The sequence below is a fragment of the Nuphar pumila genome, chromosome 12 (assembly GCF_984573655.1).
Source record: "Nuphar pumila chromosome 12, dmNupPumi1.hap1.1, whole genome shotgun sequence".
Taxonomy (NCBI): Eukaryota; Viridiplantae; Streptophyta; class Magnoliopsida; order Nymphaeales; family Nymphaeaceae; genus Nuphar; species Nuphar pumila.
The window spans coordinates 74811637-74955815 of record NC_143260.1 but is presented as its reverse complement, the minus strand read 5'-3'; the positions used below and the strand labels follow the sequence as shown (position 1 = coordinate 74955815).

Genomic DNA, 144179 nt, shown 5'->3' with positions numbered 1-144179 from the left:
CCCTTTGCCATCGTCTGCTGTCGCTGGAGCACCCTTTGTTGTGGTCATCGTCTATTATCGTCGGAGCACCCTTTGTCGTCGTCTGTTCGTGAGAAATAGTTGAACTACCAGAAAAATCAACATTTTGTCTATTGTTCATCATGATACCAGGGTGCAAGCATCGAACTGAGTAGACAGAGAATAACGATTTATAGCAGAGATAATGGTGACAATGTCAAACTGAGTAGAGTAGCGATTCATAATAGAAATCCGATAAGAAAGTAACGATTTACAATAGAAATCAATTCAGATAGTAGCAATTTACAATAGAAATCAGATAAGAGAGTAGCGATTTACAATAGAAATTAATTCAGAGCATAGCGATTTATAATAGAAATCAGATAAGAGAGTAGCGATTTACAGTAAAAATCAGATAAGAGAGTAGCAATTTAAAATGGAAATCAAATCAAAGAGTAGCGATTTACAGTAAAAATCAGATAAGAGAGTAACGATTTATAGTAGAAATCAAATCAGATAGTAGCGATTTACAATAAAAATCAAATCAGAGAGTAGCAATTTATAGTAGAAATCAGATCAAAGAGTAACGATTTACAGTAGAAATCAAATCAAAGAGTAACGATTTACACTACAAATTAGATTTTTACTGTAAATCGCTACTCTCTTATCTGATTTCTATTATAAATTGCTACTCTCTGATTTGATTTCTATTATAAATCGCTACTCTCTTATCTGATTTATATTGTAAATCGTTACTCTCTGATTTGATTTCCACTGTAAATCGCTACTCTCTTATCTGATTTCTAATGTAAATCGTTACTCTCTTATTTAATTTCTACTATAAATTGCTACTCTTTTATCTGATTTTTACTGTAAATCGCTACTTTCTGATCTGATTTCTACTATAAATCGTTACTCTCTTAACTAATTTCTATTGTAAATCGTTACTCTCTGATCTGATTTCTATTGTAAATCGATACTCTCTGATTTGATTTATACTATAAATCGCTACTCTCTGATTTGATTTCTACTGTAAATTGCTCTTTTTAATAGAGAGAGAATAAAAAAAACTACGGTTGTTTAGAGAGAAAATTTTTTGCGCTTTTCAACAGTTACAAGAGAAAAAGAAAAGAAAGAATTTATACAAGGCAAGGGCAACAACCCTAAACCTAAACAAGTTGGGTCTAATCCATAAGAAATTGAGTCTCAAACATAAGCCCAACAAAATTTTGTTCTGGTGGGCGCTACCCCCCAGAGACCCCCCGCCAGGGGCGGCCCCCCGCCCGCTGACCGCGCAGCGGGACCCGCGTCGGGGGAACCCCCGGACCCCCCTTTCTATAAGAGAAAAAACTATGAATCAGGATCCACAACTCATCAGGCAGGAACAAGAAGGCGGCCATGTGTTGTAACACAAGCTAAAAACAAAGGCGAAACATGCAAATCTATTTACGGGGAGTGGGAAGACATTTTCATCCAATGCATATCTATCTTACGGGAGGACATTTTCGTCAAAAGCATATTTACCTTTTTTATATGTTATTTTATTATAAAGTCATTGTGGGCAACATTGACATATGAATTATTGTGGGTCCCAAGATATTCCTTCGTACACACAGGAACACTCGAATTTGTGTTTCGGGGAGAATACACACCACCCTCTCCCCATCCTCCCTAACCAAGAGACCTACCATTAAGCCAAAACATGTCTTTTGATTATTATTACAGAAAAAATTCTATAAATACTAAAAATTCTTAGTGAAAAAAGGCACAATTCGAACCCAAAACGTTCTTAATAAAGACTAACGCCCTATCCATTACAGTAACAATCATGTTCTAATTTTTTTTGCAAAGTTATTATATATATGGGGTTTGCAATGAACCAAACCTTATCGGGCTTGATAAGTCATTCAAGCTCGGCTCGATAGCTCGTCTGAGCTTCATACATTAGTTCAAGCTCCGCTCATTTACGAAGTGGATGAGCCTGAGCTGAGCTTTAATCGAGTCAAGCCCGAGACAACTCGGTTCGGTGTGCATCCCTAGCCATTGCCAACCCTCTGTTTGGTACAAACACGTGGTACAATAATTGAGTTGTGGTAGTCGTACCATGGATGACCAGCACTGTGATACGAAACCACGTGCATGCCTAGCCTATCTCCATTTGGGCACTATTTATCAGATGTGAACCAATCCTCATTTCGTTAGCTGCGAACACCCTTGATTTTTTTTTAGAGACATATTTTTTTAGAGGAAAATCCCTCCAGGTATTTTGGAGATTTTTTATTTCTTTTGTATTGACATGGATTAAGAGGTAGAAAATACTACTCTAACTCACGTAGTTATACGGTTCTAATGTATACTTAAATAGCATAGAAACTTGTTCGCGTGATATATTTTGTGAAATGCATGTTTATACAAAATACATATAGTTTTTGTGTATGTATGTAGATTTCATGAGTCACATGTTCAAGTTTTAAGTAAAACTTGGTTATTTAAAAGTTTTATAATTGAAATATGTATGATTTTAGGTATGCATGTGGATTTCATGACTCACATATTCAAGTTTTATATAAGTTTAATTGTTTAAATGTTATATAATTGAGATACATGTGATTTTTACGTATGCATGAGGATTTCATGACTCACATGCTTAAGTTTTTACATAAGCATGTTTGATAACATGCTCTATGATGTGAATATATATGATTTTTACGTATTCATGATGTTATATGACTCGTACGCTTGAGTTTTAAGTAAACATGTTTGATAACATGCTTTATGATGCGAATACATACGGTTTTTATGTGTGTATAATGTTATATGACTCGCATACTTAAGTTTTACGTAAACATGTTTGATAACATGTTCTATAATGCAAATATGTATAGTTTTTATGTGTTCATGATGTGATATGACTTACATGCTTAAGTTTTATGTAAATATATTTGATAGCATGCTCTATGATGTGAATACGTATGGTTTTACATATGCATGATGTTATATGACTCACATGCTTAAGTTTTACGTAAATATATTTGATAATATGCTCTATGAAGTGAATATGTATGGTTTTTATACATGCATGATGTTATATGACTCTCTTGCTTAAGTTTTATGTAAACATGTTTGGTAACATGCTCTATGATGTGAATACAAAGGGTTTTTATGTATGCATGATGTTATATAACTCCTATGCTTAAGTTTTATGTAAATATGTTTGATAACATGCTATATGATGTGAATACGTATGGTTTTTACATATGCATGATGTTATATGACTTACATGCTTAAGTTTTACGTAAACATGTTTGATAACATGCTCTATGATGTGAATACGCAAGTTTTTTTACTTATTTATAAGGATCTCATGACTCATATGCTTAAGTTTTACATAAACATGTTTTATTATGTGAATACATATGCATGAAGATTCATGACTCGCATGCTTCAGTTTTACGAAGCCTAATCGTTTAAATGTTGTATAATATCCTTATGTATGACTACAAGCATGAATTTACGAATTTATGCACTTTCATGGTTTATGATTTTGAATACGCATGCTTCTTAAGTATTTTAGGTATACATGAAGTAGTATGACTTATAAGTGAGGCGTGTGGAACATGATGTTACATGTTATCATGCTCATGCATGTTATGAAATGAGAAATCATGCTATGGTAATCTTTATGCATCGTGTCATGTTATACGAATATGTTCAGATTCAATGAAAGCATGATGTTGACATGATATTTCATAAGATTATGCAATGTAATTTTGTATGCTTGCACTTGATTGCTTATAGTGGAGCATATGAATTGATAAAGATCAATTATGTGTCTTAATGAATTATTTACATAAGTAGCATGTGACATTGATGTTTATATTGTAAGAAATGTATGCTTGCTTACTCTTGATGAATTGGAGGTCTATGACCACTTGCAGAGTGTGACAATGTACTATATTATAAAAATCACATACACAATATAATTTTTGGTAATCGCCTTCACAGGAAAGATGTTCTTTTGGTATAAAGACACCAGAGCATTAGTGAATGTGTTATATTAACGAAATGAGGACTTACCTTAAAGGGTGAAAGATGTCTAATATAATGCATATGCATTATGTGATCTTACCCTGGATGGGTGGATGCATGGCATGGAAAAAATATTAAACACTTTAATAAAGATGACCCAACAACCCATTTTTGAATTTTATTCTTACCGTAGAGAGGTGTTAAGTGGTACAAACTTTGATAGATACTGTTATTAATAAATATGTTTCTCAAGTGAGAATGACTCGTTGTCCCCAGTCATTAGAGTTAGGAGTTAGGAGACAAGGCTACCAATTATTATCCTAGATGGTAGGACCTACACACTTTTGTAGTAAATTATTGATACATCCTTGGTTATTTCTGTTTTTTAAGATTTTTTCTCAGTTTGTGCATAATCTCCTTTGGAGTCATTTCAGTTAGTCATGTAAGGTATTAAAATATCATAGAATAATAAACCCTCATATGGTATCAGTCTAACTCGATCTAGTCACCCTATGTGTACCCACAAAATGGTAAATATTGAAACGAAGACCTCTTGTTTACACAATAAAAAATATGTTTTGATAATACAAACATTTAGATTTGATTACTTGCATTATTTAATTAATGGCAATTACATTAGCATATCTCTAAAAAATCATGTGTTATCATGATTTATGTCGGTAAGTATGCTTGTGTATGTTCTTCTTGTGTATGTTCTTAATTTTCCTAATGCAATGATTATATAGTTAAATGTCTGAATGCATGTTCAGTAGCATGAATGAGTGTTAATTGATAAAATGCATGCTATGTGATGTTATTATAGACCGGATGAAGTTTGACCTCTTATAACAATTTTAGGTGATGATTAGCTACAATTTTGATGGGGGGATGAGTTGGCAAATTTACTATCCTTATTTTGTGTCATGATTTTGGTTGCTGAAACTTATTAATTTTACACATACTTATGACTTATATAAGGGTGTTTTAAAATCCTTTTTTAATATTCTTCATAATATTTTCTTTCTGTGAATGGTTTGTAGTTATAAATACTAAATTAGCTATTCTAATAAATTGGGACCCAAGTCCAAATCAGGGTTGGGCTCAATCCATGGATGTGTTTGGGAACTCTCTTGTAACCCGTTCAAGATTGTCTAACCCAAATCCAAAAGAAAGATTTTTGCTACCTATTACTCGTGTTTCAAAAAAAAATGGTCTTGAATTTTTGAGTTATAAAATTATTTAAGTAAATGGGTTGGAAATTTTATGGCATTACATAATGATCCAATAGTGGCGCCACATTAAAGCTAGGGTGGGGATGTGCCCACCCTCACCCAAAACTCCCCAAATAGTGGGGTTCAAGATATGGACCTAATGAAAGTTGCATCAATGTGATACTGCCCGTCCTGTCGTATCAAACTGTGGGTGACATTAGCAATGTCGAACGCAGCTAAAAGGCAACACATGTCCTGACTGGCCCCACTAAAAAAGGTGAATTAATGAAGCTTAACCTTGCACCCCCTTATTGTCCCTTTTTTCACCTCTCTCCAACTTGCAGTTATATATATATATAACTGCAAAAGAAAAGGGAGAAACACTGGGTGACATTACTCTCTCTCTCTCTGCCCAGCGTCAGGGTTGGTGGGAACATATGTTGTTATACAAAAACAAAGTGGAGTTTTTGTTTTGACAGGCATATAAATAGAGTGGTGTTACAAAACTTATCTCATTATGTCCATATGCACCCACTAATGGTGGCCATCTTTCTATTCCAAGCACACACACACAGCAACGTCAAGAAGGAAAAAAGGAAAAACACTGGGTCACGTTGGGTTTTGAGAGAGAGATGGGTACTGAGAGAGAAACATCACCCAATGTTTTCTCTTGTTTTCTCCTCCCAACTTCAAGTTATATATATATATATATATATATATATATATATATATATATATATATATATATATATATATATATATATATGTATATATATATATGTGAAAAAAGGGAGATGGGAGGGGAAACAAGGGGGCAGGGTTAACTTCCGTTAACTCACATTTTTTGGTGTAGCCTAGCAAGGATGCGTGGTGCATTCTGGCTGTATTTGACATTACTAATGTCACCTACCGTTTGATATGATCCACCCCCTAAACTTTTATGTGCGCCCCGCCCTCCTGAACCCCTCTCTCCCAACCCAAAAATCTCTCCAATAAAGGGGTTTATGCCAACCCTAAGTTTAGACTCATGGCTCTGGCCTTGGATACGACCCACTTGCAACCATATCTAGATCTAGATCCATGTAACAAATATCAATGGTATAATTATCACGATATTTTTAGAAGTGGATAAGTGCCCCAAATATGATATTTCAAAAACATCACTTATTTTGAAATTATTATGCTTGTCACATTATTAATGCAACAAACACACTTTTTTATGTAACACAATTTTCATAGTATTCATATGTATTTTTATGCATGTTAATACTTTCTACAAAAAATTCATGAAAAACCATAACCATATTTTTCAATATCATGTGATTTTTTCTTACCGGAATTTTCCCTATAATCAGATTTGTGACATTTATTGCACCAGAAAGGATGGCAACAACTCTTGGGTCAAGCTGGCAAATGATCTCGCCCAGATATGAACCAAGTTGGTCCAGGGGTGGATATGGGTTCAAAACCCAAAATGTAAACCCATTTAGGTTTTAAATATGGTTCAGGTTTACATAGTTCTTGACTAAAGCCAACCAAATTGTTTTGACTTTTTTCCTTAAGGGCGCGTTTGTTCGAAGCTGTATAGAAACTCTATTTTACCCTGTGTATCCCGTTTCAGATACATACATGCTTAGGGATGAGTTTTATATGCATTTAAAATGAGTTTTTTGGTTTTTTTGAAATTGGTATTTGTATGAAACTAGTTTCAAAAGATACTGATACTAATTTCAAAAAAAGCCAAAAAATATATTTTTAAATGCATATAAAACTCATCCCTAAGCATATATGAAACTAGTACCAAACTTGGTTTCATTTATGGTAGTGGCATTGTATCTCTCTTAAATAAGGTAAAACATGTGATAATAGGACCTCTACAGCCTCTCCTAGACTGTTCTTTTATATGTAATTCTATCTTACTTCCATTAAAATCATCAACAAGTTTCTATCACTTCCATTCACGTTGTCATGGAAGGTTATTTGGTTTTCTTCATTTTAAACCTGATTTTTTTACTTTTTATATTAATCACATGGCTGCGATTTTGAGAAAACATGCAAGATATCATGCTCATAGTTGCATATATCTTTTATAAATTCTTGCAAAGAGGTAGCCTTTAAATCATGGACCATATTAGTTATTTTGATTTGTATAGTTGGTACTTTTGCTTCTGTTAGCATTTATTTTGTCTCAACATATATTGTCATTATTCTTAGAAGGTAAATGATGAGATCTGATTTTCAGATATTTATACCAATTTCATTAGAAATTTGTACTGTCGTCCAGGTGCCAAAGCCTTTTATCAATGTCATTAAAACTCATACCCAAATTTTTAGAGACAACGTACCTAAAACTTTTGAGGGTCTTGCGTACTTATACCCGTATCTCCTACCTATCTTTGGCAACTATGTGTTTAATAGCACTGAGAAGAAATTGGCAAAAATAGTCTACTGAGCAAAATTTGGGCCCCCAGGGTTCTGACTAATTTTTTTTTATTTTTTTGGGAAAATTTTGTCCCTGTAAATGCAAAACACTGCAAACTTATTTTAGGCTCAGTTGTAAGCGGTAGTTGGGAGTCCATTTTAGGGGGCAAAGGAGATGATAGTGGCGTTAGGAGGGGAGATGGTGTTATAAATGGCTAATTTCAACATCCTGATAAGGATGTTGTAGCGAAATCAGATGATTTCATCACCCCTGTCATTGCGGCTCCCAACAATGGCACCCAACTGGAGCCTTATGGTAGTTTGGAAGAGAAAGATGTAGGAGAAGTGATGCAAAATGGAAAATCCGTACGGATTTTCCGACCCTTCTAAACGAGAGAGACTTTCGCTGAAAGAGTTTTTCTAAAAAGCACTCTTTTTGATAGGAAACATTCTTTCATGGGGGGGGGGGAGGAATGTTTCCTACCAAGAGAATTTATTTTTACACTCCCCACCACCCATCTCACCATCATCCATCTGATTTTGTTTTTTTAATGAGATGAATATTTAATTATGTATTTTTGTGTTTTTATTTTTAATCAACATTAAACATGATTCCACATGCTTGATTTTAGTTTGAAACTTAGAATTTTAGGGATTTGTTTTTTTAATTAGCATATATATGAATGATGTTTGTTAGAACATAGGATATAGGTTATTTATTTATTTATTAAATAACATAAATATTTACTTAGGTTTTAGTATTTTTTGTACTTTTTTCTAATTAGCATTTAGGTGTAAGAATTAAGGTTTTTATTTGGTATTTTTCAAAATGACATGAATGTTTTATGCTTTAGAATAGTTATTTGATTTTTTTGGAATAATTACTAGTAATTATTTTTCCTTTTCATTGTACATTTGTGCCCACCCTAGTTCAGGTTCCTGGCTTCGCCACTGCCTCTTGTGTCTACAGGGCTGGACAATGGGCCAGGCCAGGTTGAGCTTGAGCCTAGACTTAGAAAGAAAGCCCAAACCGAATTGGGGTTAAACATAACCTGATAAAATCTCAGGCCGGGTTGGACCAGCCCGTGGGCTTCACACACACACACATATATATAAATATATGGAAGACAGAACGGTTGACAGCCTTATATGGAAGACAGAACGGTTAAGTGGTGAATAAAAATGTCATAAAAGTATACACCCACATAGAGGTAAGGATAATTATTTGTAATGATTGGTGGTACCCTCTACTCTTTTGTGTATAAGGCTCACTTTTTTAAAGGCTTTCATTACTAAATAACGATAAAGCTCTACAAAAGTGTATGGTAAGAGACTAGTGATAACAAATGCTGGCAAATAAAAAGCTTGGTAACCAGCTAAACTAACTGGAACACAATATTCTTAAAGTAATTAAATAAATATTTTATATGGTTTAACCTTGCTTTCGGTTCATCTTCTTATAATTTGATGGTTTTAATGCTTTTAGTGTTCTTTTTTTTCTTTAAGCAAGCTGGGGTTAAGCAGACCCCTACCAATTATACAACTATACCATTGGGTTTTGAACCTGCAATGTCTCAACACAAGGTGACGTGCACTAGTTGCTTCTACCAGACAAGCGGAGTCCCCATTGGTATAACTTTTTTTTCGAGGACCATTATGGTTTGGAAGTCATGTTCCATGTCCAGATCGGTGCCATGTTGACTGTGACCCTGTTTTGATGGCCATGGTGTAAAAACTCCACAAGTGCTCCTCCCATGGCCATTATGGGTAGTGTCTCATTCACTTCGATTTCGATGCTGCAGCAAGGGATGCACACCTTAAGTATCAAACTCGATCGTGACATCTTTATACTTGAATTTCATAAGCAGACCCATATATCCAGGTGTACGGAGCTATGTTTAAGATTTTTTTTTTATGACAAACCCTCACCGAGAATCGGATCACTTAATGGCCCTGCCTCCCTGCGAGATAAAACTCTGGGTTGTGGACACAACCACCCAGCCTTACATGCCCTAACCGTGTTAAAGCAACGGCAGCCCCCACGTGCCAAAATGTTAAGTTTATGATCTTTGATTCAATAATAAACTCAAACGGAATTGCATGCTCATTTTTCTTGTGTTTCTGCAAAAGGCTCAAATTTTTTGCTGCACACAAACATACCCTAAACGTAGCACTGATAATGGAATAGTTGCTTTTTGAATTGGAATAATTAAACAAGTATAGAAGTGGATGAGTTAGATTCCAAATCCATAATGTTTAGTAGTAGACTTTAAACAACAAACCCCCAAGTTTAATAACAATAAAGCAATGGCCCAAGGAATCATGCTAAAAGCACCATCCTTTTCTCACCTTATTCTCTTTGAATTTTCAAAGATATCGTTGAAAGTGACTATATATGCTCCAGTGGTACAACTTACCCTAAAAGTATTTCCACCTAGAGGAAGGGTTGTTATTCCCGTTATATGATCTTCAAGTAAATGTAATAAATACCTGAGCAAGAGAGTGCCAAACTTCTTTGGAGAAAAGTGTCATCAATATGAGATCGCCAGGTCCTGGTCTTGAATTGGGAATGCTAGGCAGCTAGGGAAGGCCTTTTGAGTCCTTTTTTTCTTTTCTTTTCTTTTTTTCTTGTGCACATGTGTACGATACTGTTTATTCAAACCTACAAAATTTGTAGTTAATCGATTCATTTGCCAAAAATATAGATCCTAAAATGAGAATTCACTCTGAACAAAAACGAATTTCAGTGGTTTGTAAAGATGCACTGTTAGGTGCTCAGTTTTTTCCGACTGCGACTGAACCTAAGCATGTACTCGAGAGATAGTTGTCCATACACTGATAAGCACAATTTAGGTGCCTTTCCTATCACACTTTTTGTTTGTGAACCTGCGCTACACCTCCCTTACAGCTACTCAATATACCAGTAACAGATCTTTTCTAGGCCTTCTATTGGTTGACATGAATGAAGTTAGCCTCAATTCTAGTTGCGATGACACAGGTTGATTGTGGCATGCACGTGCATTGGCTGGTGTGTATACATGCATGTGTGTTAATATATAATATCCAATTATCAAAGAGTCAGAATTGCGCGAAAAATGTTGGTATTTTCTTTGCTTCAGACCATCATGATAGGAAACATGCATAAGGCTTAACCATGTGATCATTTTCATATGGTTTCATTTTTTCGATAACTGTTGAGCATCACCTAAAAATGGATTACCAAAAAACAAATGTGAAGATATTTAGGGTGCAATTGGAGTGGGAAGCATCTCATTTCTTGAATTCTAATTTTGTTAATGAGCTGAAGAAATATCTACAATCAGTTTTCCCTTAAAATATGCAGGAAAATTGCATTTTCAAAAGGAATGTCTAGATGGTAGCAAGGCAAAAAAAGGTAAGATGTGCATGGATATCTAAGCGAATCAGGTTATATGTCCCCCCCCCCCGAACACGCAGGTGTGTGTTCTCGGGTTTGAATGAGCGCCATGTATGTAAGCACGTGGGGCTCGTTTCCCCGTGTGTGTCTGCATCACTTAGCATCGAAATCCGATGCATTTGCAAAGACTAAAGTGTCATTTCCCATCATTAGTGCCATGAAATGATGTTTCGAGTAATGTACCAAAATCTCCTCCAGCCAGAAAATGGAGGATAACCTTTTGTTTTTGCCCTAAGCAACACTTCTGCTTGAAGTCTCAACCTCGAAATATGTCACCCTCTCCATTCTGGATCACCCTTACACCTCCGGAGGAGCACCTTTTGCCGTCGTATGTTGTCGGAGCACCTTTTACCGTCGTCTGCTGTCGGACCACCCTTTGTCATGCAGCTGAGGATCTATCAAATATTAAATCAACAAGAGCATATTCAAAAGTATACTCTGCAGCTGGTAGCGCCATGTTCTTCTGCAGAAGTTATGACAACTCTGTATCAGGGGTCAGATCCCACATATCCTTTGCAAGCAAATGAGCTCATTCGTAATGGCAACTCACTGCACCATTCAAATCGATACAGTTTCTCAGATATTTGTTATGTTCAATATTGTTTCAATTGGTGGTTGTACATACTCATTGAAGAGAAATAATTGAAGATCTTTACAAAGAATGGGTTGACCCTGCCAAAGGAAAGGTGATTCAGTTATTTGTAATGATCTTCGAGTTATTATTTACCATGCCAATAAAAGTAACGATTTATAGTATTAGCATGTTTTGACGCGATTCATACGACAAATATCATAATAATTGATGATGATGCATGAAATGCACATCATGTTAACAAGTTTTTCATGCATTTTGTAACGAGTTTAAGGTTTTAAACCCATGTTTAGATGCATTTTGATAGTAAGGGGTTATGGTTCGAATTTCAGAGAAATCGGGGTTAAAATGAGTGAGTTATGGCAATTTCAGTGTTTGGGCATGAATTTTGAGGTGGATCAGATCCATATGTGACCCAATTAGGCTGTTTGGACCTTGGATCAACCTTTAGAAAACCCAAAATCCAACCCACACGCCTATCCATATCCATTTCAAAAAGTTTGCAGAAAACCCCCCAGAAAGAGGCGCATAGAAAATTATTTTTTTATAACAGTGTTTTTGAAAACTATCAAAAGTATAAATAAAATATTCCAGCAAACCCTAGGCGTCTTTGGCTTGGATTTGACGCCCCCTACAGTGCCTCTAGCTCCAGCATCATCTTCCTCTTCCATTTCATCTCGTTTTGGCCATTGAAGACCGGTTTATGCTTGGAAATCAAGCATCTTTCGATCTCCCTTGTTATTTCTTTACATTTTTTCCTATTTCTTGCTGCGTTTTTCACCATTTTTCTGTGTTTTTGCAGGTGTAGCAGAGGTGGAGACTACTAACCTTGATCCGTAGTGCGAAACACACATCAAGGTGATCCGGCCCTACCTCCATCCAGTTTTCTGAGCCCTCCGATCTCGAATCGGCGCACATTCCATCCTCGATAGATCTCCAACGTGTTGCAGCTGCAAAAGTGCTGTTCTTGGTGAAGTTCCATCATCCTCGAACCGTTCGGGACGTCAAGGCCAAGCCACTGTTCGCTCTTCTTCTTCCCCACGATCGTCGGATCACCCGAGAGCTAGGTCTTCTTCTCCCTTCTCTTCTAGCTAAAACCGAATTGTGTGTGTTGATTTTCTTTTCTTATTTTCTGTGTGTTTCTTATTTTTCGTTTTGTTTCAATCTTAGAATAGATCCCGTGCACAGACCAGCATGTTAGATTAGGTTTATTTTATTGCTTGATTCGGTTGAATCTTGATTTTTAATATTTTTCACCCAAATCGTGAAAATCGGCTAGATCCTCATCTAGCCGATTCTTCAAATCTGTCTAGCGTGTTTTACTGTATTATTTTTACAGAGAAAAGCATTTTAAAAAGTTTTATTTTATGGTAGTACAGTCGTGGGTTGTGATTGTGGGTTAATTTAATTCAAAAGAAAAAAAGAGAAAATCGGCTAGACTAGTTCTAGCCGATCTTTGGGGTTGAATAGATTTAGTTGCTGCAAAGTTCTTTTCTGTGATTATCTTGATAAAATTTGATTTGCAGTAGCTATTCCAGTGTTATTGATGCTTGTTTTAGGCGAGATTTGATGCTAAGATTGTAGTGTGTTGTGTTTTTACAAAAATCGTTGAATGAGATTTCATATGCATGAAGTGTGTGTAGATTTCAATTTTCGGTTGTGTGACTGCATGTTATTGCTTTCATAGCTTTATAAATGTTGCATTGATCAATTTTAATATGTTAGGATTGTTCTACATAGGATCTTAATCGTTTGATGTTTTGAGTGTTTTATGTTTCTATTGAAAAATAAAAAAATCGAGTTTCTTTTCTTTGTGCGTTTTTGATTGATGTGTTCAGCCGGCTGTAGGTTTGTTATTTAGTTTAGTTTAGTTTTTATTGTCTTAGTATAAGTGTTGATGCAAGCTCAAGTTAAATTTTCATCGTGCAATAGAGTTAGTGATTAGTTTCAAATCTTAGTTTATGTGTGTATTTAGGTGGCTGCTTATTGTTCATGTAATTCCCAGCATCATAGTTATATAATGTGTTTTTTTTAGTGTAATTAGATGCATTAGTGTCTTGTGCATGTTAGATGTGTCATAAGCATAATTTCCTTTGATTAGTTTTGTTATTTTATTTTAATTAAGTGAAAATTTCTAGTGTTATTCAGGTCTTCTTCTTCCCCAAGGAGGGGCGGCAGCCATTAGAGTTCCATTCGAGCTCTAGGCTATTTTTGGTATATCTTAGAAATTAGGTAAGGTCATTAAGGTGTCTACATTCAATGAATTAGGTTTAATGCCTTAGACATTTTTATGAGCCATTTAAGTAAGTTTTGGAATTAGGTGTAGCATTTAATTCTAGGAAATCGTGTTTCTATTTGAGTCTTTTCATTCCCTAGGTAAGTTTTAAATGCCTTAGCCTAGAAAGTAGCTCAATTAGGGTTGACGATTTTTGAGAAGGAAGGCAATTAAGGTAATTGAATTTGAAAACGTTTTGGAAATAGTGGATTCTTCAAAAATCGTGTAGAGCATTTAAAGAAGAATTAAATTTTGATTGAAAAGGAGTTACTTAGCTTTGGAAAGTGCTTTTGCAATTCAATTAAATTTCCAAATTTGGTGTCCACGATTTCAAGAAAGAAATCAATGCAATTTAAGTCTATCTTGGAAAGCCAAAATCGTGGAGTTCTCTAGGTTGGAAGTTTTCCTTTTCTAAAGTGGATTTTAAAGATATTTAAGGATTGTAACTCCCTATTTAATTGGACGATTTTTGATAATCCAACTATTCCAGAATTTGATAATTGTCATTTATTACCTTCTTTTTCCAACCTTCTATATTAAATTCGTTTACACTACAAGAAAATTGTTAATTAGCGACGAAAATTAGCGACGGAAAAAATTCGTCGCTAATTAGCGACAGATTAGCTAGAGATAGAATCTGTCGCTAATTTGCGACGGATTAGCGAGGAAACAAATTCTATCGCTAATCTGTCGCTACTTAGCGACGGATTAGCGACTAAATTGTTTGTCGCTACTTTTTATTACAAGAACACCATTTTAACGATGGATTTAGAGAGGGAACTCTGTCGTCGCTAATCTGTCGCTAATTAGCGACGGCGTAGCGACAGAATATATTCCGTCGCATTTTTTGTATTTTGGTATTTTGATTTAGCGATGGCTTAGCGACGGAAACATTCCGTCGCTAAGCCATCGCTAAATGTCGCGTAAATCCCTAATCCCATCCCTCTTTCTCTTTTTCCTGTTTCGCTGTATTGCTCCCGCCCGCCGCCCTCTCCCTCCCGCCGCCCGTCGGCTCTCGCCACCGTCCGGCCGCCGCCGCCTCGCCGACGATCCTCGCTGCCGACCTCCCTGCTTGGCTAGCGGCTGCGCTAAGGACCCCGAGCACCGGCGACCCGCCGCCGACCTCTTCCTCCTCCCTGCTGTTCCTCCCTGTGGCTGCTGCCGGGAGGTGTTGTCTCCCCTTCGTCGGCGACTCGCAACTGGCGTCCTCAGCCGCCGACGACCGACGATCCTCCCTGCAACCACCTCTTCGCCTCCGCTCTGAGTTCCGGTGACCTAGTGGCCCCCGAGCTTCGCTCCAGGTCTCCCCCTCTCTGCTGTCGGGGCTTTCCCATGTTTTTTTATCTAGATTGCTCAGATCTCGTGGTTTCGGCTTAGATTTCAGGCTTTTTGTGGAAGATTTGGTGGAATCTGCGTTTAGTGCTCGGATTTATGCTTGTTGTAGATCGTTATCGTGTATAATTCGGCGATGCGTGTTCAGGACTCTGTTTTCGTTTTCACTTGTCCATGAGATTTGTGTTTCGAGCTCAGATTCCTGATTTTTCTCGCTCATTGTTGTGTATAATTCTACGATTCGTGCTCTAGGCGCTCTTTTGTTAGCGCTTTACCGATGATCGTTTTTTGCGTACGATTTCGGGACTGATTTGATTTTCAAATTTGGATTTTGTTCTCTTTTGTATCTTATTCATCTATAGAATACTCTGGATCAATGTTTTCCCATTTTATTTTCCTTCATTTTTTTGTTGAAATTTAACATCAAAAGCGTCATTCGTTAGTATTGAAATTCACGTAGATGGTTGAAAATGTGTTTTTTTTTTCTGTTGCCCATTGTCTTTTTATTCAAAAGTTTTTTTTTTCAATACTTAAAATTTAACATCTTTTGGTCGTATCTTCTTCTTATTATTTATTAATGAGGACGTTGTGGCATAGTAATTGCTTAATCTGATCCCATGGTAGCCATTGTAAAGAGTCAGCGGGTTTCTGAATTCTAACACAGTTCATGCTTTACTTAATTTCAATCGATAATCTTAGTTAGCTTGGAAAAGTTGTACATTAGATTTGCAGTGAGCTTTTAAATTGCGTCTTTGTTGTTCAAAACATTTTGTCTTGACAGGTGCGATCCATTGAACATAGACACAAATTTCCCTTTGGTTTTGAAATTGTGAGGTTTTTTCGCTTGATCTAGCAGAATGCTCTTAGAGTAATTTGTCCTTGAATTATGTTACTTCCCATATCAGACTCCTTGACTCATCCGGAGTCACAAAAGTTGACAAGATTTTGCACATATAATTTGACTAACTCCTAGCGTTTGTTGAGCTTCTCTCACCTTGTATTTGGCCTCTTTCTTCAATAAATGGAGTATCTAGTATGCCAAGCAACTTGATGATCCATTGTGTTTCTTAGAGGCCTGCTCTTTAGTTTATGCTGGAAGTGTAAATTGTATCACACTTCAGCACATTGTCCAGATGAGGAGAAACCGATGTGTAACAAACAAGCAGTTGCATTTAGGAACATGAAGGTTCACCTGGGCTCACCGAGCTCTATTGGTTTTCTCTTTCGCTAATTGGTGTTCTTCTTTTTTGATGTAAGGAAGTCTTTTTTTTTCTTCTATTACAAAAAAATCAACTCCACAGATTGGGCATATATTTAAAGTGCTTTCTGTTCAGCTACAACGGCCCAGTTGGTTTTTAACTTCTATTTATGGGAAAAAAGAATGTAAGTTATATAACTGCTTAAATGACTAATTCCATTGATCTCTTCATTTGCATTAAGTCCTGTTGCCTGCAAAATTATGTTACATGAAGAACCACACTGTAGTTATGAAGAACCACACTGCTAAAATATAATAGACTATTTGAAACATTAGCATCTTCTAGTTAGATTTGGCTTAACATATATACTATTTTTCTTTTCTCTTCTTTCAATTAGTTAGAGTTGTTTTAATTTGTTTTAATTTTTTTAGTTAGTGTTTCATCTTGTTTCATGATTAGTTAGTTTGTTACTTAATTTGTTTTGTTTTTGTGCAGATTTTTCAACGGAACCAACTCGTGCTCGGCCACCTGTGGTAAGTAAATGACAAAAATAATGCAAATCGGGTAAATACCCATAGTGAGTAAGTGATGCAAACGTATCACATGTTATTTAATTTATTGAATGCAGCACTTTATTGTTCACACACTCACTTAGTTGTTGATATCTAGGACTGCTTTGTTGGAGTTCGGAGATCATGCTGAGCATGATTTTAATGTAGAAATATGGAAGTGTTCTTATTTTTGGAGTACGGAGTCCATGCTAAGCATGGTAGTAGTTAGTGAGATATTGAAGTGTGTTTGCTGCAGGTACATGTTTGCCATTTATTTGATATGAATGATTATGATGTATTGCAATGTTTGATGTAATTGTATCCATGCTTGCATGTGGTTACTTTCAATTTGATTTTGACTTCCATGTGAAATTTTATAATAAAAGCATGCTTCAAATGATTGTATTGTGTCATTAATAGTTTGCACATGAAAATATTAAGTTATCAATGCATGCATCAAAATTCTTGTTATTGTTTGACATAGTATATTGCATGATAAATTTGATATTTTCTTCATCGTAGCATTCTGATTGTTTTTTTCTTAATTCGTTAGGATACTATTCGTAACATCATACGACAGAATGACTGCAAACCGTGAATGGATGTACCGTAGGATAGTGGACAATGAGTTATCACATGAATATATGGATGGTGTCGATAGTTTTATTGAATTTGCAACAGCGAGTGTCAGTACGGTAGATCCCACAGGTCGGATTAGGTGTCCCTGCAAGATTTGTAAGAATAATCGATTTGTAGAACCTCATGGCGTTAGACATCACCTATACAGGAAGGGTTTTGTGAGTGATTATCAGAACTGGACGTTTCATGGAGAAGAATTTAGAAACGATTTTGATGCATGGGTGAATGTGGTGCACGATAATCCATATACGAATTTGATATTTGATGTTGCAGGAACAGAACTGGGTTCTGCTATGAGTTCTAGTGATGTAAGAACTGCCGTAGATGAAGAATCACCAAACGATGCAGCTAGTAGATTTTATGATTTACTTAAAGATGCTGATGAGCCACTTTGGGACGGTTGTGAGAGTCACACTATCTTGTCTGCAGTTCTTCAACTAATGAATTTGAAGTCCGAGTATAATTTGAGTCAATCATGTTTTGACCGTTTGTGCATGATTGTGAAGAGTATGTTGCCTAAAGATGAGAAATTGCCACAAAATTTCTATCGTGCGAAAGTTATGGTCAACGCTCTAGGTATGGGTTACAAGAAGATTGATGCTTGTCCAAATCACTGCATGTTGTATTTCAAGGAGCAGGAAAACGACATATCATGCCCGTCATGTGGGCATCCTCGGTTCAAGCCAAAGACAAGAGGCAATGGTAGCACGAGATCAAAGGAAGTTTCATACAAGTCGCTCTGCTACTTTCCTATCACTCCTAGATTGCAGCGATTGTATATGTCTTCAAAGACAGCTAAACACATGAGATGGCATGCAAATAAAGTTCGACACGATGAAAACAAGATCACACATCCTGTTGACGTTGAAGCTTGGAAGCACTTTGATCGTACTCATCAGAACTTCGCAATGGAAGTGCGAAATGTTAGACTCGGTCTATGTACAGATGGATTTAATCCATTTGGGGGTAGATCAACTCCATACTCATGCTGGCCAGTATTTGTAACTCCATACAACCTTCCACCAAGCTTGTGTATGAAACGTCCAAATCTTTTCTTGTCTCTGTTGATCCCTGGTCCGACCTCACCTGGCCAAAATCTTGATGTATATCTAAGGCCATTGATTGATGAATTAAAAGTACTGTGGGATGACGGTGTTACCACGTATGATGCCCACAAAAAACAAAATTTCAACATGAAGGCCGCTGTTCTATGGACAATCAATGACTTCCCTGCATATGGCATGTTATCTGGTTGGAGCACACATGGGAGGTTGGCTTGTCCGTACTGCATGGAGGATTCCAAAGCTTTTAGATTGAGGCATGGAAGGAAGCCTTGCTGGTTTGATTGCCATCGTCGATTTCTACCCAGCGATCATCCGTTCTGACGTCAAAAGAATGCATTTACAGCAGGCACAACTGAAACGGAAGGTCCATCCTCAAGATTGTCTGGCATAGAGATTTTAAGAAGATTGTGATACTTTCCAGATGTATTAACAGATGCCCGCAGTCCTACACCCTTCCGTGGATTTGGGAAGGAACACAATTGGACGAAAAAATCTATTTTTTGGGAACTACCGTATTGGCCGACCCTATTGATACGACATAATTTGGATGTGATGCATGTAGAGAAAAATGTGTTTGATAATGTGTTCAATACAGTAATGAATATTAAAGGAAAAACGAAGGATAATCCGAAGGCCCGTATGGATTTAAAATTAATATGTAAAAGACCAGAATTGGAACTCAAAGAGTATAATGGCAAAGTACTGAAACCAAAGGCGAAGTACGTGCTCGGACCTGATCAAATAAAACATGTATGTCAATGGTTGAGACAACTGAGATTTCCAGATGGATATGTCTCTAACATTGCTCGGGCTGTGAAGATTGACGATGGACAATTATATGGGTTGAAGAGCCATGATTGTCATATCTTTATGCAACGATTGATACTCCTAGCATTCCATGATATGTTAGACAAACCTATATGGGGGGTATTGTCTGAGTTGAGCGGATTTTTCAGAACATTGTGCGCATCGGAGGTCATTGTATCAGATGTAAAGAATCTCGAGGACTCTGTCATCACCACTGTTTGTCTGTTAGAAAAGATATTTCCGCCAGCATTTTTCGATGTTATGGAACATTTGATCATACATCTGCCATATGAACTAAGGGTTGGTGGCCCTGTGCAATATCGATGGATGTACCCATTTGAAAGGTATATGTTTTTTTATATTTGTCTCTTTAATGACAGATATTTAAAATTTGAAATGTATATTCTTGTCAGATGCATGTTCGACCTAAAAAAAAAGGTTCGTAATAAAGCAAGAGTAGAAGGCTCTATTTGTGAGACATACACTTTAGAAGAGATTTCAAATTTCTCATCTATGTACTTCGAACCTCATATTCCAACACGTTACACATGCCCGCCCCATAACGATGATGGAGAACAAGTAACTATAGCTGACAAGCTGTCGACATTTCAACCACTTGGGCATGCATTTGGTAGTTGCCGATCAAGGCTATTGACAGATCGAGAGCAAGATGCAGCACACATCTATATTCTTTTTAATTGCTCAGCTATCGACCCATACATCGAGTAAGTATATGTATATGCAACTCAATTATAAATCCTTTTATGTTCTATATGTGGATACATGACTCGGTAATATAAGTATTTGTGGTTTGCAGACGATTTGATCTGGAGTTGCGAAACGAAGTTTCACATCTCACTGATGCAGAAGTACAAAAAGAACGTGAAACTAAGTTTGTGGAGTGGTTGAAACAGTTGGTAAAGAAGCTAACATAAATTTTGTACTTATAAACAACACTAAGTTACTTAATTGATCGTGATCACAATCATTGTTTATGTTTGTGCGTAGGTTCGCAATGGTGATGTTAAAGATCAAGGAATATGTGATTTAGAAAATGGTCTGACCAAAGTTGTGCAATGCTACAACGGGTATATCGTAAATGGTTATCAATTCCATACAAAAGACTACGGTATAAACAAATCAACGATAAATAGTGGCGTGTATGTCAAGGGTAGCAGCTACGGTGAAAATGAACATGATTACTACAGTGTTATAGAGGAAATAATGGAGTTGACTTACTTAGGCATGAATAACAGGGTTACGGTATTCAAGTGTCATTGGTTTGATCCAACTGCAACAAGACTCGACAAAGCTTCAGGCATTGTGGAGGTGAATCATAAATCCAGGTTTGGAACATATGAACCATTCATATTAGCCTCGCAAGCTCAACAAGTTTATTATACTTCATATCCGAGTATAAAAAAGTCAGATAGAAATGAATGGTGGGCAGTTTGCAAGGTGAAATCCAAACTATACCCCGAGTATGATCAGTTACAGGAAGATGAGTTAGCTGAAGACAGTGATTACTATCAATCAGATGATGTCTGTGACTTCGCTTATGGTCACGATGTTGCGCATGATATGCATGTCATATCTCCATTGGCTGATGAAACATTCATAGAGGAATGTGATCCAAATGATGTACCAAGTGGATGGGCAAACAATGAAGAAGAAGAAGAAGAAGAAGAAGAAGAAGAAGAAGAAGAAGAAGAAGAAGAAGAAGAAGAAGAAGAAGAAAGTCAAACTAGTGACGAGGAAGAATTCTCAAGCTAGTGAGCAAAATCTTATACTACAAACCTCTATTTAAATGCATTGTAATACTTGATGTGAGTTGTATTGCAATACTTGGTGTGAATGATTAAAAATTTTATTTGAATGTATTGTAATACTTGATACGAATGATTCGAATTAGTGCAATACTTGATGTCAATGATTTGAATTATTTGAATGCATTGCAATGCTTGATGTGAATGACTTGAATGCATTGTAATACTTGATGTGAATTATTTGAATGTATTGTATGACATATGTTATTTGTTAGAATATGGTTCGTGGAGGTTATAGTGGTCGCTCATCCAGTAGTAGCCAGGCTCAACCTTCATCTTCACGGGCTCCTGTGATAGGTATATCATATAACTAATTAGATGCTTGATTAGTTCAAATACACATTCTGAGAATTTCTAATGTATTTTTTTACAGATGATGTTGCGCCTGTACACGACCCACCTACACCAGTTGATCGCACAAGTCAACAGCCAACACAGGAAACATGGTCTTCTCAGGCTGGCACAAGAAGACTCATTCGAATAGTGTATATCGATAATCGACCGTAAGTATTTTGTTTTCAATTATTGCATATCTTTTAAATATTTTATATTGATATTTACTGTGTAACAATTCATGTGCAACACGAGGTTTGAGCCACAAGAAATAGTACGGGAGATTAGGAATTCACTTCTTCAACATCTACCAGGACCAGTTGCTCAATGGAAAGAGTACCCAAAGGAGGTGCTAGACAGATTGTGGTGCTCATTCATGGTATACAGTTGTTCCTCATAGTTAATGTGTTTCATATTTAATTTATTTAAGCAATGTCTACTAACTTTCTGAAAATATTTGTAGGCTTCGAATCGCTTTGTAACTACGGTGGAAGAAAATGATGCAAGGAAGGTGTGGCAGAAGGTGGCTGCCAATCGATTTGCAGACATGCTGCACACTATGAAGACTGCAGCAAAAAAAGCATCTGGCGTAGTAGATGATCCATTACTGTGGAAGGGCCATGGTCCTATTACTATCAGGAGAGATTACTGAGATGAAATGTGCGATAAGTGGGCGGGAGATGCATTTAAAAATCGCTCTGCGAAGGCTTCACAAAATCGATCGAAGATGCCCGAAGCCCATCTACACACAGATGGATCTAAGACATTTGGGAGCCACCTAAAGAAAATGGTAACTCATCAATATATAATATTAATTTTATAAGTATTGTTGCAAACTTGTGTACTAAATCTTTTGTCATTTAACTTCGCAGGAAGCAGAAAAAGGAGGCAGTGTACCATATAAGGATGTGTTTGTAGAAACACATAAACGGAAGACCACGGGAGTCTTCGTATCAGAGAAGGCGAGAACGACAACAGTATGTATTAATTCTATTAATAATCATTGCAATATATATGCAAGTTATCATAATGTTATCATTAATTATTAATGAATACTTTAAACATTATTTTGTAGGAGGCATATGAGCAACAGATGGTAGTGCGATATGGCGAAGACGCTACTCAGCATCCATCATTTGATCCTACAGCATGGGTGACTGCAGCAGGTGAACCCAAAAAAGGTTGCATGTTCGGGTTTGGGAGTAATATGAACACTTCACCAGTTATTGGTTCTTCCAGTTACGGCTCACCGACTTCTTGCGCCGACATAAGCTCCAAGCAGCCGACTATTCTTTTCGGTGATGATGTACGCGAGATCATTAATGAATCACTGAATAACTACTTCCAATACACCGTCGCCCCCTTTCTCCGAAATGAGATCAAGGCCGCTGTTCAGGATAGGGGATCTTCGATTCCAGGTCCCTCTCAGGTATAATCACATATATAGTTTTTGACTGTCTTAAAGCACATCTGAGCATGGTAGAATCACATATAGAGTTTTTCTAGATGCCTTAGAACACATATGAACATGCTATAATCACATATTCAATTTTTTTACTGCCTTAGCACACATATGAGCATGATAGAATCACATATAAAGTTGCTTTGCCTGCCTTAGAGCACATATGAGCATGCTATATTCACATATTCAATTTTTTTACTGCCTTAGCACACATACGAGCATGATCGAATCACATATATAGTTTTTGCCTGCCTTAAAGCACATCTGAGCATGGTAGAATCACATATAGAGTTTTTTTATATGCCTTAGAACACATATAAACATGCTATAATCACATATTCAATTTTTTGACTGCCTTAGCACACATATGAGCATGATAGAATCACATATATATATATTTAACTTTTTGTCTGCCTTAGAGCACATATGAGCATGATAGAATCACATATAAAGTTTTTTTGACTGCATTAGAACACATATGAGCATGCTATAATCACATATTCAGTTTTTTGACTGCCTAAGAACACATATGAGTATATTATAATCACATATTCTATTTTTTGACTGCCTTAGCACACATATGAGCATGCTATAATAACATATAGAGTTTTTTAACTGCCTTAGAACACATATGAACATGTTATATATCATTTATGATAGAATCACATATAAAATTTTTGGCTTTGCCTGCCTTAGAGCACATATGAGCATGCTATATTCACATATTCAATTTTTTTACTGCCTTAGCACACATACGAGCATGATCGAATCACATATATAGTTTTTTGCCTGCCTTATAGCACATCTGAGCATGGTAGAATCACATATAGAGTTTTTTTAGATGCCTTAGAACACATATGAACATGCTATAATCACATATTCAATTTTTTGACTGCCTTAGCACACATATGAGCATGATAGAATCACATATAGAGTTTTTTTATTGCCTTAGATCACACATGAGCACATGATAGAATCACATATAGTGTGTAATTTATTTCATTATATTTTGTTTATCAATACTGATTGTTCTTTTCTTGTGTAGGCTGCTAGCGATAATCAGGATAGTGGAGCTGAAGGGACAGATAAAGACAATGAACAAGAAGACGCACAAAATCTTGGCGATGATTAGAGGACTGTGTTGAAGAAGTTCTATTTTTTTTATTTTTCCTAAATGTAATTGTTGAATTGTAAATAATTAAACTTCTTAATTTTAAGGTGGAATGATTAATTATTGTAGATACTTGTTATATGAATTTTTTTGTGTGGTTTGTTTTTTATTTACAGGAAATATAAATTGTACAGGAAATAGAAATTGTACAGGAAATATAAATTTTTAAATAATTTTTTTTTTGATTTTTTTTCGTGTTTGCGACGGATGATTCCATCGCTATACATATTAATCTAGCGACGGAATTAAATCCGTCGCCAAGCCGTGGTCGCCGTTTAGTACCGGCGGATTGGCGACAGAATATAGCGCTCGTTATTCCATCGCAATTAGCGACGGACCTGACGACAGAATAATTCCGTCGCCAGTTAGCATCGAAATATTCACGACGTAAGCATATTGTCGCCTCGTTGTCGCTAATCCGTCGCTAACCATGTTAGCGACGGAATGTGGTCGTCGCTAATCTACTGCTTTGTTGTAGTGTTAGATGTGAATTAATTCCAGAATTAGATATGTCTTAAATAGGGTTCAACCTAGTCAATTTAGTTGACCTAATTAGTTGAGTCAAACCTAACATAACCTAGTCAAAACCAAACCTAGTTGAGTCAACCAAACCTAGTTAGCTAAGTCAAACCTAGTCCGAGTCACAACCTAGTCTAAGTCAAGTCCTAGATCAAACCTAACCCAACCTTAAGTCAATCGAGTCTACCTCTCCTAACCTAACCTAGTCAATCTAATTGACTTAGTAGAGGAGTCATGTACCTAACCCAAACCAACCCTAGCTAAGCCAAGACCGAGTCTACCTAAGTCAACTGAGCCTAGCTGAGTCAACCCTAGTCGACCCTAGTCTTATTGTTAATCTGCACCTTTTTGTTCTTTAGTGGCCTCATTCCCTTTAGATTTAATTCATATTGCCTTTAGAATAACTAGTGTAGTTACTTACTTAATCGTTTTAGTTAAAGTTTATCATTGTTAGTTTAACGTGTGATTGTTAATTTTTTTATATAGTATTAATTTAGATAGTTCTGTTGCATTTAGTTTATATTTAGTGCATTACTTAGTCATATAGTTAAATGCATGTTTTAGTACCTTAGTTATATTTGCATTATTAGCTCATTTAGTTTATAGTCATAAAATGCATATCATATTTCATTTAGATTGCATTTAGCTTCATCGTAGTTAATATCAGCATATCATCTGTCTATTAGGGTCATTTAAATCTGCATTACATTTAGATTACATTCATAGTGTTTAAAATAGATTCATAGAGTGAATAGTGTATTGAAAGAAAAACCTGATTTTTGCCCCATCGCATTGTCGTAATTTCATGTGCAAAAATTCCAAGTTTTTAAAAAATTCTTTTTCTATTCACTTTATCAACGTGTTAGCTAACTGCAGACCAAATTTCAGCTCGATCCGAGTTAGTTTGGTCTGATTTTTAAGCTTTTTGTGAAAACCGCTTTTTCTGGTTTTTAAATTTCGGGACTTTCGATATCCTGATTTTTCCCAGTTTTGAAACGCTTATATCTGGAGTTCCAGATATCATTTTTTTATTCTATAAAAACTGTCAGATTATTTAATCTGTCAGTTACTGAACAGAACAAATTTCAGGAAAATCGGACCTTGTTTGCTCTGTTAAGCAGTGGTTTTCCGACAACCTGTCAGAACTCTATTTTACACTAGTTAGGGGCATATTTGTAATTTCTTTAGTTTCAGCATTCTAGGACTGTTTTCAGTATTTTCTGCATCTTAGGAGCAACATCTGCATCATACAACATTGTTAGACTTAGTTTAGTTAATTTTAGGATTAGTTTAATAGTTTATTTAATTATTTTCTGATAATTAAATTTAGTTTTATTAATTTCTTAAAAATTAGACTTAGTTTCCTTTATAGTTTTCATTCTTAGAATAAAATACTAACTTTGCATTTTCCTTTGTTTTTAGGTTGAAAAGGCATATTCGTTTTTCCAGGGTTCATTGTCCAAGTGTGAAGATTGTCTAATCGGCGAAAGGACCAAAATACCCTTGGTGTGCAACAGAAGATTAGATTGCTTTTTCAATCTTTTTAGTGATTAATTGTATTTTAATTAGCTGTGTAATTGTAGATTGACATTTATAATTACTAAATTAAATTTTGAGAAATATTTTGAGTAATTCCTGTTCCCTGAGGATTCGACCCGTACTTACCACTTTGTGGAAAGTCGGTTTTTATACTTTTTGGTTGACGATTTTCCAAAGTTTTATTGAAAATCATTGTTTTAAAAATATCATTTCAAAAGAGCAACCAATTGACACTAGCAAACACATAATATCTATTTATAATGATTCATACTTCAAATAATGTGCAACAACTTCAATCGAAATCGCTAACTGGGCAATGATTTGAATACACTCATCGATGTACATATCACATAATATAATACAAATCGATAAGACAATTCAGCATAATCACTTATTTATATTACAAATCGATACGATAAATGTAAGTACTGTTATGCCTCACAAACCCTAGACAACAGCAATCGTGGTAACTTCATAAATCATAAATACAAATCGCGAAGCCTGATCCATCAGATATTGAATGACACATATTTTGGTAACAAATCCAAATCAACACGATTTATGATTTATATGTTTAAAGCAGTAACGATTTATACATTTAACGCAATAGCAATTTATGATATATAAAGTTACCAAGATTTGTACTCAAGTTTGCTAAATCGTACAATGAGGTTTACTGTTGAAGCCCAAACGTTACAACAATATGTACTTATGAAGTGTGCGATTTATACATCGATTTATACATTTAAATTAGAAATGATTTATACGTTTGATGCAATAGCCATTTATAATTGTTGATGATAGTGATTCACGTGACAACTATTTAATTACAGGTACGATGCTTTAAAGTGATTTTCATAGAAATCGCTAAAGGAGCAATTATTTGAACATGCAAATAGCCACCTCATGTCCCTACAATTGTTATTCCTCACGCACAGGTTTCAATTACATACTACAAATGTCTAACCACAAACCATAAACCATAAACCATAAACCATAAACCATAAACCATAAACCATAAACCATAAACCATAAACCATAAACCATAAACCATAAACCATAAACCATAAACCATAAACCATAAACCATAAACCATAAACCATAAACCCTAAATCATAAACCCTAAACCCTAAATATCTTACTAAACCCTAACGACAAACATTAAACCCTTAATATATTACTAAACCCTAAACCCTAACCCTAAACCCTAACCCTAAACCCTAAACACTAACCCTAAACCATAACCCCTAAACCTGAAACCCTGAACCCTAAACCCTAAACCCTTTTCCCGAAACCCTAAACCCTTTACCCTAAACCCTAATCATAAACCCTAAACCCTAAACATTAAATCATAAACCCTAAACCATAAACCCGGACCCTAAACCATAACCCCTAAACCATAAACCCTAACCCTAAAGCCTAAATATCTTACTACACCCCAACGGCAAACACTAAACCCTTAATATATTACTAAACCCTACGCCTTAAACCCTAAACCCTAACCCTAAACCATAAACACTAACCCTAAATACTAACCCCTAAACCCTAAATCATAAACCCTAAACCGCAAACCTTAAATCATAAACCCTAAACCCTAAACCATAACCCCTAACCCCTAAACCCTGACCCTAAACCATAACCTCTAAACCCTAAACCCTAAACCCTAAACCCTAAACACTAACCCTAAACCATAACCCCTAAACCTGAAACCCTGAACCCTAAACCCTAAACCCTAAACCCTTTTCCCAAAACCCTAAATCATAAACCCTAACCCTAAACCATAACCCCTAAACCCTGACCCTAAACCCTAAACCCTAAACCCTAAACCTCTAAACCTCTAAACCCTAAACCCTAAACCTAAACCTAAACCCTAAACCCTTAATATCTTACTAAACTCTAACGCTAAACCCTAAACCCTTAATAAATTATTAAACCCTAAACCCTTAATAAATTACTAAACCCTTAACCTTAAACCCTAAAACCTAGACCATAACTCCGAACCCCGAAACCCTAAACCCTAAACATCGTGTTGATTTGTTCTTTAGTAAGTCTAAACATTGTGTCGATTTGTTTAAAGCTATTTCTTTTCCACCTTTTATGAATCAGTCATTAGGTAAATCGTGATACGACATATCATTCACGTAGAAAACACTCATAAAAGCAAATCGTGATAGGATATCGTTCACATAGACAAAGCTGGTAAACAAAAATCACTATAGGACAAATCGTTAACGATTTAGGTCTGTTGCTGTACACAACTTGATAGAACACTTTTTCTATAAAATAGTGATAACGATTTGCAACTTTAACTTAATGTTTGTTGCTGTACAAACCGTGATAGAACACTTCTTCTATATAACAATGATCGCGATTCACAACTTTTTAATAGTTATCAAGTTGTAAATCAATTTGTACTTTACTAAGTCTAAACGTTGTATCAATTTGTGTACACGTGTGTAAAACCCTATTCTATGTAAAACCCTAATATAGATTTGTGTAAAACCCTATTCTATGTAAAACCCTACCCGACCCATTGTCCATATCTAAAACCCTAATCTATTTAACCTCTCTTCCTCTTTTCTGCGGCAGCGCAACTTCTTCTTCTTTTTTTTGCTCCTCCGCCTTCTTCTTCTTCTTCTTCTTCTCCCTTGTATTTTTCTTTCTTCTTTGTTCTTCTGTGTTCCTTCTACCTGTGCTTGATAGATGGGTTTTAATGCTGATAACGTAGTTGTTTCACACCGTGAGGAAAGAACTGTATAATCTTTGATGATGAGTATGGTTGTTATCTTCTGTGTATATATCGATATATTCATAACACATACAACTATGGCGTATTTGCCGTGAAGTATATTGAAGCTTACGCAGAATATAACAACCATAATCATCTTCAATCGTTGCCGCCATACCGGAGCAAGCACAAATATTCTGCATGATAGACAAGGGGTGATGTTGATGTTCATCTATTTGATCTATTCCTACTGTCGGACCCTCCATTGTTCGCAAACCATAATTCGTAGTAGGAAAAATATCTGCCTACCTTTGATATACTTCATGACAAATATGCACACAGTATTGGTTCCTTCTAGCGGTGAGTGCCTGGGCATTGGTTTGTGAAGCATATTCTTAAGAGTGCGCTCATTTGCTGCTGCAAAGCGATTCTATGTGCCAATCGCATATATATCTCTCTAGAGCTCTTGCTAGCTGAAATATAAACTCTGTGCCAGGAGTGATAACATTGGAGGATCTCTGAAAATAAAAAATGTGCAACACTCTAAAAGCAAAGAATGTTCAGCTGAGGATATTTGCATGAGAAGCAAAGAATGTGCAACACTCATATATTTTATAAATGAATGTGGTTGTAATGTATTGTTGAAGTTCACTCGATTTATAGTTTATTATGCCTAAACATCGTGTCGATTTGTTTATTGTATTTTCCTTTCCGCCTTTTATGAATCAGTCATTGTATAAATCGCGGTAGGACATGTTCACTTATACAAAGCTCATAAAATTAATTCGCGAAAGGACAATCAGTATCAAGCAAATCGCTTAGACAAAGCTCGTAAAGGCAAATCGCAATAGGATATTCAATGTATAAATCACAATAGATAAAGCATAATATATTAATCATCGATACAACAATTTAGCATAATATCGATTTCTATCATGATTCTGTATATCGATTTAAGATATTGTTTTGATTATTAATATCGATTTAAGATATTATTTTGATTCTAAATATCGATTTTTAAGATATCAATACGAATTTTCAAATCGATTTATGATATTGTTCTGAATCTTAATATTGATTTCTATGTTGATTCTTAATAAGGATTTAAGATATTGTTTCATTCTTAATATCGATTTAAGATACTGTTTTGATTATAAATATCGATTGTTAAGATATCAATAGGAATTTTCATATCAATTAAGATGTTTTGATTCCTAATATCGATTTAAGATATTGTTCTGATTCTAAATATCGATTTTAAAGATATCAACACGAATTTTCAAATCGATTTAAGATATTGTTCTGAATCTTAATATCGATTTCTATGCTGATTCTTAATATCAATTTAAGATATTGTTTTGATTCCTAATATCGTTTTAAGACATTATTTTGATTCTAAATATTGATTTTTAATATATCAATAGGAATTTTCATATCGATTTAAGATGTTGTTTTGATTCTTAATATCGATTTAAGATATTGACTTGATTCTAAATATCGATTTCTATCTTGATTCTGTATATCGATTTATAAGCTATCAACAGTAATTTCCATATCGATTTGTATGGTATTTGATCATCCGATTGCGTTATACTATGACAATATTTTCACAATAAAGGCAAATCTTTATGACCGACAATGACGTCATTTTAAAATATTTTGTTATAAGACATGAACCGCCAAAAACATGAACTGACAAAGAATCTTTGGCGGGTCCCATAAGCATTAAACTCCTTGACTATAAAAGGAGTTCTTCGCAATATTTCCCCCTAAATGTTCCACAAAAATTCTAACGCTTTATCTTCTTTCGTCGGAGCACCCTTTGTCGTCTTGGTAATTTTTTGTGTTGTGCAGGTTTCCAATGGCTTACATTCCTAAGAGAAGAAACACTTCGTCATTAGCGGGGAAAACTCTTGACGTAATCATCCAAGAGTATGCTTTGTATGAGCAAGTAGAAGCGTACTACAAAATAATGAAGATTGAGAATGATAAAGAAAGGGAGCAATTGCTGGTAAAGTATAGATCAGAGCCTAATCCATCAGATATTGAAGATGATAATCCAACGATGAAAAAGAAGAAGGATGACAAAGACAAGCAAAATGAAAGAAAGGAGGAGGATAATGAAAAAAAACAAAGGAAACAAAGACAAAGAAAGGAGGAGGTGGAGGATAGGGGAAAGCAAAGGAATAATAAGGAGAAGAAGGAAGAGAAGCGAAGGCAAAATGAGGAGGAGGAGGAAGAGAAGCAAAGGCAAAAGGAGGAGGAGGAGAGGAAAAAGCAAAGGAAGAATAAGGAGAAGCGAAGGCAAAAGAAAGAGGAGGAGGAGAGGGAAAAGCAAAGGAAGGAGAAGGAGGACGAGAAAGAAAGACAAAGGAAGATAAAACAAATGAAGAAGGAGGCGAAAGAATAGAAAAAGCAAAAAAAGGAGAGGGAAAAGCAAAGAAAGAATAAGGAAAAGGAGGAAGAGAAGCGAAGGCAAAAGGAGGAGGAGGAGAAGGAGAGGGAAAAGCAAAGGAAGAATAAAGAGGAGGAAGAAAAGTGAAGGCAAAAGAAGAAGGAGGAGAGGGAAAAACAAAGGAATAATAAGGAGAAGGAGGAAGAGAAGCAAAGGCAATTGAATAAGAAAAAGGAGGAGGAAGAGAAGCAAAGACAGTTGAAAAAGAAGGAGGAGGAGGAGGAAGAGAAGCAAAGACAATTGAAGAAGAAGGAAGTGGAAAGACAAAGAAAGCAGATTCAAAATGAGGAAGAGAAGGAAAGGCAAAAGAAGGAGAATGAGAAGGAGAAGGAGGACGAGGAAGAGAAGAAAAGACAAAGAAAGGAGAAGGCTGATGAGGAAGAAAAGGAAAGGCAAAGGAAAGAGAAGGTGGACGAGGAAAAGAAGGAAAGACAAAGGAAGGAGAAGGAGGACGAGGAAGAGAAGGAAAAAGAAAGGAAGAAGCAGGAGGAAGAGAAGGAAAGGGAAAGGAAAAAGCAGACGATGGACAGAAGGAAGGAAGAAGTACAGAAGTAAAGGAAGGGAGGGGATGAAGAGGAAAAAAGTGTGACCAAGGTACACTAATCGCTATTGTACGTCGCTATGAACAGTTGTAGGTATTATTATGTATAGACTATGAATAGCGATTACTATGTATAGCGATTATTATGTACAACGATTATTACGTATAACGATTACTCTTTAAAGCGACTACTGCAATAGTGATTAATGCTAGTGCGATTACTCGGTATAGCGATTACTGCGATAGCAATTACTGCAATAGAGATTACTATGTATAGCCATTACTGTAATAGCGATGACTATGTATAGCGATTAACTGTGATTTGATATTTTGTGTTACTGGTAAGTCAGAAGAGAAGCAGAGCAACATGTGAAAAGCTGAAAGGGCGGTGTCAGTGGTCTGTAGTTCTGTCGTGGTTCATAAAGCTGAGTGAATATCAGAAGAACCGATTATGAAAAATGCACTTTGGCGGCCTTCTGTACAACATTATTTTGAAAATTGCTGGAACACCATGACCCACCTGGTCAATAAGTGGAACCATAAGACGAACACGTTCCAGTTTGAAGGTTTTGAGATCACCATGACCCTAGAAGATGTGGCAAAAATTATGGGTCTTAAGTGCCATGACAGTGTTGTCCTAACACGAGATTCAAACTATAACCCAAAGGACAATTGCACGACCCTTCTAGGAATGTCGATGGAGGAATGACGTGACTGTATTTCTGGTGGAGGCAATTTCTCATCGATGAAAGTTCATTTTTTTTGTAATAAATGGGAAGGCTGGTCCGCTGCATGTGCATCTGAAGCAGCTGACCAAGAGTTGCGCGACTTCCTTCTTTATTGTTTTGGACTTACTTTATTTTTCGATTGTTCTGGATCGAGAATAAGTTACTTGTGGCTACAGTTACTAGAAGACTTAGATGAAGTCAACAATTGGGCATGGAGTGGTGCTATGCTCGCACACTTGTACAGTCAACTTTACCATGCGAGTAGGGGTACAAAAACCGTCGAGGGGTTTTGGCCATTTGTTCAGGTATTTGTTTATTACATATTTAGTGCTTGTGGACTAAGCTCATTGAAGGTTGTAGTCTTACTAATATATTGTTTTTGTAGGCCTGGACTTGAGAGCATATTGTCGTCTTATGTCCTCAATGTGGCCCTGCAGTTTGTGGTTTTCCCATGATCGGCGCGTGAGCTTCAATAAATGTCAAGTGCGAAAATGCTCAATTCATTTTAGATGGGCTGCAATTAAATGAGGTAAATGGTTTAAAATCGTTGTAATGTCTAGCATTCTTAAGTAATCATCGCTTTATGGTTTTGTCTTCCTTAGTACAAATCGTTATCTCCTATGCATCTAACTTTTATTAGCGTAAATCGTTATATGGTTTAGCATTCTTAAGTAATCACCGCTTTAGGATTTTGTCTTCCTTATTAAAATTTGTAATCGCATTTGCATAACTTTCATTAGCGTAAATCGTTGTAATGTTTAGCATTCTTAAGTAATCATCGCTTTAGGATTTTGTCTTCCTTAGTACAAATCACCATCACTTTTGCATCTAATTTTCATTACCGTAAATTATTGTAATGTTTAGCATTCTCAAGTAATCATCACATTCATCATTTCATTTTCCATAGTATAAATCGTTATCACATTTGCATCTAACTTTTATTACCGTAAATCATTATAATGTTTAGCGGCCTCAAGTAATCATCACATTCGGCATTTCGTTTTCCTTAGTATAAATCGTTATCGCATTTGCATCTAACTTTCATTACCGTAAATCGTTGTAATGTTTAGCATTCTCAAGTAATTATCACATTCAGCATTTCGTTTTCCTTTGTACAAATCGTTATCACATTTGCATCTAACTTTCATTACCGTAAATCGTTGTAATGTTTAGCATTCTTAACTAATAATCGCATTCAACATTTTGTCTTCTTTAGTACAAATCATTATCGTATTCAGTATTTTGCATAAATAATTATGTCTATATCTAAACCACAATCTCGATTATACATGTTGTGTGGAGACCTTATGGGGATGGGGAGGATGAGGACAACGAGGTTATTGTCGAGGCTACGAGGCTGTCTGTATGCGATATTTGGCTCTTTAGCAAATATGAAGCCGAGATACAACATGGTAGTTGAGTACTTCTATAAGCTGACTTGGGACAGTCGATACCAAAATTGCCTCGGGCATTGAAAAGGAAGATGAATAGTGGTGGGGCCACAAACATGAATTGGCACGAATGCTTCAGGGAACAATTGAATAACTGGAACAAAGGAGGTGTTTGTACCATACCATATGATTATAAAGAACGACAATATGACCCCAACTATTTCAAACAATATTGGCAACCCATGCATGGAAATCGACAGATTGAGGAAAAGCAACTTGAAAGTGAGGTAACTCTTGTCCCCAAGCATGTCGTCCTCCAGCATAGACGTAATGTCCATCGTGTCTATTTGGCGGATACTACGATTTCATTTGTTGCAGTACACGATAAGGAGAAAACACATCTCCCAAAGGAGAAGGTATCGTCCGACTAAAGGTTTGTGATGCTGGAGAGTGAGAATAAGGAGTTACGGAAGGACGTGCAAAATTTGGGTAAACAAATTGGGTCACTGGTTGAGATGATTACTAGTGTGTTATATAAGATCAAGGGAACAAAGAGGCTACCAAATAAAGAGACTCCACCAAGTGCAAGCAAGAGACGAGTTATAGGTCTATCTGACTCGTCAAGCGCAAGTGATTAAACATATGTGATTTGTGTATCCTGATAATTCTATGTTGTAATTCTGACATTCTTTGTTGTAATTATATAATTCTTTCCTTAATAAGTGTAACACAGAAGTGCCATTAACTGTTTCATGATTTGTACTTACGTATAGCGATTACTGGCTTAGGGTTTATTATGTATCATGATTCTTGTGATAGCGATTACTCTGTATAACGCTTAATATGTATAGTGTTTAGGAAGTTACAATGATTTGTACTTATGTTTGCTAAATCGTATAGCGATTACTAGCTGAAAGTTTATTACTTTTAGCGTTTTTTGTGATAGCAATTACTTAATATGTCGATTACTCAATATAACGATTATGAAGATACCATTATTTGTACTTATGTTTGCTAAATCGTATAGCGATTACTGGTTTAGGGTTTATTATTTATAGTGTTTCTTGTGATAGCGATTATTTAGTTTAGCGATTAATAGGTATAGCGATTATGCAGTTACCACGATTTATACTTCTAGCGATAGCAATTATAGTGATTCCTTTAGTTGCAAGAAACGTCGCATAACATTAGTATATGGTTTAGAATCTAACACGCTATTGATGTTATGCTACGTGTCATTCATTTACACGTACTAATATCGTGTCGATGATACTAGCAAATGAAACATCTTATAATTAATGCGTAATATAATTTATTTATTTGTTAATAAACTTTCATTGCGTGATTTTTAAAAACTGGCGGGTTGTGAAACAACATGAACAATAAATGAATGAATCGTCGTGTTCTGCAAGGCACACAAGACGTTTCCTTTAATAGCGTGGAACAAACGACGTTTCATTTAAAGAAGAAAAGGAGCCTTTCCTATAACCTGCTTCGTGAGCAACTGACAGAAAAACCGACATTTCCTCTAACCTTCTTCTAAGCGCAAGCTGTATCGATGTCGAAAAAGGATGCTACGATTCAGTCGAACGTTCGTAAAAAAGGATACCTTCAATTTCTATAACCTGCTTCAGCCTTTTTACGTTGTTTACAGTTCGTTTACTGAATATAATGCTACAGTCATTTTACTAAATATTTAGCTAATTTCAGTGCAGTATCTACAAAACAATGTGCTAGAAAACTCAACAAAGTGCTCGAAGAGAACATCGACTGGATGCGAGATGAATTTGCAGAAGGACACACTATCAATAATTTTGTACGTACGAAACCACTCTCAGTTATACATTAATGTATGCCATGGGTATATATATTAACAAATACACATTTGTTCTAAACAGACTACACACGATTTTGTCATGTATATTCAAAGCAAGGAAAGAACCATGTCGGTCTGCATTGTCACCCCTTATTTTATGGTATATCGGTTATCTGATATGTTTATTTTATCATTTTATTTACTAATGCACCTTCATGTTTTAAACTTACTATTATTATTGCTCTGTTCAACAAAGTATTATTCTCCGAATGCCATACACGGCTGGATTTCTAGACGGAATACAATACTGGGGTGACGATGACCAAATGGCATACTTTTTTTCAAGTAAAAAGGTTTGTGACAATATCGATTTGTAAGATGTTAAATCTATTTAAGATCCTGTTTTGATTCTTAATATCGATTTTAAGCTATCAAAAGGAATTTGCATATCAATTTAAGATATTGTTTTGGTTCTTAATATCAATGTCTATGCTGATTCTAAATATCGATTTTTAAGACATTATTTAGATTCTTAATATTGATTTCTATGTTGATTCTTAATATCGATTTAGGATATTGTTTTGATTCTTAATATCAATTTAAGATATTGCTCTGAATCTTAATATTGATTTCTATGCTGATTCTTAATATCGATTTAAGATATTGTTTTGATTCTTAATATCGATTTCTCTTTTGATTCTTAATATCTATTTTTAAAATATCAATAGGAATTTTTATAGCGATTTAAGATGTTATTTTGATTCAATGTTGATTCCTAATATCGATTTAAGATATTAGTTTGATTCTTAATATCGATTTATATGCTGATTCTTAACATCGATTTTTATGGTATCAGTACGCATTTCCATATCCATTTTTTAAGATATTTTATAATCAATTTACAGATATTGATTCCTACATTGTGGCAATCAGAAAAGCATTGAGTCTTATACGTGTTGGATGTATGAGAACAAAAATTATGGCTATATAACTCCTTGGACTATGACATTGGTGTAGACCATGACATTGTGCATTTGGTAAGTTTCTATCTTTAAGATCACTGTATCTTGTACCGTGGCCCAGAATTTACTTGCTTTTGCATAAACCATAGGTTGGATTTTTCAAAGACATGTTGGGTGTCGACATTGGCCCGTGGAGGCTTCATGTCACAGATGATGCTCCTTTACAAAATAATGGCGTCGATTGTGGTGTCTTTGTAATGAAGTATATTGAAGCAATATACTATGGACGAGCACCAAAATTCACCGTTGTATGCTGTACACTTAAACATTATTTATTAACCTATATTATTGATTACTATATCTTTATATTGTGCTCATTTCTGATTTTTTTTTCCAAGATGATATACCTAGATTCCGCAAAGAACTATGCGAGGAATTGAAGGATTTTCTAGTTGAGGATGATACAAAAACCCAGACTGCAAGATTACCTAGAAAGCTACGAAGGATGCGAGGTCCTCAAGAGTAAGAAGAAGTCATTTTAAATGTCTATCTATTCTCAAGGATAACATGAAGATGGTTACGTTCTACTGCTGAGAGAGAGAGAGAGAGAGAGCAATTTTTTGTTCAATTCTCAATTTCTAAATTTTTTGTGTACAGACATTTGTAACAAATTTTGTAAGACTGTGTACAAAATTCACATTGATCCATAAACCAAAATCACGAACCTGACACACGTGTGTTAACACGCAAATCGCCACCTCAAGCGCCCAAATCTCAACAATGTAAATTCTGCAACAATATAAATTCTGCAACAATTTAAGATATTATATCGATTTTTGTGAGATATTGTTTTGTTTGTTAATATTGATTTGTAATGTATTATGCTGAATTTTTGTATATAGATTTGTAAGATATTATGTGTTTTCTAATGTCGATTTGTGAGATATTGTTTGGTTGTTAATATCGATTTGTAATATATTATGCTCAATTACTGTATATCGATGTGTAAGATATTATGTGTTTTCTAGTGTCGATTTTTATGATATTTGTAGTATGATTTCTATTGTAGAATTACAAAGAATTATAACATTACAACACATAATTATCGTTTAGCATTTTATAACGTGAAAATGCTACTGATTTGCTTTTACGAGTTGTGTTCCTATCGTGATTTACATAATGATTGATAAAAATCAAATGATTTGCATAAACATTGACCGTGCAATTTTATCGTGATTTGTACTCATGCACAATGCAATTTTTATTCAGATGTGGCTGACATAGACGTCATTGTGTAAATCGTTATACTATTGCGATTTACACAATGACGTCTGTCTTTTAGACAATGAGCTTTGTCTAATTGAATGACACGTACCATCGCGATTTACACAATGACGTATGAAGGCTATGAGCTATCACAATTTGCTTTTACGAGCTATGTCTATGTCAACGATATTTCCTAATCACTTTTACGGGCTATGTCTATGTCAACGAAGGGCGAACATTACAAGCCTTTGTTCACTGCATACATCGCTAATCCCTTTTGCGATTTTCATTCACGTAGGGTGAGCATCACAACGATTTATGAACAATACACGTCTTTAATCGCTTATTGGATTTTCATTGATGAAGGGCGAACATTACAAGCCTTTGTACACCACATTCATCGCTAATCCCTTTTGCGAGTTGTAAGATATTATGTGTTTTCGAGTATCGATTTGTGAGATATGGTTTTGCTTGTTAATATCAATTTATAAGCTATTATGTTGAATTTTCATATATCAATTTGTAATATATTATGCTCAATTTTTGTATATCGATGTGTAAAATATTATGTGTTTTCTAGTGTTGATTTTTATGATATTTGTAGTATGATTTCTATTATAGAATTACAACAAAGAATTATAACATTACAACACAGACTTATCTATTTATAACAAAGAATTATAGAATTACAACAAAGAATTATCGATTTACAACAAAGAATTATAGAACTACAACAAAGAATTATAAAATGCTAAACATTATAACAATTTGTAAGATATGAAAGTTAAATGCTACAACTATTTTGAAGTTGAAGAATCCACACGCGATTCCTGTGTTGCGTTGCTCGCTTTTGAATTGAACAGTGCCTGTCATGAAATAGAACAATATCAGACACTACATTACCTTTTCATGAGAAGGGCTTAGTTGCTTAGGAGTTGGTTGTTTCTTAGACATTTTCTTGCCAACCAATTCTAGTGCACCCTTTGTCCTCCGACGATTGCTATCAGAGGCAGGTTTCCTTTTGATACCCTTTGCTAGGTGAATATTCCCATCAAAATCTATAACGTTTACTCCTGACTTATCGAAGATGATGTTTACGCTTTGACCCAACTTCTCACAAGGGTCAAAGGAAGCGTGATTTTCACCTACGTTGTTAAATCCCATTTTCTTAGATTGGTCTTCACGAGCTGCAATGAACTCATGATAAATTAACTGTACTTTTTTCGAGTAATTTCCTTGACACGTTTCTCATACATACATAGGCTTCTTCGCTTTTCGATGTCAAATCTGCAACATGCATAAGTGACCTACATAGTTGTTGGTAAAGGGAGGCTATCTAGCACTTCTCATCAACACTAGATGGACTGACATTATTTGTCTCTAGCAGTTCAATCTTTGCTTCTCTCGTTCATCTTCATATTATATATGACTCAGGTATTTCTTGTATCTTCTCTTGATTAAGTGCCTTTAATGCATGACGACATAAAATACCTTTGAATTCAAATATTTTGCACGTGCATTCAACAATTCTGTTGCCAACATTGTACGTAACATGCGCTTCTTACCTTTTTGGATACTCTTCGTCATCCCATACAACATGGTATTTGTGCACATTTCCATATTGCATGCGTCCTTCTATGTTGCAATTCATGACCTGTATAACCTTATTCTTAGTCCATTCAAATACAGTTAGTGTATACAGATCTGTATGTCATGACAATATTTTCATGCCCAAAGTTACAGGGCGGGTGTTGAATCATTTCATATCTTGTTCAAGCTCATTTTGTCTAAGATCGTTTACAAATAATTCATATTGTTCCATGAAACGAAACATTGTTAAATATGAATAAATATTTTTTTCAGTGTGGCATGCATAGATTCAGCTCTTTGTGTGCTTATCATACCCGCACAAAAGTATTGTCTTTCATATGCCAATGCCCACTTTTCTTTGTCTGCATATAAATGTTATAACCACACACAGTCTTCAAGGTCATACATCTGAATCATTTGCTCTCAATCATACATAAAGGTAACCTCGTCTATGCTCTCAAGTACACGCTGTCTAAACTTTTTATCAAACCCTGTCTTTTGATTAAAAATGTGTCCTATGTTCTTTGCTGCATTTTGAAAGATATGTCACTAACATAGGCGATGATGTGCATATGGACATACATGAGACACTGCAGCTGCAATTGCATGATCACCATCTGTAAGTGCAGCTTCAGAGTGCTTCACATTCATTGCCTGTGTAAATACTCTGAACAACTACTCAAAGGTTTCCTTGGTCTGGTCATACAAAAAAGTGTCACCTAATATGCAACTCCGTGAGTGATGGTTCACTCCGACAAACTGAACAAATGACCATTGTTCTGTATTAATCTTCACTATCGTATAAAAAACAAGCACATCATTGAAGCATTCATAATCTACTCTTGACTTTGAATCTGCCCAAAATATATTCACAGAATACACATCTTCATCCAGTTGCATTGCACTAAAGAAACCAGGGTCAATGTTTGATTTTTTCTGTAGGTAATCAACCAAAGAAAATATTCATCCATTCTTCAAGTTTTTTGACATCTTCCTTTTCAAGTGGTTTCTTAGATCCATAGGTGTGAATGGTACATTCTCGCGACCACCATCTATGTGCACACAAAAATTGTATGTCTTCCTTAATGCAATGCCGGCGGTATCAGCTATTTCAGCAATTGCAGCATGCGCTTCAGTTACTTTACGATGTGACCTTAACATAGGAGTCATAAATGAAGCGGCTAATTCATGATTATGATCATTGATTAAAGTATGAACTACATATTTCTCATTCAGAAGTCTTCTTAACACCATTCTTGCTGGACAACCACATCTTGAATCTGGCTTGCTCCTTGTTGGATTTCCACTTGACTTCTTCCAACCTTGCTTTAAACAAACATATGCCTTTCTCACCACAACACCCTGTGCATTTTTTGCCCAAGAATATTTTCTAACACTGAAGCCAATTTTTAAAGCATAATCATTGTAAAATTTGTATGCAGTCTTCTTATTATTAAACTACATTCCCTCTACGAAAATAGAGTCAAGTGTACTATCATGTAGACTTGAGGTGCCTGCACCTTTGTCAAGTGCACTGTCATGATCGTCTACCTCATTATCGAATTGCATTTCGTCTGCTGAAATATTCAAGTCAAGATTGAATCCAATGTCTGCACCCTTCTTATCATGTGCATCATTAGTGCACATATTCAATTCTTCAGGTGCGTCGATAGTACGGATGTCCCTTGCTCCATCACTTTCCAATGATTGAGATACGTCATCTTCACTGCAACTAGTTGATATGTTCAACATTGTCATGTGCAAAATATCAATTTGCGTTAGCCAACACATACGTTTACTACGATTTATTTAAGATGCATATAACAATGGCTACCTATTAGTTAAGCATAATAGCTTACAAATCGATATTAACAAACAACACCATAACTAACAAATCGATACTCGAAAATACATAATATCTTACAAATTGATATATGACAATTCAACATAATATATTACAAATCAATAGTAACAAACAAAACAATATCTCACAAATCGACACTAGAAAATACATAATATCTTACAAATTGATATACGACAATTCAACATAATATATTATAAATCGATATTAACAAACAAAACAATATCTCACAAATCGATAATAGAAAATACATAATATCTTACAAATCGATATACGATAATTCAACATAATATATTACAAATCGATATTAACAAACAAAACAATATCTCACAAATCAATAATAAAAAACACATAATATCTTACAAATCGATATACGACAATTCAACATAATATATTATAAATCGATATTAACAAACAAAACAATATCTCATAAATCGTTACTAGAAAACACATAATAGCTTATAAATCGATATACGGCAATTCAACATAATATTACAAATCGATATCAACAAACAAAACAATATTTCATAAATCGACACTAGAAAACACATAATATCTTACAAATCGATATACGACAATTCAACATAATATATTACAAACAAAACAATATCTAACAAATCGATATACATGTTACTATAATCGCAACTTGTGTTACATTGCATATACTGAGTGAATAGATGATACCAGATGGGGTAGAGGCCCTTGCTCGCATCTGTAACCAAGCATTCTTGTACACAAGTCCCAACATCTTACAAATGTCTTTAAGTTTCCAACCGTTGAAACGATAAAATCTACCTGGAATAACAAAATAATGCCTTAATGACACTCACGATGACATACGTTCTTCAACAATAGCATGATGACATGGAAAGGTACTCACGACGCTTTAATGGCACTTGTTTGAATGTTTGTGCTTAATTGTTTTTTTCCATACTGCCTAACGAAAATGAAGCAGAAGAGAAGACTGTAAAAAGAGATGGCCGACAAATCCCACTTGACACCCACCAATGATCGAACCAGTCGTTCGATTTATAGTTATCTCCACGAGGTAGGAACGAACCAGGAAAAGTTTTCTATCTAATAAATGTCTTTCTTTGCTTCTTCCACTCCTCCTCCTTCTTTTGCCTTTGTTTTTAGCTTGTGCTACAACAAAGGCGGAACATACAAATGTATATACGGGGAGCGGGAGGACATTTTCGTCCAATGCATATCTATCTTATGGGAGGACATTTTCGTCAAAAGCATATCTATCTTTTTTATATATTATTTTATTATAAAGTCATCGTGAGAAACATTGACATATGAATTATCGTGGGTCCCAAGATATTCCTCCGTACACACAGGAACACACGAATTTGTGTTTTGGGGAGAACACACACCACCCTCTCATATCTAAGTGTACTTGAGTTAGTATTTGTCTCCTTTATCCACTAAGGCAGGGTGGTCATGTCCCCAAGTGGGGTTTTATCTTGCAGGGGGCAGGCCCATGACCCAGTCCTTAGCAAGGGTTTCCACATGGCTAAAAAACTAATGCACCTTAAATAAATTTCTTACAAACTTTTAAATGGGCTCATGAAGTCTTAAAAGTTGCTTTGCTCCATAGAACAAGCTTTTTCGGAAGCAAAACTAATTAGCATAACTAATTACCACGATGATATTTTACATTCCTTGCTGAAGTCAAACATATATAAAACCTTCATCTGGTGAGACGCGCAATGGTGATGAAATATAACGTCATATACAATATGATGGTAACTGCTCACTTTCATGCCTAACCATGTCCTTGAAATTGTTGGGTTTTGGACCAAGGTATGCACAGCGTGAGGGAGGAGAGAATAGAGAGAAGAGGGAAGAAGACAGAGATCGGGAAAAATGGGAAAACAACCTTCGTCAAGGGGGATCCACACTTGGATTCTATATCTTATGTGCGTAGGTGCCTTTGGTGTAGTTGTTCTCTTACCCAGAGATAATTGTTCCTTTGGATTTCCAAACATGTTTGAAATCTAATGCCATGTGTTGTAGCTCACATTTCAATGGCCTACTACTCTGGATGTAACACCCCAAAATCGTGGATTTGAAACCTTTTATGAGAAAGGTTGAAAGCTTTGAAATCAATCATTTATCAGAGTTTGAAACATAAGTTCAACGGAAGATCAGGTTTAAAACAGCAAATCCCTAGACTTTGGGTGCATTACAACACAAATGCAATCTCCCCCTTATAAACCGATTTGCAATTCGAATATACATTTTATTGAAATGAAAGGAAGAACCACGTTTTGGTAATACAGTTTTAGAAATCCAGAGTTCAAATCAGAAGAGATGCTTTCAAAGAAACTTTATACCACATCTATCAAAAGTGTCCCTAGGAGCGCAACGACAGGAAAGGACCTTGCCTTGAACGCATCACGTCATGGTGCCATCGCAAGCTGTCTCAACCTGTTCACCACCTGCCCATGGAATGGGTCAGTCTCACAACAGACTAGTAGGGGTGCAAAAGATAAGAAAGAACAAGGGTTGCAATAAGCAAGATAATCGCTAGATCAAGCAAGAAAAGCAAGACTAGCAGATCTAACAAAAGTACTGTGGAGTGAGCAAAGCTCTAGTAAAGCAAACAGCTACATACAAGAGCAGTAAGGATCATAGTGCTAAACAAGCAACTATAGCAATCCCACAGATACTATAGGTGAAGAGTAACTAACTCTATCCACTAGTCAAGCAAAACAACTGAATAAGACGAACATTCATAACGATGCTCGCAAAACATACAAGTACATTTAGATCGCTCAGTCTATCGGCAAACAATAACATTAATCGTAAGGCACAAGCTATTGCATCACAAGCAATTCATAAGCTACACATGATAAGCAATCATACGTAGCGGTTATATCACAAAATGTAATAACTAGCATAATGTAAATAGTATAAGTAATTGACTAGTATGAGAAGGTAGTTATTACTTAGCAAAGAACTGTGTAAACAGTTTAACCAACTAGAGTAATGCCTCGACAAGCGTACATAGCTCAGCGAGTAGCATACCGAACTACCAAGCTAACAAGCAAACAAGCAACTCACGTCACAACACGCGTATCTCATAATCATGTGTGTGAGTTATATCTTGTCTCATTATGAGCAGGCCGTTGTGGGCACGCATAAGGCAAAACATACAAACAACCGAGATCGATTCGGGGGTCCATTATGCTATGTATTTTATTATACCCCGAATGACTGACTGAGTCCGCTCCTAAGGGGACGGCCAATGACCAAGAGAGTAAATCCCTAAAGGCAAACAAAGGCCCAATGGATGCGCATTCGAACTTCTGCAGAAGTGGCCTGAAAGATTTCCCCTAACCTCTGATGACTGGGAAAGTCAGATCTTTGCCCGAGATTGCCATTAATGACTGTCGATCAGAGTTTTGTACCATCCATCCTCTCTCATGATGAATCATCCCGAATGAGCACAATAGAGGGTTGCTTAACCGCCGTCTCATTTTACATGCTCTGGTCTTTCAACCCAATCGAGCATCTTGCCTGTGAATGCACATGATTATCATTTATGTGAATTATACACACCATTACGCATTCGAGGCAACCATACACCTCTCATCCTACTCACCGCAGTACGCAACATACATGTTCAAAAGTACAACCACGATGAGAGAGGTAAACCCATAGTGAAGATAGAAATGTCACTCTTGTGATCTCAAGCACATGCCATTGCATGCTCGAGGTAGACATAGGCCTCTCATCCTACTCATCGTAATACGCCATGTACATGTTCAAAAGTACAACCACGATGAGAGGGGCATTGATCTCTCGCAGAAAATCCCCCAACGCATCTGCTTTAAAGAAGTCCACAGTAAACTCATTCAAGTTCCAACCTATCGTGCTCGGGTCCTTTAGACAATCGCAAGCATTCTGCCTATTAGGCAAAATCAACATAACATGATATAGTTTAATGTGTCAATACACGTTTAGAGGTTACTATAGACCTCTCGTCCTACTCTTCGTAGTCCAAACATATCGTACGTGACTAAGGACACAACTACAAGAGGAGGAACATGGTTTCGTCGAAAGAATCCAACAATACCTTCACGAAGGAAGGAAGGCGCTACTATCTTGGTTGAACCAGAAAGCCTAGAAACTAGGTCTCGCCTCAGAAGTGATGTAACGCCGATCTAGCGATGGCGCAAGTACTTCGCTAGGATCCCCGCCCTACTCGTGCACAGGCTCCTAAACAAGGTTATCTAAGTCGTATCGGAAAGGTGAACTGAGGTTGTAACACACCTCTCCCAAATACATCGATTTGGGAGATCCGGCCGCTATCTTTGATTTACAAAACCATACATCTTTGAAAATATGTTTGCACCTAAGACCATTATCTTTGGAGAACCGAAGTGCATAAGTGTGTGTCATGGATTTTAAGACAAGTGAAACGATATACACTATACACTCAAAACTGCACTCAAGGAGTGCAAGCTAACAAAGGGCAAACCCGTGCACATACTAATGCAATGGTAAATCGAGGGGTAAGACTCGATGGGCGAAGCTACACCGTGAGGGTAGAACGCTAGAGCTACACACGAGGTATGCAATCATACCTCGACCATCGAAACACACAAGCAGACAACTACGTAAGCAACTCACGAGATATGACATCCTAACTGACTAACAAGTGTAAAGGATGACTCACGAGGCATGGGGTTGCACCTCGATTAAACGATAAGCGTAAGCAAGTAAGGGAGCATACGACAGAGATAAGAATACATGCACGAAGTGCAACAACAAGGTAAAGCCGAAAACATACGAAAGTAAGTGCACAACCAACATCACAGGACATGAACGTAAAGTACGAAAAGTAAAGCAAGTAGCAAGGCCAGGGCTCATAAGGCACGGGGCAATAAAAGTAAATGCAGAAAGCAAAGTGCGGGAACGTAAAAGAGGACCAGGATGTCCTAGAGTTAAAAGACATACAAGTAAATGCCATGGCGCAAAGGACGGGGCAGCAGGAAAGTAAAATACGAAAAAGTAAAGAGGACAAGGATCGTGAAACCACGTCCTTGAGTTAAAAGACATAAAATATAAAGACATGAATGAAAAGCCTAGGCACATATAGCGCGGCAGCAACAGAAATGAAAGTGCGAGAAAGTAAAGAGGACAAGGATCGCGAAACTGCGTCCTTGAAGGTAGACATACATATATATATATTATACGTATATATATATATCATCCTCTTTTAGTTATCTTTTCTTATTTTAGCATTTATCCATTCATTGTCCTTTCATGGAAGAATCCCCTACCTTAAGGGGTTGCAGGTCCTCATACGCCAGCAGCGTAGGCAAGCGCAAGCTTGAGCCAGAAGGGTGAGCTGGATTCACCGTTCAACCTGGAAAGCTTAGAACATTAGTATATGCTGTAATGTAAACGAGAAGCAACAAAGGCAGCAAAGCCTCTCATAGGCTGCAGTGCCAGAGGCAGGGGCCTCAGCTCTACTCGGCAACAACAGCAGAGGCAGGGAGCAGAAGCTCCCTGTCTGCCAGCACAGAGAAAGGCAAGGGAAGGAGCAGAAGCTCCCTGCCACACCTGCTATAACGAGACATGCCACAACAAGACGCGGGGAAACACCCCATGTCAGAACAGAATCTCGGACAGGGGCACCACCTTGCTGGGAACGAAACAGGCAGAGGTTGCCGGCATCAAGAACAAGGCAAGGGGGCAAAGACCCTTGCCGGAGAACAAACACAGTGTAGAGGGCAAGCCGCCTACTCGAAAGAATAAAGAAGACAAGGGGGCTTCACCCCCGCTGGGAAACCAAAGGAGGCAAGGGGGCCTCGCCCCCTGCTGGCAAAACGCAGGAGGCAGTGGGACAAAGCCCCTTGCTGAGGAGCAACAGAGGGTGCAGGGGGGCTTCGCCCCCTGCAGGGAAAACGACTGAAGGCATGGGGCCTTGCCTCCTGCCGGCAAACAAAAAAAGGCAGGGGGGTGGAGCCCTCTGCTGAGAAGAAACACAAAGGCAGGGGGTCAAAGCCCCTTGCCGAAAAACAAGAGCAACAACGGGGGGGGGGGGCTCACCCCCTGCCAGGAAACAAAAGAAGGCAGGGGGTTTGTCCTTTACCGAACACAGGATGGGGTAGGGAGGAAAAGCCCCCTAACAGAGGACCCCAAGAGGTAGGGGGCAAAACCTTTGCCGAAAAATAATAAAGCGACATAGGGTGGAGCCCCCTGCCGACAAGAGGCGATGACAAGGGGCTTAACCCCCTGCCGACCGACTACAAAAAGGCAGGGGGTTAACCCCCTGCCGACAAGAGGTGACGACAGGGGGCTCAGCCCCCTGTCGACCAACTCCTCACAAAGGAGAAGAAAAGGAGGGGAGGGTTTTACCTCAGAAGATCGCAGCAACGGGGCCGTCGGAGGGGTTCTGGCGCAACCGATGAGGTCGCGAGTGGCGACGAGTCTGGAAAGGCATCGAGGACAGGGAGTCACCGACGCTCACAGATCGTCGATCACAACAGAGAAGAAGAAAAGGTGGCCGACAGCGAGTTGCCGACGTCAGCTCGAAGAGGGGAATGGCCGACGACTGTGATCGCCGACGAGAGCAGAAAAAGGAGATCGGGGGCTCACTGGAGCTCGAAGGGGGGAGAATCGCTGGTCGTCGGAGCTCAGAGGCCGTCGTCGGCATCCTGCGACATAGGGGACGAAGAGGGGAGGATCGCTGGTCATCGGGGAGGCTAGCTGGACTAAGAGAGGAGGCGAACAGGGGGCCGGCGGCGAGTCGCTGGTGCTCGGTGGCCGCAGAGAGGAGCGAGAGGAGAACGAGCCAGGAGAGAGAAGGGGCGAGGGTTTTGGACCCTCGCCCGAGATGCCTGCATCTTTTAAAAGACGCTGGTTCTCGAGGCCTCGAGAACCCAGGTTAGGCTCGGGTCTGGTTTGGAATCAGATCCGGGCCCGACACTGCGGACCAAACCCTGACACGTGTCTGACATGAGTCAGACGCGGTTTGTTTTTAACGGGCTATTACATCCTACCCCCCTTAAAAGAATTTCGTCCTCGAAATTTCATAGGAAGGTGATCTGCCTAGACCGCCGCCTAAAGGAACTAGGTATAGATCAGGATGCACGTGCGCGCACGAGCCCCTAGACACATAAGCTTCTGAAGGAATCAGGATAACACATCATGAGTCCCTAAGAAAGGTTCGAAGCCAACAACTCGGTCAAAAAAAATGTATGTGTGAATTCATTAATAACTTGTCTTCTCAAGAGTTCATACAGAGCCATTAGCAAGAGTTTAGTGGAAGACTATAAGAATGTTTATTCGTTATCTTCAAGGATGAAGAGACACAATGAGTCATCAAAGAAAAAGAGTCTAGTAGAAGACCCTAGGAAAGATTTATTCATTAACTTCTACTTGACTCGATAGGGATGAAGAGACAAAATGAGACATTGCTCTAGTTTATGTTCCTTGAACGGGGTCTCTAAATCATTATCAAGACGTCGTGTGTCACACTCGCAATTTCCAACAAACTCTGCGCCATGAACAACCTTAATCTATTCTCATCTCTCAAGGCCTTATGCGGCCAACTGCCACCTATCATGACTCATTTAAGGCGTCATACTTTCTCATAAAATCCCACCCTTCCATAGAAGGTCCAAAACATAATCACGATATAAAATCAATAAAGATCTAATTCGCACATCTGAGTTGGGCATATAATCATGCTAAAACAGAAAGCCAGATTCATGGATTCATAACTGGCTATATCAATCAATATCAGAAGATCAACACAATTCACCATAACCTTTCATGAAAATCAAAATCACACAAGTTCCCCGTCGGACCTCCTGATCTGGAAAACGTATGACCTCACAAGGAATCACCGCCCTAGATGGTATACCTGATCTTGGACAATACACTTTCTCACAGTTCTCCGTCTTCGCGACTACCCGCTCTTGGACAGTGTATATCCTCACAGAGATTCTACCACTCTAGCCGGATTACCAGATCTTGGTCATACCTACCATCATAGAGAATCTTTTGGGAACCCAATCCTCAACGGATGCCATAATCAATGAAAATCATTGTGATACCCGCATCAACACAAATGAACGTTCACCGGGTCGACAACCACTAATATAATTAACAAGATCCACGCCGGATCACCTGGTCTGGAAAATGTATGACCTCACGAGGAATTACCGCCCTAGATGGTATACTTGGTCTTGGACCATACACTTCCTCATAGTTCACCGTTTTTGCGGCTACCCGCTCTTGGACAGTGTACATCCTCACAAAAATCTACCACTCTAGTCGGGTCACCTGATCTTGGTCATACACCCCCCTCGCAGATAATCCATTGGAGATCAGATCCTCAACAAGTACCATACACAGTGATACATGCATCAATACAATCGATTGATCAAAATAATTGACCGCACTCAAGGTCAAAAGCCACCAATATGGGCATAAGCACATATACCAACAATATGCATCGTATCATTTCACATGGCAAAGCAAAACACAAAATCACATGTTCTTCCAACAAGGTTCTAAGAACCATAATCATATATTCAATATAAACATTTATCGCATGCTCTCGATAATTCTATTCAGGTGGCATGACCACCACATCACATAGAAGCTTTACACCACGCAACTCCTCATTGCTACAAGAAACATTGCATCCTTCAAAAAGACCTCAAAGCATGCGTAATCAAAGCATGAATTCTATACACAGAAACACACAGATAACATATAATATGAATTAACTAAACATCAACATGCGTAACTCATACATAATTCAATAAATTCATAGGATTCAAGTTATATGTGCAAATATGACAATTCAGATCATTGCACCATCATATGCATTCACAATTCTTACCTCAAAGCACATCGCATTCGATCACTTCAGCGTGAAACACACACACATATCTACAAGACATTTTAGTCCAATATTCATGATACTCATCAATCATGCTATACAAGGATGATATAATCACACAAGCAATCATAATGCAACCCTCAACACAATTATGTAGGCGTGATATATCATAAAAAAACTAATTGTTTTGTAGTCGTGAGGTGGCATACATCTAAATGATCTAAACTAAAATTTGTAGGCATGATAGGTCATCCACCTAACAAGTCGAAACTGATCATTTGTAGGCGTAACAAATCAACTACCCAAAAACTAATCAGTTGTAGGCGTGACATATCATTTACATACATAAGCATCATAATCATTACGATCACAGAGACACCAAAGTCATACGTAATTCCATCGATAAGCTTTTACTTAACAAAAATACGTAACAAAACACACAAGAAGTCTTAAACTAAGACTATCAAAGTATCTATTCGATGTTTTCTATGTGTTTTGTCATAGGAGAGTAGACATAGGTTACTGCTTAAGTTGTTCTTATTGTTGTTGCTGAGGAGTTTGGGGTGTACCGCCCACTCGCGGAAGGTCATTGACCTTCTTTATGCGACAATCACGGATAAAATGACCCATTTTGCTACAATAAAAACAACCATCAGAGTCTCGAGGACATGACTGTCCATGATGAACACGATTGCATCTCAAACATTTTGGGTTTAACGATCGTTATGGCTCATTTACTCCACCTTGTTTATGTCTTTTAGCAGGTCGACGCTTGTTATCAGCACTATCTTCGACAAACTTTTTATCGTGATGTTGTTTAAAGTGGCATACTTCAGTAGGATGACCCACCTTTTCGCAAAAATTACAATCAACGAGGTTCCGAAGGCATATCGGACTAGACAAAACATGAGGGCTGACACTCCGCCCTAGGTTGGTGATCTCGCAACCCAACCCATCAACCTTATGATCCAAGCTCTGGACCATCGCTTGGAACTGCTCAACCGCTCCAGTTAATGCATCTATAGATTTGATCAGTTCATGGAACGACATCTAAGCAGAAACACATTCTTTAATTAAAATAAATGCAGAATAATTTAAAAAAGATAATACTCACAGTGCGATGCAGATGGCGGATGATCAAGGATTACCACTTTCCCTATGGCTCTGATACCAAAAGCTATAACGCCCCAAAATCGTGGATTTGAAACCTTTTATGAGAAAAGTTGAAAGCTTTGAAATCAATCATTTATCAGAGTTTGAAACAGAAGTTCAGCGGAAGATCAGGTTTAAAACAACAAATCTCTAGACTTTGGGCGCATTACAACACAAATGCAATCTCCCCCTTATAAACCAATTTGCAATTCGAATATACATTTTATTGAAATGAAAGGAAGAACCACGTTTTGGTGATACAGTTTTAGAAATCCAGAATTCAAATCAGAAGAGATGCTTTCAAAGAAACTTTATACCACATCTATCAAAAGTGTCCCCAGGAGCGCAACATCAGGAAAGGGCCTTGCCTTGAACGCATCACGTCATGGTGCCATCGCAAGCTGTCTCAACCTGTTCACCACCTACCCATGGAATGGGTCAGTCTCACAACAGACTAGTAGGTGTGCAAAAGATAAGAAATAATAAGGGTTGCAATAAGCAAGATAATCGCTAGATCAAGCAAGAAAAACAAGACTAGCAGATCTAACAAAAGTACTGTGGAGTGAGCAAAGCTCTAGTAAAGCAAACAGCTACATACAAGAGCAGTAAGGATCATAGTGCTAAACAAGCAACTATAGCAATCCCACAGATACTATAGGTGAAGAGTAACTAACTCTATCCACTAGTCAAGCAAAGCAACTGAATAAGACGAACATTCATAACGATGCTCGCAAAACATACAAGTACCATTAGATGACTCAGTCTATCGGCAAACAATAACATTAATCGTAAGGCACAAGCTATTGCATCACAAGCAATTCATAAGCTACACATGATAAGCAATCATACGGTAGCGATTATATCACAAAATGTAATAACTAGCATAATGTAAATAGTATAAGTAATTGACTAGTATGAGAAGGTAGTTATTACTTAGCAAAGAACTGCGTAAGCAGTTTAACCAACTAGAGTAATGCCTCGACATACGTACATAGCTCAACGAGTAGCGTACCGAACTACCGAGCTAACAAGCAAGCAAGAATTCATGTCACAACACGCGTATCTCATAATCATGTGTGTGAGTTATATCTTGTCTCATTATGAGCAGGCCGTTGTGGGTACGCATAAGGCAAAACGTAGAAACAGTCGAGATCGATTCGGGGGTCCATTATGCTATGTATTTTATTGTACCCCGAATGACTAACTGAGTCCGCTCCTAAGGGGACGGCCAATGACCAAGAGAGTAAATCCCCAAAGACAAACAAAGGCCCAATGGATGTGCATTCGAACTTCTGCAGAAGTGACCTGAAGGATTTCCCCTAACCTTCGATGACTAGGGAAGTTAGATCTTTGCCTGAGATTGCCATTAATGACTGTCCATCGGAGTTTTGTACCATCCATCCTCTCTCTTGATGAACCGTCCCGAATGAGCACGACAGAGGGTTTCTTAACCGTCGTCCCATTCTACATGCTTTTGTCTTTCAACTCAATCGAACATCTTTCCTGTGAAGGCGCATGATTATCATTTACGTGAATTATACACGCCATTGCACGTTCGAGGCAACCATACACCTCTCATCCTACTCACCGCAGTACGCAACATACCTGTTCAAAAGTACGACCACGATGAGAGGGGTCAACCCATAGTGAAGATAGAAATGTCACTCTTGTGATCTCAAGCACATGCCATCGCATGTTCGAGGTAGACATAGACCTCTCATCCCACTCATCGTAATACGCAACGTACCTGTTCAAAAGTACAACCACGATGAGAGGGGCAAGGATCTCTCGCAGAAAATCCCTCAACGTATCTGCTTTCAAGAAGTCCACAATGAACTCATTCAAGTTCCAACCTATCGTGCTCAGGTCCTTAGACAATCGCAAGCATTCTGCCTATTAGGCAAAATCAACATAACAGGATATAGTTTAATGTGTCAATACATGTTTAGAGGTTACTACAGACCTCTCGTCCTACTCTTCGTAGTCCAAACATATCGTACGTGACTAAGGACACAACTACAAGAGGAGGAACATGGATTCCTCGAAAGAATCCAACAATACCTCCACGAAGGAAGGAAAGCACTACTATCTTGGTTGAACCAGAAAGCCTAGAAACTAGGTCTCGCATCAGAAGTAATGTAATGCCGATCTAGCGATGGCGCAAGTACCTCACTAGGATCCCCGCCCTACTCGTGCACAGGCTCCTAAACAAGGTTATCTAAGTCGTATCGGATAGATGAACTGAGGTTGTAACACACCTCTCCCAAATACATCGATTTGGGAGATCCGGCCGCTATCTTTGATTTACAAAACCATACATCTTTGAAAATAGGTTTGCACCTAAGACCATTATCTTTGGAGAACCGAAGTGCATAAGTGTGTGTCATGGCTTTTAAGACAAGTGAAACGATATACACTATACACTCAAAACTGCACTCAAGGAGTGCAAGCTAACAAATGGCAAACCCGTGCACATACTAATGCAATGGTAAATCGAGGGGTAAGACTCGATGGGCGAAGCTACACCGTGAGGGTAGAACGCTAGAGCTACACACGAGGTATGCAATCATACCTCGACCATCGAAACACACAAGCAGACAACTACGTAAGCAACTCACGAGATATGACATCCTAACTGACTAACAAGTGTAAAGGATGACTCACGAGGCATGGGGTTGCACCTCGATTAAATGATAAGCGTAAGCAAGTAAGGGAGCATACGACAGAGATAAGAATACATGCACGAGCAAAGCATATGCATGAAGTGCGGCAACAAAGTAAAGACGAACACATACGAAAGTAAGTGCACAACCATCATCACAGTACAAGAACGTAAAGTACGAAAAGTAAAGCAAGTAGCAAGGTCAGGGACCATAAGGCGCGGGGCAATAAAAGTAAATGCAGAAAGCAAAGTGTGGGAACGTAAAAGAGGACCAGGATGTCCTGGAGTAAAAAGACATACAAGTAAATGCTATGGCGCAAAGCGCGGGGCAACAGGAAAGTAAAGTACGAAAAAGTAAAGAGGACAAGAATCGCGAAACCGCGTCCTTCAGTTAAAAAACATGAAATGTAAAGACATGAATGAAAAGCCTAGGCACATATAGCGCATCCGCAACAAAAAGGAAAGTGCGAGAAAGTAAAGAGTACAAGGATCACGAAACCGCGTCGTTGAAGGTAGACATACATATATATATTATACGTATACATATATCATCCTCTTTTAGTTATCTTTTCTTATTTTAGCATTTATCCGTTCATTGTTCTTTCAAGCAAGAATCTCCTACCTTAAGGGGTTGCGGGTCCTCATACGCCAGTGGCGTAGGCAAGCGCAAGCTCGAGCTGGATCCACCGTTCAACCTGAAAAGCTTAGAACATTAGTATATGCCGTAATGTAAATGAGAAGCAACAAAGGCTGCAAGGCCTCTCGCAGGCTGCAGTGCTAGAGGCAGGGGCCTCAACCCTGCTCGGCAACAACAGCAGAGGCAGGGGGCAGGAGCTCCCTGTCTACCAGCATAGAGAAAGGCAGGGGAGGGAGCAGAAGCTCCCTACCACACCTGCCACAACGAGACATGCCACAACAAGACGGGGGGAAACACCCCCTGTCAGAACAGGATCTCGAACAGGGGCACCGCCCTGTTGGAAACGAAATAGGCAGGGGCTGTCGGTAGCAAGAACAAGGCAAGGTGGCAAAGCCCCTTGCCGGAGAACAAACACAGTGTAGGGGGCAATCCTCCTACTCGAAAGCATAAAGAAGATAGGGGGGCTTCACCCCCGCTGGGAAACCAAAGGAGATAAGGGAGCCTCGCCCCCTGTCGACAAAACGCAGGAGGCAGGGAGACAGAGCCCCCTGTCGAGGAGCAACAGAGGGTGCAGGGGGGCTCCGCCCCTGTAGGGAAAATGACTGAAGGCAGAGAGGCCTTGCCCCCTACCGGCAAAAAAAAAAGAAGGCAGGGGAGCAAAGCCCCCTGCCAAGAAGCAACACAAAGGCAGGGGGACATTGCCCCCTTTCGAGAAACAACAGGAGAACAGAGGGGCTCTGCCCGCTGCCAGGACAACAACATAAAGCAGGGGGCGAAGCCCACTGCCAAAAAACAAGAGCAACAACAGAGGGGCCTTTCCCCCTGCCGGGAAACAAAAGAAGGCAGAGGGCTTGTCCCCTACCGAACACAGGATTGGGTAGGGAGGCAAAGCCCCTGACAGAGGACCCCAAGAGGTAGGGGGCGAAACCCCTGCCGAAAAACAATAAAGCAACAGGGGGTGGAGCCCCCTGCCGACAAGAGGCGACGACAGGGGGCTCAACCCCCCTGTCGACCGACTGCAAAAAGGCAGGGGGGGTAACCCTCTGCCGACAAGAGGTGACGACAGGGGGCTCAACCCTCTGTCGACCAACTCCTCACAAAGGAGAAGAAAAGGAGGGGAGGGTTTTACCTCAGAAGATTGCAGCAACGGGGCTGTCGGAGGGGTTCTGGCGCAGCCGACGGGGTCGCGGGTGGAACGAGTCTGGAAAGGCGTCGAGGACAGGGAGTCGCCGATGCTCAGAGATCATCCATCACAACAGAGAAGAAGAAAAGGTGGCCGACAGCAAGTTGCCGACGTCGGCTCGAAGAGGGGAATGGCCGACGACTGCGATCACCGATGGGGAGCAGAAAAAGGAGATCGGGGGCTCACCGGAGCTCAAAGGGGGGAGAATCGCTGGTCGTCAGAGCTTAGAGGCCATCATCGGCACCGATCGCCGACATCCTGCGACACAGAGGACGAAGAGGGGAGGATCGCTGGTCGTCGGGGAGGCCTGCCGGACTAAGAGAGGAGGCGAACAGGTGGCCGGCGGCGAGTCACCGACGCTCGGTGGCCGCAGGGAGGAGCGAGAGGAGAACGGGTGAGGAGAGAGAAGGGGCGAGGGTTTTGGACCCTCGCCCGAGACGCCTGCGTCTTTTAAAAGACGCAGGTTCTCGAGGCTTCGAGAACCCGGGTCCGGGTTAGGCTCGGGTCCGGTTTGGACCTGGATTTGGGCCCGACACAACGGACCAAACCCCGACACGTGTCCGACACGTGCAGGGCACGTGTCTGACACGAGTCAGACGCAATTTTTTTTTGAATGGGCTATTACACTGGATCATTAGATTCTCTTGTGAGATCCAATGATAAACTCTAAATTCCTTATATAGATCAACATAAGGTTCCATATGTGAGACTACCAAAGCATCAGTCGTGGAGCTAAATCTTTGAAAATGAATTTCTTTGTTTTCAAGAAATTGAAAATGCATGCAGTGGTCTTCTCATGACATCATTACATGAAGTATTTTACAAAGACATTTGAATCGCTAGGTTGTTGCCATCTTTCCACAACATCTTAACTTTGAATTACCCCAACCAGTTTTAAAAGATAAGTTGGTAAAACAAAGAGAGTTGGAACTTGAAAAACAGATACCCTTCAAGAAGAAAAGGACATGCGCATGGGGAAGATAGTATCTACTGTGTCCTTTGATGGGGTCAGTAGTCATAGACAAGCCCCCACCAGCTCCAACCAAACGTCAACCATCTTAGTCCAAGTTTGTTAAAAAAGATATGAAATGTGCAAATTACAGCAGCAGATCTAATATTTTGGATATTTGAGCACAACAACTGCATTGGCTTCTAGAGCTACTAATGCAAAAGGAAAAGGCCAAAACCTGTTTTTTGCGAAATCACAAAAAACACTTTTCACGAACTTGCAAGACATTCTCATGTTCAGCTTTTTTGGATAAATAGTGAGAAAACTATCGATTTTCTATTTTCTGAAAGATATAATTGATCGACATGTATTCTTTTTGTGGCGTTTGTTGGTATAAAACCTTAGGTCTCCCTTGCCCACTATATACTACACTTAGCTTCGGCCTTGTGGCAAGGGATGCACACCCAGGGCTCCCAACTGGTGACGCCCCCTTCAACTTGGGACATCATAATCTGCTGCTTAGCCAAATAAGCAGAACCCTCATTAAAATGGTTCAATATTCTAGCAAATCTGTATAGGTTATATAATTTGTAAGAGTTTGAAGAGTTCTAAAGCAAAAAAAAGCCACTAGAAGCTTCTTAAGCTATAAAATTTTTCTTTATACCACTACAAAAACAGTAGTGGTATTAGGGATGTTAATGAATTGAATTTTGTTTAGTTGCATTTGGTAAGCTAAAATCATATCCGATTATAATCGAATATGGATACAGTTTTGGTTTTTTGCCACCAATTGAGGGATATCTGAATCTGTTCACATGTAAAAAAAAATGGATCTGGTATGAGCTTTTCACCAACTGAATCCGAATCTGAATTCAAATTCTTTTAGTCAACATCCTATTAGTTGAATATGGTATTGGCCGCATCCAATCTGAATCTGAACCGTTTACATTCTTAAGTGGTATGAACTATGAACACTGGATCAAACTTGCAAATATGGAAAGTTTGGACCTTCTCTTATGGAAGATTATAAAATGGCGCCGTCTCTGCCTCAAACCTTGGGGTCACAACTCAAAATTATATTTAGAAGGAGAAGCTTTCTCCACCAAATGTTAGGTATTTGACAGGGCCAAGTATTTTTACTTGAACAACTATTAAATGTAGAATTGGTGGTAAAGAGTCAAAGGAATCCCAAAACATTTTGTTATGTGAAAAAACACCAATTTCTTGGAGGGGGAGACATTCTACGACAAACACTCACAAAGGTGCAGAATCTTTTGCAAAGTTCTGTGACTTGATCCATTTGTGAGTGCACTGATCCATTTTAATCAGGTCCCAAACCCGACTAAATGAATGACACACACACACACACACACACACACACACACACATATATATATATATATATATATATATATATAGAGAGAGAGAGAGAGAGAGAGAGTTCTGAGCTTAACCTAGACACTAGGTGAGTTAGAACAAACGCTGACTCGAGCCACATTGGAGCCTTCATCTGAATTACAGCTTTGAAACTTTAGAATGTAATACTTGCTAAGAAAGCACTAGGTCAAACAGAAAAGAAACCTACTCAAGATTTGGAGGGGAGAGGGTGGGTCAACAAACCTTCAGGGAATTTTTAGGTCTCCTGAAGAAAAAGATGGCTAGATCCTTAACAATCAAAACCTAATCTGCCAACTCCAAAACAACCCAGTCCTCTTTCTCATCATTTGGTTGTGTATATAATGATGGGGTTGTCCTTTCATACAGCTATCACCCTCACTTCAGTTCTTTCTGCATGCCAAACATGGCAATGATGCCTGTCAACACAAGATTGTCCTTGATTTTCTTGTGCAGCTTAGTGTTTGTGCTTCAATGCTTAGTTTTGCATTACACTCCAGTCCTAGCACAAGAAGCCCATCACCACCACCACCACCACCATCATTTTCATCAACCTCAGCATCATGAGGCCTTATCCCAACTACAAGCACAAGAAGTTCACACTTATGAATTCATTGTATAGCATTTCTCTCTCTCTCTCTCTCTCTGTTTGTGGGAATGCTAACTAACCAAGTGCTGTGCTGGGGATGGAGATGAGCAGGTGCAAGCAACGCCAGTGAAGAGGCTGTGCAACACCCGCGAGATCATCACTGTGAATGGTCAGTATCCAGGCCAGTGTTGTGAGAGGCATACGCCTCAGTACCTGAAGCATACGCTTCTAAGGCGAAGCGCACGCTGAAGGTATTGAGGCGTTGCAGTGATGCGCCTAAGGTAAATATAAAAAAAGAAATCTGATTATTCAGGTAACTTTTATTATATGAAAGGCCACACCCCAAACAGTTGAAACATGTTAAGTCAATAGATTTCAGAAAAGTGGTATTTAAACAAAGGACCCATGTGTTTAGACATCCATTTATATTAACCAAAACAGCAAGAACTGCAAGTCAGTGTTGTGAGCGCCTCAGAGGTGAAGCGCAGGCTCAACGCCTCGCTTCGCCTCATCGCATTTAACAACCTTGATCCAGGCCCTACCATACAAGTGAGAAACGGTGACACCCTGGTCATCAATGCAATCAACAAGTCCAAATACAACGTCACCCTCCATTGGTGAGTTTGCAAAATTAATTAATTGGTTTTGGCCATTGATGCCTAATCGAATTGAATTGTGTATGCCACCAAAAATGCTGTGTGCTATTTGGAAAACGCTTGCATGACCCCACGTTGCGTCTCAAAATAAAGGTCCCAACAAAGGTGTGAGGACATGTGTATTATATGTATCAATCATCTGCCAAAAATCTGTTTTGGCTTTTTTATGAGCTCCAAAAACACGGCCACACAAAATTTGTGAACGGGCTTGATTTTTAAATTATTTCCTTTATCAACATGTAAGCCTTGCTATTTAAGAGGAGGAGCATGTCACTTTCCCCATTTCATGTGGGAAGATGAGTTAAACCCGAATTTTTTAACAGATATATTGAAGCTTGGATTATGTCAATATCTAGAAGTATGTTCTTTATTGAAAGTATCTGTCAGGTACGTCATGGGTGTATCACGTGCCATGTCCCTTATCGTGTCATGCCACCAAACATAGAGCCAAATGGCGTGTCCATGTGACAACAAAAAACATGCATATGGTCACGTAGAGCATGCATCAATGATTTCATTACAACTTCATATGCATCTATATTCTCTTCTGTAAAACATTTAAACTTCTACTTTTGGCTTTGTAGGCATGGTATCAGCCAATTCAGGACAGCATGGGCAGACGGGCCAGAGTTTGTGACACAGTGTCCAATCAAGCCAGGAGGTAGCTACACCTACAGGTTCACAATTCAAGGTGAGGAGGGCACCTTGTGGTGGCATGCCCATAGCTCTTGGCTCAGAGCAACCGTGTTTGGAGCACTCATCATTCGCCCAAAAGCTGGTGTGCCCTACCCTTTCAAGGAGCCTCACAGAGAAATCCCCATTGTGATAGGTACCAAACATCTCATTTCCTACCCTCATGATGACCATTATGCTATGTGATGATAGCCATATCGAAGATGGACCATTAGTACAAGGAAAGCACAAAGGCCAAGGGCTGCACAAAAGGCCGGGTAAGCTCAAGCCGTGTCGGGCTCGATGAATCATAAATGAGCCATGCTCAAGCACAAGCCCAGGCTCGGTGTATGATAACAAGCCAAGCTTGATCAGGGATAATCAGCCTGACATACTTATATCAGTATATAGATATCTTATGTCGTGTAGAAAGTATTAAAAAAAAAGCATGTCCTAAGGAGGCTCGCCTTATAACCAAATCCTGCACCCTTAACATACATTTCAAAAAATGTTTAATGAATTCAGTCAACTCGAGCCAAACCGAGTCTCGCTCAAGATGGCTCAGTTGAGCTTAAACAAGGCTGTTCAAGCTTGGATCAAGCTCGAGACCAGCCCAGGCTGCTCTTGTATGCAGCCCTAAACACCACTGATATAACAGGCCGCCATCAATCTATATCCATCATCATCATGGTCATCAAACAGCTGAAAGTTCTAAACATATAAAGCATTGCACTAATGCAACTGCTAATCGAGTTGCTATCATTATTATGGAAACAAACAGGGGAATGGTGGAACAGGGACCCAATTCAAGTTGTCACTCAAGCAGCAATTACCGGAGCAGCTCCAAACATCTCAGATGCCTTCACAATAAATGGACAACCTGGAGATCTGTATCCATGCTCAAGTGCAGGTGCATTAACAAATTGATTTTTTTTCTCCATCATCTACCTTCTTAGCATCTGAGATAATATGATTAATTAGACTGATTTGTTGCATATTGCATGGATCATTGACAAAATACTAGATACAACTGTCATTCCTGTTGAGAGTGGAAAGATCTACTTGCTCCGGATCATAAATGGAGGCATGAACACAGAGCTCTTTGTCAGCATTGCCTCACATGACATGACAGTAGTCGGCATTGACGCCTACACCAAACCATTCCAGACGAATGTGATGATGATAGCACCTGGTCAAACTACTGATGTTCTTGTCACTGCAAACCAAGCCCCCGGCCGCTACTACATTGCTGCACGGGCCTATGCCAGTGCCCAAGGTGTACCCTTTGATAACACTACCACCACAGCCATCTTACAGTACCAAGGCATCCCAGAAACAACTGCGCCAGTCATGCCAGCCTTGCCTGCTTACAATGACACCAACACGGCTACCGCCTTCACTACCAAACTCCGCAGCCTTAATTCAGCTGAGCACCCTGCTAAGGTCCCCATGACTGTTGATGAAAACCTCTTCTTCACTGTTGGCCTCGGGCTGATTAACTGCCCTCCAAACAGCAACTGTGGTGGTCCAAACAACACAAGGTTCACAGCCAGCATGAATAACGCATCCTTCAATCTTCCTAGCACAATATCCATCCTTGAGGCTCATGTCAAAGGAATTAATGGAGTTTTTACAAGGGATTTCCCAGCCACACCACCTGTAGTGTTTAACTACACAGCCATGAACGTGAGTAGAAACCTTTGGCAGCCAATTCCGGGAACCAAGGTGAAGCCGATCAAGTTTGGATCTGTGGTGCAGATTGTGTTCCAAGACACCAACATATTTGCAGCTGAGAATCATCCAATGCACATACATGGATACCAGTTCTATGTACTAGCAGAAGGATTCGGAAATTTCAATCCAGCCACCGACACAGCAAAGTTTAACTTTGTAGACCCACCCCTCCGCAGCACGGTTGGTGTTCCAGTCAATGGTTGGTCTGTTATACGATTTGTGGCCAATAATCCTGGTGAGTGAACACACACACACTGACCACCAGACATGCACAGTTTTCCTACCAACCTCGTGAGCTACTGTTTCCAAGAAACAGATACTATATATATATGGGGAAATATTGGCAAATAATGAAGGTAAGGAACTAATAATTAGAAATTACTCTTTTCTTCAAAAAATTTTGGATGTGATCTACATGGTTTGTTTAGTAGGAAACTTGTTTTGAATTAGGTGATTGTGACACAATTAGGTTTTTAAAGGGTTTCAAAAATCAATGGCCCACAATGTGCCAAAATTTCATAACTCAAAAGATCATGTTTTTACATCAGAAATGCAAGATCCAAGGCTTGATTCTTAGCAAGCAATCCATACTAAACACATCTATGTGGTTAGATTGAGTTGATACAACTTGCCCATATGATTTCTAACTCATTAGTTCCTTACCTTCATTAGTACCAAATATTTTCCACATATATATATATATAGTCACTAGAATGAAAACTAGAAATCTAGGCATTTTCAACACTTTTTTTGCAAATCCAACCACGTGGATGTGCTTGGCAATGTAAATTTGCTAGGAATCAACCATTGGATCATGTATTTTCGATGAAAAAAATACGATTTTTGAATGCTTGAATATTTATGAAGATTGTGAGCCATTGATTTTAAAGCCTTAAAAAAAATCTCTTGTTTATGCATCAGAATCAGATGAATTAAGAGCGGGTTCTTATAAAACCAAGCATGTAGATCACATCTATGCAGTTGCATTCAAGAGAAAAGAACAAAAAATCGATGAAAATCACGATTCACACATTAGTTCTCATATTCTAGTGAATATATATATATATATATATATATATATATATATATACTATGTCACATGGGTATGAATGCGGGTACGGGTGCAACACGGGTGCAGAGCAATTTCAAAAATTTTGGACACGGGGACACGACTATATATATATATATATATATATAGAGAGAGAGAGAGAGAGAGAGATCAATTTTTTTTAGTTTTTATACGTCTTTTGCTCTTAAAAATGGACAAAAATAGACTCAGTCAAAGTTGATCGAGTCCAAAATATGGACAGACTCGGCCCCGGTGCGTTGACCGAGTCCGACACTTGATTGACCGTGTCCGCCCCGTGTCGGGGCGTGTCGACCTTATAGCTGAGTCCGCCCCGTGTCGGGGCGTGTCGACGCGGATGTGTCGACCTTATAGCCGAGTCCGTGTGACTTAGTATATATATATATATATATATATATATATATATATATATATATATATATATATATATATATATATATATATATATATATATATATATATATAAAGGTTGACCCGCTCTAAACAGAAAACCATATTGGAGAGGATGAGACAGCAATGATTTCTACTTTCAAGTTTATCCACAGTGATGTCATAGTTGAGAAATTACTAATGATGGCTGCTGATATATGGTGCAGGAGCTTGGCTAATGCATTGTCATCTGGATGTACACATTACCTGGGGACTGGCTACTGTGTTACTGGTTGAGAATGGAATCGAAGAACTGGAATCCTTGGAGCCTTTACCAGAGGAATATCCTGTTTGCCTTGATTTCTAGTCGAACTATTTGCGCTGCAGTCATTAACCTCTACCATGATTGATTCCTCTGTTGATCGATGGATTTCTTTTGTTGGCTTATCTTTGTTTCCAATAAAATGGCTTTCTTCCCTTTAGCTGTTCTTTTCAGCATGTAGCTTAAATAAATGCAGTACCGAGTGTAATGTTCTGTTCTTTTAGTGAGAGTATTTCTGATCCTTCTTATTTTGTTTCATTAGAGGACAATATCAATCATCTCCGTAACTCAGTTCAACCCAAAGTCTTCCTGTTCTTAGTGCAAGTATATGCTAAAATTGAAATGTTCAACCAATGAATGTTCAGTCCTGTTAAGGGTTGAGTGGGATATAACCTTTTATGTAATTGGATATTTATTATCAAAATATGAAAATTACTGGCATTTCTCTACTCAGGCATGAATTTTATCAACTAATATATATAGAGAAATGAAAACCTACAAAATGGGCGCGGTGCTAAATGAAACATGCTATTGGATTTCCGGTGTTTTTTCAAAATTCTGATTACATAAATGTGATCTTCATGTTTTTACAGGAATCACTTCTTGGAGCATTTGATTCTGATGCATGGATAGTTTTTTATAAGGTTTCAAAAATCAATGGCCTACAATTTTCATAATTTTTCAAGGCTCAAAATACCATTTTTTTCATCCAAAATACATGATCCAAGTGTCGATTTCTGGTAAATCAATCATGTTGAACACATCTATGGGGTCGGAATTTTGAAAAAAAACACCACAAATCCAATATCATGTTTCATTTAGAACCGTACTCATTTTGTAGGTTTTCATTTCCCACACACATACAGAGAGAGAGAGAGAGAGCAGAAATCACAAAAGGCATACATATGATCCCTAGAGAGATCCAAAAAGCATGTGTGCTTGTGTGTGTGGCAAACTAGCATTACAAGCTCACATACGGCGAAACTTCTTTTACAAATACCAATACATTGACATGATAATGGACACCATAGTTCAATTATTGAGCTCCAACACCTATACAATGTCCATAAGTTCTACTAACTATCAGACAAAAAGGAAAAGTCCAATTGCTTGATATTATTTCTGTGGTATTTTCTACTCAGCCGAAAATGAACCATCTTATCCTCATGTAATTTAAAAGGACAAGAAAATGAGATTAAATTGCATCAGCTTTCTGGTGGTTGAATATTGCACACTTTCAACTGAGATACTTGGAATAAACTGTGAAACTTAAACAGAATCTCAGAGAAAACCATGATACATCAAAAAATTTACATTCTATGAATTATGAACAGTCTCAATGGCTTCCAGCTTACAGTTGACAATAATAAGCACGACCTCTTGCTTTGAAGGCTTCACGAAGATGACACTTCCAGTTAGAAAAGATGATCAACTGCCAGGAGATAACTTCCAACCAAGGCAAAGCATGCTGCACCACTACGAACCGTACGCAGACCTATCCCACGGAATAGGATACGCCTATCTGCTGGATGGATGCCAGAAAGTCTCTCAAACCAAGTTCCAGGTGGCCTCCATTTGAGAAATTTCCTTTCCATAGACATATACTGCACTCCAATAAGTAACAAATAATCAGCATGTGTTAGTGCATCAAGATGGTTATATAACTCGTATTTATCTAGCTATATTTTCATGGCTTCTTGCTTCTATCCTACATTACATTCAGCATTTCATACACAACACACTGTAAGAAACAATCCTGGTTGTGAAGCTATACCAGGTCCATTCCTGGTTGTGAAACATTCCTATTTATATACAAATGAGAGGGAAAGGGGGGCAGCCCAACTAGACATTGGGCGAGCACCCCAAATATGACCGTTGGGCGCAGCCTAATGCCTAGTTGGGCTGCCCAACAGCTATATTGTACAACATAAAAAAAAGGAAAAAAAGGAAATAAACTAAAATAAAAAAGGAAGCAATGTTCTTTTAGACACAATGAGCCTATGATCACACAATCCACAACCTTGCGTCCACACGAACAAGCTTCACTCAGATCTCAATATCGATGGCTATGATACCATGTAATGAAGCAAAAATACAAGAGAATGTCACTAAGGGTTTCAAGAGAACACAAATACAAAGAGGCCACTTATGGACCAAATACAATCTCACAAAGAAGATACCCACCAACAACTCATAAGAGAGAAGAATAAAATATATAATTTTGAATTAACCACAAATATGCTTCAAGAAGCATTACATACGAAATAAAGGAGGGTTCTATTTATAGAGTCAAGAATGAGAGATGGGAGGCAGTCCAGTTAGTCCTTGGACTGCCTCCAACGGTCATATTTATGACCGTTGGGAGCAGTCCAACAACTAGTTGGACTGTCCCAACAGCCATTGACTCAAAAACATAAAAATAAAAAAAAACAGAAAAACAGCAAAATAAAAAAGTGAAAGGACTGTGCAGCACCTACTAGGCTGTTCCTATTACAAGAGTGTACAGGAAAAATATTATATATATAATATACAAAATAATATATATATATATACATATTAGATAGATACAATATCTTAACAGTTTCTCACCGGATTCCAGCGTCCAACGACCAGCATTTCGCTTCAACAAACTCCACACTCCAACTGTAATGCCCGTAAAAAAAAAAATCCGTGTCGGACACGTGCCCTGCCCGTGTCGGACACGTGTCAAGGTTGGTCCGTTATGTCGGACCCGTATCCGAGCTGGACCCGAGCCCGAACCCGGCTTCTCGAACGATCGAGAAGCCTGTGACTTTAAAAAGTCACAGGCACCTCGGGCGAGGGGTAGAAACCCTCGCCCCTTCTCTCTCCTCTCCCGTCTTTGTCCCTCCCTGCGACCACCGACGCCGGCCACCGCCTTCATCCTGGGTGCTGCAGCCGCCGACGATCGTGCCTCCGACCACCAGCTCTCCCCGTCTTCGGCAGACACCAGCGATCGGAGCCACGGTGACTTCTGTGCATCGACGACCTCCCCGTCGCCGGCGATCGCAGTCGTCAACCATCTCCCCCTTCGAGCTCCGACGACCCGAGAACCCCCTCTTCGTCCCCTGTGTCGCAGGACGCCAACGATCAAGGCCGACGGCGGCCTCCGAGCTTCGGCGACCCACCACCTCTTATTTCCCCTGCGACTTCGTCGGTTGCGCCAAATCCCTCAACGTCGGAATCTCCACCTGCAGCACCGGTGAACTACCCCTGTCACCGTCTCCTCTTGCGTCGGTAGCCTCCGTCGACACCCTCTGTTCCCGACCATCGCCACCCTTGCCGAGGCAGCTCAGCCGACGTCCGCTGCTGCTCTCGTCTGTGCTCGCATTCCGGCATCGCTCATCGGCGACATCCCCTGTTGCCGTGGTCTCCCGAGGTAAACCCCCTTCTCCCTTTTTCTCCTTTGTGAGAGGTTGGTCGACAGGGGGGCTGAGCCCCCTGTCGTCACCTCTTGTCAGCAGGGGGTTAACCCCCCCTGCCTTCCTTTTGGAGTCGATCGACAGGGGGGGGCTGAGCCCCCTGTCGTCGCCTCTTGTCGGCAGGGGGTTCTGTTCCCCTTGTCCTTGCTAGGTCGGTAGGGGGGCTCCGTCCCCATGCCATTTGTCTTGTCGACAGGGGGTTCCTCTCCCCCTGTCCCTTTTGTGTTTTCTGGCAGGAGGCGAGGCTCCCCTTGCTTTTGTGTTTCTCGGTAGGGGGCTTTGCCCCCTACCTTCTTATGTTTGCCTGCAGGGGGCGACGCTTCCCCTGCATTTGTTTCCTGGCAGGGGGCGAGTCCCCCTGCTCCCTTGTTGTTTCCTGGTAGGGGGAGGAGCTCCCCCCTGCCTTCTGTTTTTCCTCAGCAGGGGTTGAAGCCCCTGCACCTCGGTTGTTCTCCGGCAAGGAGCTTTGCCCCCTTGCCTTGTTCTTGCTGCTTATCTCGTGTTCCGACAGGGAGTTGCGCCCCTGTCTTGATTCATGTTCTGACAGGGGGTGTTCCCCCCTGTCTTGTTGTGGCAAGTGTGGCAGAGAGCCTCTGCTGCCTCTGGCACCCTTGTCTGCAGGATGCAGAGTTCCTGCCTCTGCCTCCCGCAGGCAGGAGGCCTTGCTGCCTCTGTTGCTCTCTTCTGCAGGGAGCTCGCGTGTTTGGGGTCCGGTACCACTGCAGGTCTTACCAGACCCGCTTCTCGTTTATATTACGACATATACTAACGTTCCAAGCATCGCAGGTTGAACGGTGGATCCAGCTCGCCCTCCGTGGCTCAAACTCTTGTTTGCTTACGCCGCAGGCATACGAGAACCCGCAACCCCTTAAGGTAGGGGATTCTTGCGTGAAAGGACAATGAATGGATAAATGCTAAAATAAGGAAAGATAACTAAAACAGGATGATATATGTATACGTATAATATATATATGTATGTCTTTACCTTCAAGGACACGGTTTCCCGATCCTTGTCCTCTTTACTTTCTCGCACTTTCCTTTCTGTTGCCGCCGCGCTATATGTGCCCAGGCTTTTAATTCATGTCCTTATATTTCATGTCCTTTAACTCAAGGACGCAGTTTCGCGATCCTTGTCCTCTCTACTTTTTCGTACTTTACTTTTCTGCTGCCTCGCGCTTTGCGGCATGTCATTTACTTGTGTATATCTGCCTTTTTACTCCAGGATGCAAATCTTGGTCCTCTTTTACATTCTCGCACTTTGCTTTCTGCATTTACCTTTATTGCCCCGCGCTTTATGTGCCATGGCCTTACTACTTGCTTTTGCTCTTCGTACCTTAGTTTTTTGTTGCTGCCATACTTCTGTTGCACTTACTCTTTGTATGTGTTCGTCCTTACTTTGCTGTTGCACTTCGTGCGTGTATTCTTATCTCTGTCGTATACTCCTTTACTTGCTTACGCTTATCGTTTAATCGAGGTACAACCCCATGCCTCGTGAGTCATCCTTTACACTTGCTAAGTCAGGATAGGATCCCATACCTCATGAGTTGCTTACGTAGTTGTCTACTTGTGTGTTTCGATGGTCGAGGTATGATTTCATATCTCGTGTGTGGCTTGTGCGTTTTGCGCTCGAGGTGTAGTTTCGCACATCGAGTCTTGCCCCTTGATTTGTCTTTGTATTAGTATGTGCACGGGTTTGCCCCTTGTCAGCTTGCACTCCTTGAGTGTAGTTTCGAGTGTATAGTGTATATCGTTTCACTTGTCTTAAAAGTCACGACACACACTTATGCACTTCGGTTGTCCAAAGATGATTTAGGTGCAAACCTATTTTCAAAGATGTATAGCTTTGTAAAGCAGAGATAGCGGATGGATCTCCCAAATCGATGTATTTGGGAGAAGTGTGTTGCAACCTCAGTTCGCCTATCCGATACGACTCAGTTAACCTTATTTAGGAGCCTGTGCACGAGTAAGGCAGGAATCCTATTGAGGTACTTGCGCCATCGCTAGATCGGCGTTACATCACTTCTGATGCGAGACCTAGTTTCTAGGCTTTCTAGTCCAACCAAGATAGTTGACGCCTTCTTTTCTTCGTGAAGGTATTGTGGTTGGATTTCTTACGAGAAATCCATGTACCTCCTCTTGTAGTTGTATTCGTGAAGATATGTTTGGCCTACGAAGAGCAAGACGAGAGGTCTGTAGTAACCTCTAAACGTGTATTGGCACATTAAGTTAAATCCTTTTATGTTGATATTCGCCTAATAGGCAGAATGTTTGCGATTGTCTAAATGACCCAAGCACGATAAGTTGGAACTTGAATGAGTTCACTGTGAACTTCTGTAAAGCAGAAGTGTTAAGGGATTTCCTGCGAGAGATCTTTACCCCTCTCATCGCGGTTGTACTTTTGAACAGGTACGTTGCGTACTACGATGAGTAGGATGAGAGGTCTATGTCTTGTTAGAAAGTGACTTTGAATACATTAGGTTCAATAATGAACCCATACACATGCACACGAAGTGCGAATATACCCACTCAATGGAACAACACAAGCACATCATGTGCTAATACATAAACCCATAAAAGGGGTAAATATGACTTAAAGTCATAAGTTGAATATTATTGAGGAAAAAGGAAGAAGAGGGTAAAAACCCTATACAATGGAGCATAAGCTCCTACAAGGAGTACCAAATACAAAGGGAAGAGCCCCTATATATACACTCTCAAAGGGACCACCTTGGGGGCTCCCAAAGGAGACGTTGGAGAGCCCCCAACGATCACATTTGTGACCGTTGGGGGCTCCCAACGTCTCTATTGGGAGGCCCCCAATGTGGTACAAAAATCGAAAATAAAAAAAACAAAAATAAAAGAAATTACAATGCATATTCCAATTGGAATATGCGTAAAATGACAAATTACAGAAATACCCTTGAGGGTATTTTAGGAAGAGAAAATATATATATTTATATATATATATATAAATAGAGATACGTATACATATATATATGTATACGTATCTTTATATATATATATAAATATATATATGTACATTTAAGGATTATATTTCAACATACATATATGTGTATGAGTACACATATTTTAACACCCCCCCTCAAGCTTTGCGTGGGGAAATGAAAAGATTGAAAAAAGAGTTAAGACTCCAAGAGGCTTTGGTAAGGATGCTATTGAATCTTGTAAATGCCTTCCTCCAATTGTCTTCTAATGGTGAACTCATTTCCCGATCCATCCAGGGTACTTCTTTTTATCCTATCTTCAAGCTTCTGTAGAATAACATCAAAAAAACAAGTAAAACATATCTTTGCACTTTACTCAAATGGAATATTTCTAACAAGCTTAATTGAAACCATATCGGATGACACATCCGCAAAACAATGGTGCAAAATTATAACTTATGCATAGAAATTTGAAGCACATGATAGGATAATTATTTTAGCATGAAAAGTAAATTTAGAAAACCAAAGTTTCAAAATCATACATCATGTTAAAGAGTGAGCGGAAACAAATTATGCGGAAATGAATTGCAAGAATGCATAATGCATTCATAAGGTCCAACATTGGACAAACATAACCCCATAATGGGGATTAACACAATGGTCCCCTAAGGGACACCACAGTAAGCCTACGAAGAGGCATAAAGGAATCATTAATGAACATGCTTCAAACATGTAATGAAGTGCCAAACAAGAGAAACGAAGTTTCCAAGCAAACTTTAGACAAAATAAACACAAAGAGTTCACAAGGTTTTAAATCCATTTACGAGGCAAAACGAAGAGTGTTATTTGAGTAGAGAATCTTACCCATTTAGGAAAATCTCACTCAATTGACAAAAAACACATTTTGCATACAAAAGTGGCCAAAAAACCTTAAGCACTTAATATATAGATTAAATGCCAAAAAATCAACTTGATTTTAAAAATATGCATATAAAAAATATGATTCACTTGAATATCTTAAAACACAAGTCATGAATGAAATTTTGCAAATTTCAACAATAGTTCATCCATTACAAACAACTACCTCATTAGTCCTCCAAAACCCATAAATCAAGTGTATAAGCTACTAAGTCACATGGGTGCGGGTGCGGGTACGGGTGCGGGTGCGGGGATTCGGCACTTCCAAAAAACCCGGGTGCGGGGGTGTGGCAAAAAAAAATTAAAAATATATATATATATATATATATAAGGGGTCTGGGTTCCCCCGACGCGGGTCCTGGGCAAGGCCGTTCTATATCTTATTACCCACAATAGGGATTGTACCGCCTCCAGCCATCTTTTCTACTTTTACATTTTTAGATTTCTTTATGACATATAATAAGATATGTCAGTTCTTTATGACATATAATAAATGTCAGTGCATCACGTGAAGTGGAGGGGATTTTGTGTTTTGCGCTTTTTCCTTCTGGAAGTGGAGGGGAGACTAGTTGGGGACAATTAGTTAGTGCATCAGGTGAAGGAACTTTGGTTAGAGTCCCCAACCCTGGTTGGGTGCAACACTCGAGACATGTAAAGGGTTAATGTGATGTGATTTGAAGTAATAAGGGGCAGCAACGTTAGCTTTACTAATTTGTCCCAAAGGCCGAATGTTGGAAGCATGGGGGGAGATTGGTTGAGCATCAGAGACGGGCAGTAGTAGCGCAGGCACAGCAGGGAGCTTTGCAGACGCAGCAGCAAGAGCCTTGGCCGTGAATGATTCCCTTTAGGTTGGTGGCTTCAAAGGAGAGCTGAAGAGAGGGAAGGTATTAGTCCGGCGCCTCAAAAGCTGTCTCGCACCGACGCGTTCCCCTTTAGGATGCCTCCCTTCTCCCGTTGTGACAACAGCCCCACCTTTTATAACAGTGAGGGCAGGTTGAGCGATTTATACGATGTCCCCGGTGGTGCAGTTGCAGCAGGAGCTACTGCAACAATGACTCTGCAACCTTTTCCTATTGCCTTCAAATCCCCAGGTATCAACTCTAAAACAACACCCCTTCCAAAACACCCTTTGCATTTTTCCGGCACCTCTGATTTGTCCAAAGAATCACCCTTGTACCATTTCATAGGGCAAACTAAAAAAAAAAATCAAAAAAATGTATCAAAATGACACTGGGTGCGTTGACCGCAACCAGGGTCGTGTTGACCGCACCCGCGTCGAGTCGCGTCGACGCGGGTGCGGCACCTGCTTTGCCGAGTCCCTGTGACATAGATAAGCTACTAGATCAAGAATAAAAAAAATGACATTAAAGGCCAAAGACACATACAAAGGTGTGCAAAAGAACCTCTTGTCTACATATAATAATACTTGAAATGAGTGCATCTACGACAAGAACAAAAGAATACACGCCAACATGGACCAAAAGCATCTCTTGTCTACGTAAAAATACACGCAAAACCAAGTATGTTCAGCTACTAGAATAAGAGTAACAAGCCAACCATGGGCTAAAACACAATACATCTCTTGTCTACATAAGATGGCACTTGAAATGAGTGAAATAAGTCAACCATGGGCATACATTTCAGCGACTAGAACAAGGACACAAACACCAATATGGACTAAAATCACACACCATGGTGTGAATCAACGTGCCTTGTCTACATAAAATAACACTCAAGACAAGTGTGTTCAGCTACTAGACCAAGAGAGCAAAAGCCAACAAAGGGCTACCAACACACGAAGGTGTAATAAAATTCTTGTTTACATATGCTGACACTTAGATAAGGGGCATAAAAGGAGAAGACTTTTGAGGTAATAAAACTTGTAATGACAAACATACAAATAAAACCTTGAAACAATATTCTTCAAAAAGAATACCCATAACAATATCATTTTGGAATAAATGTGTGAATATACACACACCAAGAACACTTGTGCACAAAAGCACAAAACATAAATGTGCAAATGCACTCATATGATTCATAAACAATAAAAGGTTGGGCAATAATCCCCAAAACCTTGATTTTAATATACCTTAAAACATTTAAGGTTTTAAACACCATATATTCATCACATTTACATATAAATGAGAGCATCCATTAGATCAATGGCCAAAAGAGAAAAAATGAGTGGCACACTCATAATTAGAGATCATATAACAAATCATTTTAGAGTCCCAAGGTGCCCATAACTCACCTCAACAACCATCTATAATATGACAAGTGGACAATCTAGAATGATATAACACGAGGTGCCCATAACTCACCTCAACAAACATCTCTAATAAAACAATAATAAGGCCAAACAAATGATGCATTAAATAACATGTGATGGACAAATATAAATGCCACAAAAAGGCAATAAACACTTTATGAATCATTTTTCAAAGAAAAGAGGACCGATTAAAAATTGAATCAAAGGTCCAATATAATCAATCACAATAATATGCTTTATAACAACAATTTTGCATAAATCTGAATTATGCTTAATCTTCAAAAGAAGTCATTTATACAAAAAAAGACTTATTATGCAACTAACACAATTTATGAAATATTAAGCAACATCATGCGTAAGAACCGATTTGGAATAATCAAAAAGTCAAAAACAAGCCTCAACTATGATAGATATAAAGTGCAATTAAATACACACCAAATGATAATAGATACACTTTTATGCAATGCAAGATTTTTAAATGACAATAATCTTGAATGAGCAAATAACAAACTTAGGCCAATATAAGCATTCATAAAGATGGTGAAGTTTGAAAATCTTATGAAATCCACTAATGTAACTTAAAAAATGATGCTCACAACCAATCTTCTCACAACAACCATGAAATCTTCATAAAAGAGTATATACTCACAAGAAGATTATAAGGACCGAAAGACTCCTTAAAGAGAGCGCAAAAAACACACAAAATTCCCAAAGAAGGGGGAAACTCCACTAAAGTGGGAGAAATCCCAACAAAGAAGAATAATAGATTTATTAAAAAACCTTATGATAAAGTAAGATTGTACTATGGCATAAATCTATAAAATTAAACATTTATCGAGGAAAAATTCAAAACTCTTAAGTTTTATAAAAAAACATGACTTAATAGATTATTACCAACTCCTAATGCAATAAGTAGGCAACAAACATTAGTGAAGACCATAAATTTTATAATGAGACAAGCTCTTTAAATCAAATTGAAAAATCTTTTAAGAGTATAAAGATGCAAAGAAAATCACCATATTCTATAAGACCATTTTAAAACTTAATTCAACCGAAAAAAAACCTTCTTAATTAAATGTTTCTCATATAAAAAGGACACATTAGGAAAGTGAATCAAAACTTATTAAGGAATTTTTCATATATGTCAAGCATTTTTCAAAAAAACTACACTTCACAAACATTTTAATCTTAACGTACCTTTCTTTAAAGACTTACCATTCATATAAAAGGTATTCTTATAAACAAAGTTAGGTTTGAAATATAAATTCAAAGCTCCAATGGTCATTAATTTTTACTGACTCATTAAAGCAAGTTTTGAGCAATCATATATCTAATTTTTCGCCAAACAAGTTATCATTTAAATTTTTTCAAAGAAAAACATACGAAAAAGTATGTATACGAAAAAGATTCAATAGAGTATCAAGTAACTCAAATTTTTATAAAAAGACATAATGACAAAGAGTACACATAAAAAAAGAACATATTAAATTCTTCATACAATACTTAAAGAAATAGAATGCATACCGAATAACTTTAAGAAAGAAAAGAGAGAGAAATGAATACTTCACCATTTTTCTTTAAAAATTTCTTGAATACCACGCTTCCCGATGCACCAAAGAGCAACTCGATCTCAACCGAGCTCTGATACCATGTTAGAAAGTAACTTTGAATACATTAGGTTCAATAATGAACCCATACACATGCACACGAAGTGCAAATATACCCACTCAATGGAACAACACAAGCACATCATGTGCTAATACATAAACCCATAAAAGGGGTAAATATGACTTAAAGTCATAAGTTGAATATTATTGAGGAAAAAGGAAGAAGAGGGTAAAAACCCTATACAATGGAGCATAAGCTCCTACAAGGAGTACCAAATACAAAGGGGAGAGCCCCTATATATACACTCTCAAAGGGACCACCTTGGGGGCTCCCAAAGGAGACGTTGGAGAGCCCACAACGATCACATTTGTGACCGTTGGGGGCTCCCAACGTCTCTATTGGGAGGCCCCCAATGTGGTACAAAAACCGAAAATAAAAAAAAACAAAAATAAAAGAAATTACAATGCATATTCCAATTGGAATATGCGTAAAATGACAAATTACAGAAATACCCTTGAGGGTATTTTAGGAAGAGAAAATATATATATTTATATATATATATAGAGATACGTGTACATATATATATGTACACGTATCTCTCTCTCTATATATATAAATATATATGTACATTTAAGGAACATACATATATGTGTATGAGTACACATATTTTAACATGTCTACCTCGAACATGCAATGGCATATGTTTGAGATCACAAGAGATGTTTCTATCTTCACTATGAGTTGACCCCTCTCATCATGGTTGTACTTTTAAACAGGTACGTTGCATACTGCGGTGAGTAGGATGAAAGGTGTGTGGTTGCCTCGAACGCGCAATGGCGCGTATAATTCACATAAATGATAATCATGCGCCTTTACAGGCAAGATGCTCGATTGGGTTGAAAGACCAGAGCATGTAGAATGGGACGGTGGTTAAGAAACCCCCCGTCGTGCTCATTCAGGACGGTTCATCAAGAGAGGATGGATGGTACAAAACTCCGATGGACAGTCATTAATGGCAATCGCGGACAAAGATCCGACTTCCCCAGTCATCGGAGGTTAGGAGAAATACTTCAGGCCACTTCTACAGAAGTTCGGATGCGCATCCATGGGCCTTTGTTTGCCTTTGGGGATTTACTCTCTTGGTCACTAGCCGTCCCTTTAGGAAGCGGACTCAGTCAGTTATTTGGGGTATAATAAAATACATAGCATAATAGACCCCCGAATCGATCTCGGCTGTTTTTACATTTTTGCCTTGTGCGTACCCACAACGGCCTGCTCATAATGAGACAAGATATAACTCACACACATGATTATGAGATATGCGTGTTGTAACGTGAATTGATTGCTTGCTTGTTAGCTCGGTAGTTCGATACGCTACTTGTTGAGCTATGCACGCCTGTTGAGGCGTTACTCTAGTTGGTTAAACTGCTTACGCAATTCTTTGCTCAGTGATAACTAGTTTCTCATACTAGTTATTGCTTATAACACTAGCATTATGCTAGTCGTTACATATTGTGACATAACTGCTACCGAGATATGCGTGTTGTAACGTGAATTGATTGCTTGCTTGTTAGCTCGGTAGTTCGATACGCTACTTGTTGAGCTATGCACGCCTGTTGAGGCGTTACTCTAGTTGGTTAAACTGCTTACGCAGTTCTTTGCTCAGTGATAACTAGTTTCTCATACTAGTTATTGCTTATAACACTAGCATTATGCTAGTCGTTACATATTGTGACATAACTGCTACCGTATGATTGCTTATCATATGTAGCTTATGAATTGCTTGTGATGCAATAGCTTGTGCCTTACGATTAATGTAGTTACTTGCCGATGGACTAAGTCATCTAATGGTAATTGTATGTATGGCGAATATTGTTATGAATGCTTGTCTTATTCAGTTGCTTTGATTGACTGTTGGATAGAGTTAGTTACTCTTCACCTTTAGAATTTGTGGGATTGCTATGGTTGCTTGTTTAGCACTATGATCCTTACTGCTCTTGTATGTAGCTATTTGCTTTACTAGAGCTTTGCTTACTCCACAGCACATTTTGTCAGATCTGCTAGTCTTGCTTTTTCCTGCTTGATCTAGCGATTATCTTGCTTATTGCAGCCTTTGTTCTTTTTTGTCTTTTGCACACCTACTAGTCTGTTGTGAGACAGGCGGTGAACAAGTTATACAGCTTGCGATGACACGATGTCGTGATGCGTTCAAGGCTAGACCCCTTTCCTGACGTTGCACTCCTGGGGACACTTTTGATAGATATGGTATAAAGTTTCTTTGAAAGTATTTATTCTGATTAGAACTCTGGATTACTAAAACTGTATTACCAAAACGTGGTTCTTCTTTTCATTTCAATAAAATGTATATTCGAATTGCAAATCGGTTTATAAGGGGAAGATTGCATGTGTTGTAATGAGCCCAAAGTCTAGGGATTTGCTCTTTTAAACCTAATCTTCCGCTGAACTTCTGTTTCAAACTCTGATAAATGATTGATTTCAAAGCTTTCAACCTTTCTCATAAAAGGTTTCAAGTCCACAATTTTGGGGCGTTACACCAACCCCAGTGGATCAACACCACGGAGGCTCAATCCGACCTCTGTAGGGCAAGAGAGCTCCCCAAGTTATGTGGATCTACCCAACAACTCTAAAATATTGTTGGAAAAGGAAATATAACTGCTTGCAAACTTCTCAATTCAAAAACTTTCCCAATTAAGCAAAAACAACCAAATCAACACCCAACTATAGATTTAATGACATCAAATTGATAATCCATGCTCAAATAACTCAGATTCATAGGCCAATCAACCAAAATGAAGCATCAAACACCAAAAGCATCCATCTAAATGTAATGAAGTGCCAAATGAGAGAGGCGATATCTCCAAGAGCAAGCACGAAAGCACGCACATACACAAGAAGCCACTAATGGGCAAGATTGCAACAAACCATAAAAAGTGGTAAAACACACAAAATAAGGTAAAATATATTTCACTCACATAAGGCTTCACAAGAAGCTTTAAGAATACATGGGGCCAAGCCCCTTATTTATACACAATAAGGGACCCAAGGAGGGGCTCCCATAGAGTCGTTGGAGACCGTTGGCTCCAACGGTCATATTTATGACCATTGGAGGGGTCCAACGACTCTATGTGGACCCCTCTCAACCAATAAAGAAAGAAGAGAAAAAAAGGTAAAAAGAAAAGAAAAAGAAAAGAGAAAAAGGAGCATATCTTTTAGGATATGCGTATACAATGTGAAAAGACTAATTTGCCCCTATTGAGTATTACAAAAGAAATATATATGTAGATAGACACATAGACATATATATATATATATATATATATATATATATATATATATGTGTGTGTGTGTGTGTGTGTGTGTGTAACATATTTTAACACCCCCCCTCAAACACCAGGTGAGATCACCGAGAGTTTGCTAAAGAGAAAGTAGAAACAAGGCGATGACAAAGCTTTGGTGAAGAAGTCCGCCAACTGGTACTCGGTAGGAACATATGGTAGTTGAATGGTGCCCCGTAAAAATTCATCACGAACATAATGACAGTCCATCTCGATGTGCTTTGTTCGTCCATGAAAGGTGTGATTGCTGACAATGTAGATAGAACTCTTGTTGTCGCAGCACAACTTCGAAGGAGTTGAGAATGAGATGTCTGTATCTTTAAGCAAACTTCTTAACCATACAATCTCAGTGGTGGTAGTGGCCATCGCACGATACTCTGCTTTTGTAGAAGAGAGAGAAACTTTTTGTTGCTTCTTACACCTCCATGAAATAAGTGACTCTCTAAGAAACACACAATAACCTGTAGTGGAAATACGATCATTGGGGTTACCCCCCAATCAGAGTCAGTATAGGCAAGTAAAGTGAGAGGTGAAAAAGAGGGTAAGAATAATCATTTAGTTATGGTCAGAGTTACCGGAAGCGCCTAGGTAAAAGGGGAAGCGCGCTTCGGAAGTGCGAAACATCGCGCTTTCAAAGCGTGAGGGAAAGTGTCCCCTTTTTTGAGAAGCGCACTTCCCTTTTATGGAAAGTGCGCTTCCCCCACGCTTCCCCATTTTTTTCATTTTTTTCGCTTCCCTCTCGCTTCCGGTTTGCTTCCTAGGTCACTTCCGAGACGGTTCGTAATTTTCTTCTAAGTGGTCCTATGCTTCCCCGCTTCCTAAATTTTTGAAAGTGCCTCGCTTCCCGCTCCCGCTTCCTCGACTGGTAACTCTGGTTATGGTGCTTTTCAAATATCTGATAATCCTCGTGACTGTGGCCATGTGAATGGTAGGAGCAGTTTGAAATTAGCTTGCACTATGAACGGCGTGGGATCTGCTAAAAGAGTGCCATCACTGGCTCTCATCTTGGCGTTGATAACTTCTGGAGTCTCCACCTTCTTGTCATCAGTCAGCCTAGACCGGGCAATAATGTCGGAGGCAAGCTTCATCTGAGAGAAAACATACCCCTTGGGGAAGTATGCAACTTCAATTCTTAAAAAGTACCTTAGAAAACCAAGGTTAGACATATCAAAATTTTCTTTGAGAGCATTTTTAATAAGGTCAATACCCTTTTTGTCATTACCTGTGATAATCATGTCATCAACATATAGCAACAAAATTGTTATGTACTCATTAGAAGTTTTAACAAACAAAGCAGTATCAGTGTAACATGAGGAAAAACCATTATCAAGAATTACTTTGCTAAAAAGATCATACCAAGCTTTTGATGCTTGTTTAAGACCATAGAGAGCTTTATTTAACTTTAGAATATTTCCTTTACCAATTTCAAGACCTGGCGGAGGATCCATAAGAACTTCTTCACATAGACTTCCATTTAAAAAGACATTTTTAACATCAAGTTGATATATCGGCCATTGCTTAATAGAAGCTAAGGCAATCAATGTTCACACACTAGTCATTTTAGCTACTGGAGCAAAAGTTTCTTCATAATCAATCTCATATTCTTGGGCGTAGCCTTTTGCAACCAAACGAGCTTTATATCTTTCTAGAGATCCATCACATTTGGTTTTGACTTTATATACCCATCTACACCCAATTGCCTTTTTTCTAAAGGTTGACGAATAATGCTCCAAGTTTGGGCTTTGTCAAGAGCCTCTAATTCAATTTTCATGGCTTCAATCCAATGAGAATGATCTTTGGCTTCTTTAAATGAAGTAGGCTCATCATACGAATGTATCAACATGAGGCAAGTCCTATAATTAGGTGAAAAAGATTCATAAGACACAAATTTTTGTGGTGGTCTACTATTACGAGATCTCCTGGGTGGATCAATAGGTTCTTCTAAAGAGAAGTCTTGAGAATATCTCTCAAGAGCAGGTTGATGTTCATTTCCTAACCGTCGGGTATATATATTTATATCATTAAGGTTCTCATTTTGAGAAACATTACCATGTTGTGGTATATCATTATGATGTAAATTGCCATCACAAGTATCATCGCAAATAATTGCATCAGGGGGCTCAATTCTAGGAGCTAAGTCAAATAGGAAGAAATAATCAATGTCTTCTTTAGATGTGTGGATATCAAATCCATTTTGTTCTGCAAGAAAGTTTACATTTCTTGATACATAGAGTTTATTGTTTCGAATATCATAGCATCTATAGCCTTTTTTATTTTCACCATAGCCAATGAACACACATTCAAGAGCTTTGGGTGACAATTTATCTTGTCCTTGAACAAGCACAAAGCATTTACATCCAAATATCCTTAGTCTATTAAAATCTGGAGTAATTTTAAATAATTTTTCAAAAGGTGATACATTTTTTAAAGAAGAAAAAGGCATACGATTGATAAGATATGTTACGGTAAGAAGAGCTTCGGCCCAAAAGTTTTTAGGAACATTTTTAGAGACAATAAGTGTTCTTGTAGTTTCAATTAAATGTTTATGTTTCATTTCCGCAAGATCATTTTGTTGTGGAGTTTTAGGACAAGATCGTTGGTGCAAAATTCCATTTCACCTCAAGAATCGGATCTAAATATAGCTATATTGTTTTGAAATTGATTTTGAATAAGAACATGAAATTCTTTAAAATTAGTGAAGACATCGAATTTGTTTTTAATAATGTATACTCATGTATATCTAGTAAAGTCATCAATAAAAGTAACATAGTAAGAATATCCTTCTTTGGACATAACGGGTTTCAAAAGGTCTTTTTGACACAAAATTACTATGCGAATACGAAAGCGAATGAAGCTTTCCAAGAATACAATCATTGCATGTAAATGTATTTGTATTACAAAAAAATTCCAAAAAAAGAAAGAGATACAACTTAGAAATACTAGGATGTCCAAGCCTCTTATACCAAGTCTCAATATCTTTGGATTGAATATGATTACAAAATGATTTGGATGGCAACGACAAAAAATCCATATAATAAAGATCCCCTCTTCTATGGCCTTGCCCAATCCGCTTCCCGGACTGGACATCCTGTATATAGCAATGGGTAGGTGAAAAAGTGACATCACATTCAAAATCGGTAATTTGAGAAACGGAAAAAAGATTTAAATTAAGTTTTAGAATAATTCGGATTTTGGGAACAAAAAAATCTTTGTTTTGGTCATAAGATTTCTCAAGGTTTTCAATAGGGGTGGCAATTTCTGACACGACCCGCCAACCCGCCTCTTAGGCGGGTTCGGGTTGGGCTTAAGCCAACCCGTTTAATAAACGGGTCGACCTGTGTAACCCGTTTATTAAACAGGTCGGGTTCGGGTTGGGGGTATGCCAACCCGCCAACCCGGCTGACCCGTTTAATAAACGAGTTAGGCGGGTGGGTCAACCCGCCAACCCGTCTGCCCGACCCGTCAACCCGCCAACCCGACCCGCCAACCTGCCTACCTGCCAACCCGACCTGCCAACCTGACCCGCGAACCTGAAAACCCGTTTACTCGACCCAACCCATTTATTAAATGGGTTGGCGGGTCGTGTCGGGTTACCCGTTTATTAAACGGGTCGGGTTCGGGTTGAGGTATGCTGACACGCCAACCCGACCCGATTGCCACCCCTAGTTTCCAATGCCTTCAACATCCAAGGTTGTTCCATCGGCGGTGGAAATATATGATTTGAATTTATTGAGACTTGGTTTTAACAAAAGTGATGCATTTGGAGTCATATGAAAGGAGACACCCGAGTCAAGAATCCAAGAGGTCATACCTGGAAAAGATGAGATGGCAGCACCGAAAGTGGAAGGTGAGGAGGATGATGTAGAGGAATTCATCTTTATAAATTATTGAAGAGTTTCAGTAAGATGAGCGATGGACTCCTTTATGTCTCCATCCTTCTTTGAATCTTCATTTGTGTTTGGAGGAATTTCACCAACGGAAACCACCTTCTTCTTGAATTTGGGGCAATCCGGACGAATATGGCCTGATTCATTACAATTATGACAAATAATTTTTCTTCCTCCACCACCATTATTCTTCCAAAAATGGGGTGGTTTATATGATCTTACATTGTTGTCGGGTCTAGACACGGCATGAACTTCATCAACATTTCTTTTCAAGGCCAAACAAATTTCTTCTTGACATAAGTCGGCCAAAATGTCACTTAGAGGAGTAGAAGCCCTATGAAATAGGGATCCTCTAAGTTGTTCAAATTCGGGATGAAGCCCATGAATAAATTGAAAAAACCTCTCTTTTTCTATTTGCTCTTGCCTAATGGCAATAGCACTACCTTCCCATTGAGGTTCGAGAAGAACAAGTTCATCCCATAAAGAAGATAGGGTACTATAATAGTCTTTAATACTCATATCACCTTGCTTGGTAGCTCTTACCTTCTCTTGTAGAAAGAAATGCCTAGCAAGGTATCTTTGAGTGTACATGCCTTTCATAAAGAACCAAGCTTCATTAGCCTTCTTGAATTTAGCAAGATTTGCACAAATCTTTAATTCAACATTATTCATGAGCCATGCTAAAATTTTAGCATGCTCACTTTCCCAATCTTTCATTTTTGAAGAGAAGTCAAGAATAGCCTTCTCTTTGTTTAATGCTCTTTCCTCGTTTCCTTCAAGCTTAATTAACTTCAATTGTGGTTCCGAAATGGTTTCACACACATAACCCCAAAGTTTTTTTTACCTTTGAGGTTATTTTCCATAGCGGCCGCCTGTTAGAAAACAACGGGTTCGATAATGAACCCATAAATGCATACTAAAGGTGCAAATACACAAACCCACTAAGGGGCAACCAAAAGCACATAAAGTGCTAAACCCACAAAGGGGTTAAGCCAAAAGGCTAAAAGAATATCTCTTTATTATGAAAAATAGGGTAAAAACCCTTTTATAATGGAGCTAAAGCTCCCTCAAGAATGTCGAATTACAAGGGGGAGACCCCTATTTATAATACAAGAGAGGAGCCACATAGGGGGCTCCCAAAGGAGTCGTTGGGAGCCCCCAACAGTCACATTTGTGACCGTTGGGAACGACTCTTTTGGGGAGCCTCCCTAGGTGGCGCAAACCACAAAAATAAAAAAGGAAAAATAAGAAATAAAAAGAAAATTGCAATCATATTCCAAATGAAATATGCGTAAAAATAAGTGAAATGACTAAACTACCCCTACGGCTAATAATAGAGAAATATATATTTTATATATATAATTAGAAAGATACATATACATATATACCATATATGTATCATCCTTTATATATATAAAATATATATATATAATTACAATGATTGAAGAATACATTTTAACACCCCCCCTCAAACTTTGCGTGAAGAAACAAAAAGATTGAATAACATAAGAGGAAGAAACTCAAGGCTCCAAGAGTCTTCAGTAAGGATGTCATTGAAATTTGCAAATGTCTTTCTTCAATTGTCTTTAATGGTGAGCACATTTCATTATCTATCCAAGGTACTTCTTTTCATCTCATCTTCACAATCCTGTGGAACAAACCAAGAAAAGGTCCAAGTAAAAGATATCTTTGCACTTTTAATCAAGTGGAATATTTCAAACAAGATGAATCATCCAAGAAACAATGGTGCAAAAAGATATTCTATGCATAATGAAAGCATAACTATTTTATTTAAAACACAGGATTCGTCAGGACAAGATAATTACTTATGCATGCAACATGATTTTAGAAGACCAACTTTCAAAATCATGTACTTAAAAAGTAATGAGAAAATTTTAAAGTGTACGCGAAAATGTATAATAAGAATGCCTAATGCATTCATACGATTCAACGACGAACAACCAAGAAGCCACAATGAAGAATATTGAAATAGTTAATGAAAGGACAACATAAAGAGCCTTCAAAGAGCCAACTCATAAGAAAATATATGAATCTTAATCAAGTGAGAGCTTAAAAAGACATTATGAGCATATGCATAATGAATTAACACTTAAAAGAGTCATTAATGAACATGCTCCAATCATACTTTAATCAAGTAATATTACTTGAGCTTACAAGATAGGAAAACAAGTGTTATTGATTTGAGCAATTTTCTTGAAGGCGATTTCACAAAGGAAATGCTCAAGAGCATGTGATAAAAGAGTGTATAAAACACAAGAGTTCAAAAGTTTTAAGTCTACTTACGAGACAAAACAATCAAAATATACTCTTTGATTTGAACATGTGCACATAGCAATTGTGCTATAAAAAGAATATGAGTTAGAAAAACTCATATCAAAACCAAATTTCAAATTCCCATAAATATGAAATTTTGTAAATCTCAACAATAGCTTATCCACTACAAGCAACCACCTCATTAGTCCTCCAAAACCCATAAATCAAGTGTATAAGCTACTAGAACAAGAACATAATCATAATGCCATTAAAGGCCAAAGACACACACAAAGGTGTGTACAAAACACCTTTTGTCTACATGTAATAATACTTGAAATGAGTGTATCAGCGACTAGAACAAGAGAATAAATACCAATATGGATTAAAAACATCTCTTGTCTACATATGCTGACACTCAAAATCAAGTATGTTCAGCTACTAGAACAAGAGTACCAAGCCAACCATGGACTAAAACACATACGAAGGTATGACAATACATCTCTTGTCTACATATGATGACACTTAGATAAGGGGCATAAAAGGAGAAGACACTTGAGACAATAAAGCTTGTAATGGAAATACAATTAAAGAACATTAATTTCTCAATATACCTTGAAACACTAAAGTTTCAAACTTTAGACATCCATCACAAGTATACATAATTAAAAGCATCCATAAAAACAACGGCCAAAAAACAAATGAGTGACACACTCATAATTAGAGATCTCAAAACAAGTCATTTTAGAGTCAAACTCACCTCGATAAGCATCTCTAATATAATAATAACAAGGCCAAAAAGGATTGATGCATCATATAAATTGTGATGGACAAAATAAGTGCCATAAAAGGCAAAAATACTCTTTCAAAAACATAATGACATATAAAGAAATTCTTGGGATAATCAAGAGAAGAAAACCAACTTTTAACAAAGAAATCACAAGAACCATAACGGTTCACAAAGAGAGCTTTAACATAATACCCAAAGAAAGAATATTCAAAAGTACTTGAAAATTTATAAAATTGGGATTAAATCTCATACATGTTTTAATATTCTTTGATTGTGATGAGATATGCGGAAACATACAAAGTGCTATAAGCACTTACAATGCCTTATAATGATTAAACAAAAGAGTCAATATCCAAGTCTATTACACTTTGACAAAAAGAAATATCCACAAAAGCTTCACAATGTAAAAATGTCTACGAAGAGACAATACACATACAAGTACAAAAAGCTTTACAAAAGATGTGCACGAAGGCACTCACACAACACTTGAACAAATACGCACAAAGGCGTAAACATAGCAAACATGCACTAAGGCATGTATTTTATAGAAAAGAAGAAATGCATACAAGCGCAAATACTTGAGAAACAAATGTGCACAAAATACGTAAAATACACAAACGTGAGCAAGCATGCACTTAAGGCATGCACATCATAAAAAAACAATGCTTGACACTCTCAAGCTTTAATTATGCAATTATATGCTTAACAAATGCAATTTAAGACAAAGGAGACCATATTACAGCCAACATAGGCATTCTAGGTTTTGAAATCTTATATGAAAAATACAAACAAACAAGTTTATAAAGTTGCATCATTAGAAGAAAATCAAAACTAATAAAATATTTTATACCAAAAGATACAATAGACACACTATGCATATTAAGATTCTATATAGTGTGGGAAGTTCTTTTAAAAGATCTTTCTTAATGAACACAATGGTTCATACAACATATTTAACACAACAAATTTTCAAAATTCTTTAAATAAACCAAAAACATTGAAAGACCTTTAGGAGTTCTCACAAATAGTTATCATTAACAAGAACTACTTAGGATTTATAAAAAAGTGAACAACAAAGATTTAGATGTGAGAAATTCTCATACAAGAATTATATGATTTTTTCACAAAAAATGCACTAAAATCCATAAACAAGAAAGGACCTCAAAACAAATTAGGCTTCATATGAGAGTCAAGAGCCTTTTAAGCAAAGATCATTAATTTAGCAAGAAAACATATATAATTTTAGAAGTTAACTTATAGGTCAATCATAAAACAATTATGTAAAAAATCATAAATCTCACATAATTGAAGACAATTTTGAAAAACATAAATTATTATTATATGTGATGGGTAATCGATGAATGCGTAGAGAAGTATGTGAATTATCACAATCCTTCATACAACAACAACAACAACTACGCCTTCATCCCAAAACAATTGGGGTCGGCGATATGAACCAAAAAAGAAAATCATTCTGGGTCTTCCACATGAATCCTTCTCCTCCAATCATTTCTATCCAATGCTATGTCCTCGGTGAGGTTCAAAGCATTCATATCCTTTCCTATCATCTTCATCCAAGTCTTCTTAGGCCTATCCCGACCTCTTTTAACTCATATATTTTCCCATTTCTCCATCCTTCTAACTGGAGCATCATTAGGCCTTCGCCAAATATGTCCAAACCACCGTAAACGATTCTCTCATCTTATTTTTAATGGATGCAACGCCTACCTTCTTACGTATCTCCTCGTTTTGAATCTTATCTTTTATTGTATTTCCACACATCCATCTAAGCATACGCATCTCAGCTACACTCATTTTTTGAATAAGATGTCTCTTGGCAGCCCAACATTCTGTACCATATAGTAAAGCAGGCCATAATTGTCGTCCTATAAAACTTTTCCTTCAACCGCAATGGCATTCTACGATCGCACAACACTCCAGTTGCACTTTTTCATTTCATCCACCCAACTTTTATCCTATGATTTACATCTCCATCAATTTCTCCATACTTTTGAATGATAGATCCCAAATATTTGAAAGTCATCCACTGGTATTTCTTGCTCACCAAGCTTCACTACACTCCCATCACTACTTCGTTGCTTACTAAACCGACATTCCATATATTCTGTCTTACTCTTACTCAACTTAAAACCTCTTGCTTCCAATGTCTGTCTCCATAATTCTAACTTAGCATTAACCCCAACTCTAAACTCATCAATCAAACCAATATCATCAGCAAACAACATACACTACGACACATTTTCTTGAATTTATCTCGTAAGCTCATCCATCACTATAGCAAATAGGAAAGGGCTTAATGCAGATCCTTGATGTAACCCAACCGTTATAGAAAAATTGGTTGTCACCCCTCCACAAGTGCGGACATTAGTTACTACTCCTTCGTACATATCTTTAATTATACTAATGTACTTGAGAAAAACACCTTTCTTCATCATTGTCCACCAGAGAACATCCCTAGGTATTCTATCGTATGCCTTCTCCAAATCAATAAAAACCATATGCAAATATTTGTTCCTCTCTCTATATCTCTCAATAAGTTGTCTAAAAAGATGTATATCTTCCATAGTTGATCTTGTAGGCATAAAACCAAATTGATTCTCCGATATCATGACAACCTTCCTCAACCTATACTCAATCACCCTCTCCCAAAGTTTCATAGTATGACTCATGAGTTTTATACCACGATAGTTTGTGCAATCTTGTATATCACCCTTATTCTTATATAGAGGCACCAAAGTACTCTTCCTCCACTTATTAGGCATCTTATTTGTCCGCCAAATCTTGTTAAAAAGATTTGTCAACCATTCTAAACCTTTCACTCCCAAGCATTTTCAAGCCTCGATAGGTATACCATCTAGGCCAATTGTCCTTCTTGATTTCATTTTCTTCAAAGCCTCAACAATTTCTTTCTTTTGAATCTTGCGCATGAAGTCACAATTCATCTCATGAAAAAGAATTGAGAAGTCTCCAAGATCCTGAGCACGACTTCCATTAAATAGCTTATCAAAATAATCTTTCCATCTCTCCTTAATCTCCTCATCTTTGACTAAAACCATTTGTGTTTCATCTTTGATACATCTAACCATACCCAGATCCCTCGGTTTTCTATCTCTCATCTTTGATAAATATCCTTCTCGCCCTCTTTGGTATTCAACTTGTCATAAACCTCGTTATATACCTTATCTCTCGCGTTTCGAACTACTTTTTTAGCTTTCTTCTTTGCTATCATATACTTCTCCAAATTCTCATTATCACGACTCTTAGATTTCTATAACACTCTCTTTTAGCCTTAATAGCTAATTTGACATCCTCGTTCCACCATGATGTATCCTTACCTAGCGATGTAGCGCCTTTAGACTCACCCAATACCTCCTTAGCCACCTTTCTCATGCCACCCGCTATCTTATTCCACATTGATTCTGAATCCTCCTCGAGACACCAATCAACTTCCTTAACCACCTGCTCTACAAACATTCCTTGTTTAGCTTCTTTCAGTGCCTACCACTTAATTCTAGGATCTATCCTATGTCTATCCCTTTTGCGGTATTTTCTAATTCTAAGATCTAAAATTAAGACTCTATGTTGTGTAGCTACACTTTCTCCCGGTATAACCTTATAATCGATGCAACAATCCCTATCTCTCTTTCTAAGTAAGAAAAAAATCTATCTGACTCGTATTAACCCCACTTTTAAATGTTACTAGGTGAGACTCCCTCTTCCTAAACCAAGTGTTTGCTAAGATCATATCATAAGACAAACCAAAATCTAAAATCCTTTCTCCACTTTCGTTTCTTTCTCATATATCATAGCCTCCATGGATACTCTCAAATCCATCTCTACTAATGCCTACATGTCCATTAAGGTCACCGCAGATGAAAAGCTTTTCTCCATAAGATATCCCTTGTACTACTCCATCTAAATCCTCCCAAAATTGACGCTTAATGGAAACAATCCTTCATATAAAAAAAAAAAATTCAATCTCATCCAAACTTTCTTTAAGAACTTATTACACATACAAAAGATTTTTATCACAACCATGTATGCTCATTTATATAAAAATCTCTAAAAAATATTGGTGTATAAATACAATACTAAGAAGTGTGCACAAGGGTACAAGGAGAACTCTCACAAGTGCACAATACACATGCACAAAGACATGAAAAATATGAACTTCAAGCTTTTAATACTTGAAGTCAACATAATAAAAAACACCTAAAGCCATACGAGTTCAAGTAGGATTGACATCAAATTTAAAAATATAATATACGACCCATTTTTGAGCAATCATATATTTGAAAAACAAACAAGTTAAACAAATTTAAAATGCGATATTTTAAAACATGCGAACACGTGAAATGTGAAAAGAAAGGATTCAACTATCATAAACACTAAATATACAAAATATATGCAAAAAAAATAGTTTCATAATGCATAATACTTTAAGAAAAGGAATACATACCGAATAACTTCAAAAAAGAGAACAATGAATACTTCACCATTTCTTGAGTGACATGCTTTTCGATGCACCAAAAGACAACCCGATCGTAACCTTTCTCTATGTGTGTACAATATGAAAAGACTAATTTGCCCCTATTGGGTATTACAAAAGAAATATATATTTATATATGTAGATAGACACAGAGACATATATATTATATATATATATATATGTGTGTGTGTGTGTGTAACATATTTTAACACTAAATTCATGCGAACATCAAATTTCACATCAAAAAAGGAATCCATCCTTCTACGAATTCATTCAAGCATCTAACACTCCAAAATCATGCATCAACACTTCAAATCTTTAATGTATCATGCTCAAATGCCAAATCTAAACATAATCAAGCAACCCAAAATAGAATCTATGAAGAAACAAATTTGGTCTCACTGTCGTTCTCCCCTTCAATATGAAAGGATCCACAACCAAGAAACTCAATCCCATAGCTGATTTGATGATCTAAGTGGTCAGAACAGATCGTTGTTCTTCACGTCACACTCCACGAACTTCACGTTAAATGTGAAATTGCTCCAATCGACTACACTGATTTTCATGTACTTGCTTTAATTCAACTACGAACACTAATATTTTTAGATTTTCAATATGAGATAGAGAAAACCATGCTCTAATACCAGAAATGGTAGCCGGTCATGTTCAAGATGGTGAAATTGAAGGGAATTAAGAGAGGAGATTGGTCAACTAAGGGAGAAAACAGGGTTGGTTATGGTGGATGGAGGAAGCTTGGGGAAGGAAGGGAAATTCTTACTAGGAAACTCTAATGAGCCAATCTCAAGCCCAAAGAAGGCAAAAGTTAATCCACTCTACAAAGAGAGGCCAAAAGAGAGTAATTCTCATTAGAAGGTATGGAAAAGATTACATTCAAACCCTAGCTTGGGGTATTATAAACCCCAACCCCATAGATCAACAAGTACTAAAATACCCTTACTAGATCCCATATAATCCACTACACCCTCCATGGGCCTTTGGACCCAAATTACATGTGAGAGGATCCAAATACATAAAGAAATTGACCCAAGCACCCCCATGGCCGTTGGGAATAGCCCAACGTCTCTTAAGTATGCTTATAAATAAGGGCTATGTGAGCCCATTGTATGCATGTATTACAGTCTCCTTAAGCTTATAAACACTGTGCATTTATTGCACTTTCTTTGGTGTAAAGCTTATAAACACTGTGCATTTATTGCACTTCTTTTGTGGTGTAAAACTTATAAACACTGTACATTTATTTTGTGTATCGAGTATTTGAAGTATCAAGTTATTTGAAAACTTGATTGTTTGCAAGGATTCTTCACATGGTATCATTCTATCCAGAAAGGTCTAAAAATCTTTTGTGATACGTATTCTTTTTCATCATCTCTCCTCTCTAATGGGTGAAAAAGACTCATTTTTCTCTCGGCTTCAAACTCAATGGGTCCAACTATCACGTCTGGGCCAGAAACATGGAGGTTCATATTAAAGAAAAAAGGCTTTGGGGTTATGTTTAAGGCTCGATTCCCAAACCAGAACCAAAGATAACCTTGATGGAGAAAGGAGAAATAAAAATCCTTGAAGGCGAAGAAAGAGCCAAGGCTCTTGAAGACTACACCAAAAAACATGAAGAATGGGAGATGAGGAATCTTAAAATCCTCTCATGGATTTTCTCATCCGTAAACAAGAATTAACGCCAATATTATCGAGTTTAAGAAGGCTTCTCAAGCGTAGGAGTACCTTGAGAAGATGTACACCTCTAGGGACTTGTCTCATAAATATTACCTCCAAAAGAGAGCTCTAACTCTTCATCAATGAGAGATGACTATAAGGGAGTATTTTGCAGAACTCTCTTCTATTTGGGATGAGCTTGCTATGCTCAAACCCAAGTGGAGTGGAGAAGCCATAGAGCTTCGTCATAAATAATTGGAAGAAGATAAATTTTTTTATTTTTTGAATGGGCTTAGGCCTAAATTCGAACAAATCTGATCTTCTCTTTTATCCGCCTTCACTTCCCCTCTCTTGAAGATGTAATTACTAAACTAAGTGGGAAAGAGACTCGTATGGGTATAAGCAAGAACAACCCAAGTGTTCTAGCTACACCTTCCTATAATGAAGAAAATGAAGGAGTTAATGTCGTCTCAAGACCGAGGAGCAACTTAAGGACCTACAAGCCTCCTCACTTCAACAATCAAAACTCAAGTGATCAAGGAGGGAAGAAGGATTATAGCAAGCTTTTATGCCATTTTTGTAAGGAACCGGGGCATATCAAGCCTATTTGCCCAAAGTGAAAAAAGTTACTTGTCATGGCTACTACATCCCAACCTCAAAAGGAAGAGTGCTCGTCATCTTCAAATGGAGTTCCTTCATTGCAACAAATCGTGGATGCACTTCAACCTCTTCTAAAATGGGCTATTTTCGGAGCCGTCAACATCTTCTCCTCCCGGTAAGACCTCTTGGCTTTTAGATTCGGGTGCGTCTTTTCACATGACCCCAAGTTTTAGTTCTTTTTCCGAATACTCAAAAAATCTCTCTCCATCTTTTGTTTCAATCGCGGATGGAACATCTCTTGAAGTAAAAGGAATAAAAAATTTTAAAAAACAAGGATTCTTTATTCCAAAAATTAGATTTATACCCAAATTAAACTTAAATTTACTTTCTGTTTCTCAACTCTCGGATCATGGGTGTGATATAAAGTTCTCATCTAACAAATGTTGGATACAGGATCGTCGGTCCGGGAGATTGATTGGGGAAGGCTCTAGGAAGGGCGATCTATATTATGTCGATTCCCTTCAAATTCCAAAGAATCTGTTTTGTAATATTGTCCAACAAAAGGATATTAATGTGTGGCACAAGAGACTTGGACATCCAAATCTTGCAAAAATTTCTCATTTACCTTTTATTAAAAGTCTATGTAAAAGTGATTTCACTTGTAATGATTGTATTCTTGAGAAAATGAAAAAATTGTCTTTTTGTCAAAGATCTATGTTTACAACAAGACCTTTTGAAATTATCCATTCGGATGTATGGGGACCGGCACCCGTCCTATCAAAAGGAGGTCTTGCATATTATGTCATTTTTTTACGACCACACGAGATATTGTTGGATTTATTTTCTTAAACACAAATATGAAGTTTTCTCGATTTTTAAAACCTATCATATGATGATTAAAAATCAATTTAATGGGAATCTAAAAATTTTTAGAACTGACTCTGGTGAAGAATACCTTTCAAGTGAATTCAAAAATTATCTCGAAAGTCATGGTATTCTTCGTCAAAGATCTTGTCCCAAAACCCCTCAACAAAATGGATTAGCCGAAAGGAAGCATAGACATATAATAGAGACAACTCGAACATTACTTGTTTCTCAAAACATCCCAAAAGGCTTTTGGGCTGAAGTGGCTTTAGCATCTGTCTATCTGATAAATCAGCTACCTTCTAAAAACTTGAACAATATCTCGCCTTTTGAAAAATTGTATACCAAAGAACCTGACTATAGTCGGTTGAGAATTTTTTGTTGCAAATGCTTCGTTCTTATTGACAAGAACGACAAGCTTTCACCAAAAGCCATTGCCTGCACTTTTCTTGGATATTCTGAAACCCAAAAAGGGTTTCGTTGTTATGATATTAAGAATGACAAGCTATATGTTTCTAAAAATGTGAGTTTTCTAGAAAATGTTAATGGTTTTGAAAGGAGTGAACCCTTTGAAGAAAACATGGATTACTCCTTTTTATTTGAAATGTTAGCACATGATGATGATAGTGATGACGATTTCAATCATAATGACGTCAATGATAAAGAAGGTGGCTCTTCCCATCCACCTATCTCCCAACATAGAAATGAAGGAGCATTGAGAGATCCTATAACATATACCCATAGAGATAGAAACAGTTTTAGGAGTGCAATTGAAAAATTCAGTGAACCTAGCGGGTCCAATTCAACAAATAATGAAAACCTACGAAGAACTAAGAGAAGTAGAAAGATGCCTTCTAGGTTTATTTCATATGATTCGTTTACTACTAAACATAGAGCCTGCCTTAGCGCCATTCATTCCTATATAGAACCCAAAAACTTCAAAGAAGCCAAAAAGAATGATGAATGGCTGAAAGCAATGAAATGTGAGCTTTCAGCTCTCAACAGGGCAAAGACTTGGGAGTTCCAAGATCTTCCTAAGGGTAAGAAAGCAATAGGGTGTAGATGGGTATTTAAGGTAAAAACCAGAGTTACCGGAAGCGCCTAGGCAAAAGGGAAAGCGCGCTTCGAAAGCGCGAAACGTCGCCCTTCCGAAGCGTGAGGGGAAGCGTCCCCTTTCTTTGGGAAGCATGCTTCCCTTTTTATGGGAAACGCGCTTCCCCCACGTTTCCCTCACGCTTCCCCCTCGCTTCCCCATTTTTCCATTTTTCCGCTTCCCCTCGCTTCCTAGGTCGTTTCCGGTTCGCTTCCTAGGTCACTTTCGAGACGGTTCAGAATTTTCTTCTAAGTGGTCCCACGCTTCCCCGCTTCCTAAATTTTTGAAAGTGCCTCACTTCCCGCTCCCGCTTCCCGTATCGCTTCTTGCTCCCACTTCCTCGACTGGTAACTCTGGTAAAAACTAAGAGCGATAGATCTCTTGAGAGATATAAGGCTCGATTAGTTGCAAAGGGATATAGTCAAGAATACGGGATTGACTATGAAGAAACTTTTGCCCCTGTGACCCGAATGGTCACTGTCCGATGTCTCATTACCGTTGCCTCAATCAACAAATGGAACATCTATCAAATGGATGTTAAAAACGCCTTCCTAAATGCTGATCTGAATGAAGAGGTATATATGGATGCTCCACCAGGAATGGAGACTCCCAAAGGAAAAATGCTTCGTCTTCGAAAAGCACTTTATGGTTTAAAACAAGCCCTCAAGGCTGGGTATGATAGATTTAACTCCATAATGTTAGAAAATGATTTTTCTTCTTGTTTCACTGACACTGCTTTATTTGTTAGAAAAACCAATGCAGAGATTGTCATTCTGCTCTTATATGTGGATGATATGCTTATAACCGAAAGTGATTCTAAAGGGGTTAAAAGCATAAAATCAATTTTAAAGGATAGGTTTGAAATGTCTTATTTGGGATTTCTAACTTATTTTTTGGGTATTAAAGTAGCATACTCTCATAGAAGGTATTTTTTATCTCAAACTAAGCTTGCCTCTAAGCTTATTGATCGGTCATGTATTACAGATGATAAGGTTTGTGGAACTCCTGCTATCATAGGAGCCAAAATGAAGATTGATGATGGTATTCCTCTCTCTGATCCAACCCCCGACAGACAGCTTGTGGGATCTTTGATGTATCTGAATATTACTAGACCAGATATCTCTCATGTAGTTCATACTGCAAGTTAGTTCCAACATGCACCATCAGTTCACATGAGTACCATCTTGCGGATTGTGAGATACATAAAAGGCACACTAAACAAGGGAGTATTCCTATCCTCTTCTTCTGAATTAAAATTAATTGCTTATATTGACTCTGACTGGAGAAGTGACCCAAATAACCGTCACTCCACCACTGGTTTTTGTGTGTTTTTATGAGACTCGCTGATTTCATAGAGATGTAAAAAGTAGCAAAAAGTGTCTCTATCCTCAACAGAAGCTGAATATTGTGCCATGACGACTACTACCATGGAAATTGTATGGATTCATCAGCTATTAAAAGACATGGGGATCTCAATAGAAGGGCCCACCAAGTTATGGTGTGATAACAAGAGTGCAATATACATTGGAAAAAATCATACTTTTCATGAGCGGACTAAACACATTGAGATGGACTGTAACTATGTTCGGGAAGCATATCTAAAAGGAGTTATAGATCTTTCATATGTAACTTCAAAATATCAGTTAGCAGATTTCTTCACCAAAGCTTTGTGTGCTCTGCGGTTCAATTTCCTCCTTGGCAAACTTTCGGTATCTTGCCCTAAGTTTGAGGGGGTGTGTTAAATTGTAATTTATAAGACAATGTATTTTCTATATATATTTTATATATATAAAAGAAGATACATATACATATATACATTTCATATATATGTACATGTATCCATCTACTTGTATATATAAAATATATATTTCTTTCTTGTATTGGTTGTAGGGGTATTTTAGTCATTTCTATATTTTATGCATATTCATGTTTTTTAATATGATTGTAATTCCTCCTTTTTATTTTTTCTTATTTTTGTAATTTTTTTCATTTCTTTTTTTTGTTTTTTTATATAATGTTTTTGTACGCAGTCAGTCCCTGACTGTGTACAGTGTACAACAGTCAGCCACTAAGTGTACACAGTTTTAAAAAGATAGACGTTGGGCTGATTCCCAATGTCTCTAATAAGAGCCGTTGGGAATAGCCCAACGTCTCTTAAGTATGCTTATAAATAAGGGCTATGTGAGCCCATTGTATGCATGTATTACAGTCTCCTTAAGCTTATAAATACTATGCATTTATTGCACTTTCTTTGGTGTAAAGCTTATAAACACTGTGCATTATTGCACTTCTTTTGTGGTGTAAAGCTTATAAACACTGTACATTTATTTTGTGTATTGAGTATTTGAAGTATCAAGTTATTTGAAAACTTGATTGTTTGCAAGGATTCTTCACAAACATGACATGAGTAGACCCAAAATAGCACCCAATTACATGTCTTTCACAAGTGGATCTGGTCCAAGAAAAATGGTATGTTATCAAGTAATACAGCCAGGTTATGTTGGTAAAAGAAAGGTAACAATGGATTCAAGCAAAGAACCATAACTTGGCTTGACGGTTTCTGTTTAAGTTGTGCCCCACAATTTTTGATAGAAAAATAGATTATTCACTCTTCTTCTCTTCCTGCATTCATAGAGTTCCCATTACCTATTTAAGAGATGACCTTAAATTCATTACTATTCCAATAGATGTTTTATTGGAATTGCTAGCCACACAAAGGAATAGTGTGCCACTATATTTATTTACCAAGAAAAGAATGAGTTGTTATAAATCTCCCCTCCTCTGGCAGACATGATCAAATATCTAGTGGCCCCTGATAATTTGATAGGGAACTAATAATCCTACACTTCTATCTGAGTACTACTACTGACTCTTCTATACCTAGTAGCCTACTAATTGCAGCTTCATATTTGCTGTGAAACAAGTAGTTCCTACATTCCTTTCATCAGACATGGAAGTGGTAAAATGTAGCTGCAATATATCAAGGCCATACTACTAAACGCCTTGTTTATCTCAACCCAATTCTAGGCCCTACTTTGTAACACCTGATTGTCTATGAGCCTCATGCTGACCATTACTTTGGTATTCCATTTCCTGAGCACTGTGGACATCACGTTCTTCTCACTGTAACAACAAAAGCACCAAACAGCAGAATGCACTAGGTTATACCCAATATTTGCTTTCATTGTGGTTGCAACAACAAAGTTTTGGGTTCACTGCCTTTTCACCACATCAATAAAATGTTTATAACTTTATACCTTTATTGCTCCTTACTCAGATATTTAGACTGCTACTTTGGTTTTTGTTCAATTGACAATGGCAAGATGAAACAATTTAAAATAGACCACCATGCTATCTGAGAACGGAGAAGAGATACTAAGTTTTGGGTTCACTGCCTTTTCACCACATCAATAAAATGTTTATACCTCTATTGCTCCTTACTCAGATATTTAGACTGCTACTTTGGTTTTTGTTCAATTGACAATGGCAAGATGAAACAATTTAAAATAGACCACCATGCTATTTGAGAACGGAGAAGAGATATGAAATAGAAACCCGATTTACAGCAAGTGACCAGAAACTAACTAAGCTTATAATTTGTTCGAGGAATTGGTTTGTGAAGTCCAAGTCATTCATGCCCCATACTATGCTAAACTTGATCCAGCCGACATGGGTACACTTTGAGTGGTGAATCGTTAACATTCATTGTTTGTCTTTATAGCCCTATCATATATATGCTATGGAGATTAATTCTCACCCCCAAAGCACAAAACAAACAGCATGAAGGATTTTCAGCCACGTAGTTATCTTCCTGACTATAATTGTAACGCCCCAAAATCGTGGACTTGAAACCTTTTATGAAAAAGGTTAAAAGCTTTGAAATCGATCACTTATCAGAGTTTGAAACAGAAGTTCAACGGAAAATCATGTTTGAAATAGCAAGTCCCTTGACCTTGGTCGCATTACAGCGCAAACTTCCTTTTACAAACCGTTTTGCAACCAAAATATATATTTTGTTAAAATGAAAAGAAGAGCAAAATTTTGATAATATAGTTTTAGTAATCCAGAGTTTTAATCAGAAGAGATGCTTTCAAAGAAACTTTATACCACATTCACCAAAAGTGTCCTCAGGAGCGCAACGTCAGGGAAAGGGTCTCACCTTGAACGCATCACGTTATCGTGTCATCGCAAGCTGTCTCAACATGTTCACCACCTGCTCATGAAATGGGTCAGTTTCGCGAGAAACTAATAGGAGTGCCAAAGACAAGAAAAAACAAAGACTGCAATAAGCAAGATAATTGCTAAATCAAGTAGGAAAAAGCAAGACTTGCAGAACTAACCAAACGTACTGTGGAGTAAACAAAACTCTAGTAAAGCAAACAGCTAACTACAGAAGCAGTAAAGACCATAGTACTAAACAAGCAACTATAGCAATCCAACTGATTCTAAAAGTGAAGAGTAACTAACTTTATTCAACAGTCAAACAAAGTCAGTACATCACAAGCAATTTATAAGCTACACGCAATAAGCAATCATACGACAACAGTTATCACAGAATGTAGGTAGCTTATAAGACAAGCAACTACATTCATCCAAGTGGTAAACAGTTTGTAGATTACAAGTTGTAAGCAATCACATTAATCATAAGAGATGCAAGCCAACGAATAAGCATTTAACTAGTATGAGAAGCTAGTTATTACTAAGCAAAGACTGCATGAGCAGTTCAACCAACTAAAGTAACGCCTCGACAGGCGTGCATAGCTCAACAAGTAGCATACTGAACTACCGAGTAAGCAAGCAATCAAGTCACATCACAACACGCATATCTCGTAATCATGTGCGTAAGTTATATCTTGTTCTCATTATGAGCTGGCCATTGTAGGTACGCACAAGGCAAAAATGTAGAAACAGCCGAGATCGATTCGGGGGTCCATTATGCTATGTATTTTATTATACCCCGAATGACTGACTGAATCCACATCCTAAGGGGACGTCCAGTGACCAAGAGAGTAAGTCCACAAAGGCGAACAGGGTCTATGGATGCATCCAACTGCTGTTGAAGTGTCAGGCGACTACCATCTAGGATAATTATGGTAGCCCCAATTTTCTCCTACCTCTGATGACTGGGAAAACCAGCCATTTGCCCATAATAGTCATTAATGGCTTGTCCATCAGAGTTTTGTATCATTCATCCTCTCTCTTGATGAACCATCCCGAACGGGCATGACGAGGGTTTCTTAATCGTCGTCGCATTCTATATGCTCTGGTCTTTCAACCTAATAGAGCATCTTGCCTGTGAAGGCGCATAATTATCATTATGTGAATTACACGCGCCATTGCTCGTTCGAGGCAACCACACACCTCTCATCCTACCCACCGCAGTATGCAACGTACCTGTTCAAAAGTACAACCACGATGAAAGGGGTAAGGGTCTCTCGCAGGAAATCCCTCAACACATCTGCTTTACAGAAGTCCAACAGTGAACTCATTTGAGTTCTAACTTATCACGCTCAGGTCCTTTAGACAGTCACGAGCATCTTGCCTATTAGGCGAAGAACAACATTACATGCTTTCTCTAAAGTGTCAATACACGTTTCGGGGTTACTACAAACCTTTTATCCTGCTCTTCGTAGTCCAAACATATTGTACATGACCGAGAGTACGACTACAAAGAGGGGAGCATAGATTTCTTAAAAGAAATCCATCAACAATAATCTTGCGATAATCTCGCGAAAGAAGGAAGTGCGTCAACTATCTTGGTTTGATCAGAAAGCCTAGAAACTAAGTCTCGCATCAGAGGTGATATAGTGTCGATCTTAGCGATGGCACAAGTACCTCGATAGGACTCTCGCCCTACTCGTGCACAAGCTCCTAAACAAGGTTATCTGAGTCGTATCGGATACGCGAACCGAAGTTGCAACACACTTCTCTCAAATACATCGATTTGGGAGATCCAGCTGCTATCTCGCAAAAGGCTTTCGAAATCTGCTTTACTAAGCTATACATTTTTTAAAATAGGTTTGCACCTAAAAACCATCATTTTTGGAGAACCGAAGTGCATAAGTGTGTGTCGTGGCTTTTAAGACAAATAAGTGAAACGGTATACACTATACACTCCAAACTGCACTCAGGGAGTGCAAGCTAACAAGGGGCAAACCCGTGCACATTATAGTGTCGTGGCAAATCGAGGAGCAAGACTCGATGTGCAAAGCTGCACCTCAAGCGTAAAACGCACAAGCCACACACAAGGTATGAAATCATACATTGACCATCGAAACACACTGACCATCGAAACACACAAGCAGACAACTACGTAAGCAACTCATGGGGTATGGGATCATATCCTGACTAAGCAAGTGCAAAAGATGACTCGCGAGGCATGGAGTTGTACCTCGATTAAACGATAAGCATAAGCAAGTAAAGGAGCATACGACAGAGATAAGAATACATGCACGAGCAAAGCATATGCACGAAGTGCGACAACAAAGTAAGGACGAACAACACATACAAAAAGTAAGTGCAAAAGCAAACACGACTACAACAGAAAAGTAAGGTAGTAAGTAGTAACGCCATGGCGCATAAAGCGCGGGGCAACAAAAGTAAATGCAGAAAGTAAAGTGCGAGAACGTAAAAGAGGACCAGGATTGCATCCTGGAGAAAAAGGCATACATATACAAGTAAATGCCATGGCGCAAAGCGCGGAGCAGCAGGAAAGTAAAATACGAAACAGTAAAGAGGACAAGGATCGCGAAACCGCGTCCTTGAGTTAAAATGACATGAACTGTAAAGACATGAATTAAAAGCCCGGGCACATATAGCGCGGCGGCAACAGAAAAATGAAAGTGCAAGAAAGTAAAGAGGACAAGGATCGCGAAACCGCGTCCTTGAATTAAAAGACATACGTATATAGTTTATACGTATACATATATCATCGTCCTCTTTCATTTTTAGTTATCTTTCCTTATTTTAGCATTTATCCATTCATTGTCCATTTACGCAAGAATCTCCTACCTTAAGGGGTTGCGGTCCTTGTACACCTGCGGCGTTGGTAAGCACGAGCTCGAGCCACTAAGGCGAGCTGGATCCACCGTTCAACCTGCGATGCTTAGAACATTAGTAATATGCCATAATACAAACGAGAAGCGGGTCCGGTAAGACCTGCAGTGGTACCGAACCCCAAATACGAGGGTAGGCAGGGAGCTAAGTGTTAGTTTGGATCATGGATCCGACCCGATCCACCTCGAGATGCGTGAGCGGTGGCATGTTTGTAATTAGTTCTTATTACCTGTGTAAAGTTATGTCCTGCATTGTACCACTTATAAATAATAAGTAAAAAGGGAAAACCCTATTGCCGCCGACTACTCTTCTCTCTCTTCTCTTTCTTTACCTCATCTCTAACCCCTGCAGGTTGGTATTTCTGATATTTCTGACATGGTATCAGAGCACAGGCGCGGAAATCGATCATCTAGAAGGCCTATAAGGACCAGCGCGTGAAAGGACGTAGGCTCTATTTCTGATCTTTTCTCTGTCTCCTTTCCTTAAATCAGATTTCTCCAGTTTTATTTCTTAATCTGATTTCACGCATCCCAGTTTCACGTATCCCTATTTCTCTGTCTCTTTTCCCTTAATCAGATTTCTCCAGTTTCTCTTTTTCTTAATCTGATTTCACGCATCCCAGTTTTGCGCATCCTTATTTTTCTTTCGATTCCTTTTCTTTTCCAATATTTTTCCTGGTTCACACGTTACACAACATTGCTATTTCTCTGTGCACACAACATTGCTATTTCTCTGTGCACACAGCATTGCTATTCATGGTTCACACGTTACACAGCATTGCTAATTTTTTTTTTTTGAATAACGTGTGTGTGTGAAGATTATTTTCAGCACACAACATTGTTCTTTCCCCCTCAATATACTGTTAAGTACAGTCAGCATTTAATATTTTCTGGTTTGCACATCACTATATTTTTGTGCAACGTGTGTGCTGATATCATTTCCAGCACACAGTATTGCTGTTTTTTCTTTCCCTTAATACACTGTTAAGTACAATTTGGCCTCTCATTCTTCATATGATCCATGGATTCCAAATTGAACCCTAGTTTTCTTACTCACCTCATGACCCACAAGTTATCCCATGATAACTATTTGCTTTGGAAACGTCAAATTGTGCCTTTTATTCGCAGTCATGGTCTTTATGGGCATCTAGATGGGCGATCACCCGCCCCACCTACACATATCATGCAGGAAATAACAGGTGAAGATGGGAAGGTGAGTCAACTTCGAAGCACCAATCCGGCTTATGACATATGGGTACAACGGGATCAGACATTAGTTGCTTACATAACCTCCACACTTTCTGATCGTGTTTTACAAACTATCTCTGATGACCAATCAGCTGCCGAGTTGTGGAATGGACTAGCTCATTCTTTTTCTCAGGTTTCCGAATCTCGGGCTTTGCAACTCAAGTGGAAATTCCAATCCATGCGAAAAAAAAACAAATTCATTACAGAGTTCATGGGGGATGTCAGAGTGATTACAGATCAGTTAGCTGCCATTGGAAGTCCTGTATCAGATAAGGATATGGTACAATAGGTATTAGGTAGTCTTGGACCTGAATATCGCATGTTTTGCACGGCACTCTAGGTTGTCTCAGTCCTTCCATGTTTTGATGATCTTCAATCTAAGCTTTTGCAATATGAGGTCAGTTTAAATCAGGAACACGCGTCAGATGATGCTCATCCTGTGATGATGACACATACGCCTATTCAAACAGGAGTTCTATTTACTCCTCGCCCCAATGGAACACCTATGAACAAAGGAGGATTACTGCCTACACCAGGTGGAGGAGGTATTGGTTCAAGCAGTGTACCACGAGGAGGACGTGTTCCTACTTGTTTTCTATGCAACAAGCGGGGACATATTAAAGCAAACTGCTGGTACAATCCTCAGACCCAGAACAAATCAGGGAGGCCAGATAGTAGACCAGGGCAGAAGGCAACTCATCAGTTTGCCCGTACTCCTCAGGGACAGGTTCTCCCACAGGACGTACAAAATATCCTTATGACTACTTTCAATCAGATGAACTTGCGCCAAAATGAGGAAGGTATATGGTATATTGATTCAGGGGCAGCAGCACACGTTACTTCTGATGCAGGTAAATTTTCTCACTTGACTCCTTACACTGGAAATGGCACTATAGTCATAGGAGATGGATCTCACCACCCCATCTCTCACACTGGAAATATCTCCCTTTCTTTGCCTGAATCTCAATTACCCTTGTCAAATGTCTTACTCACACCTGCTATTCAAAAGAATATCCTATCTGTGTCAAAATTAGTTGATGAAACAAATTCTTCTGTTGAATTTACTCCTTTTGTTTATCTTAAAGACCTTCACACCAAGAAGACGCTCGCTAAAGGTGAACGGCGCGGGAACATGTACGTCTTTGAAGAATCTCATGTGCCTTTGAAGACGTCGTCTTCCGTAGCCGTGGCTTCATCAGCTTCTTCTTTTCCAACATTTTTGAGTCGATCTACAGATCATAGTTCTTCATCTAGAGTCTTGAAACTTAATAAGCCAAACTTATGGCATCTTCGTTTGGGTCATTGTAGTCAAGTTTTTCTTGACAAGTTGTCTGCTAAAGGTTAATACCCGCAGTCAGTTTAGAGTCAAAATGTCCAAGTTGTCACTTATGCAAAAGTCATGTACTTCCTTTTCATAGTATCAATAAAAGAGCAACAAAGCCTTTTGAGATCATATGCTCAGATGTTTGGGGTCCTGCACCCACTGCCTCTCTTTCTGGATCTCGATACTATGTACTTTTTCTTGACTCTTACACTCGTTTTAGTTGGATTTACTTCATGAAAAACAAACATGAGGTTTTCAAGTTGTTCAAACAGTTTCATGCACTAGTCCAAAACCAATTCAATACCAATGTTGTATATTTCCAGTGTGATGGGGGGGAGAATACATATCCCATGATTTTAGTGAATATTTGAAGGAGCATGGCATTACCCGTAACATTTCTTGCCCTCATACCCCTCAACAAAATGGAGTTGCTGAGAGAAAGCACAGGCATATTGTTGAAACAGCCTTGAGCATGATGCATACTGTGGGCATTCATTTTTCCCTTTGGACCGAGGCTTTCCATACAGCTGTTTACGTTATCAACAGGTTGCCCATGACCATCCTTGAAGATAATTCTCCGTATTTTGTTCTTTATAATTGTCATCCATCATATGAAGAACTACATCCTTTTGGTTGTGTATGTTATGTTCATATTGATCATTCATTGAGAAATAAGTTTCAAGACAGAGCTGTACAGCGCAAGTTTCTTGGGTATGCAGATGACTATAAGGGATACAAGTGTTATGATCCTCATACAGGCAAAACTCGGGTATCCAGAAATGTTGTTTTTGATGATGAAAATTTTGACACTCTGGGTTCATCTTCCACAGATACACAGGACAGTTATGATCCTTGGCTCAGTGACTCACTTTTATATGACTCGTTGCCTCATGAGGATTCATCTTTATTGACAGACAATGAACCCTGTACTTTCGATGTGGAACCACATATGAAAGACATTCTTCCTACAACAACATCCTCACGTTTTTCTGGTCTTGTTTATTCTCGTAGAACTCACCCAGTCAATGATGAGACTCCTCTACGACATTCCACTCGGGTTAGACATCCTATAGAGCGTTGGGTAAGTTATAACAATTTCTCTTTGGATTTTCAAACATTTCTAACCAGAGTTTCCAAAGAAACAGAACCTTCCTCTTTTCATGAGGCTGTCCATTCCCGTGCCTGGGTAGAGGCGATGAATGAGGAAATGGAAGCATTGCATGAATGCAACACATGGGAAATTGTGCCAAGGCCAGACAACAAGAATGTTGTAGGATCCAAATGGGTGTACAAGATCAAGCACAAACCGGATGGCAGTGTTGAGCGCTATAAGGCTCGTCTGGTTGCACGAGGCTTCACACAGCAATATGGGCAGGACTATGATGAAACGTTCAGCCCAGTAGTAAAACTGGGCACAGTCAGGATTGTCATTGCGTTGGCGTTACAACATGGATGGTCACTCAGTCAACTTGATGTTAAAAATGCTTTTCTGCATGATGAACTAAAGGAAGAAGTTTACATGGAGCAGCCACCTGGATATAGCATGCATGATTCATCAAATTGGGTATGTAAACTTCGACGCTCTCTTTATGGATTGAAACAAGCTTCTCGATCTTGGTTTGAAAGTTTTTCCACAGAGATCCAGTATCATGGGTTCAATAAAAGTATTCTAGACCATTCATTGTTCATCTTCAAAAGTGGTTCAGCTATTGTTTAGGTGCTTATATATGTTGATGATATCATTATTACCGGGAGTGATGAGGATTACATATTTTGGGTTAAGTCTATGCTTATGGCTAAATTCAAGATGAAAGACTTGGGTCCCTTGCGATATTTTTTGGGTGTGGAAGTTGATAGTCGACATGAGACTATTACATTGAGCCAACATAAGTACACTATTGATATTTTACTCGCTACAGGGATGGAGAATTGTAAACCAATTAGCACACCTTGCCTTCTAAATCATAAGTTAAGTGCTAAAGAAGGCACTACTTATCATGATCCTACTTTGTATCGTCGAGTTGTAGGGATGTTACAATACTTAACATTCACTAGGCCTGACATAGCATACTCTGTCAATCAGGCCTCTCAGTTTATGCATGCTCCTACAGATGCACATATGGAAGCAGTAAAAAGAATCCTTCGGTATTTAAAGGGTACGATTGGAGATGGTTTGATGTATAACAAAGACACAGCTTATACGTCAAGACATCGACTATTCACCTACACAGACGCGGACTGGGCTGGTGATCCTGATGAGCGCAGATCAGTTTCAGGGTATTGCATCCTTATCGGCAATAATGTTGTAACATGGAGTAGCAAGAAGCAAAAGGCAGTGGCGCGATCTAGTACTGAAGCCGAGTATCGTGCAATGGCAGCAGGAACAACCGATGTTACGTGGATGAGACACCTACTGCAAGAACTACAAGAACCGATCTCGTCCTCTATGCTTCTTTATGATAATCAGAGTGCTATTAATATTGCATTCAATCCCATTCTTCATTGTCGCACGAAGCATATCGAAATCGATCAACACTTTGTTAGACAAAAGGTGGAAGAAAAGGAAATTGAACCTGCATATGTTAGGTCAGATATGCAAGTTGCTGACATTTGTACCAAGGGATTATCCACTCATCAGTTTTGGGCACTCAAAGACAAGTTGAGCATGATCAAAGACCATACTCAACTTGAGGGAGGCTGTTAGTTTGGATCATGGATCCGACCCGATCCACCTCGAGATGTGTGAGCGGTGGCATGTTTGTAATTAGTTCTTATTACCTGTGTAAAGTTATGTCCTGCATTGTACCACTTATAAATAATAAGTAAAAAGGGAAAACCCTATTGCCGCCGACTACTCTTCTCTCTCTTCTCTTTCTTTACCTCATCTCTAACCTCTGCAGGTTGGTATTTCTGATATTTCTGACACTAAGCTCCCTGCGAAAAAGCAATAGAGGCAGCAAGGCCTCCTGCAGGCTGCAGAGGCAGGAACTCTGTGCCCTGCCAACAAGGGTGCCAGAGGCAGGGGCCTCACCCCTGCCTGGCAAAAAGCAGCAGAGGCAGGGAGCAAGGGCTCCCTGCCAGAATAGAAAAAGGCAAGGGAGGGAGCAAAGGCTCCCTGCCAAACCTGCCACAACAAGACAGGACAGGGGGCGCACCCCCTGCTGGAAACGAGACAAGCAGGGGCTCTGCCCCTGCCGACAACAGGATCAAGGCAAGGGGGCAAAGCCCCTTGCCGGAGAACAAACGAGGTGCAGGGGGCTTTGCCCCCTGCTCAAAAACAGGAAGAAGGCAAGGGGGCTTCGCTCCCTGCTGGGAAACCAAAGGAAGCAGAGGGAGCTTTGCCCCCTGCCGACAAAATACAGGAGGCAGGGGGGCAAAACCCCCTGCCGAGAAGCAACAGGAGAGCAGGGGGCTTCGGCCCCTGCTGAGGAACAACAGAGGGCAGGGAGAGCTTCTCCCCCTATCGGAAACAACAAGAAAGCAGGGGGCCTCGCCCCCTGCAGGGACACAACTGCAGGAGGAGCTTCGCCCCCTACAGGCAAGCACAAGGACAGGGGGAACAGAGCTCCCTGCTGAAAAAGAAAGCGACAGGGAGTGGAGCCCCCTGCCGACGAGAGGCGATGACAGGGGGCTCAGCCCCCCTGTCGGCCGACTCCAAAAAGGAAGGCAGGGGGTTAACCCCCTGCCGATGAGAGGCGACGACAGGGGACTCAGCCCCCCTGTCGACCGACTCAAAAAGGAAGGCAGGGGGTTAACCGCCTGCCGACAAGAGGCGACAACAGGAAGCTCAACCCCCTTGTCGACCGACTCCAAAAGGAAGGCAGGGGGTTAACCCCCTGCCGACGAGAGGCGACGACAGGGGGTTCAGCCCCTCACAAAGGAGAAGAAGAAGAGGGGAGGGTTTTACCTGATAGTTGGGGGGTTTTCCGGCGTGATGGACGACGATCGGGGTGAGGATGCCGACAGCACCGTCGTCGGAGGCCGTAGAAGGAGAGACGAGGACAGGGTTCCGGCAAGGCATAGCCGGCGTCGAGGCTGCTCCAATGTTGGGTGGTGCCGGCCCAACACGAGAGAAAAGGGAGAAGACCGACGAGGCTGTCGCCGACGACAGTCATCGATGGTCACGGTGGTCGAGAAGGGAAGAAGGGGGAAACGAGGGATCGCCGATCGGAAGGGTTGCCAGCGTCTGCAAGGAAGCTGACAAAGGAGAGGAGGCAAAGAGGTGGTTCACCGAAGCTCCGGTGAGGGTCGCCGACAGCTCGAAGGTTGTTGACGCTCAGAGGTCGTCGGCAGCTCTGGTCGTCGATGTCTACAGAAGAAGGGGGAGAAGGAACGGGAAGCAGTGGCAGTGGTAGTGGCGTTGTCGCCTGGCGGCAGTGCTCGACGACGACGGCGAGTCGGGAAAAGCGACGAGGAGACTCCGGCGTCGAGGGCTCTACCGCAGCCGACGATCAGACGGGAAGAGGCAGTGGGTTGCAGGAGCTCGAAGCCGCCGACGGCTGCAGAAGAAGGCGGAGAAAGTGGTGGCTGGCGGCTTCGGTCGCCGACACTCGCTCGAAGGGTGAGAGGTGGTGAGGACAAGGGGGTCGACAGCACTCGGAGGTCGCCGACGCTCGGAGGTCGGTGGCGGCTCCGATCGCCGACGTCTGCAAGGAAGGGCCGGAGACAGGAGGCAGATCGAAGGAGAGAGAAGGGGCAAGGGTTTTTGCCCCTCGCCCGAGGCGCCTGCGTCTTTTAAAAGACGCAGGTTCTCAAAGCTTCGAGAACCCGGGTCTGGGTCAAGCTCGGGTCCGGCTCAGACTCAGACCCGGGTCCGACACGGCGGACCAAACCTTGACATGTGGCCGACACGTGCCCTGCACGTGTCTGACACGCGTACGACACGATTTTTTTTTTAACGGGCTTTACAATAATAGCCAAAAAATGAATTGGCCATACCAACTAGCACTAAAAAAATGCTGCATAAGCCAAAGATATATATAAATGTACCTTAGGTATAACAAGGCACTGGGATCGACTTTTAGCAGTATCAAAAGAATGAGAAGCAGCAGCAGCAATTGAACCAGAAACTCCAGCTGCTATAGAAGCTGCCATTGGGGATACAGGACCAAGTTTTTCAAGAGACCTGGAAGGCATGCAAAAGGTAGATATAGACGTTTCAATATAATTCATTTACAAATTCTCAAACATTTCTAAATAAGTATTCAGCATTTAGCAGCCATTTCTTGTCACAAATGTTTGCAAGTTTAACAGCTCAACATATTACTATGGCAGCATGCTTATTCCGAAGAATTTGTGAAACTGAAAACATAATCAGTTTGATACAAAACAGTGGCCCGTTCTCTAGAAGAAAATATCACAAATATATTCATTTACATTTGACAAGCCACATCAAAAAATCAGTTCTCAAATGTGTCCATATGCTTATTTAATTGCCAGAGAACACAAAGATAGCCTTATTAAATAGCTGGAAACAATCTCCGAAACACCATAAGTTTCTTGGAGCTAAAGATTGAAAGAAGCAAACGAAGTTAACAAGAAAGCCTCACAAGAACAGAATAAAGGGCAACAGCTAGCATCTGTCTAATGTATGACATATTCATTATGGACAGCTGCAAGACCAGCATCATTGAAGACAGTTGCCCAAAGAACAACTTACTCCACTTATCAAACTGGCAATCAAAGTGCATGTGTCATTTCATCTAATCCAGTGCTGGATCAAGAACAAAGCATGTCCCGCAACCACATCACTTTATCATTGAAAAGATGTATAATAAAGAATCAAAAGATATACCTAAAATCAAAAGAATAAGTGGGATATTCAACAAAGCACTCAATGAAGGAAAGTCATGGTTAAGCTATAAATATGAGGTAGTAATGCAACTCAAGAGACGGTGTAGAGAAAAAGAAGTGTTTTTCAAAGGAGCATTAATCCAAACAATATGAGAAAAGGAATCATATGTCATCCATCAATTAAAGGGAATTTATGTAAATTTCAAATTAATGATGTAATTTATTTGTAAAAAAACAATAACCAAAGAGTAGTATTGGGAGTCATCTCCTTGCAACCAATATATTTTGCATAGTAAATATTCTCATTTATATTGAGATATCTCTTTCAATATTGGCTACCATAAATTGCTCACCTTAGACTTCTTTCTCTTCTATTGGTTTACTGATTCTAGAAACAGTTCTGTTTCCTTAAATGAAGAGAAGCTTAATATCTATTTTTGCAGTTGTCATAAATAAAAAACAAACCTTTGACAGAGTGCACCAACACAACTAGCTCTACTCCCAATCCTCATAGCTTAGCTTATTAACCATTAAATGGAAATAATATTTAAGAAGCAGAAAGATTATTGCTGCTCTTACGATTGTAAGAATGTACTGACAGGGCCAGCTACCTAGCCAACCTTCATAATTAGAAACTAACAACATGAAAGAATTGATCATAATAAGTAATTAAGTATAGGAAAGGGAAAGAAGTTTATTTTTGTGGTTCCTACAATGCATTTGGGGCTTATTGGCAAAAAGGGATTGATTTATGGTACTTTATGGCTACAGTTGCGACTAGATCAACATGTCATTGCTTCAGATCATTTTCTTTTATCTACAAGGGATCATCACGTGAATCTATGGTATCACGAGTCTAATCATTAGTTCCTGTGTGTGGTGCACAAATTCATGGAGTGTAGGTGGTGGTTATGACAAATTCAATAGCCAAAAAATCTTGCTTGTAGAATAGAAAGACCCAACCCTTTGTCCCTCTAGTGAATTAAATAAGCCAAAGGTGTGTGCTCGTGAGCCCATGCTAAAGTTTCAATTAATTCTTGCCAATATCCACACCTTCACAAATTTTTTTGATATTTTTATCAAAAACTTGCCATTACATTTATCACTAATTGTGTCATGTTTTTTAGATAGAACAAACTAGTTGATATACCTTGCCAATTTTGCAAACCATGTTGATTTTTTTGTGGTATAATTCAAACGGCAAAGAATATTAACTTTAGATTAACATAATTTGGTATGTGGAATCTGGGTCCCTCTTCATTGTCCATATCACATTATTTTGGTACCCTGATTGACAATACTTGGATGTATTTTGATAATCTTTTGACAAGAATAAAACCAAACGAAGTTCATAATTTTTCTGAGAACCACTATTTAAAAATCAATCCTAGACATGCCAGTAACGGAGGTGAGAACTTATCCCACATTTCACAGAACAAAGGTAAAGCAACAAATGCATGTTTGCATGGTAAATAAGAGGCTTCATGGAACATCACCAAACTTGTGAAGCTATTCGTACATTGTTATCCACTAGAACTCCAAAGATTGTCTGTGGAATATGTCACATAGTTAGAAATACGGTATCAGTGTCGGTGAGGGCATGCAAGCTACAACATGGGTGTATATATATATATATCATAACTCTCTCTCTGTCTCTCTCTCATCCAGAAAGATCGACGGTTTATCTAGTTTCTTTAGATAAATCAAAGGTGTGTATTCTACTAAGGAGAGATCCAAGTAAACATTCTTGCACACAGTGAGGGTCCTCCATTTCCATATAATACTTAAGAAGAACCATACATGGGTTCAAACACGCCATATAAAAAGGAAGAAATGAAGTATGCACCATCTTTAGAGGCCTTTCACAATAAGTTATCACTCTAGTCCGTAAGCTTCCATTTTAATAGACAATCCATGAGATGGATGCAGTCATCAAACTCATTGTCATTAAGCCCTTTGAAAAATGTCATTAACCAGCCATACTCCTACAACCAGCATTGTGCAAAAAGGTATAATCTGGGTGCTTTAATGTGGAAAAGAGATGAAAATTTGGTGCAAAGTAGGCATATCGCCGACCATTTGTCCTTCCAAAACAAAATCGAGCAACCATAGCCTACTTGAATATCCACCTATGAATTCCCCAAACACAGAAACTAGAAATTTCCGTATGTCAGACACCTTTTTCCACTTGTTATAAGACTAGTTCCATGACACTGTATTTTGCTTTAAGTAAAAAAGGACCCACAACCTGCTTCCGTTCCTAACCCCCTCCTGACCCCCCCCTCTCCACGATCATTTGCACAGCAAAGCCTTGCTTAACAATTCAAGTCACCTTATGCCAAGACCTCCAAGTTCACAAGTTTGGGTGACAACATTCCAAGAGACTAAATGGGTTTCCAGTACCTTTCTAAAAGAATCATTTCATACCTTGGTTATACATTGTTAAACCAACCTAGCTAACTAAAATATCTATAAGGTACATCATCAAGCTGGAGATAACATGTTTGATGAGGATGACCCTATCGGAGGGAAATAGACATAGCAGACACCTTCACTCTTCACCCAGAAGTAATATACTGTCACATTTTCTTGAGCTTTTGGGGAAGTCCAAAGCAGTTTTAAAAGTGCTATAGAAAAATATAGTGAGCCTAATGAGACAATAAGTTCTCAAAGAACTGAGAGAAATAGGAGACCTCCCTCTAGATTCATATCCTATGATTTCTTTTCTCTCAAACATAGAACGTGCCTTAGCGCCATTCACTCATATGTTGAGCCCAAAATTTTTGAAGAAGCCCAAAAGATATGTGAATGGGTAGAAGCCATGGAAAATGAACTAAGGGTCCTTAGGAAAGCCAGAATATGGGAATTTCAGGATCTTCCTGAAGGAAAGAAAAGTATAGGATGTAGGTGGTTTTGTAAAATCAAAACCAAGAGTGATGGGACTCTTGAGAGATATAAAGCACGTCTAGTTGCTAAGGGATATGATCAAGAATACGGGGTAGACTATGATGAAACGTTTGCTCCAGTTGCTCGGATGGTTACCGTTAGATGTCTTATTACCATCGCTTCAATTAAAAATGAAATATTTATTAAATAGACGTTAAAAATGCTTTTTTAAATAGGGATTTAAATGAAGAAGTTTATATGACTGCTCCTCCTGGCATGGATTGCCCTAATGGTAAGGTTCTTCGTTTACGAAAAACTCTTTATAACCTAAAACAAGCCCCCGAAGCTTGATATGACCGATTTAACAGTTTAATGATAGAAAATGGATTTGTCTCATGCTATACTGACACTGCCTTATTTGTAAATAAATCTGATGCAGGGATTGTGATCTTGCTTCTATATGTTGATGACATGTTAATCACATGTGATGATATCAAGGGAATTAAAAAAATTAAGTCTGTACTAACTGAAAAATTTGAGATGTCAGACTTAGGCTTTCTGACATATTTTTTGGGCATTGAAGCTGCTTTTTCTCATAGAGGATATTTTTTATTCCAAACTAAGCTTGCTTGTGAGATAATTGACAGGTCAGGCATTACTATTGACAAAATATGTGAAACACCTGAAGTTGTGGGGTCCAAGATGAAAATAGATAATGGAGTTGTTTTGGATAATCTTACTCCTTACAGACAACTTGTTGGGTCATTGATGTATCTTAGCATCACTAGACCCGATATATCTCATGCAGTGCACATTGCAGTCAATTCCAACACGCTCCCACGTCTATGCACATGAGTGCAGTCCTCCGAATCATCAGATATATAAAAGGGACGATAAATAAGGGAGTATTTCTTTCATCATCCTCTGATTTAAATTTAATTGCATATACTGACTCTGATTAGAGAGGTGACCCTAATAACTGTCACTCCACCACTGGTTTTTGTATTTTTTTAGGTGAATCTTTGGTCTCTTGGAGATCTAAAAAGCAACAGAAGGTCTCCCTGTCTTTCACCGAAGCCGAGTATAGAGCCATGGCCTCCACAACTATGAAAATAGTATGGATTCAACGTCTGCTAGAAGATATGGGAGTTCATATTCAAGAACCGACAAAGTTATGTTGTGACAATAAGAGTGCGATTTACATTGTCAAAAATCATACCTTCTATGAGTGTACGAAGCATATAGAGATGGACTGCCATTATGTTCGAGAAGAATATTTGAAGAAAATCATCGATCTTCCATATGTGACATCGGAATATCAACTAGCGGATTTCTTCACTAAGGCGCTTTGCTCCCTTCGGTTTCATTTTCTTTTGGGCAAACTTGCGGTTATCACACCGTAAGTTTGAGGGGGGTGCTAAAATGTATTCAATTTCGTCATATGTACGTGTGTGTGTGTATATATATATATAGAGAGAGAGAGAGATACATATACATATATACTATGTATACATATCTCTCTATATATATAAATATATATATATATATATATATCTTTTCTTTTTTTTACCCGAAAAGGGTATTCTTGTAAATTCTTATTTTACGCATATTCCATTTGGAATATGATTGTACTTATTTTTATTCTTTTATTTTTCTCCTTTTTTTTGTTCTTTTCTTATTTCTTTTTTATTTTCGTATTTTGGGCCACCTAGGATGGCTCCCCAAAGAGTCGTTGGGGAGCCTCCAACGGTCACAAATGTGACCATTGGGGGCTCCCAACAACTTCTTTGGGAGCCCCCTAGGTGGCTCCTTTAGTTGTGTATAAATAGAGGCTTCCCCTTGTATTTTGTAAGACTTGAGAGTCTCAAGCTTCTCTCCTCTTATTCAATATATTCGTATTACATGCATTTGTGCATGTTTGCATTATTTTACGCCTTTTGCGTATTTGTTCAAGTGTTCTTTGAGTGCCTTTGTGCACATCTTTTGTGAAGTATTAGTGCTTGTATGCACATTGTCTCTTCGTAGACATTTTTACAGTAGCTTGGTATGCAAAAATGTTCTAGCATGCTACTTTCAGATGAGGATGATGACAGTACTTGTTACAAAGGCACCAGTGTATGCTAGACTCACTATCTATCCTGGATCCAGTCTAGGTAAACAAATCTGTTACGCTAATTCATTTTGGGTATCAAGGGTGGGGTGTCATCCTTATTCGCAGCGATAGGGGTTCAAGGCTACTAACTAGGGTTCCTTATCCTTGGACCTGTCCACTCCCTTATACACCAATGATGATTAAAATTTTCACCATGGTGTTTTCAGGATGGGCGGTCAAGGCTTCAATAGGGATCTTGATGATTAGGGAGTCATCAACATCATGATAATGATGTGGGACATGGATTTTGTAGAGATGTTCATGATCGGGGATACATTGACAGACATATTGGAAGCATATGCACCTCAGATGAAGTATTCCACTCCTATGCAGGGCCACTAATTGCTTGTAGGGTTCCCAATCACTAATAAGAAAAAGCTCTTCCTACTGCTGATGATTTGAGGTACTCCAACATGTTGGGGGCATTGAGGAACTCAACGCTTCTAATGTTGAGATTCATCTTCAACAATGACAACATTAAAAGAACAAGGGACCTTCTAAAAGTGAAAGATGTGAAACAGGAATTGACCAAGGCAGTGAGGGGAAAAAACATGTTAGCCGTAGAGGAAGTTGAAGTCCTTGAAATCCTGTGCACTTAAGATTCTTTATGCTATTCCAATTGGTGGCCTAGAAAAAACACCAATCAAGTACAATGAAACTGGGTGGTGAAAAATTCATGGCCTTTGCATTAAGGATCACCAATTATTTCTAGCCAATTATTTGAAAAAACAAAAGTTGGACATCTTCATGGTGATTGAATGTAAAGTTGGAGGCGTTGGACATGTCATAGGTCAATGGCACTTGGTGGGACTCCCAATTTCATTGAAACCTAAAAGTGGAAGATTAGGGGTTTAGTGGTCTTTTGGGAAAAGATTGGGTAGGTGAATGCATTTAGCACTATTAATGCTCTATCATGTTTGTTTTCAGACCAACTTTAAGTGTGCCCCCCTACTCTTTTCAATTGTTCATAGTGCAGGTGACGAGTTTGAAGAAGAAAGAGTTTTGGAAAGAGCTGCTGTGCATATCTGTGGTGCCTGATCGGGGATTTTAACAGCATCCTTACGGTAGAAGACAACAACAGCCAACCAAGAAAATTTGTAAGATAAAGCTATTTTAGGAGTTTATTAAACATAGGAAGGTCTCCTATTTCTCTCAGTTCTTTGAGAACTTATTGTCTCATTAGGCTCACTATATTTTTCTATAGCACTTTTAAAACTGCTTTGGTCTCTATGTCTGTATACAACAGGCTCTTTAGAAGTTCAATCATCATCCTCATGAAAGATGAAAGGCTGAGGAGGATGGTTATTCTCTTCTACTTCATTTTCACTTGGTGTGAATTCATCATCACTAATGTCATCATTTCTTAATAAAAGTTCAAATAAAAAAGAATAATCCATATTTTCCTCATGAGATTTAGAATTTTCAAATCCACTAATATTTTCTAGAAAACTTACATTTCTAGACACATATAATTTATCATTTTTGATGTCATAGCATCGAAATCCTTTTTGGATCCCAGAATACCCAAGGAAAGCACATGGAATGGCTTTAGGAGAAAGTTTATCATTTTTATCTGTTAGGATAAAGCATTTGCACCCAAAAACCCTTAATCTGCTATAATCAGGACCCCTTTTATACAAAATTTCAAATGGTGAGATTTTATCCAAATTTTTTGATGGAAGGCGGTTGATTAGATAAACATATGCAAGAGCAGCTTCAGCCCAAAATCTTTTCGGGATGTTTTGAGAAATGGGCAGAGTTCGGGTTGTTTCAATAATGTGCCTATGTTTCCTTTCAGCCAAATCATTTTGTTGGAGTGTTTTGGAACATGATTTTTGATAGATTATCCCATATTTCTCAAGATAGCTTTTAAAATCATTTGAGAGATATTCTCCTCCAGAATCAGATCTAAAGATTTTTAGATTTGCATCAAATTGATTCTTAATCATCATATGATAAGTTTTAAATGTCATAAAACTTCATGTTTATATTTAAGAAAATATATCCAGGTAAATCTAGAGAATTCATCTACAAATATCACATAATAGGAGAACCCTCCCTTTGAAATAACAGGTGTTGATCCCCAAACATCCGAATGAATGAGTTCAAACGGATTTGTAGTAAACATGGATCTTTGATAAAATGGCAAACTTCTCATTTTTTCAAGTGTGCAATCATCACAAACAAAAATTTTCTTACATAAATGTTTGGCAAAAGAAAGATACAAAATTTTTGTAACATTGGGGTGACCAAGTCGTTTATGTCATACATTAATGTTTTTGTGATGCATTGCATTACAAAAAGAATCTTTTGGAATTTGAAGAAAGTCCACATAGTAGAGATCTCCTTTTCTAGAGCCTTCCCCAATCAATTTCCCGAACCAGCGATCCTGTATCCAATATTTATCAGATGAGAATTTAACATCACATCCATGGTCCGAGAGTTGAGAGACAGAAAGCAAGTTTAAATTTAACTTTGGAATAAATCTGATTTTTGGAATAAAAAAACCTTTTTCTTCAAAATTACCAGTGCCTTTAATTTCTAGAGAAGTGTCATCCGCAGTTGAAACAAAAGACGGTGATGAATGTTTTAGAAAATCGGATAAAGAACAAATGTTGGGGAACATATGAAAGGAGGCACCCAAATCTAAGAGCCAAGAGGTCTTACCAAGACAAGGAGAGGTAGATGTAGTTGCTCCATAAACAACTCCCTTAAGAAGCGGTTGAAGTGCTTCCACGATTTGATGAAGAGAAAGAGGCTCATTTGAGGAAGTCACATTTTCTTCTTTTTGAGAAGTGGTGGCCATGGCAAGCAGCTTCTTCCATTTAGGGCAAACAGGTTTGATGTGCCCTTGTTCCTTACAAAAATGACACACAAGTTTATTGTAGTCCATTTTTCCTCCTTGACCACTTGATCCTTGATTTTGATTTTTGAAGTGAGGAGGCTTATAAGTTCGTACATTGTTTCTCGGTCTTGAAACAACATTAACGACATCACTTTCTTCATTAGATGAAGTTGTAAGAACACTCGAATTGTTTTTGCTAGAACTCATATGAGTTTCCTCCCCACTTAGCTTAGTAATGACATCTTCAAGCGAGGGAGAAATGAAAGAAGAGAGGAGAGAAGACCGAATTTGCTCGAACTCGGGTCTAAGACCATTCAAAAAATTGAAAAAACGATCATCTTCCAATTGTTTATACCTAAGTTCAATAGCTTCTCCACTCCATTTAGGCTCAAGCATTGCGAATTCATCCCATATGGAAGATGTTGAGAATAGGTGGTTTTATGTTTAAGCCTTCTTAGATTAGAGGTTATCTGAAATTTTAATTTAATAATGGACTTAGATGTAATTTATTCTTTTAGGCCTCTCTCTATTTAACATTGAGAGTAGCTGCCCTAATCAAGTTAACGAGTTTTTCTTATGCAGCCGTCTCTCTCTCTCACTCTCTCTCTCTCCCTTCTCTCTCTCTCTCTCTACCTAGGGTTTAATGTATCTAATTTTTCCTTCAACATGGTATCAGAGCAGCCGATCGTGGGAGCGTGATCGTCGATCGTGATCAATCTTCGAATGATCTACACCAACGAAAAATTTTATATCTTCAAATCAGGTCAGCTGTTCTTATTCTGTGTAAGATCTGATAACAGATCTGGGATTTGATGACCCAGATTTGTCATCAGATCTAAGGGAGCAGATGTTTTGTTCCTGCCGTGATTTTCTGTTGTTTGGGAGAAGCCTTGCCGTGATTTCCTGGATTTCCTGCCGTGATTTTCTGCTGCCGAGTTTTCTTGCCGTGATTTCTTGTTGTTTGGAAGCCGCAACAATCTCATTTGTCGTGATCTCCTGCCGTGATGTCCTGCTGTTTGGGCACAGCAGCAATCCCATTTGTCGTGATACCTTTTTTTTTTCGTGATTCCCTGCTGCTTGGGAGAAACAGCAATCTCACATGTTGTGTTGTTGCTTGTGATTGAAAAAAATGACTGATTTGTTTTAACCGTGCCCTGAAGAACTGGTATTCTTGTTGGCTGTCGAGCTATATTTGTCTGGGAGCAGCAGCTGTCGTGATTTATTTTCTGCGTCTGCATATTATCGTTGGTCGTGATTCACTGGATCTTTGTTGGTTGGTTCATTTCAGTTGGTAGTTTATTTCAGAATATGGAAACAGCAAGAGTGATTCCCTGCTGTGCTGAAAAAAAAATTAATTATCATTCATGTTTGTGGGCTGCTGTTCATTACTGTCGTGGAAACTGCAGGCTTGATGCCCTGCTGTGCTGAAAAAAAAATTATTCTTGTTGAGGGCTGCTGTTCATTACTGTCGTGGTCTTTTTTGTGTGTGTGAACAGCTGCTGGTTGTCGTATCAGTTGATGTGTGAGTGTCACACGCTATCCCCTGTGTTGCTTGAAGCTTGTCCAGATTTTTATCTCTGCTGAAATAAAATTATATCTTCAGTATGGCTGAAACTTCGAAATGTGATTCCAAAATGGAACATATTGGGGAGTACAAGGCATTTGCCAATCCCTTTTCGTACGGCTCTTCTGTAAGGTTGAATGAAACTAACTATGCCAGGTGGTCCAAAACTTTTATGATGTCGGTATCTGGACATCGTAGAAAACATATCTTGTTGGAAGACGAACCCACTGAAAAAGTGGGAAAATATGTTACTTGGGATGAAGATAATGACATAGTTATGTCGTGGATCATGAATAGTGTTGAACCACCTATTGCAGATGGTTTAATTTACTATAATACAGCCAAACAGATGTGGGACAATCTTTGAGATACGTACTCATAAGAGACTAATGTGAGTCGTATCCTGCAAGTTGAACAGGAGATATATAATTTACAGCAGGGAGATCAGACCTTGGCCCAGTACTATGCCTTTGTCAAATCTGCGTTTAAAAGACTTAATGCTCACAGACCTCTCTGTTGTTCGAAACAAAAGGATCATCAAGAACAAACTATGGTTGCTCGGTTTCTTACAGGTTTATCGTCAGAATTCTCTGTTGCAAAAGTCCAAATATTGACTGGTTCAGATGTACTTACTCTTGCTGATGCATACAATCGTCTGAGTAGACTTGCAATCTCTCTTCCACAATCTGAGCATGTGACTCAGTCATCTGCTCTAGTTGTCTCATCTGGTTATGGGCGTGAAAATTTTCAGAATATCAGAGGACGAGGCCGTGGACGAGGTATGGGAGGCAGAGGAAAGCTTCAATGTACATTCTGTGGAAAATCTGGACATTTAGAAGATCGTTGCTGGGATAAGCATGGTCGGCCAACCCCTTCTTCATCAAAGTCATATACTCCTAAAGCAAATGTTACTACTCTCGAGGCAACAAATGTACAGGATAATATCTCTGCAAGTGACAGTAGTTGCCTATTCAACCGGAAAGCATCTTCATCCGACTGACAGTAAGTGGATTATTGATTCTGGTGCATCCAGACATTTGTGTGGAAATTTACTTGTGTTTTCAGATCTCAATGATATTATTGTTCATCGAGGAGTCTCATTAGCCGATGGGAGTTCCTCGGCGGTTGTTGGTCAGGGAAATATTTCCATATCCTCCTCCTTACAGTTGCAAAATGTGCTTCATGCTCCAAACTTTCCTCAAAGTTTACTCTTTGTTAGTTGCCCTACAAAAGAACAAAACTGTAGAGTAATATTTGATCCGATGGGTTGTCATTTTCAGGATTTGCTGACGGGAAGAAGATTGGTGGAGGCTATGAAGAAAATGGAGTCTACTACCTACATCATCTAGTGGGTAATGTTCATGCTGCAGTGGAACACTCATTCAGTCCTGTCCAGTGGCATCGTCGCCTAGGTCATCCTTCATTGTCAAAGCTTCGTTCGGTCTTTCCTCAAATTCCTTCCACTACATCACTTCAGTGTGAAGCATGTCAGTTGGGCAAGCATCATCGAAGTTCGTTCTCTTCGAGTCAGAGTAAGTCTAGTAATAAAGTGTTTGAACTTATTCATGCAGATGTATGGGTCCTAGTAAGATTCCTACTAGGACTCAATGTCGTTACTATCTTGTTATTGTTGATGATTTCTCTAAGTTGTCATGGGTGTTTTTAATAAAAGAACGATCTGAAGTTCCAAGTATTATCAAATCCTTAATTCTTGAAATAAAAACTCAGTTTGAATCTATTGTCAAGATTGTTCGCACTGATAATGCTCTTGAGTTTAAATCAAAAGGTCTGTTACAATTTTACCAAGATCATGGCATTCAACCCCAAACTTCTTGTGCCTATTCATCTCAACAAAATGGGGTGGCTGAGCGAAAACATAGGCACCTGCTTGATGTTGCCCAGACCATTATGATTCAATCTAATGTTCTTGCGTTATACTGGGGTGATGCGATTACCACTGTTTGCTATCTGATCAACTGCATGCCTTCGTCTTCTGTGGGTGATCAAATTCCATTACATATACTAAAACCTAATGCCCCACTCTTTTCTTTCTCACCAAAAATATTTGGATGTGTTTGTTTTGTACACAAACTTGGCCCTGACCGTGATAAATTAGCTGCTCAAGCTACAAAATGCATATTTTTAGGTTATCCCAAAAATCAAAAGGGATATCGATGTTATGATCCTATTTCTCGCCGAGAGTATGTCACTGCGGATGTATCTTTCTTGGAATCCACTCCATATTACTCCAGTACCGGTTCCCCGCTGCAGGTTGATCCAGCTGAGTCATTTTCATTACATATACCTCCTTTTTCCTTTGGAATTTGTGCCCTCATTACCGAACCAAACTTCATCCTCTTTCAGATTTAATAATCCTCCATTGGTATATGTGCGTAAAGCTCCACCTCCGCAAGAGCCTTCATCTTCTTCTTCCCCTGAGGTAAGTTCTACTGACAATAGTGATCTTCATGATGATGATAACAGGCCTATTGCTCTACGCAAGGGGACACGACAATGTACCTTATATCTCATATCTCATTTTGTCTCTGATGCTAGAATTGGCAGTCAGATGAAAACCTTTATTTCAGCCTTATCTGCTGAAACTATTCCTCTGAACTATCAACAGGCAGAGCTTGATAACCGCTGGAAGCTGGCCATGCAAGAAGAAATTGATGCTTTAGTATCTCAACATACCTGGGATTTAGTTGATTCCCCAGCAGATGCTGACATTGTTGGATGTAAATGGGTATATACAATAAAGTACAAATTTGATGGTTCTATTGAAAGGTACAAGGCCAGATTAGTAGCAAAAGGGTATACTCAAACATATGGTATTGATTTCTTTGAAACTTTTTCTCCTGATGCACGGATGGGTATCATTCGTCTTGTTCTCTCAATAGTTGTTCAGCATGGTTGGAGCTTGTACCAATTAGATGTGAAAAATGCATTTCTATATGGGGATCTATCTAAGACCGTTTATATGCAACAACCTCCAGGATTCGAGATTGAGGAGGAGTGTCAGAAGGTGTGTAGATTGAGAAAGGCGATTTATGGCTTGAAACAAAGTCCTCGTGCATGGTTTCAAAAGTTGTTTGAAGTGATGTCAAGCTTTGGCTTTAATAGGTCAGCAGCAGATTATACACTATTTATCAAGAAAACTAATTCTGGCATAGTTGTTATGGTGGTATATGTGGATGACATCATTCTTACAGGAGATGATGTGAAAGCTATTGAAGCCACAAAGGCTCATCTTCAAAAACACTTTGTTACAAAAGACCTTGGTTCACTTAGATATTTTCTGGGTATAGAAGTTGTCAGGAGCCGTGAAGGGATGGTTTTGTCTCAACGGAAGTATGTTCTTGACTTATTAAAGGAAACGAGAATGTTGGGAGCTAAACCAGCAAATATTCCCCATGGACCATAAAGTTTAGTTGTTTGAAGAAGGGTCAAAACCGGTTGATAGCAAAAGCTATCGCTCCCTAGTAGGGAAGCTACTATATGTAACTGTGACCAGGCCGGATATTGCTTTAGCAGTAAGCAAAGTTAGCCAGTTTATGGACAAACCAACTGAGGTACACTGGAATGCAGCTATAATGATTCTCAGATATCTAAAATCTTCTCCTGAAAAGGGGTTATTGTTCAGGAAAGGTGGAACTCTGGAGATAGTGGCCTATTCTGATGCTGACTATGCAGGATCTGTAGTGGATAGAAAATCTACCACAGGATTCTGTGTGTTTCTGGGAGACAACTTGATTTCTTGGAGAAGTAAGAAACAAAATGTGGTTTCTAGGTTGAGTGCAGAATCAGAATATCGGGCTATGGCCCAAACAGCTGCTGAATTGATGTGGGTTCGTACTGTTCTTCATGATCTTCAGGTGAAGGCTTTCTCTCCTATGACCATGATGTGTGATAACAAGGCTGCAACATATATATAGCAAACAATCATGTCTTTCATGAGAGAACAAAGCACATTGAGGTTGATTGCCACTATGTAAGAGATATGGTTCAAGCTGGTCATATCACCACCAAATATTTAAAGTCAGAAGACCAAGTTGCAGATATGTTTACAAAGCCTCTTGCTAGACCAAATTTCTTAAAATGTTGTGACAAGCTGAGCATGATTGATATCTATGCTCCAGCTTGAGGGGGAGTGTTGAGAATAGGTGGTTTTATGTTTAAGCCTTCTTAGATTAGAGGTTATTTGAAATTTTAATTTAATAATGGACTTAGATGTAATTTATTCTTTTAGGCCTCTCTCTATTTAACATTGAGAGTAGTTGCCCTAATTAAGTTAACGAGTTTTTCTTATGCAGCCGTCTCTCTCTCTCTCTCACTCTCTCTCTCTCCCTTCTCTCTTTCTCTCTACCTAGGGTTCGGTGTATCTAATCTTTCCTTCAACAGATGACAATTCCACAAAATATTCCCTTATGGACATTTCATTTTGTTGAAGGGTTAAAGCCCTTTTTTGGAGATAGTACTTGTGAGATAAGTCTCTTGATGTGTACATTTTCTCAAGATAATGCCAAGCTTCGGATGCTTTCTTGAACTTGATAATATTGGCATTGATCTTAGTTTCAACCGATGAAAAAAACCCAAGAAAGAATCTTGAAATTTTTCATTTCTCATTCCTCATGCCTCTTGAAATATTCTTTAGGAGCCTTGGCTCTTTCATCTCCTTCAAGGATTTTTATTTCTCGTCTCTCCATCAAGGTAATCTTAGGCTCCGGTTCGGAAATCGAGCCTTGGACATAGCCCCAAAGCCATTTTCCTTTAATATGTGCCTTCATATTCTCGGCCCAAACGTGATAGTTGGAGTCATTAAGTTTAAAACCAAGAGAGAAATGGGAGTCTTTTTTACCCATTAGAGAAGAGAATAGAGAAAAAAACACGTACCGCAATAAGATTTTTGGTCTTACTTGATGTAGGAATATTCTAAAATATTGAAGGAAGAGAAGCCCCCACTCCAATCTCCAAGAAGCCAAAGACATGTTTTTCAAGGCACCCGAAAAATGAAGAATCACACGATCTTCGATCTTTGACCAAGCTCTGATACCATGTAAAAATGTCTACGAAGAGACAATGCGCATACAAGCACTAATACTTCACAAAAGATATGCACAAAGGCACTCAAAGAACACTTGAACAAATACGCAAAAGGTGTAAAATAATGCAAACATGCACAAATGCATGTAATACGAATATATTGAATAAGAGGAGAGAAGCTTGAGACTCTCAAGCCTTACAAAATACAAGGGGAAGACCCCTATTTATACACAACTAAAGGAGCCACCTAGGGGGCTCCCAAAGGAGTCGTTGGGAGCCCCCAACTGTCACATTTGTGACCGTTGGAGGCTTCCCAACGACTCTTTGGGGAGCCATCCTAGGTGGCCCGAAATACGAAAATGAAAAAGAAATAAGAAAAGAAAAGAAAAAAGGAGAAAAATAAAAGAATAAAAATAAGTACAATCATATTCCAAATGGAATATGCGTAAAATAGGAATTTACAAGAATACCCTTTTCGGGTAAAAAAGAGAAAAGATATATATATATATATATATATATATATATATATATACACACACACACACACACACACACACACACACACACGTACATATGACGAAATTGAATACATTTTAACAGCTACCAACCTTGGGAATCCAATAGATGAATGCCCCTCCCATCAATTCAAATGTGAATCAAGCATACACTGGTGCCTTGGTAACAAGTACTGTCATCATCATCATCTGAAAGTAGCACGCTAGAACATTTTTGCATACCAAGCTACCAACCTCGGGAATCCAATAGATGACTCCCCCTCCCATCATTGCTTAAGATTTTTTTGTCAACATTTGCATTGCTGAAATAACTGTTATTCTCCAAAAGGTAAACCTACATCTTACCCAAAAAAAAGGCAGCACAAAAGTTGTGAAGACAAGCATCCATCATCTTTAGGGGGGCTGCATGTATTGCTGAGAGCCAAACTAAGTTGAGCTGGTCCATGATTTATGCTTTTCAAGATGAAACCCATATGAAGATTCTCCATGAGAAGTCTGTGAAACTCCGAGCAGATGCCGTAGAAAAGACTAGTCATTTTTTGCATGCTCAAAATGAAAGTGGAAGAATGATAGTCTTCTCTGAAAATTAAGGGGTACGCACCTATCACACCACCAATCTCCATGGCAGGGTTTGAGGTTCTTACCCTCTCACTAGTCTATTGATTTTTTTCTATTACAATGCACCTCCTCCCAGTCATTCTTCATTAGATTTCTCCTTCCCTTATCATCATGAAACTTTTTATACTTTCCCTGCAGCATTTTCCTATAAACTTGATTCTTGATGGCCTCTCTCTTACACCAAGGCAAAAAGCGTTCCCTTCCTCATCACTAATGATATAGTCTTGGCACCACCAAGTTCCCACTCTAGCAGCGAAACTTGATTTTGCTAGACAAGGATATCTTGCCTTCTGATGAATAGAGTAGCCCAGATAATTTAGTAGATAGGAGGCTCTGATAGGGAGGAAAAAACTACGTATGAAAGGAACCATGGTGTTTGTTTGTAAGGAGACCTTGAAGAAGCATCTTATAAGAGTTTTGGATCACCACTTGCTATATTCAGAGTGTTTATTATATTTTTTCCTCAGGAAGAACAATGCCTTTCTACAAAAAATCTATTAACCTTGATCACATTAAATATTAAAGCACATCATAAACAAGCAAATTTAATTAACATTTCCATGAATTATGCTATGGATGATGCATGTGCATATTTCACTTTGCATGTGTATATACAAGTTCATGTTTGAGGCTAATGGAAACAAAATTAAGGGAAAATCAGAAAACTTCCTGACTTTTTCTTTATTTACATACAATTGTCTAACTTATTAATCATTACATGTAACCACTTGCATTGCTTATTCTACCTCAAACACCCTGAGGAAGTAGACCACCATTCTATTGCTATAGAATAAATGACAAGGATATTTTAGTCATTTGTTTGATTCGACTATCATCAACTGAATGATTAAAAGACCAAGCTTGCAAATGTTGAAAAAAATAAAAATAAAGAAAAAGCAATTAAATGCAAAGTTAGGCAGTTACAAATTGGTAGGTGATACCTCAGGTGGTTTACTGTTTCACACTTTTACCCTCTTAACTTATTTAGAAAAAAAGAAAAAAAGTGGTAGCAGGCAGGCACCATTCTACAGGGAATCATAATCTACTAATTCACAAGAAATAACCACGAGCAACAGCCAAGAGGAGTGAAAATGTGTACTCAAATATAGGCAATTCCATCCCAACTAGCTATTGTATTCATTGGCCAACCAAGGGCATCCAGTCCAAAACTCTGTTTCAAATATGTGCATGTATAGCTCGAGGAGTAACGGTGTAGTTATCTGGAAGTACCATGTTCCATCTGACCGGCAACACTAAACCTTCAGGATCTCGTTTTCCTTTTAATCATGTCTTTGCAAGAAGTTGCTTAGGTGAGATTAGATCCTTTACCACCTTCACAACACCCCAACCAGTATATTTCAAAGAAAAGTTTAAGGCCATCATACTTTGCAAAGAGATGATGGATGGATTCTTGTATTTACGTGCAAACAAGATTATCTACAACAAGATTTTACTTTTTCTGTAGGTCATCAGAAGTTAAGGGCTCCCATTTAGAAAACATATGCAGGAGGTTAGAATCCCTTTTACAAATATCCTTTTGTGGGGCAACATCCACCCAAGGCAAAAGTGTTCCAGATTGCAAGTTTTATAGTGAAGATCCCCCATGCTCCATAGTTCTACACAGCCACATCCCTAGAACTGCTACAGAGATGCATTCCTTCAATGGTTTTGCCAGTACAAGAGCAGAATGGTAGGTCAACATCCTATCTCTAGGATGTGGCAAAGCAAAGGGTGGGGGCAAATGAATGGCAACAAGGATGTCACCCTTTTGTTCTGGTCAATCGCAATAATTCCTTCAAGGTAGAGATGCAGATCAGACATCCAAAATTTTCAAAAACTTGACCTATTTATCCATGTTGGCTTATACTTCCATTCCCAAGGTCACTCCTTAATGCACATATTTCCTTGATTAGGAGTGCCCACCTGCCATTATCTTTCAAAGTGAACCACCACCACTCACTAGTGCCCCGAATATCCAACTTACCACAGCCACTTTTGGCAAACTTCTTTCCATAATGGAAGATGTTCTAATGAGGCATTCCCATTTTCATGGAAGTTTAGCATGTGCATTTTTTAGACTTCACCATTAGATGATTCTAAGAATTGTTACTATCTTACTGCATGTTGTATTATGTTATGTTGATATAAAATACTTCCAAGATAGGACTAAGACTTGGAGACACTTTTAGGTTTCTGTATATCACCTTAAGTGTCTACCCAGTGCACAGTTAGAACTTAGAACACGCATGAGGAGCACACACACACACATACAAAAGAAAAAAAACAGAGCACAAGTTGACAGAAATGATTGATCATAGCATGCAATTCAAGCTTAAACTAAGTATGAAATGTAAAAGTCACTCAAAAATTCTGGCAGAAAACCTTGGTGGGTCATCCATATCAAGACTTTTCCAGTCAAGTAACATAATGTGAATAGCCTGCCAACATGAAAAAAAAATGCCACCGAAGATGGAGTCACGAAATAACCCTGGTCTAAGACCTCTCCAAACGGCACCCCATCCTTCTAACATGACAATCTGTAAAGGCCCTTTGACATCATATACTGAAGGTGGCCGCCCTGACCCAGTCAACATCCATGGGTACTCTTTTAGAGCACGAATGAGGTTGGGATGCTTGTTAGCTAGTGTAGATAGAAGATTAGCAGTACGATCCCATGCCATCTTATCTGGCACATAACCATGCAGTGATCTCGAAATAGCTGGCACTACGCTTTGCTCGGTATGATGATGCTTAAGAGAAGGATTATGACATGCAGAAGTGACCTGCATACGGAGCTTAAAAAGATCAAATGGTGTGTTTATGACAGCTTCTAGAGCTCCAGATGCTAAGCCAGCTAAAAGAGCCTCGGAAACATACACATGATTGTCTTCTCGACCATCTGCAAAAAATCAATAAAAATTTCACAGAATTCACAAAGCTCAAACTTACTAAATTCAGTAAGCTATAATGGAAACTCAAACAATTAAAAAAGAGGCATACTTGTGCTTTCAAATTGAAAATGCATAACAGAATTCATGACTATATAAAACATTTCCAACTGTCGCCAAGATCCATTACAAGTATTCTAAACATAGTCTCATCATGAACTGGCCAAATAGAAACCAAATTTCCATGAACACAAAAATTGCTGCCAACCAGAAATCTTGGATTCCTGATTCTAATGTTTTTTGCTAAGTGTTTTGCTTAAATTGATGAAACCCAGGTCTGAGCCATGTTACTCAACCACATCTAAGTTTTGTTCTGTTGAAGAACTGTATATCTTGTGAGTAATTTTTTGCTTCAAGAATGAATCCCTGAAAAAATATTTTTCAAAATCTTTGAATTTAACATGTTATGTCAAACCTATAGAACAACATTCAGATATTAAATTGTTAGTTTTGCAACAAATAAATGTATTTCTGTCAGGAACAGGGAAAAATTAGAAAAAAGAAAGGCAAGACTGAGCGAAATAGCCCAATCCATTGTAACATGTAAGCATAAAAGCATAGCTTAAGTAGTGGATGAACAGATCAAGTGAAAGAATACCTTTATAGAAAGCTGTTAAAAGCTCATACATTCCAAACCGAGCTCCAACTGCTGGTATCCTACCTAACACCAACCAACCAAACCCACCATAAAAACCTACAGAGCCAAAAGAACATTGTGAGATACTATGTTTATATATCAACAAATATGACTGGCAAAAATAACCGCCAATTTTTCATTAGACTAATTAAACGACCATTACAGACAACAAAATAAGCATGCAGATAAGAACTATAATGACATCATGTGCTATTAAACAGTATACAACAGGATACTGGGAACTCTATCTTCAGATGTGCCATTCATATCCATTATATGAAATCCTTCTACTGAATGATGATAAACCATATCCAGACATAGTCACCTAAACAAGTTCTACTAAAGAGTTCTGTAGTAAAATACATGTGGCTGACTCTTCCGGCCAACCATGGCCAATCGGGACACTTTGGCTGCCCAGAGCAAGTTCAAATTGACAGAGATGCATGGCAGATAAAATAGAAACAATGAAAATTTCACAAAGTGCTTGCCTGTGCTAACTATATATATATGTACATATATATATATGTACATATATATATACATATATATATATATCTACTAAAGAGTTCTGTAGTAAAATACATGTGGCTGACTCTTCCTGCCAACCATGGCCAATCGGGACACTTTGGCTGCCCAGAGCAAGTTCAAATTGACAGAGATGCATGGCAGATAAAATAGAAACAATGAAAAATTCACAAAATGCTTGCCTGTGCTAACTATATATATATATATATATATATATATATATATATATATATATATATATATATATATATAGGGTCACTAGAATATGTTAACTGGAAATATGTGAACCGGAGTGTGAAGTAGGCACTTCCGACACTTTTTTTTGCAAATCCAACCCTGCAGATGCATTCGGCATCGGCATGGTCCATTTGCTAGGAATTCACTGTTGGATCATGTATTTTCAATGAAAAAATGTGTTTTTTGGATGCGTGAATATTTACAAAAATTCTGAGCCATTGATTTTCAAGCCTCAAAAGATCCTTCTTATGCATCGTAATCGGATGATCCAAGAGTCTGTTTCTATAAAAACAAGCATCTACATCACATCCGTACGGTGAAATATAAGAAAAATAAATAAAAAAACCATGAAAATCTCGGCTCATACTCCAGTTCACATATTTCCAGTTAACATATTCTAGTGGCCCTATATATATATATATATATATATATATATATATATATAGAGAGAGAGAGAGAGAGAGAGAGAGAGAGAGAGAGACACACACACACATATATATATATAAACAGTAAAGAAAAGTATTCTTGTTTTGGATATGAGTTTAAAACAAATTATGAGCAGAAATATTCATGATGGAGAAAAAGAAAGAAACTAGAACGCTGGGAATGTTCAAAAGGAACTACAACATAACTATTTTCTGGAAAAAGAATGGTCAAGAAGAAAAGAAGATAAAATCCCAAAATCATAAAATAATGATGGCTAATAAGGTTAGGGGGGAGAAAAGAAGGATCATGGTTTTGTGAAACTATCAATGAAAAGGGGGAAAACGAAGAAAGGAAAATATTCAAGTGGCTGCTATGCAAAATCCCTAAAGGAACAAAAAATAGCCTATCAAGTGAGCAAGAGAGTGGCCGAAAAATAATGGATGAAGCTCAATGATTGGATTTGGCTTGTCAGTCAATGGTGCTTGGTAAAATTATCTTGAGTGATTGATCTCTGCCTTGATGATGAGAAGGTTGATGTTGAAAGGAGGTTTGAAGGAGGGGATCGAATGGCCATCTCACCAATCAAATGGTCAGCCCCCTAAATCAGATGTTTGCCTAACATAGTCACCGATATCAGTGATATTTTGAAAATATTGCAAGAAATTCTGAGAAATTAACATAGCCAATAATATTTGGAAAATCTTGTGATATTTTTAAAATATAGATAAAATGAAAATATTGTGATATTACTGCAATATTAACACGATATTTTTTCAATTAAAAAACTTAATTTTATATATTTTAAGTTCAGTTTTTCTATTTTTTTGTTTCTTTGTATTTTAAAACTTTTAAAGTTTGTTTCTTTATATTTTTGTAAGAAAAATAATAGAAAACCTATTCTTTATTACTATTATTTATATTTTTCATTTTTTAAACTTTCAAGATTATTCTAAGAGTATCCACATTTTGAAAATATCTTCGAGAAATTACCTTGAACGATATAGATGGCTATGTGGCCTACATGATTGATAGTTGTGGAAAAGAGGTGAGCCCTAATAGAAATTGAATGCAAAAATGAAAGAAAGAAAGAGAAAAGGATAAAGAACTTACTTCCCTTCAGTACATAAAAAAGAAACATTTTGTTTATGTGTACCTTTTTTTATAACTAGGGAAGGCTACCTCAATCACATGCAAGTTCATTGGTGTAATCCCCCCCCCCCCACACACACACACACACAAGGACTACACCTAGATTCAACTTCACATCAAAGGACATGCATCCATGACTTTCGAACTCATGACATCCCTTCAGCTACAAGTCATGCCTACCAGATGAGCAGTTTGTATATTTATGATAAACACAAATGATAAAAAATCATACAAACAATAAAAGTCTGCAAAAAGTAATATTGTTAAAAAAGACAAAAGAATACATGTTAACCAAAGTTACTAGAAGCTTCTTAGATAGGTGGGAAGTGCACTTCTTGGAAACTCATTTCGGAAGCGTGATACTTCTCGCTTCTGAAACTTGATGAGAATCTCAATTCTCCCACACTTCTCCTATGCTTCATACATGCTTCTTATATGTTCTCTCGTGCTTCTTTTCATGTTTTTTATCTGCTTCTTTTCGCATTTCCCACTCACTTCCCATGTGCTTTCTCTAAATTGATAGTCATTATTTTAGATTTTAACAACAATTTAGTTCTTACATTAAAATTATGAAAATTAAGAATAGTTATTTTATTCTAGTTTTTATTTGTGTTCTATTCTATTCTCATTCAATTCTCATCTCTCTTCTTTTTTTATTTCTTGCTTCTTGCTTCCTATAAATTTTAAAATGCCTTACTTCTTGCTTATGCTTCCCCATCGTTCCCCGCTTCCCTTCCTAGTATGACAACTTACCATTAAAGTACATAAACCTAGAAAAAGCGGCCAAAGTTTTCATGAGAAAAGAAACCCTAAGATTCCAAGAAATAGGAAAAGAGGAGTTTGCATTGAAGTTTGCAAAGAAAACTAATCACTAAAGTGAGACATCATGTTGGTTTTATTATTTATATGCTCTTATGATTATGATGACGGTAATTCAACATTATATACACTTCATCAAAATGAATTATAAGAATACAATATGTGAACAAAAATAGTAAAGCACAGATTTGTAGAAATGCCATGAACCACCACCAATCAATTGCTCTACTCTATCTAACAAAAGCAGTCTTGGTCCTGTTATTTTGTTTACAAACTACCATCAATTTAATGCATGTGCATGCAATTGAAACAAGATCAATATTCTGTCTATCGTACAGGCTGCTGTGAGTCGGTTGTGAAAAGTGCAGACTTGGGTATGACTTCACAATTATTCAGGCACCAGCAGCGCTTAAGATTGAGGACTAGTTTGCTTAGGTGAGATAACATGAGATTTTGAGAGGGCCCACAACATGGATGTGAATGCTGAAGGAGGGACTTCTTGGGAAGGTCTAATAGAGCTTTTGTTGGAAGGTGGCATTGCAGCAAGCCTAGGAGACAATAGGCTGCAGGCTTAGAAGTCAAAAGATCTTGTGGATTAGAATATTGTCTTAAATATCTTAGTGGTCTCACAATCAAAGCTACCTTTATCTCGAAAAGCATTCCTCAAAGAACCTAGGGCTCTATCCACAACATGTGAAACATCAAACTCCTTAAAAGTAGAAAATATGAACCTAGTTACAAAGGCTTTTCATGGATGCTATGTGGTAGGTTCACGGTTCAAACTTATAGATTAATTTGTTGGTCTTGTTCAAACTAGGTAAGATCCCCTAAACTTAGAACATTGTTGGTCTTGTTCAATTATAGTAGCTACAACAAGTGATTGCATTTGAAATGATTGTAATAGTAAATTCAAATTTTCAAAACATTTTTACTCAAGCAGGGCTTTTGAGATGGCACCATGTAAACCACAATCATATTATGGGCATTTCCATAATTCTCTCTATTCTACGCAATACTACTATCAGTCCATTACATAGTAAAAAATTGTGTTGGTCATTCTATAGTCAACAATCTTGAATTAGTCATTCTATGTAATGCCTTTTGTAGTCTGTGTGTCTAGTTATACACTAGAAGGCATTCAAAAGACACATGAAGTGAGGTCCAGTTACAATTGAACAATGTGATTGAATCTACCAATGGAATAAGGAAAGTGAATATATTTCAAGAATACTGGTAGAAACAATCATTTCACTGTTTAGATGAATCATGTGTAGTGATATTATTCATGCAGATAAGGAGAGTGAATAAATGGAATCATATGAAAACATAATAGTTTCTTGAAGTTACCAGAAAGGCCTGATATGGATTTTACTCTACCAAAAACTTGTGTCATATCCAGTTTCTGACCAGCGCCTGCACCAACCTATTGGATAACCAAATTTACTGGATATATTGAAAAACAATACAAGCAAAATTTTCAGTATTTGTAAGAGGAGTGTTTATCAGTTTTCTGCACATGATGTTTGTAAGCAAATATATCTTCAGTAATATTTTAAATCAAAAATCTATTTTAATGGCACCAAGATAACAAATCACCAAAAATTAATAACCCTTCCAAAGTAAATCTGATTAAACACTTGCATTTTACGTGATTCTCATCTGAAGTGGAGAAACTCCTGGTTAATTTGAATAAGTTATATATAATGAAGTTTGACTAGAGAACCTGAGTACAACATCCTCCACACGATAAAGGTAGGACTAAAAGAATCATGCACATGTAGCAACATCAATTGGACAAACCATGTATTTGATAGAATTGAATCAGAAAAAATACTATACTCATATGCGAGGAAAACAAAGTGATAACTTTTTTCTTGAGCCTACAAGAGACCTCATAGAAAGTATGAAATTAAAAATCCTTTAGAAGAAAATAAAACGGGTTACAAATTGTGAGAACCTTCCCAAAACATTGGAATATTTAGCCACCAATTTAGTGAAATGGAAAACTAATGCATATGTTTGTACTGTTTTCCCTTTTTTTGAAAAAAGAACGTCTGCAATATGCTGTATAGCCACTTGTACTCAGATACTGGATGGTACTTTTTCTTGCATGTCCTGTTACTTCCAACAAATATCTTATCAACAAATTTTCCCACCAAGGTAGTGCAGTTTTGTTTCCAACCGGTTTAGCTAAACTGACTTTCCCGCAAACTGTCCAAATCCCAGACAAAATGATTGCATAGAACTTATAACTATGGAAAGAGTTAGAATTGTCCAGTTCAAGTTTATAAAACCTCTCAGAGTCGCATTTCACAGTTCAAGTCTATGAAACCTTTAAGTTATTAGTGTTACTAAAAAGTAAAAATAAGGAAGCGACAAGTACAAACAAGAGAGAATTAAGTGTTCAGTTATTATTATGTTTCTTAAGATCAGGATCCTCATCAATAATACCAAATTAAGATCGTTTTCTGAAAGTTTCAGGAAAAATTCGATGCAAAGGCCAATAAAAACAAAAACTAACAAGTTCTCGTTTGGTTCAGTGTTTTTAATACAAGCATCGAAGCACAAAAGCAGAATGTGTATCACTTGAGGCAATAATGGCAATAAGCTATTGCAAGCTAACTAGCAATGCACGGAGAGAGGGGATTAATGACACCAACTTGGAGCAGCGTCTTGAGGGTGTCGAGCGGGTAAACGACGGCGGTGGAGAAGGTGACGGAGGAAGCGGCAGCCAGGGCGTGGTTCCTCACAAATTCCTCCATTCCCAAACCCACAACCAAACGGCACCAATCTCTCTCTCTCTCGTTCTGAGTGGGAGATGCCTTTCAAAACCCAAGAATCCTTTATGAGCGTTTGGCTACCGTGACAAATCCAGGTTAACCTCCTAGACATCAGGGGACGTTTATTAGGGCTAGGGCTGGTAAACGAGCCAGGCTTGAATTGTTCAAGCTTGGCTCAAGCTTGTGGAGAGCCAAGCCGAGTTCGAGCTCATAATGAGTCTTAAACGAGCTGAGTTCGAGCTGGCTTGTCTACAAGAATTGTTTCCGAGCTAAAAGTACGACTAACATATTTTTAGCAAACCAAATGGTTGAATCCTATGTTAGACACATATATGTGATGTAAAATGTGTCTAAAATATACTTTTTTACTACCTAACGAGAAAGTCAAACCAAGCCTATTTATTGTTTATATTCAGCTTTTTTTATATTTATACGGAAAAACTGCCTCCAAGATCATAGACCCAGTTGTGGCAGAGTAAAACTCAGTGGACTTACCCCTTGCTCACTCATGTTTGGTCAAACTCATAAAATAGGCTCGACTTGACTTGACTCATATACGTTTGTTAGATAGTAAGAATTATATTTTACACCTATTTTTTTAACCCATTCAAACCCGTAAAATAAGCCCCGCAAGCTGAATACAAAGAATAGGTACTCTGACACTTAGTTAGGTAATAAAGATTATATTTTACATGTATTTTTTTTGTAATCCTATTTTTTCTAACTCTAAAAACAATGCATTTTTTCTAAAAACAAGCAAGGTTGAACTCGGCTCATTTAGCTTAGGCCTATCATGAGCTTGTACTCAGCTTGGCTCACCACAAGAATAAGCCAACCCTGAACACTTGAAGCTCGGCTAGTTCAGTTCATTTATGAGCCCTACTATTGGTAGGGCTGTCCATTATTTCAGTACCCTGACTCATAAGGGTGTACCTAAACTTGTGCAAATTATTGGAGGAAAGGATCCATATCCAATGATCATATGTCACCCAATTGAGTCTTGTAGAGCACAAGTTCAAACAGGACTCAAGAAGTAAACGTTAGAAACTCCTTCTAAAGTTAGATCTTCTTCTAACTTAATGGGAAAGAAGACTATTAGCATAGAAAGTCCTACTTGTAAAGAAAGTTTTTGTATTTCCCTAAAGTTTTAATATGATAACTTTTCTAAATGAAAAGTTTTGGCTTGATGGTGTAGCATGAGAAAAACAAAGTGAGAAAATGTAAAAAACATGAGACCGAGAAAAGAAGGTTGAGTCAAAGAGAGATTTGAAACGGTGGTAGAGAGTTCTTAGAGAGAGGTGGTTTGACTAGATAGAGGCAGGAGAAAGATGAAGATGGAAGAAGCTCTTCTTGTGCAGCCCCATGAAATGAGGTGTGTTATGGGTGAATGGTTGACCTAATGCAAAAAAAACTTTTGATAAGAAAATTTCCTCCACCGCCCCTAGTGGAGGATGTTTTCCTATAAAAAATCAAACTTAAAAAAAACTTTTATTTCAAATATTTTCTCCCATTTGAAACGGTTGAAAAAGTTGCCATTTTTTCTACAGTTTTCTCACTTCCAAATGTGCCCTAAGAGAATCCTTTTTAAACAAGGGTTCTAAAAGGCTTGAAACCACTTGAAGGTTGTAATTGGTTACCAACTCCTTAGTTTGTTGTTGTGCTTGTGATGGAGAGTGGCGGGACAGATTGAACATTGATTGAGAAGGGAGATGTGTTGTGACAAATGGTGAAGACAAGGGCTAAAGAGGTGTGAAGGTGATAGAGAGGGAAGAATGAATGTTGGTTCTCGTGAAAGATTAGAGGGGGGTTAGGGAATAGGGAGAGAGAGCTAAAGTCGAGAGTGAACAATAGGGAAGGGATAGGTTTTCTGGTTGTGAAAGGAGATGGGATAGAGAAAGTAACAGACTAAAAAGGAAGATGGCGTGGAGGGAAAGTGTGAGGAAGGAGGATGGTGATTTTAGTAGGTTTGGGGCATCATTAATGAGAGGGATTAGGCAAGGGTGAGGGATGGTTAAGGGGGGTTTCTATTGAGGATCTCAAGAGCCTTCTCCTTCTAAGGAAGAAACCTATCTAATCAAAATAAAAGTAAACCAGAAAGGTAAGTACTTAGAACATATATGAGCATGATTTCATCACTATGAAAGTTTTTTTACTGCATTATAACACATATATGTATGATTGAATCACTATGAAAGTTTTTTGACAACCTTAGAACACATATAAGCATGATTTCATCACTATTAAATTTTTTGACTGCCTTATAACACATATATGCATTATTGAATCACTATGAAAGTTTTTTTACAACCTTAGAACATATATAAGCATGATTTCATCACTATAAATTTTTTTGACTGCCTTATAACACATATATGCATGATTGAATCACTATAAAAGTTTTTTGACAACCTTAGAACACATATAAGCATGATTTCATCACTATGAAAGTTTTTTAACTGCCTTATAACACATATATACATGATTGCATGTACTATGAAAGGTTTTTGACAACCTTAGAATACATATAAGCATGATTTCATCACTATAAAATTTTTTGACTGCCTTATAATACATATATGCATGATTGAATCATTATGAAAGTTTTTTGACAACCTTAGAACACATATAAGGATAATTTCATCACTATGAAAGTTTTTGGACTGCCTTATAACACATATATGCATGATTGTGATACATAACACATTTATTTGACAACCTTATAAATCATATATGCATTCTTGAATCACTATGATATTTTTTTGACAACCTTACAACACATATAAGCATGATTTCATCACTATGAAAGTTTTTTGACTGTCTTATAACACATAGATGCATGATTTCATCACTATGAAAGTTTTTTTACTGTCTTATAACACATAGATGCATGATTTCATCACTATGAAAGTTTTTTGACAACCATAGAACACATATAAGCATGATTTCATCACTATGAAAGTTTTTTTACTGCCTTATAACACATATATGCATGATTGAATCACTATGAAAGTTTTTTTACAACCTTAGAACACATATAAGCATGATTTTATCATTATGAAAGTTTTTTTACTGCCTTATAACACATATATGCATGATTGCATGTACTATGAAAGTTTTTTGACAACCTTAGAACACATATAAGCATGATTTCATCACTATGAAAGTTTTTTGGCTGCCTTAAAACACATATATGCATGATTTCATCACTATGAAAGTTTTTTGACAACCTTAGAACACATATAAGCATAATTTCATCACTATGAAATTTTTTGACTGCCTTATAACACATATATGCATGATTGAATCACTATGAGAGTTTTTTGACAACCTTAGAACACATATAAGCATGATTTCATCACTATGAAAGTTTTTTTACTACCTTATAACACATATATGCATGATTGTGATACATAACACATTTATTTGGTAGCCTTATAAACCATATATGCATGCTTGAATCACTATGACATTTTTTTGACAACCTTAGAACACATATCTGCATGATGGAATCACTATATATATTTTTTTTGTCAGCCTTAGAACACATATCTGAATTTTGTTATTGTCCTTCACTTTATTGTTAGTCTATGTGTCATTCAGCTATGTTACTTTGATTGCCTTAAATTAGGTGCATCGCATATAATTTATTTTATTATATTTTGTTTATCAATACTAACATTTTGGTTCTCTTGTAGGATGCTGAAGATGATCAGCATAGAGGAGCTGATGGAGGCATGGATGAAGGGGCATATCGAGACAATGAAGAGGATGATGCTTTGAATCATGGCGAGGATTAGATTCATGTGTTAAATTTGTTTCACGTACTTGTTGTTTCAAATGAAACTCTTTGTATATGTTCACTTGTAACTAATTAGAACTTGGCGAGGATTATAGTGGGTTGTTAAATTTGTTTCACTTATAACTTGTGTTAAATTTGTTTCACCTGCTTTGTATATGTATTTTTTATGTGTACTTTATTTTTTATATACAGGTTATATAAATTGTATTACGAGAATTCTTTTTATATTTATATTTCAAATAAAGTTTGTTTAAAATTTGTGACAGATTAGCGATGGATATTATCCATCGTCAATTTAGCAATGGATTAAGGATGAATATTTATCTATCTCAAAAACTGAATCAACTGATGTTTTGTGACGGAATGTAATCCATCGCTAATCTGTCGCTAAATTGGTGACGAATATTAGAGATGGATACATATTCATCGTTAAATTTTAGTGATGGATTAGCGACAGATATGTATCTGTTGTAAAACCAAATCAGTCATTATTTAGCGATGAATTAGCGACAGATCATGAAATTTGCTAATGCATCACGAATTAGCGACCAGAAAATTACGACGAACGCTATCCATCGCTAAGGCGTCACCAGTCCATCGCTAAATGGATTAGCAATGGATTTGCAACAGATTATCGTCGGATAGCGTCCGTTGCTAATCCGCATAATTCTTATAGTGCGTCTTAAGTAGCACCAGAACAAGTTGGTTTGAAAAGTCACTTTGTCAAGAATCTTTTTTTCAATCAAGAAGAGTCGACTCTCAATTCATCAGGTGTCAACCTTAAGGAGGAGTCAACCTTATTGAACCAAGGATTGATCCTCAATGCAGAACGTAACACCAAACGTAAACCAAGAGAAGTCGACCCACTTAACTCAGGGATCGACTCTCTGAGTATAACATAATACCAAAACACAAGAGATGTCGACTCTCCCAACTAAGGAGTTGACCCTCAGGTGCACCATGCACCGAGCACATAAACTCATGCCAAGTCTGCTTACATGCATGAATATTTTATTAAATCTTTTTATTTAGTTGTTGTTGCATTACGTGTTATACACCACATACATTTATTGTTATGATAATGTTTACAACCAAGAGGGCACCACTCCCTCGGTACTATAGGCATCAACGGGTCATTCAAGGGGTGTTTATTCATCCACTTGATTTATAAAATCCTAAATATTCACTGTGATGCTTGCACCAGAGCCTGAGACCCTTCATCAAGGCATACATCTCCCTAAGACCCAGAGTTTGGGATCTTATCTCTCTCCCTGTAGTCGACATAGTGCACTACTAGACATACTGCAGTAGCTTCACCTCTGTCTCAAGTGTCAGAGTTTAGTGTCCTCTAAAGCCCCGTGATGGAGGACGAATCCCTTAGATCAAAATGACAGAAGCTCACTCATCTATCCCAAAAAAAATTCCATGAGGTTGGTGCGTGCTTGTTGACATATGACAAACTAGCTCAAGCCACAAACACCGGCAAGCTCATGTCATCCTTTGTGACAACATATAGCATATCTTATTTTTAATCAAGTTCTTATTCATCACATAACCTCACAATATACTCTCTTGATACCCTGGGTCAACACCCAAACATGTTCTTGCAATAAGATACCTCTAGGGTCATCGTCGTAGAATTCCAATTGTATGTATGCATATACTTTTATTTTTATTGGTATTACCATCCTTGTAATACCCATAAGTAGAAATAATGGGACCTTGTATCCCAAGGCAACATACAACACACAATAAAAAATATGTATATATGCATGAGTTGGGTCCCTCTTGGACCATCCAAAATCACATTAGTGCCTTATTGCACAAAGCTTGTTAAAAAAATAATATATACTGGTACCACAAATCCATACACAACTATTTCAGACTTGATTCATCAAATCCCATGCTTAACAACCCATACTCGAAGTCAAAACACCACGAAAACTACATTTGGTTAACTCAGTAGTCGAGTCACTTGAGCCTAGGGGTTGGCTCATCTCCTGCAGAGTTGACTCTGGCTCTGCAAGAGTCAACTCCAAGCAATAGGGGTCAACTCTTATTATTCAAGAGTCGACTCTTAAAGTCTAGGGGTCGACTCTTTGATTTCTGATTTCAACCCTTACTTTTTAGGGGTCGACTCTTGATATTCAAGAGTTGACTCCCTAATTGCAGGGGTTGACTCTAAGAAACAAGGGTCGACCCTTGCATTGTAGGAGTTGACTCCCTGAATATAGGGGTCGACTCTTTGTCCATAAAAACACAGGTTAGATATGAAAATGAGGTGTCAACCCTAGATGACATAATTGAGTGCATATCCATGAGGGAGTCGACTCCTAGTTTGCAGAAGTCGACCTCAAATAGAGCCGAACCAAAATTCTCGGTTTCAAAACAACATTCCCAATAAGAATCCCATGGATTCTCATTATAAAATATAAAATAAACAATTCTAAAATGCATTTCCACGAGAAAACATGTTCAAGGTTGCATTTAATGTCATACCCACTTAAACATGCATGCATGCTTTTAGAAACACCATTTCTAAATATACAACAGTCATGATCATGCAAAATTTTCAAAAACTCAAATCTAAACATGGTTTAGCAATTTCATAACCTCATATAGCATACCATAAATTTTTCAGCAGAAAGCTTTCATGATACACACATTAACTCACTTTCCAAACATGCCAAAAAATCACCTAAGCTATCATAGTTTCAAACAAAACTCCATCTACATGCTTGCATGCCTCTAGGCTTCTATGGAATAATAAGATTGCACCTTGATAAATGCAAGAAAACCAAAAACTCCATCAAACTATGAACCATCAATACCCAAGTTTGAAATGAAAATCTATCAAAGTTTCACAAAAATGTTCTCCACCAAAACAACTCCTCACCCACGAGGAATTGAACACCCACGAGACAAAAATCCTGACAATGAGAGACCCTAAATCTAAATCTACAGGGTGCAACCTCTCTACCTCAATCAAAACATAATGGTTGTGAGAGAATGAGAAAAATCAAAGGGGAAGAATGTGCGGTTTTGTGAGGGAGACAAGAAGAAGAGAGAGATGGTATGCGTAATGAGAGAAAGAGAGAGATTAGTTTTCTTAAGTGATATTATTTTAACCTTAATAATTACAGTTTAATACTTATCACAACAAACCAGTCGATGGGACCTGAGTTGTAACCTTTTTAATGATAGTTGCCCCTACCATAATTACCATTATGCCCTTATAGCTGGTTTAATTTTCCAACTTATCTTTCTTATACCAAAACTAGCCTTAATTATAAACCTATTTACCAAACAACCATTACCCATTAAAACCAAGATCTTTTAAGAAAATACCTAATCTATCTCTTTCCAACTTAGTCCTTCATTTTTCTAAAAATTTTAGGTATGTCCCTTGCTTAAAAATTATGATTCTGTCCCTGGATTAAATCGGATTTGATCTGATTTTGATGATTTCAGGGTCCATCCCTCCCAAAATCTAATATTTGTGAATATTAAATCATGAATTGCACATAAAACCAACATCATTATATAAAAAATATGAAAGTTAAGGGTTACAAAAAAGCAGGATGTTACAAAACATGAGGTGCTTAATTACTAAAGTGTACTTTGTTCTCTTGGTGCATTGGATTTTGTTTCGTTGCTAGTCATGTTTGTGGTCTATGATTCAACAACTTAGGTATAGCCTCTTTGTCTTCTAGTAGTTCTTCATTGGCATCAACCACTACCGTGTAGTGGAATGCTTTCTCAAGCTTTATTTCTATGAAGCTCGATCAAACCAATTTTTATTATGGTGTTCACAAATTGAATCAGTAATGTATTGCCAGAATTTGATTAAGTATGGAGACCACTCGAGTCCTCCTCCTGCACAATTCTTACCTAGTTTTAGATTTTGCTTTATTATTGCAACTTATAACTTGTGAAGGCTTTAAGAGCCCTCCTTAGGCCTATATATAGGCTTCATTTTCTATATTGAAGCATCAATAAATCAATGAAATAGATTGAACTTGTCTTTCATCTCTCTCTAAATTTGCCCCCTTCTCTCTTGGATGACCCTCACTCTCTCTAGCTCGAGTCTCTCTCTTCACTCGATTCTCGCGGTCTCTATTGCGAATCCCTACCCCTGACTTGTCTCTTTCTAGGCTAGTACCTACACTCAATTGATGTGTGTTTGTCCCTTGGGCCAACTCACTTCAGTGGTCTAAGGCTACTGCCAAGGTTCACCTCAATTCTGTGGTTTGTGCTTGTGTTCCCGGTGGATCCAACCTTTCAAAGCCTAAACCGTGCAGCTTTGGCTTCTCTCAACTGGACTAGACCCTATAGCAAACCTCAATCTACTCATCATATCTCCTGTAAGTCTTCTTAGACCCTGCCATAACCCTAAACCTAGTTTAGAAGCCTCCAAACCTAATTCAACCTAAACTTGAAATCTGACCAACCTTGAAATTAGCCTAACTTTGTAAAAATGCCTATCCCAAACCGTAAAGCCTCTAGGTCTAAAATTTGGACCCAATTTACCTTAAGATATCTAGTTTGAACTTCCCAAAAATCCTAGTTTATTGATGTCTATGTGATGATATATTGATTTTACAATTTGGGTGTGTCTGTCTTAAAACCTAGTTTAATCCTATTTTATCTAGTATGTCCATCCTCTTCCAAAAATCTTACTGCCATTTCCTGATGTTGCCTACTCCTGAAATTTTGATTGTATCTAGTTCAAGGTGTCCGAAATCATCCCTCCAAATTTGAGTTTTTTCCTCCATATTGTCTGGGCTTACCAAACTTTCTATCGAAACCTATCAGTAAACTGAATCCTGTTTATCTATGTTAACCTATTGACCTAGTCCTAGACCTAACCGAGCCTATCCACTGCCCTAAATTCATAACCTAGGCCCAGGAATGCATCAAATGCAAACTTGTGGTGACCTTCCCTAATTTTGTCTAGAGAGGGATATCATTATTATTTTTTTATTGTTGATGACTTTCCTTGCTTATTTTGGTTGTTTCCTTTTGCAAAAAAAGAAATTGACAAATTCAACTGCTTCAAAAATTTCAAAAACATTGCAGAAAAGCAGCTTGGACATGTCATTAAAATCTTCCACAGTGATACCAATGGTGAATTCATGAGTCGTGTGTTTTCAAAAATTTTGAGTGGTTGTAGGATCAAACGGGGGGGCATCGTGTCCACACACACCCCAATAAAATGGAGTGGTGGAAAGGAAACACATACATGTGGTTGAGACTGGGCTTAGTATGTTGACATATGCTTCTCTTCTAATGAGGTTTTTGGGTTAAAGATTTTGGTATTGTTGTACATCTTATTAACAGGTTGACAACTCCCAACTTGGAACATAAAACTCCATATGAATTGCTACTTGGTAAGACTCCCTACTATGATTACTTAAATTTTTTTGGATGCACATGTTACCCTTATTTAGTGCCATATAATCCAATCAAGCTTATGCCTAAGTCACATGCTTATGTTTTCCTTGGATATGGTGTTAATTATAAGGGTTATTTATGTTATGATCCAATTGCAAATAAGGTCTTTGTTTC

General features: G+C 38.2%; 2 protein-coding genes across 4 annotated transcripts; one reads left to right on the top strand and one right to left on the bottom strand.

Moving 5' to 3' along the window:
• Window positions 1-48304: 48304 nt before the first annotated feature.
• On the top strand, window positions 48305-64068 carry LOC149821028 (laccase-3-like). Its single transcript, XM_089981882.1, has 9 exons — window positions 48305-48647; window positions 56170-56644; window positions 59051-59210; window positions 59295-59364; window positions 59719-59800; window positions 60424-60668; window positions 61293-61421; window positions 61536-62480; window positions 63929-64068. Exons 1-9 carry the CDS (start codon window positions 48305-48307, stop codon window positions 64066-64068), a joined length of 2589 nt encoding a protein of 862 aa, XP_089838008.1.
• A 1145-nt stretch (window positions 64069-65213) lies between these two features.
• LOC149821027 (Mitochondrial substrate carrier family protein) lies at window positions 65214-134889 on the bottom strand. 3 transcript variants are annotated; one of them, XM_089983763.1, is made up of 6 exons: window positions 134693-134889; window positions 133380-133455; window positions 128838-128933; window positions 127674-128190; window positions 108865-109000; window positions 65214-65627 (listed from the first exon to the last, which is right to left on the bottom strand). In XM_089983763.1, the coding sequence occupies exons 1-6, from the start codon at window positions 134792-134794 to the stop codon at window positions 65439-65441; spliced, it is 1116 nt and encodes a 371-aa protein (XP_089839889.1). In that variant the 5' UTR covers window positions 134795-134889; the 3' UTR covers window positions 65214-65438. The 3 variants fall into 3 exon arrangements, with proteins under 3 accessions (XP_089839889.1, XP_089839890.1, XP_089839891.1); XM_089983764.1 differs by having other exon boundaries at window positions 133380-133475; window positions 134693-134716; XM_089983765.1 differs by lacking the exon at window positions 108865-109000.
• Between the last annotated feature and the right edge of the window lie 9290 nt (window positions 134890-144179).

What these genes read in the sequence shown, in the direction of transcription:
- LOC149821028 (XM_089981882.1), top strand. Translation starts at nt 48,305, where the DNA reads ATGGCCGACGACTGTGATCGCCGACGAGAGCAGAAAAAGGAGATCGGG. An exon ending in GAGGAGCGAGAGGAGAACGG is followed by an intron (nt 56,645 to 59,050) that starts GTGAGGAGAGAG and finishes TTTCTTGTGCAG; the next exon opens with CTTAGTGTTTGTGCTTCAAT. An exon ending in ATTTGTGGCCAATAATCCTG is followed by an intron (nt 62,481 to 63,928) that starts GTGAGTGAACAC and finishes TATATGGTGCAG; the next exon opens with GAGCTTGGCTAATGCATTGT.
- LOC149821027 (XM_089983763.1), bottom strand. Translation starts at nt 134,794, where the DNA reads ATGGAGGAATTTGTGAGGAACCACGCCCTGGCTGCCGCTTCCTCCGTC. An exon ending in ATCCATATCAGGCCTTTCTG is followed by an intron (nt 128,934 to 133,379) that starts GTAACTTCAAGA and finishes TTGGCTCTGTAG; the next exon opens with GTTTTTATGGTGGGTTTGGT. An exon ending in TTTAACAGCTTTCTATAAAG is followed by an intron (nt 128,191 to 128,837) that starts GTATTCTTTCAC and finishes GATTTTTTGCAG; the next exon opens with ATGGTCGAGAAGACAATCAT.